The following is a 144,179-nucleotide window of genomic DNA, read 5'->3' as shown; positions in this document are numbered from 1 at the left end:
AGCATTTTTTGTTTGGAGATAATTGAGTCAGTTCCCTTTTCATATGCGCACTCGCAGAGCATCACCTGATCCTGTTCATTTTACCAAGCCCCCATCTCACCGTCTGCCCTTGGTGCTTGTCTGACCGATTTAAGCTTGAGACCGTGATGTAGCTGCACACAAGTTCAGCTCACCTCCATCTCTGAGTTTGACTGCAATGATCGTCTCAGATAATTTCATAGCAGTGGTTCATAGGGGTCTCCTTAAATGTCACCCTCATGACATGACCCATCTGCACATCACTTTCCTAACAGGGTTGCTACACATGTTCTCAGTGAGCTCCTGAGTGCTCCCTGTCCTCTGAAGCAGCAACACATCGAGCTCTAGACGCAGATGGTCTGGGTTTGCTTTGCAGTCCTCCATCTCCAGGAGTTAGGCTTAGTCGGTCACTTAATCAAGGTGCCCTGCATCTCTCTAATTCTGAAAGGTGGAAATGATGAAAAATATGGCTCCAAGGAAAATTCAATCATATTTGCTCCAGTTGTCTATAGTTGTACACGAAATAGATATACAACACTGCAGCCTAAAATTACAAGAATTTTTTGTTGTTTTATTTGTTGCTTGGTTTCCCCTTTTATTCTTTTGATGCACAAATTTCTGATTTTTAGAAGGTCACTCTCATCTATATTGTTTTCTTTGTGTGTACTTCTTTTGCTGTGTTTGACCGTGTATGAGTGCCCTGCAATGGGGCACTTACATGTGTCCCTCCTTCTTTATAGATGGACCCTATAGCTCTGGGATTGACATTAGGCCCTTGATCACCTTGTATTTGTTTTTGTACATGAGCTGAGGTTTCAGGTCTCTTTCATCTTCTGAGGGTTGTGTTTCAATTGTGCCGGCACCATTGTTGAAGAGAATGTTGCTGTCTCTTATAAATTCCCCTTGGACCTTTATTGAAGATCAGTTGCCTGCATGTGGATGGATTATTTATTTGTTTTCTATTCTGTTCCATTGGTCAACATGCCTGTCATTGTATGAGTGCCAGACTGTTTTGATGGCTGTGGCTGTAATAATTTTAAGGTTGGTTTCTGTGAGGCCCCTACCTTGTTCTTATTCTTTTGGGGTTTCTTGCTTATCCTGGGACTCTCCGTAGGAAGTCAGTCATAGGTTTTTGTTGTTGCTGTTGCCGTTTTACATTTCTTTAAATGATTAAGTTGGTATTTGGATTGGAATTGAATTGTATTTAAATATCTTATTAGGTAGTATTGACATTTCCTTTATATTCAGCATCCTTATTCATGAATATGGCATATTGAGAATGTGAACAGATTTACATTGGGAAGCACGAACATTCCTGAATCATGCCATCTTACTGAAAAAGAGAGACTGAAAATAGATAAATAAAGACACAAAGAGATTTTGGACCAGTTATGAGTCTGGCCTGCACACTTCCTACTGAAGATGAGAGCCCTATGGGAGGCACATTCTGCTATGATGTGGTCCATTCCCTAACTAATTGCCTACATATCTCTAACCTGGAACTCACCTCCTCCAGTTTCTGTGGAGAGTTACTCTAAGTACTATTTGTGATCACTGCAGGCTGTACTGTAGAGTGATTGCCACACTTCTTGGGTAATGTGTTAATCCGGGTTCACTAGAGAAACAATCCTGAAACACTCATTTGTGTGTACGAGAGAACTTGATACTAAAGAGCAATTTTACATTATGAAAACATCCTATTCCAGTCTAGATCAAGTCCATAAGTCTGGTATTATGCCACATGTCAATACTAGTGCATAAATTCTTCTTTAGACCCACGCAGCCATGCAATGATGTTGAATACAGGAAGATTGCAAGCCAATGGGTGAAAAGTCTTGTGGATCCAGTGGTGGTGGAAGCCTCTCAGTGCTGGCATGGGTCTCCACGTGGCTCCTCCAGTTCCAGGTCTCTGGCTCCATCAGCCTAGCTCTATATGTCTTGTCAGTAGGAAGATGAAGCAGAGAGTATGTGCCTGGCCTCTAGTGAGATACTAATCTCAATGGGAGCTCTAAATGAGGTCATCAAGCTGCAACCTAATTGACAGGTTAAACTCTACCCCTTCACCCGTAACAGTGTCAAGTTGACACCAGATTTTTTGACTACCACCGATAGGTTGTACTATCTCTGTTGTGGAGCTAAGGCTTCTAGGGCATCCTACTAGAGCTCTCTTGACTTGTTCTGCAAGCCAAGTTATTTGTGCATGTATCAGCCTCATGCTGGTCTTGTAGACCTATGTCCCTGAATCTCAGCAGCTTCACCATCCAAGCTAGCTCCTGGACTGGGAAAATTAGGTCTAGAGATTTGGGGATCTTCACACAGCCGGCTAGTTTTGAGAGTCGATATCAACGTGGAGTCTATCAGCAAAGGTTGCTGATCTTTTACTAAATTTATGTTTATGCGTATAATCCTTCATTCTGGAAGTATAGGATATCCCTCTTGAAGTTATTTTCCACTGGTCTTTGTGGAGTCCCTCCCATGTGTGCTACTCTGTCGCCATATTGCTCTGTTTCTGAGATATAGAATATATATATATATATATATATATATACAAAATATGTTTCTCTACAATTTTAAACATTTTTACTAAAGAAAAAAATTAAAATGTAAAGCTATTCTTCTAAACTTTCCCCCAAAGAATTCTATCCCCCTTGATTGACAGCACGTCAGAATGATAGTTCCACAAGCCTCAAGAAAATTCTCTGACTTTTGGGGACACCCAGAAATATGCAGGGGAAGGTCAGCTCTTCAGTGTCCATGGTGTAAGGTTTGTCAACAAAATCCTCTATGGACAACCTTTCCAACTCTTGAAGAATGAGCTGGTGTAGTCTCATGATAGATAGAAAAGATCCTTTGTGCAATATTCTAGGATGTTTTCTCACTAATGTCATGTTTCATTTTCTTTAAACTTATTCATAGTAATATTCTTAGGTTTTCTATGTCTTATGAGAATTTCACTCCAGACCTACCTGTTAGAATCCACAAAACCGCTGTCATATTCTGAATTGACCTTTATGCGTTGAATATCGACCTAGATGATTCCCTCAGAAGTAACTGTTTTCATTGTATCTTTCTCTTTGGATCATAGTGATTCATCTAAGAATTATCAATAATTAAGTTTCATTACATAAAGCTGGCTTCATTAACTTCAGTTTTCTTTCAAAACAGTTGTGTAATATCAATTTTTTGAGCTCATTGATCTGTGTGAACAGCTTTCTGGCACCATTCAAGAAACCAAAATTATCACTTAAAATTTAAAATACCGAACCATGTGATATTCCCACTTCATAAGTTACCTCCTGAATGGTAACTCGACAGTCTTCTTCCACAAGTACTTCATGTCTGCCAGTTTCATCATTTGTAGCAGTTGACTTTTCCCCTCTTTGGCCCATGTGTGAAGTTTCCACTACATCCCTTATAGCACTTGATCCATTTTTTAACTGTCTTGTGTGCAGTAGACAGAATTTCTGCCGATCTAGTTGCTTTCTTTCTTTCTTTCTTTCTTTCTTTCTTTCTTTCTTTCTTTCTTTCTCTCTTTCTTTCATGACTTCCACACAAACATGTATTTTAAATCACCCTAATGAAACTAATTAAGTGTGTTACTGAGAAAATATGGCTACAGCCATCCCCTGATAGCAGAGGCATGTTTAAGCATGTTTTACTTGGAATAAACACATGAATGCAGAACTTACTTTACTAATGCTTACGTAAACTATAGCTCTTCTTGGCTAGGCTTAAATATGTATGAATGTGTAGATAACTGCAACTTTGAATTTATTAATAACATAACCACATATTTATAAAAGGTTTAGGGTTCTAATTTGATTTGTTGAAGATGGTCATAAGTGTAATTTTCATAAATTGTCATTTACTCTGCAGATGAATATTTGTATTTACGTGGTAAGTTTTAAGGCTATATAGTACAGTTTTTCAATCTTAGCATAATTGATATTTGGGGTTATATGTTTATTGTGATTTTAAAATAAGAATCCCTGGATTCTATCTACTAGTGCCAGCAGAACTTTCCTAGGTTTGGCAAATTGAGATAAATTTCAAGAATATCAAGGTATTTCTGGGAGAATAAATTTCCTCTGCAATGTGAGATTGTTAATATCAATGTGCATAACATTACCCAGGTTATTCTAAATATGATATTGCAGTAACATAGATTGATGAGTATTCATATAAATGAGAAGATTGGTGATATATGTGAAAGCTGGGGAAAGATTTAGTTTTTTATTGTTAAAAGATCATTTTATTGGGAGCTTTTACAACTCTTATTATAATCCATATATCAATTGTATCAGGCATATTTGTACATATGTTGCCATCGTTCTTTTCTAGACATTTACTTTCCATAGAGCCCTTGTTATCAGCTCCTCGTTTTTCCCTCCATTACCCCCTCACCCCAGATGTAGTTTTAACATGATCAATGTTAGAATCAATTCTGCATTGTTTCTAAACTTTGCCATTAATGATGCCTTTTAGTTCCCTGAACTGCAAATCAAAGTCTCACCAAGAAACATTGCTTTGAAATAATCTCTGGGTGATCAGTGGAAGACAAACAAATCCATCCCCATGAAAGAGGAGTGGTCCCTGTCACATTTTCCCGAGAGTTACAGTGCTTGGGCGTCCCCAGGGAGGTGGTGACAAGGTGTGGAAACCACAGCTTCTGAGAAGAATCCCACACCTAACTGCTTTCCATAACATCTGCTGAGAAGATAGGGCACTAAACTGAGTGTGTACTGGGGACCCCAACACACCAGCCCCCTGCTGGCTACCACAAAGAACTTTTTGTCTGAGCTCACACTGTTTTCCCATCACTGTGCCTGTCTATTGCACAGTAGTAGACCGCTGTGGCTTCATAATTCACAGAACTCAGCTTTAAATCATCTTGGCTCTTGGAGATATGCCTGGTGATGCTGACTCAGGACTGGAGAGTTGGAGCATCGTGTATACTCCCCCCATCCCATATCATAGCAACCTACATCAGCCCCTTTTCTTGAGTCTGGTGGAACCAGTGCACAAGATTGCTGGTTGAAGAGAATCCAGAGACAGTGCAGGTGAGGGACGGGGTCTGCAAGGGCTTTACCAGTCCCGGACCTGGCTCCTGCAGTTGCACCTGCTACAGGATCCCTGGAAACAGAGAGGAACCCACTAACCCATTTGTTCTGAGGTAGAATTCCGGACTTCACAGGGAACCCCTGAAGCATGCACCTCTAGGAGTTGCTGCCAGAAAATGGAAAACCATCGCATGTTTCATGTCCCTGTGCATGAGGTCCCTGACGTCCAGGAACAGTTCTCCACAATGAGGAGGAACCCGAGTTTAAGTTCACATGTGCTGTGTTCTCATGTGGCTGCCTAAGAGGGGTTTGCATGTGGTATATGCATTTGTATGTAAACGTTAAATAAGGTGAAGGAAGGTCCCTGGCTTAGAGACTCACACTGCGGGAAGAATGATGCTGAGAGTACCATTGAGAGAAGACAATTCTGTCTCAGAGTTCTTCACTTCAACTAGACCAGGTTTCTCTTTATCCACATCAGGACATATTCAGGCATCCGGATATAGTTAAGGATCAAGGAAATCTCTAGGAATAGAGTAAATGAACTTATACTCCAAGGTGTGGATGATATTTAGATAGTGTCAAAAATAAAAGATAGATTGGTGAACACACCTGCAGATAAATAATTTATGTTAGATATGTGGAGATAATAAATAGACATAAAGAAAGACCCCTCACTACTGTTGAGTCCAGTCAGACTCAGCATGAATCTTTAGGACAGGGTTGAACTGCCCCTATGAGTTTTGGAGACTAACTTTTTGTGGGAATAGAAAGCCTGATCTTTCTCTGCACAGCAGCTGGTGGTTTTCAACTACAGACCTTAAAGAACACAGCCTCACACGTACTCACTACACCACCATGGATCATGTTTGAGTAGTGATCCATAAGGTCATCAGTTCAAAATCCTCACCCATACATCAGAGACACACTGGGCTTTCTACTCCTCTAACAAACTCCAGTCTCAGAATCTCACGAGGACAATTCTACCCTTCCCTATAGGGGCCCTGTGAGTCAGTATCGGCTCAATGGCAGTGATTTTTTTTTCATAAAGAATTGACAGATAATGATAAATAGAGAAGTAGACCAATAAACATAAAAAAGTCACCCACTCTCCAAGGTTCCCTGAATGTTCACATTTTTAATCATTACAAATGTCCATTCACTCTTGTTGAAAATATTAAATATTCCAAAGTATTAATAAAGGAATCCAATGGTCCACGAACACTGACTCATGATGAAACTGGAATCAAGGTAATTTTTGTCATACACCTTGAAACATTCATTAACTTGGGCGAATAGTCTGCATCAAAAATATCTTTGGAGTCAGGTGCATTTAAGGGTTATTCTGCAGGGAATTTTCTTCATGACAACATAACGTAGTTTTAATTTTCTCTGTGTGTGTGTCTGTCTCTCTCTCTGCCCTAAGTTTACCTCTTTGCCTAGAAAATATTTCCTTTCCCCTGAAATGGAATGTCTTCAGAGTCTAAAGATCATGACCCTGAAGGAGAACTTTGGAAAGCAGAAACTATCAGGACCGCAAGCAAAGATAATACACTGTCCTCAGTTTACAACCATATTGCCCGATGCTATCGTTTATTGTGCCAGCCAAGCCAATAAACACAAGTAGGATTAACCGAAGGGCAGAGGGATAAATGGCTCAGTGAGCTTCACCTTCTTGTTCTTTGCCTCAGTTTAAAGGGGTACACTACCTGTGGGATGCCTAGCCTGTGGACTGTGTCGCTGTAAGGTGAGGTCCTTTCAAGCCCACACGATTGGAATGTTCATCTCTGGAGCTGGGGACCGACAGTTGATGACAGTTGGGGACCTGCCTTGCTGTTTGCTGCCTGGATATATATAGCCCAGCTCTCTCTACAGAAGGGGACTGGCAACTGGCAGCTCTCAGTCCTTAAAGGACTGCTAGTGTCTCACTGCTTTATAATTTAACTGTTAATTTCTTGTATTATCTCTCTGTATATAATTTAACAGTTTATTCCTTGAATTATATATCTATCTTTATAAATATATTTATATATAATTACTAGCAATCTGGTTTGTCTCTCTAGAGAACCCTGTCCAACACACCAGAGTAGCCAGGACTTTGAATACAGCAAATATATACTAGAAATATCCATGTTATAAAGTGACACTCTGTCCAAGCTTGCTCTCCTTTTGATCTGCACTCTCCTCATACTTTGATCTCTGATTATTGTCATCTGCCTTGCAGAGATAGTATTCACCAGCCCCCATAATTCCTGGTAGCTTAGCAACCTGACATCCACCTGACCCTAAAATATTCAAGGTCAGTAGTTTGAAACCACCAGCCACTACATGGAAAAAAGACTGAGATATATATTCCCCTAAAGAGTTACAGTCCTTGAAGCTCACAGAAGGAAATCTACCTGCTTGTAGGGATGCTATTAGTCAGAATTGGCTTGATGACAGTGAAGCTTTGTTTTGTTTCATTTTGTCTATCACATAAGACATCAGCCTGCCACTTAATGCAAGCATTTGGTACATGTGAGCACTCATTTATCATGTGAGCTAATTATTGATACCAATCTCTTTCTAATATATATATTTTTTCACCAGGTTCATTCCTCTGGCTAATCAAGATAAGGGTGTGTGTGTGTGTGTGTGTGTGTGTGTGTGTGTGTGTGTGTGTGATATTGAAAACCTTTTCAATTCAGCTAACCTAACTGTGACTTATAGAATATTTCACTGCATTGAAATAACACCCAAAATATTTATACATTTTGTTGTATTTTGGTTTTCATTGTCTATAAACTATCTACAATAATTTAGTGCAATGATATATCTTTTTCTTTAATCATTTTATTAGGGACCCATACAACTCATCACAATCCATACATACATCAATTGTGTAAAGCACATTTTTACATTCATTGCCCTCATCCTTCTCAAAACATTTGCTCTCCACTTAAGCCCCTGGCATCAGCTCCTCATTTTCCCCTCCCCGCTCCCCTATCCCCCACCACAAACCACCGATAATTTATAATTCATTATGTTTTCATATATTGCCCTGTCCGGCGTCTCTGTTCACCCACTTTTCTGTTACCAGTCCCCCAAGGAGGAGGTACATGTAGATCCTTGTAATTGGTTCCCCCTTTCCAACCCACCCTTCCTCTATGCTCCCAGTATCACCACTCACACCACTGGTCCTGAAGGGATCATCCACCTTGGACTCCCTGTGTTTCCAGTTCCTATCTGTACCAGTGTACATCCTCTGGTCTAGCCAGACTTGCAAGGGAGAATTTGGATCATGATAATGGGGGGTGGAGTGGGGGAGGAAGTATTTAGGAACTAGAGGAAAGTTGTATTTTTCATCGTTGCTACATCACACCATGACTGCCTTGTCTCCTCCCCGAGACCCCTCTGCAAGGGGATCTCCAGTGGCTGACAAATGGGTTTTGGGTCTCCACTCCACACTCTCCCCCTCATTCAGTATTGTAAGACTGTAATTATATCTTTTGTGAATGTCTATATATCCCCAAAAATAATTGAAAATTATTTAAATACAACTAATTGTTCAACTAGAATTAAATGCCATTATTTTCTAACACAAAATTTTACACAAACTCATATTTACTTCAAGGATTTTTATTTTACAATTACATAGTACTGAAGTTTAATATTATTTCAAGTGGTCTCATTGATGTGAAGTTTAAGCCACTTGCTTTTTGGCAAAAGGTTCATCTTTCTAATCCACCAAGATACTTTGCTGAGAAAAATCTGGCATTCTGCTCAACTGAGGAAGACTGTTGTACTGTACCTGATGGTGTTGTGATCAGTACAAGAAGATGGTGTTGTGATGAGTACTCAAGTACACCTACCAACAACCGTGATGTCAGTGGCTTATTCATTATTATCAAAATACCAACCTATTTCTCTTCAATATTATACTTTTTAGATTTCATTATTTAAATACTTATGAAACTTATTTCCTATTTCATAAAATGGTAAAATAAGTGTTCACAATTATATATATATATATATATATATATATATATATATATATATATATATATATATATATATATATATATATATTTCTTCCATAATAAAAGAAGAACAAAAATATGCCAGAATATTTTCTTGGATAGAATTCAGATTACAACACTTAAGAATGCTTTGTTCTGTTGAAACTATAAATATATTAACCAAGAGCCCTACATTGTTTTAGGAGAGACTCAGAGTGATGGTTCGTGAAAGAGAGCTGCCCCATACGGTTTTCTAGTCTGTGATCCTGAGGGGAGCAGGCCATCAGATCTTTTCCCAACTGAGATACCAAGTGGCTTTGCATTGCCTAACTATTGGTTAGTTTGTTACTCTGGGTAGACTAGAGAAACAAATTCATGAACACTCACAAGTGTATAAGAGATAATATTATTGTATATTAAGGAAATATCCCTGCCCAGTCTAGATCAAGTACATAAGTCTGGATTTAGATCAAGTCCATAAGTCCCATATGTCCAATACCAATCTATAAAGTCTTCTTCAGACTCATGAAACACGTGCAGTGATCCCAAATGCAGGAAGAGCACAGGCCAGTGGGTGGGAAGTCTTGTGGATCTAATGGCGTTGTAAGCATCTCAGCGCTGGCAGGGGTCTGCATGTGGCTCCTCCAGTTCCCAGGGCACAGGATCCATCAGCGCAGTGCTATGTGTCTTGTCAGTAGAGCGGCTCTCAGGGAGTGAGCAAAGAGAGAGTGCCTCCTGCCTCCAAGGAGGAAATATAGGAATTCCCAGAATCCTCAGGGTAAGGCCATGCCCACACAGAGGCCGCATTCACTATACCCTGATTGGCAGGCTAGACTCCACCCCTACACTCTTAATCTTCAAATTGACACCAGATTATGTAACTACCAGGGTTAGCAGTTGCGCACTTACCTATTCTGTCACCAAGGTTCTCTGTTCCAAATTCTTCTAGGAGGGGATGCAAGGTTGGAAGTATATAAGTTCCATGGATAACTTTGAGACTGAAGAAAGGAACTCTGTTTCTTTCAACCTTTGTCCCTATTTTAATTCTTTGATAGAACCCCTGCCCTCTGCCAACAGTCATACAATACTAAATTAATTAATTACAGATTTACAATATGCCTCTATATTCCCATGAACTCTCAGTCCACAGAGTTCTTCTGAACATATATACATTTTTCTCCAGATGTCCTCGACCCTTCACTCTGAGCACACAATATTTCTCATGCCTGAGATACAACCCATTTCCCATTATGTCATAGGAAGTTAATTATGTGCATACCTAGGTCCTTTTGTTTCTATTTTCTGTCCTATCATCTCCTCCAGAAACCAAAGACAGTCTGTCTCAGCACAACTTTCGGTAAGCATTCTTCAAGGGCTAAGAATTACAGATCCCAAACGATCAAGGTTGACCAAAAGCAACACAAAAGACAGTAAGAGGAGTCTGGGAAGGGGGATGGGGTGATCTCTGCATTAAAGTGGAAACCATACATTCTTAGAGAAATAGTGCCCTTTTCTTTTAACATAGTTCTAGAATTATCCTAGTGCTTATATGATCATGCGCATCCACTACTGTTTGAATGTCTTCTCCATATATAATGAGAAGTACTGATCTATCAGATTTCAGCAGAAGAAACGGGATGTGGGGTATGCAGGCTGGTGATAACTTGGTAGGTATGAAGCACGCTGAAGCTGAAGCGTGATGAAGCAGCCTATCTATGTATTTGTTCACATTTAAATCACATCCAAATCTTGTTGTGCCTTTATCTTGTGGCCTGTTTTGTATTCTCCTGATGCAAATACCTGTTCACACCTATATATTATTGAGTCCTGAGTGGTCTGGTGACAGCAATCGGGTCCAGGCAAATAATAAATTGTCTGACTTCTCAAGCAAGTGGGTCATTTAGTGGTTTGCCCATGCTCCTTCATTTCTCCCCATATCACAGTTTTCCTGTGTGAAATCTTTCAGTGAAATCCTATCCTGGGCTGCCTAATCTCTGAATATTGAGATGCTCTAAAATCTAGTCTAGATTCTGTGGGGCTCTAGTACTTGACTTCAGCCCACACTAACTTTTTCCAGTTTTGCTAGACGTTTTGCCTGTGAAGGTGCGGCCTCCCCTCCGTGGTCAAACAACAACTGAACACGATAGTGCTGACATTAAAGGACTCACTGGAGGAAGTTGGTGGGGGGGGGCTCATGGCATTTTTAAAATCGGGCAGCTTATTGTTTCAATCATGGTTAGCATTTTAATTGGACTCAGTGTGACGCATCAGAGTAGCCAGGTTCTGAAAACGTTCAGTGACTTAAATAATTTGAACCATTAGCCCCATAGCATTGTGGAACAGTGGTCAATTCAGGACTGGCTTGTCAAGTTCTCACCCCTGAGGATGTGGAAGACAGTCGTTCCTCTCCTGGTGCATCTGAGAGGCACCTGCTGAAATGGCTCTGAGAGCTCTGCTCTGCAGCTGTGGCTGTCAAGGGTTTTTGGCACCTCAAGATGTGGTTTCCATCGCTCTGTCCCTCACACAGTAATCCATGGCCATGTCTGGGACCTTCATGCTGTTCCACTGAAGGAAGGCAGTGTTGAGATGTTGTCCATGAACAAGATGTGGCCTTGGAACGAGGATTTGTAGTGTGTCCTTGAATCTTCAGGATCAATCATCCCCACTGACTACAGGCCTGTCTCTGACTTCTGGTCAATCCAGATGATCCAATAGCTATTGGAAAATTTGTATCCAGATGCTTTACACGAGATCTCTAAAACGCCCCCCACCCCCCCACCCCCGACGTCTTCACCTCTAGCTCAGGCTGCAGCAGTTGTACCTGGGTGAAGACTCCAATGGAGACATGAGTGAGATCTTAGAGGCTACCTCCACTCCAGCCCTTCTGTGATCCCAGACAAAGAGCTACCCCTGACCTGGGAACACAGAGACTAGGAGGGAGAGACAGACCGTCCTTCAAGAGAACAGAAAACACAACACTCAGGATGTCAGAAGGGCACTGTAGGAGTCTCCTCTAAGGAAGGGACTGTGGTTGTAAATGACATGTCTCCTATTTTATGTAGTATTGTCCTGACATCAGGTAAAAATCTCCAGGGCTCATAACTCAGATATCAGGCAGAACTGGTTTTCAGCTTATGGGGAAGGGCAAAAGAATGTCTCAATTACCACACACACACACACAATAGAAAATGCAGAGCAGTGCCTTTCCCAATCTAGTGCACCTCTAAGTTTCCTCTGGTGATGAGAAGCTGGGAACATCCATGTGGGGCTGCTCCTGAGGACCACGGGGAAGTATAAGGGATTCTTCAACTTCTCTGGGTCACCTTTCATGTGCCTTGGTTAGAATAATTCAATTTTCTTGGAGATGACGTCAAGAACTGTGGGTTACAGAAGTTTCTCCCCCAAATACTTAGTGGACCGTTGCTGATATTTTTCCACTCCCATATAGATTGTATCTACTGAAAATAAAATAATTTACAACAAGATATCTGGAATGTATTTTATTCACATCTTGTCTGTGGACCTGGGCCCTAATCAGGTAGAAGACAAGGTAATCTTTGGTTAAATTTTATTTGAGCTTTCCTACTTCTATTATCTGTTGCAGCAAACTGTAAAAGCACCGGAAGCACTCACACTCGTGTGCGAGGATTTTTGGAAGACAGCTATTTGGCGTACTGACTGGATAATATTTGTGTCCATTGTAAGAGAGGTGATTCCACAAAATGCTCAAAATATAGAATGTTATTACTGATCATTCAACAAGTAAAATTTTCTTTAAGACCATCCAACAAAGGTTCCAGGAGCATATTGACAGGGAACTGCCAGTAGTTCAGACCAGAGCCAAGAAGATGTGGAACAAGGCATAGCATTCCTGGTGTCAGATGGATCTTGGCTCAGAGCAGAGAATAAAAGCAAGAAGTTTACTTGTGTTTCATTGACAATGCAAAGACACTGTGGATCATAATAAACTGGATAACCTTGAGAATGAGGAGAATTCCAGAACACCTAATTGTGCTCATTGATCAACCAGGTAATATTATGTGGCTTAAATTCAGGAAGAGTGTATGTCAAGATTGTATCTATTCACTGTAAATGTTCAATCTGTGTGCTGAGAAAGTGACCACAGAAGCTAGAGAAGATGAGGAGGCATGTGGCACCAAGATTGGAGAAAAACAGAACAACCTCTGATATGCAGATGACACAAACTTCCTTGCTGAAAATGAGGAATTGAGACACCTGGATCATGGATTGTGGTCTTCAATATGGATTACAACTCAATATGAAGTAAAAAACAATCCTCATAACTGGAGCAAAAGCTTACATCATGATAAATGAAGAAAAATTTGATGTCATATTTTGTCTTGCTTGGATCCACAATCAATGTTCATGGGAGCAGCAATGAATAAATCAAATCACGTATTACATTAGGTAAATCTTCCGCACAGACTTCTTTGGAGTACTGAAGAGCAAGGGTGATGCTGTGAGGTCTTAAATGTGCCTGAACAAAGCCATGGCTTTCTCCCTCATCTCATCTGCATATGACAGTTGGGCACTGACTGAGGAAGACCAATGAAGAGTCAGTGCATTTGAATTGTGGTACTGGAGAAGAATACTCAAAGTACCATGGACTACTAAGAAAAATAGTCAGTGTACCATGGAGTGTTAAAGGGGCAAACCACTCTATGTTGGAAGAAATGCAGTATAAATGTTCCTTAGAGACATGGATGACAAGACTTTGTCATAGATAATTTGGACACATTGTGAGGAGAAACCAATCCCTGAAAAGGACATCATGTTTGGAAAAGTTGAAGGGCATCAACGAGAGGAAGGCCCTCACTGAGATGGATTGACACAGTGGCTGTAACAACAGATGCGATCGGAAAGTGAAGGTGGCCTAGGACCAGGCAGTGTGTTGTTTTGATCTATGGAGGGCCACTTGATAGCACTTAGTAACATTAAACCAAGAGTTTAAACTAAAACAAACTTCCTTTATCTTGGTGTTTGCATCTTGAAGCACTCAGACTAGCATACACCTTTATTTTTCAATTGTCTTATTAATATGAATATTTTGCGTCCGCAATTATGAACCATGTAGCAACCATGAATTAGGTGACATTGCTGAACCAGGAAGATGAAGGAAAAAATCTAAAAGAGTAGGAGAAAAGGGTATACCAGGGCATAGTTGACTCTGATGGACAGGTATACCTCTTTAGGAGATAAAAGAGGCAGATGTGAACATCATTTTGCTCTGACATGCTACTGACACTGAGCCAGATGCTGTGGACTCCCACCAGAAACCCTAATGACGTGCTAATTGAGGAAAACTAATGCAATCTCTGCATTGGGTCTGATATCTTGGGAAAAACTCAACAGAATTATTTTCTATCTTTCAGCTACTAGTCGAGTGTGTAACTGTTTTCTTAACCCAGGAACTTGAGATGCCCTGAAGGAGATTGGAAAATTCTCCCCTGGTTTCCCTGAGATTCATCAAGCAATAATCCAGGGAATCTCCGGCAACATTCCCAAGATGTGAGACAGGCTCCTTTCTCGGCAGGCAACAGTACTTTCTCCTGTTACGACTTTTTAGCTTCAGAAATATCAGCCACAGACAAACTGTCACCACAATAGGCGATTCCCTGAGGGAAACTGTGAGAAGGAGAAGAATCACTAGACCAGAACAGAAGACCAGTCCTGAATCTGTTCATCTGCACCTGCTCCGGGTCTGTACCCTATGATTGGTGGGTCCTGGGCGCCCCTGCAGTCCAGCTCCGTCCCAGCAGGGGAGATTAATGTCGGGGACACACTGACTTCCTCTCAGGCTCATTCTCACAGAGTAATAGATGGCTTTTTCTTGGAGTTCCAGGCTGTCCATTTGCAGATACAGCGTGTTCTTGGCATTGTCTCTGGAAATGAAGACTCTGTCCTCCATGGAGTCTGCATAGTTCGTATACCATGATAGATGTATTTACACAAGAGAGCTGAGAACAAGTTACATACTGATGTGTTTTCCTCCTCCCTTTTTGGGTCACTGGTTTCATCCACAGGAAATAAAAGTATTTTCCTTTCTTTTTCATGTCTAAGTGCATAACCAGTAAATAAAGAAAGGATTCAGTTGCTATTCTGGGTCACTGGCTCAGTGCAGCACAACCCCTATGTCCCCAGGTTTTGTGACACTCTCAGGATGTGGGTTTCACACTGTGTCTCTTGCACAGTAATAGGTGGCCGTGTCCTCAGACTTCAGGCTGCTCATCTGTAGATACGCTGTGCTGACTGAGGCATCCAAGGAGAAGACATAGCCTTGTGTGAAGCCCTGGGCATATGTTGGTTTCCCAGAGTTAGTGTCGATCCAGACCATCCACTGAAGCCCTTTTCCTTGCACCTGCCGCACCCAATGAATCCTAAAGCTAGTGAAGGGCTATCCAGAAGTCCTGCAGGACACCTTGACAGACTCTCCTGGTTTTTTCACCTCGGCCCCAGACTGCACCAGCTGGCTCTGGGCACTTGCACCTGTGAAGAAGTGGAACAGAAGATGAGTGCTCTGGAGCTACCGTAGCATCCTCCCCACCCCAGGATCTTGCCTAGTTACCTAGGGCAACTGCCAGTGGGAAAAGAAAACTCCATAGCCACTCCATGACGAGTGGAGTTTTGTCTCGGGGGTTTATGTGTAACCTATATGGCACTTTCCTCAATGAATGGTGTCTATGGGGACATGATTTCAGCTTTTTACCCTATATCACGCTTGTATTTGCATACAAGCCGAGTTCTGGAATGCCCGGTTCCTGTTCTCCATCAGGTATAAGTAGCACGTTACTGGTGAAGAGTATTGAACACGGCATGGATTGCTAGAAGAACAAACATGTTTTAGAAGGACAACCACACTCATACTTAAAAGCAACATTTTCCCTCTACTTTGAACATGCTACCATTAGGGACTATTCCCTGGAGATGGGCATCATGATAGGAGGGATGTGAAGAGTCACCCCTATTATTTTATGAAGGAACTGAACCAGTTCAGAAGAATCTTAGTTAAGACAATTGTATAGTTTGTTGAGCTATAACGTGACCAGAAATATTCCATCGCTGTGAACCTAAGCTCAACGAGGGACTCTTGGGAGTCTACACCTATTATTTTATGATGGAAATATAACATATTTTGGAAGCATCCTAATTAGTAGAATGGTATAGTTTGTCAAGACACAAGTTAACTAGAAATCTTCCATAGCTGTGATCCTAAGATGAACCCTTCCGTCTTGTCTCACAGAGCATCCTGTAATGGTGTCCAAGCACAGATTCACATGGATACCAAAAAGACTCAATTCTTTATTTTTTTATTTTTTTTAATTTTAACAATTTATTAGGGGCTCATACAATTCTTATCACAGTTCATACATATACATACATGAATTTTATAAAGCACATCTGTACAGTCTTTGCCCTAATCATTTTTTCTCCTCTTTTCTTTTTTTACATTTTATTAGGGACTCATACAATTCTTATCACCATCCATACATATACATACATCAATTGTATAAAGCACATCCATACATTCCCTGCCCCAATCATTCTCAAGGCATTTGCTCTCCACTTAAGACCCTTGCATCAGGTCCTCTTTTGTTTCCCCTCCCTCCCCTTTCCCCCCTCCCTCATGTGCCCTTGGGAATTTATACCTCGTTATTTTGTCATATCTTGCCCTATCCGGAGTCTCCCTTCCCCCCTTCTCTGCTGTCCCTCTCCCAGGGAAGAGGTCACATGTGGATCCTTGTAATCAGTTCCCCCTTTCCAACCCACTCACCCTCCACTCCCCCAGCATCGTCCCTCACACCCTTGGTCCTGAAGGTATCATCCACCCTGGATTCCCTGTACCTCCAGCCCTCATATGTACCAGTGTACAGCCTCTGTCCTATCCAGGCCTGCAAGGTAGAATTCGGATCATGGTAGTTGTGGGGAGGAAGCATCCAGGATCTGGGGGAAAGCTGTGTTCTTCATCGGTACTACCTCGCACCCTAATTAACCCATCTCCTCTCCTAAATGCCTCTATGTGGGGATCTCCATTGGCCGACACTTGGGCCTTGGGTCTCCACTCAAGACTCAATTCTCATCTGAGTACTATCAACCTTTCTCTACTCACATATTAAGAGTTAGAACCCGCAAACCTCAACTATCTCCAGGAGATTTCGAGTCCCCTAAGTTATTGAACCTCTATGACATAGGACCTTTTGTAAAACAAAACTTCGTTTACCCAATTTTTTTTGTCATTTGAAGATTTGAATCTGTCTATAAAATCATTTCACTCAACCTGTATATATAAACTGTGAGAACAAAGGGGAGACAGACAGACATTTTGGAGGAAGGGTCCCCACCCCCCGCCCATGCCCCCCGCTTTTCCCAGGCATGAGAAATAAAACTTAGAATGTTTAGAATGTACCTGATTTATGCACAATCTGGCAACAGCCTTTGGGTAATATGAGCCCTCTGTGTGCCCACCCTGTAACAAGCATGTTTGGTAAAGTAGGACAGGAAAAGGCAGAAGACCGTTAAAGATGGGTTGACACAATCATTGCAAACGTGGGCTCATACATCACAGCACTTTTGAGGATGGCAAACTATTGAGTTATGCTTTCTTCTCTTTTATTGAGATATTCTTAGTCTGACCCAATTCCCCCTAACAAAAACAACCACCACAAAGGCAGCTTATTACTATGATGCTGGTATTGTTTCAGATTACATCTACTAAAAGTCAAATTATTGAAAAATATATTTTATAAATCTGTTTTATCCACATTTGTGCTTATGACCCTTGTTCATATCGAGATTTGGGGCAGTGTAAACTTTGATCACAATTATCTTTTATGTTGTATGCTTCCATTGACGTATACGATCATTTCTGGTTACAAACTGGGTCTTGAGACCACACCTCTATATTCCTTTTACAAACAGTGTGGTTTCATTGTTCTCATTTACATTCTTAGCCCATTTTGAATTGTTCTTCTTCTTGCTGTTGCATAGTCCAAAACATTGATCCTGACACATTGTTTTGCATGTGAATGTCAAATGCTTCCACAACCATTTGTTGAAGAAACCCTTCTCTGGATGAATTATCACTCTTTTAGAAAATCAACCTACATTAGATATATAGGTGTATTTTTGTACCTTTAATTTTATTACATTGGTCGCTATGGAATCTCCAAGTGAAGCAAATGAATAAGCACTGCACTGCTAACCCAATAGTTATTGATTCAAACTCTCCCAGCAGTGACTTGGAAGTTATGGAAGTTAGGCTTAGTGAATTAAACCCCAATGCTCTCAGCCTTTAAAACATAAAAAAGCAGTTCTACTATGCACACAATGGGCCACACTAAGTCAGGATCCTCTCCATGGAAACTAAATCTACACCTGGTTGTTTTTGTTTGTTTTTTTTAAATTACTATGAGCATATAAAAACCCTGGAGGTAATTGTGGTTTGGATGTCTATAATCCAGCAACTGGGGAAAACTCAAGTCATTTATCCCATGGAGGTTTACATTCCAGAAAAGAGTATATCAGATTCCTAGGAGTTGGGATTGATTCGATGATAGAAGATTTATGACTTCATAGTATGACCTGAGTCATGAAGCATGTCCCCTTCCATTTTGTGGACTTAGTTTAACAGCCCATAACTGAAATATGTCACATGAAGTGCAAGTTTCCTTTTTCACAAAAATATAACCAGTAAGTCAATTAAAATCTGCAAACAATTTGCCCTGTCCCTGTCCATTCCCAGCACAGCTGCCTTACCCTGCTGGGGTTCTGACATTCCCATGAGGTGGATTTTAACTGTTTCCTACATAGTCATAAGTGACTGTGTCCACAGACTGCAGGCTGACTGAAATGTCCATGGAGAAAGCATATCCTTCTTTGAAGTCCTCAAGGAAACAGATTGAAACTCAAGCTACAACCGTGGGCTCAAATTTAGCAAATTTTGATAGGATCATGTGGTGTTTGTTATTGTTAGGTGCTATGGAGTTAGTTCTAACTCACTGTGAATCTGCATGGAGTAAAAGAAAGTACTGCCTGGTCCTTTGGCCTCCTCACAATAATTATATCTGAGCCCATTGTTCCAGTCATGTGTCAATTCATCTCTTTCAGAGTCTTCCTTCCTGTAGTTTTTGTTTTCCTTTTAAGGAGGGTGTGGGACTAGGCATGCTTCCTTCTGGTGTGCATTGAATTGCTGTAGAATAACAATGGAACGGCTCAAATTTTATTGCTCTGCTGGGAGGATGAATCCTTATATCATTAGGAATTTTGTAAATTGCACAGTAGAATTTACTGCTTTGGGAATCTCCTTAACACAAATTTAGGCATTTTCCCCCACTCTTAACACTGCTTGAACCATACCTTATAAATAATTAACTTTCATAATTACTTCATGATTCTCACTTGCACTGACGTGGTTTTCTTAGCGGAACACTACTAAGTAAAAACTTTAATTTCTTCTTTAGAATGAGGAGGGTAAAAAAAAAAAAAAAAAGAACGAGGAGGGTAAATTGACTGCACCAAGGCTGACAGGGGGAAAACCTACATTTCAGATGGCCTTCCTTGTATTGCTGTGAGATAGAATGTTTTCTCTCTTTAATATACAACTTTTGAATTTACAGATATCAGTAGGCACAGAATTCTTTTTTAAAATAGAGAAAAGATTCCCTAGGGAAGCTGTGGCTGTAGAAGAATCACTGATTACAAAAGGAAGACAGCCCTGAAGCCATCTGCCCCTGCTCCTGATGTGAATCCTGTGCTCTGTGGGGCCTTAGTGCCCCCTGGTGCCCAATGTCTCCCCTGCAGGGAGGTGTGTGTCTGGGTTCACACTGACTTCCCCTCCCTGTGTTCCTTGTACAGTAATACGCGGCTGTGTCCTCAGCAGTCATGGAGCTCAGCTGCAGGGAGAACTGATTCTTAGATGTGTCTCTAGTGATGGGGAATTGACTTTGGAAGGATGGGTTATCTTTTGCATTATCATCACATCGTTTGAATCCCATCCACCACATTCCCATTACCAATGTATGGAGGATTTGGGGCCAGCAGTAACCACTGGTGGTGGAGTAACAAGAGAGAGTGCCATTAGTGAGAGCTTTGGAAGGGTTGCACTGGTCCTGGAACTGATTCCTGTAGCTGCACCTCAGACAAGACACCTTGACAAAGAGAGAGTTGGCCTTTCTGTCACTATCATCCACTATAGACCCGGACCTGATACTGAGACGCTCACTTTGCGGGAACTGTCAACAGGCACAGGAGAACATCCAGCAACATCATATTTAGACAACTTTATTTCAAGAGAACTGAATGCCTTCACAGCTGGATAGGAGAATTCCACCCTAGGGCCTGGAGAATAATGCGCAGTGTGGTGGAGCCCTGGACTTATCAATAGAGAAGGATTGAGTTCAGGCTCCACTCTTTGTTCTACGACCACCATAAGGTAATTAGCCTTTCAGTCTGCAATAAGAGTGGACTTTTAAGAACTTTTCTTCAGATGTGTATGGTAAAGATCAAAGGAAAGCCAACTATTCCTAAGTCCAAGGTTCTTACCATCCTGCCCCCCATCGCTCTTCTCTTGCCTTGGACTCCAATACATCTTGTGCATTTCTGAGTGAACAGGATCTACTTCTTGAAAAGATCCGGGAGTCTTCATTACCTCACACTTTCCCAAACCCATTTTCTTTCTTGACACTCGGCGATCTCTAAATATACTTACTCCAAGTTCTTGGGGGTTTTCTTTGGCTTGTGGTCATCACAAACCACCACCATTCCAACAAGCAACATAAATCTGACACCCACTTCCTAACTGTGTTACTCTGCATAGACTAGAGAAGCAAATCCACAGAAATATATATATATATATATATATATATATATATATATATATATATATATATATATATATATATGAGAGAGTTTTATATAAAGGGTACATGTTCATTTAGAAAGTATCCCAACCCAGTGCTGTTTAAGCCTATAAGTCCAACATTAGTCCAAATGTCCGACAACATCCTACGTACGAAGTCCTCGATCTCAGAAAACACATGCAATGATGCCTACTGCAGGAGGAAAGCCGAGTCAGTGAGAGTGTAAGCAGCTCAGCACTGGCAGGGGTTTCCACATGGCTGTTCCAGCACCCAGGGCTGCACCAGGGCAGGTCTATGTGGCTTTTCCTCAAGGATGTCTTGCAGGAAGTGAATCTTGACAGCTGAATCAGGGAACTGGCTAAGGCTGCTGCACCCTGGTCTGACCATCAGAGAGCAAGTGACCAAGAACAAGAAAGTCGAGGCTCACTGAGCCATTTATCTCTCCGTCTTTCAATTAATTTCACAGGTGTTTATGGGCCAGGTTGGTGCGATAAACTTTTACTATCTCACTGATCTACATCCAGTCTCAGTTTCTATAGATAAATTAAAATGAACTACAGATGTAACTCACAAGACAAAGCAAGGTCTTAACTCAATAACCTCTCAGATATCTCTGAGAAGAGACTCTACTTGTTTACTAGAGAACACCCAATATTACACTATGCCAGTCTAGTTGACACTTAAAGTGGCAAGGTCTGCCAGAGCAGTGAATGAGAAATCAACACTTACCAGAAGGGGCAGATAAAAGCCAAAACCAGTGAGTCACATCTTCAATGGGAAGACGCCTGCTGACTACTGAACAGAGACTCTGGATTCAAATGTAGGCCTGTGCTTCCTACAGGAAACAGGTCCACAACATTTGGAGAATGACTATGAACACTTTTGTTAATGCCCTTTACCCAAGTGACCCTGGTACATCTGAAATGTCAGCATCCTCAAATTCAGTATCTTCATTTATGCTCTGGGCACAGGACTCTAATTTCTGTTTACCCAAACTCACAGATTGAGCATTGTGGAAAATTTTTTAGTTTGACAATTAAGAAGTAGCAACTCAAAACACCGCATTTTAAAGCTAATTGCACACCGTGGTTCACTTTTCATTTCTCTCCTTCCTATCCTAGGTCTCAAAAGTGTCCCAGAGTTAGAGTTGGCCTCCCTCACTTGTTTTCTGTTTGGTTATAGTGTCTGTATTACATCACAACTAACCAAATTTTAGCCAAATTCACCTGGCCTTCTTTGAGCCAGTTGCTGTTAAGGGGAATAAATAACTGCTTTGTCAGAAAGAGCCATATCTTTGATCAATATCCAGATATTTAAACACAGTCATGCTTGTGTGTGTCATTTAGAAATTGCGGGATTGGTTCTTTTTTCACACATAGGCTGGAATGGCATCACTTGATACTGGTCTTTTCAACAAAGTACCACCTCATGCCATCTGCTGCTGGGGAATGTCTGACCAAATTAAATCCCAGACTGTGTGTATCTGCTGACTAGTCCAGGTCACCTTCATCTCTAAATGTGATGGTCATGATAGTCTCAGATAAGTTCATGACAGAGAACATGAAATCTGAGGTGTAAATCTATTGATAGTATCTCTCTGAATGGAATGCTCTTATTTAGCATGCAACAAATATTCTTAATAAGCTGGAAAATTCTCCTTAAACTGTGGAAGTCAACAACTTGGACTTTACACTCAATAGCATGGGTTTCTTTTCCACCGCCCCAAGCTACAGGGTGATATTTGGTCAGTCATTCAATCCAGTTGCCCTTAGTACTCTCCAATTTGGAATTTATAAAGTAATGTGGGCCCAATGAAAGGACACTCATATTTATTCCACTTTTCTACTGTTGTAGAGAAATGCATAATTCTTTACATCTTAAAATTACAACTACTTTGTTATTTAATGACTCTGTGATTAAGACATTATGTGGAGGAGAAGGTCTGATCCCTGATCACATGCAGTTTCTCCTTGAGAATCTAATGAGTGCGTGAAGATGATACTCTCATACAGTCACCTCTCTTGTTACCCAAGGCTGTAAGATGAGAGCTAAGCCATAACTAAAGCCCAAATCTCGTTTCAGCACACCTGGAGCACCACTGTTTCTCCTGAGGGTCCTCCCAATGTAGTTGCTGTGCACCTCAAGAAAGCCAAAGAACAAAATGACAGTTAGTTTAAATTATATATATATTGTTTACATGATATATGTTTCATTTAAACTATATGACATGCACAAATTTCAGTGTCTAAATAGTTTATCAAATTGGTGTCTAAATAGTTTATCAAATTGGCTTTTCTGTCCTCTGAAGTACCAACCTGAAATAGAAGCTGATTGAGAGAATGCCAAGTACCAAGCTATGGAGAAATGCCAAGTACCAGAAGATTTCAAAAAATTAGACTATGTGTGTGTACCTGCGTGTATAAACTCTATATACATTTATAATCTACTTAAAATGATAGAACAATGACATAAGGGAAGAGATTAGTTGTTGAACTATGTGACCTAAATTCACCTTCCTGGGCTGTGAGCAAGAGAGTGATATGCAGATAGTTTTATATACACAGGTCTATGAATTCTATAAAAAAAATTAGAGACCCTTTCTCTCTGAAACAAAAGTAAACCAGGCAAATTTGCTTCATCTTTATTTCTATGGAAATTCTAAGGAGTACAAAACAGATTTGCTAGTTCTTGAAATCTGTGGTATATTCAGTAATCTTTGCCAAAACCATAATTCAAATATGTTAAGTTTTCATTGGTCTTTTAAAATTCATTGTCAACATTTCTTACCTATATCAGGTGATAGAGAATGCCATGGCTGGAGTTAGTCATACCATAGTCCCAAAAAATGCACTTAAAAATTCAAAGAGTTTTTTTTTTAGAAATTCATTATACCTTGTTATGTTTCTTGCATTGATATTGATTATAGATTTAAGTGAAATAAATTCCTTGACTGCACTAATTTTTCATTTTATCATGATATTTTTTAATTTAACCACTTGAGAGGACTTCAGGTTTCTTTTTTTTTAAACATTTTATTAGGGGCTCATACAACTCTTATCACAATCCATACATATACATACATCAATCGTATAAAGCACATCTGCACATTCTTTGCCCTAATCATTTTCAGGTTTCTTTATAATTAAATATAAACCACACTGAAGGCTGTAATCATTGATATCCATCAGTGAGTGCTCAATATCTCTTCACTTTCAGTCAGCATATTGGTGTCATATGTGTGTCATAGTCATTGTACGGCTAACTGAAAAAGTCAGTTTGAGTTAACCTAGTTTTTCTGTTCTCTTCTCGTAAAGATTAACAGTCACAAAACCTAGTACAGCATGGCTGTGAGTCAGAATAGACTCAATGACATTGGGTTATGGGTTCTATGAAAGACACTTCTAAGAAATATAAAGTAAAAATCATGGAAAGGGTATATTTGTAGAAAACAACTGAGATAATGGCCTTATATTCAAAATATGAACCAAGTCCTTAAAACTCAATAAATAAAGTGACAGGAGACTAATTGTTTTTAGATACTATTTTTAATGTTGAAGCTATTTGGTTGCAGTGTAAAAATTCCCTATCATTTATAATCTTTGTAATGTTCTTGATTCCCCTAATCTCTAACATTACGGTGCACACTTGTTTTTCTGTTAAGGCATAAGTGATAGGTAGATAGACGGTAGATTGACAGATTAACAGACACAGATTGCTTGTGTTTGACATGGTTGTCCAGAGAAGTCAAACCAGTCACTCACTTATATGTAAGAAATAGCTTTATATGAAGAAGTAATTACATATTAACAAAAAATATACCAGCCCAATCCAACTCAAGTCCATGAGTCCGATACTAGTCCATGCGTTCCTCTTTAGACTCATGCAGCCACATGCAATGATGCAGAATGCAGGAATATCACATGATATTAGGTGCAAACTCTTGTGGATCCAATGTCTGTACAGCATAAAGATGAAGACACAAAATTTGGGGGTGGCGTGGGGTTCCAATGTTCCTCCTTATGAGAAAACCATGCCCACAAGGAGGTACCATCAGTCTGTGACCTCAGTGACAGGCTAGATTTCACCACATTATATATTTTCAATCTGAAATGAAATTATGTAACTTCCATACTGATAGTGATAGATAGATGATAGATAGATATGACAGGTATTTACAGGGATAAGTATTTTAACAGTTTTATTAGTACGTCATCCACATGTCATACAATTCAATAATTCAATCATGTCAAGAAGAGTTGTGAACTTATCACCACTTTCAATTTTAGAACATTTTCTTCTTCCCTGTGCTCATTATTATTCATGAAATTAAGTTTTGTAATTGTAGCAAAAATATACACAGGAAAACACTCTCCAATTACACAATTTCTACATGTAAAATTCAGTGCCATTAATTAAAACATTTCATGTTATACAAAGATTACTGATATCCTTTTCCAAATTAATCCACAACCATTAACATAAACTCAATGATCCCTAAGCAACAGTGCTTTCTCCTTCAACCACGGTAATCATTGGTCAAGTTCGGTTTCCTTCTGCTTGTTTGTTTTAGTAGCAATATTCTTCATACAGTATTCAAATATCACACACTTCTATGTAGAGTTAAATTGCTTTTAAAATGAGTTGCATAGACATCATCACAATCATTGCTAGTGTTTCTTCCCCCCTCCTGCACTTACTGTATGCTCCCCCAATTCCCTCACTGTCCCTGCCTCCCCTTCACACATCCCCACAATCTGGGAAACCCAACAGAAACCAAAACAAACCGGCAAGAAGAAAATAATACGAATATAAAGATAAAAATAAAGATTAAGAAAGAAAATACCACCAACAATATCTTAAAAGCAAAAAAATAAAAACCATAAAAGCCAGAGAAGAAATTACTGTAGTGGAAAAAATGAGAAATATTTGAACCTAGAGCAAATTCATGTTGAGTCAAGAGATGCCACCTGAACAAGTATCATATTATACTATGGTTTGATTTACCATAATCAAGATTACAATGACCTCTGGCTGATAGTAAAGCTGTTCTAGACACTTTCCTGTGTTTAAAGGGGATATGCCAGAGGATTACTCTCACTAGATGGTTTGCAGATGGATTCGGGGCCCCCACTGTCCTACATACTTTTCTATAAAATTTTTTGTGTGTTTTTCACAATTTAAGCTTTGCTGTTTTTCTCTTCATCATATTTGGATTTTGTTATGATCTGTGTATCACACATGTGCTTCTTCCATGTGGACTTAGTTGACACCTCACTTAGATTGATGATCGTTTGAATACAGATAGACCACCTGCTCTGACTTCCCTGCAAGATGCCACTGATCTTCCAGGCAAGACGCTGATAGAGGACCTGGTCTGACCTGCTCTGATCTTCTTTGCAAGATGCCACTGATCTTCCCTGCAAGATGCTGATAGAAGGTCAACTCTGATCTCCTTTCAAAATGCTGATAGACGACCTGCTCTGATCTTCCTTGCGAGATGCTGATAAACAATGTCTACAACCCTGGACCAGTGATATCGACTTTTGTGCAGACTGTTCATTTGCTTGATTCTTAGCCCTCACGCTCACTGCTGGCCTCGACCCAGACACAGGGCCACTGGCGGCTGCCAAGTTGGGTAGACCAGCAGTGAGTGGGGACTTTGTCGTTTTCCTCACCTCCAGTGGGAGGTTGACGAGCAGTCTCATGCTGGCAACCCTTGGGAATTGTTCTGATGTGCTCATGCTCTTTGGCTCTCCAGGGATCTGAACCCAGGTCTGCCATCAGCTAGCCCACAGATGGGTCCAACAATTCTCCCTCCTCCTCTTCAGCAAACTTTTGGGTAGTAATGGGTTGGGTTCCATTTTATTTTTAAAAAATCATTTATTGGGGGCTTATACAACTCTTATCACAATCCATAATACATCAATTCTGTCAAATACATTTGTACATTTCTTTTTTCTAATCTTATTGTTTCAAAATGTTTCAAGAAACAGATCAACCTTTATCTGTCTTTCATAATTTTACTTCAAAACACTGCCCTAATCTCCCATCTGTTCTGTTCAAGATGCACGTGTGTTAGGGGACGCTCTGTGTGTGTGTGGGTGTTTGTGTATCCAACATACACACCTATTTGTGCAGTGTCGTGTTTACCAAACACTCGGGAAGTGAGTCGGCCAGTAGTCCGTGTAGGTCAAACAATGAGGTGCGACCTCCTGGCGAATGTGTGCACCTTCCTCCTGACCCTGCTCGTGGGAGCACCGCACGCAGGTGGGCCAGCTCTGGCTCCTCTCTGGCAAACAGCGACCCCTCCTCCTTTGAATAGTTCTGGATAATGATTTCATTTCTCAAATGTATCATTTAAAATTTTTACGTTTAAAATCAGGCAGTTCATATTTAATAATTTTATTTAAAGACCCGGCGTGTGTGCGTGTCTGGCATGCACAGAGGGTGATGGTGTGTGTGTATGTGTATGTGTTCACGTGCGCGCACATGCCCGCGCCAGAAAGAGAGATGAGTCAAGCACCTGCATGGCCTAACCCAAGAACGGACACACTCACTAAGGTGGTGTAAAAAACACAGCCAAATCCTAGGTTAGGATCAACATGCTGATAATACCGACTTATAAGCAGCAGCTGAGTGAGAAGACAGGCCAAGCTACTGAGCACGGTACCCTTGCTGGGAAAGTTCCCCTCTCCACTCCAGAACCGACAAATGAGAGGATCGTCCTTGCAAGACGCTGGTAGAGGATCAATCTGCTCTGCCCTTCCTTGTGAGACACCGCTCATCTTCCCTGAAAGACGCTGATAGATGACCGCCTCTGATCTCCCAGAAGACGGCGTTCAACAGTTGAGGCAGAGGAACTATTTGACAGCAAAATTTTTCTCGTTTTTAGTGCCCTGGAAATATGGCATTTTGACATATAAAAGCATTTAAAACTCCTCAAAGCAAACAGCCTTTGGTATGCAAAATTTTTTTTAAATGTCAGGGATCTTGAGAGAGATTAGACTATAAAAGTGGTTATTAAAAATGTCTGAAACAATTCTCTGAAGGTGAGGACAACATGCTAACATGAGTAACTCTAAGGTGAACAAAGACTGTAAACCTAATAGCAAAATAAAGTGCGCACAGCACCTAGTTTTCACTCCATAGATTCCATTCCCTTGGCTAGATGGCTCAAGAATTTGAAATTGGTATACATGTACAGTGCAATTGAAAATACATAAAGGGAAACACATAATGAGAAATGAAATGAAAATGTTCCCAATATGATAAAAAAAAAAGTTGGACAATTTTGAATAGTAACAAAACAATAAAAATTTGGGTTATGATGTAAACTTTAAAAACAATATCCCTGAGTTCTTTCCATATTAATAAAAGGTTGAATGAATAAAGTAAATAGGGACAGAAACATCTCTTACAAAAGAATTTCAAGTGATGCATACAGTCACACACACATATCAATGCACACGCATAGACTAAAGAGTGACGTCTTTCAAGAGCTCATTTTACTTGTACCCACAATTAAATAGCATATTGCATTTGGGGAATCTACTGTGGAAGGTCTCTTTAAAGTACTAGTTATAAAGATGTCACCTTGAGGAATGAGGCGCACCTGACAGAAGACACAGTAGTTTAACTGGCATACACCTGAAAATGTGTGACCATAGATTAGAAAAAGCAAAGAACCCTTGATACCTTTGGATGATGGCATTGGGGATGGACATTTAACATGTAGTAGATTCCTGTGTGGGAACTAGTGCTGCCAGAGTTCTCTGTAGAAGTGAGCATGGCAGGACTTCATCTAGTGCACTTTGGATACAAGATCAAGAGGGCCAGTCCTTGGGGAATGGCATTATGACTGGTGATGATAAATGGGTCATGATAAATGTAAAGCCCTCAGTAGCTGCCACAGCAGGCTCAAACACAGATGGTGATGATGGACCAGGGACAGGCAGTGATTTGTTCAGATGCACAGAGCCCACTCGATGGCACCTAATTACAACAATGTAAACAAACAAACAAACTTAATTCATCTTGCTGTTTGCTTCAGGGAGAACTCAAAATAGCATACACTTAAAAAAATATATATATATATCTTGATATATGAACATGTTTTCATTCAGCGCATGAACCATGCACCAGTGCTGAACTAGAAAAAGGTGATGCCAAGTCATAGTTGGCTCCAGCCAGGACACATCAGTGTGAGAGGAAAGAGGGTCAGATGTGAACGTCATTCTGCTCTGACATGTTACTCATCCTAAACCAGACCCTACTGACTCCACACTGAAATCCTAAGAGTGTTCCACGTGCAGTAAGCCACTGAGATCTCTACAGTGAGTCGGTATTTCAGAAGCAGGTCAACAGAACTGTTCTCTAACATTCAGCTCGTGTTCCAGGGCTGAACTGCTTTCACCACACAGCGCCTCCAGCTGCACTCAATGAGTTTGTGAAAGTTTCCCAGGATTCCTGGGGTTCATCAAACACTAGTGTTTGGAATTTCAGGTGGAGTCATTTCTCTACCATGTAAGACAGGCTACCCTCCCTGCATGGGATAGCATGCCAGGTTAGCACGAATCCCAACAAAACTTAGTTCTGAGAACAAGGTGAAAAATGTTTCTATCTCAAAGAAACACTCAATATTAAGATAAATTTTCATTTATCTGAATATACCCATCACATTTGTAGGCTGATTTTCTGTGTTGCCATACCTCAAATTTAAATCATTAGTCTTATTGAAGGTTTTTAAATTTTATTTACATTGAAAACTGAACAGTATTTTTTTCAATCTCTTGACCAATCAGTATTCTTTACCAAATCGCTGTAGTTTGTCCAGTAGAAGTGCGCAGGACACACAGTTCTGGAAATGGAGTGCTGTGTGAAACAGAGCCCTTATTCATTGACCTGGAGACCGTGGGACACAATTATTTGCAGAGCTCATTGAAATCTGCAAACTAAGTGAACAGACTACAATGGATGGATGGATGGAATTTGATAAGAGTAGTACGAGCGCCCAGTAAATTTATTTTAAAAAGAAGAAAAGAAATGTCTAGGAAATGATTTGACATATGTACAAATATTCTTGATACCATTGATGTATGGGTACAAGAACTGTAAGAGCCCTCAATAAAATTTATTCTTTTTAAAAAAATAATGAGGAGACTTAGAGATGATCACATTCTAATAGAGAATAAGTCAAGTGTAGCAATGAATAAAGAAAACATAAATAGCAATTAAGTAATTTCAAAATATAATGAAATTAATATGTGAAGCCAGAGGCCTCAGGATAATCTGCCAAGTTAAAAAGACAAATTGAAAATTATTTATGATACCTAAGCTGTATCATAAAGAGCAAACTTGCCATTATCCAAAACAGTTGACTAGGACTAGAATTCAGATTAGGAGCCCCAGGAAGAAACATGTGTTTTAATATCTTTTAGGGAGAATCCAAACTGCATCATATTTGAAAATGACATGTTGTTTTGTATATGTATCGTCCATTTTGACTAAAGGTCACCCTTTACTAGAGACTGGAACTTCCCCATAGGGATCTCTAAACTGTAATCTTTTTGGACACAGATTGTCAGTTTAACTGTGCAAGGGGCCAGTTGGTGGGTGGTACCTGCTCACCTTTCAAACAGCATCCACGATCGTGAACTTTGTGTCACCAGGGACTGCTACCTCATCACTTACAAATATATAGAGAAAAACAGTTTACAAAAAAGTTTATTTGGCATGTATAAGGTTTCACTGTAAGCAAGGGTTTTTCCATCTCAATCCTATCACCCACCTAATCTGGGTTGAGAGCAGTAACGTCTATTAACAGGAAATCAACCTCTATTAAGCAGGAAATAAAGGGAGAACATGCTTTCTGTGACATTCATAAAGATGACTTCATTATTTTCATTTCTTGTTTTTTAGTATTACACTTCTCTTTGATTTATATTCATGCTTATGCAAAATGAACCACATATTATACTTCAACATGAAAACTATCTTGTCTATCACACTATTAATTATAAAAGTTTATAAGAAAACATGTGCTCACATTCTATTGAAAAAACAGAGTTGTTGGTCCTAGTTAGAATACAAAAATGAAATTACCTTTGCCATGTTCACACTCTAAATCCAACATTCATTATAGAATATACAATAAATAGAAAGTGTAGACAAGAGTCTTGAATGACTTCAGGGTAAGTAATAAATTGGAAGTTGTCTCATATGTGAATGTCAGTAGGTTGAGAAATACCCAACTCAATGTAATCAACAGAAGAAATATATCCCAAACATCTATACATATGGTAAGAGGGAAAATAAATTTAAAAACTAGGTTTTCTACATAAACATCTATCAAGAGTGTGCCAGGCCTAAGAATGGCCTGCCATTTTGTCAAACTACAGTACGCACAAAGGACCACAGAACCCATCGCCTACATTATGCAGAGATATCAAACCAAAAGAGGAAGCCCCAATTAAAATGAGGAGCACAAGAAATAGTCTGTCATCTCTAGAGGAGAATTTTCCAATTAGAACACCCAATGGCAATGCTGAATCTTCCTTGAAATGCACAACAATTAATATAATTTCTGTGCAACATACCCCCCTTCTCCTTCCCTCAGGATCATAGTCTTCCAAAAGTTGTGGGGGAAAAAGGAAAACATTTTACTTTTTAATTACATTTCTCAGTGAACTATTTGAAACTCAATTATCCTACTCTCATAGATTAAAAGTTCTGCTCTCTTCCCTGGCCTCCTCAGAATGGTATGATTTACCTTTAAAATAGAGAGCCAATATGTCATTTGCTGGCAATATTCAGAAAAAAAGATTAAGATTTTCTTTTCTATAATTTTTCATCCACAAATGAATACACATTTTCCTCCTGTCATCATTTATATTCAAGGGATATATAGAGATAATAGTGTATAAGTTTATTAGCTCAAAAAAAGTAGATTGGCTTAATTCTGGAAAATTACATGTTACTACTGAAAATATTCTCAGATGATCAATTTAATAATAATAATAAGCCACCATTCCTGGCAGGTATAGGACACCTATGGGTGGGTCTCATTGAATAATAGCTAATATCATTCCAACATTTCTGAAAAATGCCAAGTACAAGAATTTAAAAATAATTACTAAACAATTCTGTATAATAAGTAGTCTACTTACATCAGACTATAATGTTCACTTTGGTTCAGGCAAGATAAATGATTTCTAACAAAAGCTGCCTCTGCAATCATTATATTAGAAATAATTATTATGGGTCCCCTTGCCGCCCATGGCTGAGACTGGCGCTCCCCGCCGCTTCCGTCGGGCACTGCCCCGGGGGAGGCGGCGGGGGCGATGCGGGAGCTGGCGCGGGAGCTGGCCCACCTGATGGAGGCCGAATGGCTGGAGCGGGCGCGCGCCAGGGCGCAGGAGGCGGAGGACCAGCAAGCTCCAGTCCTGGCGCAGCTGCGGCGGCTCTGGGGCGCCCCTTGGGCGGCGGACCCCGTGGCGCTGAGCCTGGACGACGACCCCGTGGCCCCCTGCTTCGCGCCCTCCTGGACCCCGCCGCCCTAGCCGCTCAGCTGGCCCCCGTCCCCGCGTCTGTGCTCAGAACTCGGCCCCCTGACGCCGAGGACGCCGGCGATGACACCCCGGATGTGGATCCCGAGCTGCTGAGGTACTTACTGGGATGGCTCCTCACGGGAACCCCGGACCTTGAGACCGTGGCAGCCCCTCGCCGCATCCGCCGGGCAGCAGACCAGGATCTGGGCCCTAAGGGGCCACCTGAGGGCGTTCTGGGTGCACTGTTGCGGGTGAAACGCCTGGAGACTCCCGCGACCAGGCGCCCGGGCGACGTCTCCTGGCACCCTGAGTAATGCTGGAATCGCAGGAGCCCTGTGACCCAGGACTACCCACCTCACCTCTGACGCTCAGACTGCTTCTACTCAGCACGCTGAGACCCCAGCTACTGTCGGTCTGTCTGCTGCCGCCTAATCTCAAGATCCCTGTCAACTGGCCCCGCAATAAATATGATATGAAGCAAAAAAGAAATAATTATTATGAAAAATATATAGATATGTCCTAGTAAATGGCAAAATATTTCCAAGGCAAAGTTATAACAAAAATAAGGGAGGGATTAGTGCATTTAATACAAATACTGAATTCATATTGTGATAGAATTTTCATAATGCTGGCTTCAGGGAATAACATACTTTATTGAATGAGACTTTTTGGAAAATCAGGGATCCATTCTTCAGTTATTTAAACTGTTCTACTTGAAGACCAAAAACGCGTGGTTAAATATACAAAATAGTTATCAACACAGCTCATTTTAAAGAGCAAAACACGCCCTCCCTCACCAGGCGACCTAATTGGTGCCTCAGCAGAAATGGGCGGGGCAAGGGCTGCCTTGAGAGGAAGTGAAGGCAGAGATCCTACTCCTCCCTGACCCCGCCAGCTCCCCCCATCCCGGTCACGCCCAGAAAGGGCCGGAAGTGGCGGTGTCTTATACTGAACTGCCGCTCACAGCGAGGATCCCACTGTCCGTGCTCTGCTCGAGGTGCCCGAGAAGCGCCCACAGCCTGAGCACCCTGTTGCCGGCGCTCCCAGGTAGGAGGCCCTGGGCTCCCGGACATGTGTGTGGGCGGAGGCTGTTTTAGTCCAGCTGACTAGGGTGCAAGCGCCCTTTCTCTCCCCCAGGAGCCCTGCCAGCGCTTCTCTTGGTGAGAGGTGGGCGGGTGTCCCTGAGGCAGGTCCTATTTCCCCGCTTTCGGATTGGTTGGGGTTCATGGTGGGAGTCCCTGTTGGAGAAAGGGGATCCCGGCTGGCTTTTGGGGCTTCGGGGTTCCCTGAGTCTCTCTTTGCGGGTCTCCTAACCGCCCTCGTTTCCCTCTCGAGACTCCTGCGCCTCCTCAGCTCAAAGGTGAGCCCGGGGTCTTGTTCTGCTGACCTCCCTCTGGACCCGACCAGAGTCTGTTCTAGGCGCAAGATCTCTTGCTGGTCTGTGAGGGAAACGTCTTCCCTGGCTTTAAAATATTGATAGTGGCCTTTTTTCTTACTCCGTGTTTATAATTTTATCTATATATTACTGTTTTTAACTTCCCACCAAATTTTGTTTCTGTTCGTTATCGTTTCTGTTGGGTTCTCAGTTTGTGAAGCACAGGAGTGGATGCCTACAGATTAGAAATGATGGGAGGGTTTGTAGGGGATGTCTGGCTGGGGGTGGGTAGTGTCTGAGTTGGGGAAGGGGAGGGAATTTGGGGAGTAAAGATTTGGGGAGCAACGAATGAAAGAAGGAGGGAACTGAGCACTAAACTAATGGTGACGACAAGAGTCTTTTTAAAGGCGCTATAATCGTGGTGGAAAAAAGATAATGTGAAGTTGATTGTTGTACTAATTGTACAATTCTTCTTGAGATATTTGAATTGCTGAATTGTGGGATATGAGCATTAAGTGCCCCAAAAGGTATTCAAAAAGAAAAGAAGGTCTCCATCATGAAAACTATCGAACTAAATAAACTATGCATGAGTCAAAAACCAAAGCGAAACAATCAAACCAAACACTAGGACTTCTTTCTCTGGGACGATAACAGAAGTGGCCCTGAAACGGACCTTTGGGTTTTGAACGTTGTGAGGCTGAAGGACAATTTCCTTGGAGCTGGTGTAGTGGGCAATGGCCCTGGTGCCCTCAGCCATGGCGCGCTTGGCCAGCTGTCCAGGTAGTAGCAGGTGCACAGCCGTCTGGATGTCTCAGGCCGTGATGTTCGAGCAGTTTGGAATATGGAGTTGAGATGCCTGGTGGGTGATGTGCACGAAGGTGTCATTGGTCAACGAGTTCACGATGCCCATGGCCCTGGACGAGATGTTGGAGTAGTGTGAACCTACTTGAGCACCTTGTGCACATACACAGAGTAGGTCTCCTTGCTCTTCGCTGGCATTTCTTACTGTGCTTCCTCTGAGCCTTAGCTGCAGTCTCCTTGGGGCCCCTCCCTGGGCAGGCAGGGACTTAGCGGGGTCAGGTGGGTTGTTCGACTGGGACAGTACACCTGGGAAAGGTAATTCAGGTGTCCTAAGGCGAGCTCAGGGAGGACAGAAGCTCTTGTGGAGAAGAAGGGAAAAAGTTCGCTTGATCTTACTTTTCAGTACGAATGCAGACCATGAAAGTGGGGCCTCGTGATCTTTCTGACCTTTTGGGTTTTAAGCAGGAGGTGTCAGAAAAGTTAACACAGGGATAACTGGCTTGTTGCGGCCAGCCATTCACAGTGACTTCACTTTTTGTTCCTTTGATGTCAGCTCTTTTTATTGCTGTGAAGCAGAATTCACCAAGCATTGGATGATTCAACCACTAATGGGATACGTGAGCTGGGTTTAGACCGTCTTGAGACAGATTCGTTTTACCCTAATGGTGATGTGTTGTTTCTATGGTAACCTTGCTCAGAAGGAGAGGAACCACACGTTCCATTGGGTGTCTGTGCTTAGTTGAGGAGCCAATGGGGCGAAGCTGCCATCTGTGGGATTAAGACAGAAAGATTCTTAAACTGCAGAAAGGATAGGACACCTCAGGGAGCCTCCATTGGGCTTGGATAACCTCCAACCCTGCCACCGTGGGCTGTGGCTCTCTGTGGATGCAAGTCCCCACTGTGCGCTGGGACCAGAGAGGTGGCAGCCCCTCACTCGCCTGTCACATACCTCATGTTGTTGGGATCCTGGTGCTAAACTTGGTAGACAACCTGCTTCTTGGTCAGCGTTTCCTATCGAGCACAGCAGCTCCCTCCTTGCGATCTATTGCTGCCTTAACAGGACCTTCCAGTTGACCTCCCAAGTGGCGACGAGAAAAGTAACTACGTCCCCACTCGGTCCCAGAGGAAGGGGACAGGGCTCCTAATGGAGGTGCCCAAGGTGCATGTGCTCATCGCAGCATCTCCAGCCAGTTGCCTGAATGGGCCTCCTGGTCGTTCTCCCAAGTGGTGGTGAGAAAAATGACTAAGCCCCACCTGATGCCAGTCTATGCACCTTTTGCGACAGGAGCAGCCTGAAGTCTCAGATGAGGCCAACAGGGACATTGATAACAGGTTATTTCTCGTCTCCTAGAAAGTATTAGTAAGTGTTCTTTCAAAACTATTTTTATGTGTGAGCCCAATAACTTGAACTTAAACAAACAAACAAAACGGGGAGAAGTGTTTATTCATCATATGTGAATAATCTGGTCTCTAGATGCCAGAATCTTTAATTTTCATCTATCTTACAGTTAGGCAGGAAGGGCCTCATGAAATTTTATTTCGATTGAATTGCACATAGACCTTTTAAGCAGCCTGAAACCCACTCAACTATCATTAGTCTCTTGTTCTGCTGGATCCTGTGATCTTCCAGCTGACCCCTCAATGTAGAGGCCTATATGATTTACACTTCCCTTGAAAGACAAAATGTCACAACCGATGACGGTGTGCTGTCCTTACACTAGAACCCACATTCATGAAAACACTCTGTCATATGGCATCCCATGTGGAGCTTAGAGAATTGCCTTCAGCTGACCTCCAAAAGAATGGTATAATGAGGGGTAGGAAGTTCTCACTGATTTTGTTGTCACCTTGTTTGTTCCTTTTTTTAACAAAAGAAACCTCTTCCCTCTCTTAATAAGAGAAGTAAGAACTTGGTAAATATAACTAGCACACTAGCATGTTTTTGTGCATGTCTTGGGTGTTTATTTGTGGTTTCTGGGGATGGTGTCATATTAGCTGTCATGGAGTCAGTTCCATCTCACAGGGACCGAGTGAACAACAGAACAAAGCACTGCACTCTCCTGTGCAAACCTCACAATTTAGGATGAACCCATTGTTGCAGTCACGTTGTTAGTCCATTCAGTAGAGGGATTCCTATTTTTCACTGCCCCTCTACTTTACCCAACTTAATGTCCTACTCCAGGGACTGTTCTCTTGATAACTTGTACAAAGTATATTATACGAACTTTCACCATCTTTACCGCTAAGCAGTCCTCTGATATTACTTCTCTGATATTACTTCTGCCAAGACACACTAGTTTGTACCATGGCTATTCATGGTACTTGGGACATTCTTGGCCAGAACTATAACTCAACCACATTGGTTCTTCTGCCTGCCTAATTCAGTTCCCATCTTTCGCGTGCAGAGGAAGCCATTGACAATAGCATGTTTTAGTCAGGTGAACTCAATCCTCAAGGTAATAATCTTTTTAAAAAATCATTTTGTTGGAGGCTCGTACAATTCTTAGCACAACCCATACATACAAGCACATATGTACATTTGTTGCCATCACCATTCTCAAAACACTTGCCTTCTACTTGAGCCCTTATTATCGGCTGCTGATTTTTCCCCTCCCTCCCCACTACCTCCTACCTCATGAATCCTTCATAATTCATAAATTATTATTTTGTCATGTTACACTGTCTGATGTCTCTCCCCGCCCTCTTCTCTGCTGTCCATCCTCCAGGGAGGTGGCTATACGTAGATTCTTGTAATCAGTTGCCCCTTTCTACCTCACATTCCCTCCACCCTCCAGGCATTGCCACTCTCATCACTGGTCCTGAAGGAGTCATCTGTCCTAGATTCCGTTTCCAGTTGCTATCTGTACCAATGTACATCCTTTAGTCTAGCCAGATTTTTAAGGTAGGATTGGGATGATAGTGGGGGCAGGAAGCATTTAAAAACTAGTGGAAAGTTATATGTTTCATCATTGCTACCCTGCACCCTGACCGGCTCATCTCCCTGCCACAACCCTTCAGTAAGGGGGTGTCTGGTTGGCTACTGATGGGCTTTGAGAGTCCCCTTTGCACTCACCCACATTTACAAGGATATGAGGTTTTTTTGTTCCTTGATGCTTGATACTGATCCCTTTGACAACTCGTGGTCACACGGGCTGATGTGTTTCTTCCTTGTGGGCTTTTGTTGCTTCTGACCTAGATGGCTACTTGTTTATCTTCGAGGTTTAAGACCCCAGATGCTATATCTTTTGATAGCTGGGTGCCATTAGCTTTCTTCCTCAATGTAACATCTTTCCAGCACTGTAAAGTGGTGTTGTTCCCCTGATTCATACAATGCAATGTAGCTGTAGATCTCCTATCACCATATGGGGTGTTTTTTGGGGATTTTTTTTTTCATAAACTAACTTTTTCTGGAAGGAGTCAAAATTACTCAACTTAGATTAAGAATGCTGATCAAGGTAGGATTCAGATCATGACAGTGGAGGGGGGAGAGGAAGGTTTTTGGAACTAGAGAAAAGTTCTATTTTTCATCGTTTCTACATCGCACCCTGACTGGCCTGTCTCCTCCCAAAGACCCTTCTGTAAGGGGATGTCCAGTGGCCTACAAATGGGCTTGCAAGCCTGGATAGACCAGATGATACACACTGGTACAGATGGGAACTGGAAACACAGGGAATCCAGGGCAGATGATCACCTCAGGACCAGTGGTGTGATTGGCGATACTGGGAAGAAAATGTGAGGGTGGGTTGGAAAGGGGGAACTGATTTCAAGGATCTACATGTGACCTCCTCCCTGGGGGACAGACAACAGAAAAGTGGGTGAAGGAAGACATGGGACAAAGCAAGTTATGACAAAATTATAATTTATAAATTATCAAGGGTTCCTGAGGGAACGGGGAGTGTGCAGGGAGGGGAAAATGAGGACCTGATGTCAGGGGCTTGGGTGGAGAGCAAACGTTTTGAGAATAATGAGGGCAGCGAATGTATAAATGTGCTTTACACGATGGAAGTATGTATGGATTGTGATAAGAGTTGTATGAGCCCCTAATAAAATGATTTTTTAAAAGAATGAATGTTGATCAAGTAGGTCCAACCTTGTTCCTTAACCAGCCTACCTCAGAGCTCTGAGATTGAAACCTGGACTTAAGACCTAGGGGAAGGGTGAGCCTTATATTCCAAATATTTATGACGACTGGACATGACAGAGTCAAAGATAAATTGTGTATTTTTCTAGTAGCCTGACTTACATACTAGTTTTATAGGGGCACAAACATACACCCCTGTCAAATAACTGCCACTTCACAACTCCCTGAATAAGAAACTCTCTGGGGGTTGAAAAGGGCAATGTCAATGACATCAAACCAGGATATCTAACTAGCCACTTCAGGCTAATGTCTCCCTACTTTATCACAGCTTAGCCTCTTCCGGTCACATTCATTTTGTGTTCCTACCCCTCCAGGCTCCTGGTCGAGCAAGTTTCACAAGTGGTGCCAAGATACTAGCTTTTTATCTCTCCCCAGATATCCAAAACTATGGGTGAGATGTGGGTGTTATAGTGAGATAATCAGGGGAAAGGATAAAAAAATGTAAAGGGGAAGAAATTGTGGGTAGAAAGGTACACAGATAGTATCAGTACTGAAATAATTGATCACACCTCATAATTCTGTAAAATTTTAAAGTACATTGTAAATGTTTTTATAGCAATAAAACTAGCATAAGAATATTGTAGCAATGAGTTTATTGACTTGGCTTGAAAACAGATCCTTCCTGAAAATCACCTATTTTGATGACAAATTAAAGTGTGTGGGTTCCTCTTCGAAGTCAACCATTCAAAACCTAGGCCAACACTCAACTTAAGCATTGAATTCCCAAGGCTATACAGTAATCCAGCGTCATAACTGCCTTTCAGGAACACCTGGAATCCATTCATCCTCTGAGACTAGGAAATACCTGCTTCCATTACAGCAATGTCAATGAAGGGGACCTGATGAACAGAAGAATGAACTCTATTAGGATAGCATGGGCTCTGTCTTTGAAATAAATACCTCAGGTTGAATCCTAATCTTCAGCTCAGGGGCACAGGGTGATCACTCCTTAGGGAAAGAAGTGTAGGCCAACAACCTGACATACCTAAGTGATAACTCCTCTTATGTTTCAGGTTGCAGATTGGCCACACATAACCAAAATACAGGCCAGTCTAGGGAGCCAGAAACCTGGGACTGCTGTCTTGCACACTTAAGCATCACAAGGATTTGAACTTCTGAATGGTTGTGAACCAAATTCATTCACCTGAATCCAAATTTCCTAGTGTCTCTACTTTTTATTTAGGGAGTGCATTGATTTGACTTCCTGAAGCTGTACTACAAAATGGTGAGTACGACAGAAACCTAGGGCATTTGCATTATACAGAGTAAAGTCAGATAGGAATCACTGGAAACCTGAGGTTAGATTATAAGGTAAAAGTGTGATGGGCGGGCAACAAGAGATGGAGCTTTCTGAAGCAGTCTATTGCTATCAAATGCATATGTGGTTCCAAGCACTGGATAACTGATGGTCTTCCTTATGTGCCTTGAGGCTTGTTATATAAGGTATCAGCATCCCAGTTTGGGCCTTGGTTTTTTGAAATGTGTAATAAATTTCCTGAGTAGAGTCCAGATATAAAGATCTATCAGAGGACATGAATTCTTAGCTCATTCAGAGTCACCATTACGTCTTCACTAGTTTTCTTTATTCCGTCAGGCAGTGACATATTTTCTTTAGATTTTTAAAGATGGCAGATGTGGCTCTTACACTGTTGGACGTATTTTCTCATGGCTTCATCAAAAGAATGAGTCTGATTGAAATGTGTCCAGTTGGTCAATAAGTCAGAATTCCTATTCCTTATATTTATTTATGTTGATAAAAAGCCCAGCAGAAACATTCCTCACTGGTAATGTCCCTTTGTTCCACAGAAAAATCCTTCCTAGGCTTGCAGTATCTTTACCTTGCCTTACATAATTAACACAATTATTGTGCTATTATTAATAACACAGCCACTGAAGGTGGTTTATTTTTCTTGAACTTTTTCAAAAAACAAACAATTGTGTCTCTTTCTTCAGAGGATCCCATGTATAACATGGCCCATGTATTGAGGATGATACCTCATCATCTTTGCTTTTTAATAGCATTTGTCCTGTACTTCTTCCAAGAGACCAAAAACAAAAGATACAAACTCACTGCCATAGAAATGATTCCGGTAGGGACCGCTGGGCCAGTCTGGCCGCAGGAGCAGGTGAGGGTGGCGAGGAGTTGTGGAGGCAGGACAGGCGGCCTTCAGGCCCTGCTGCTTAGGGTTGGCCCCCAGCTTTCCCCGCTGGCTCCTGAGGGCCCGTGCTGGAGCCTGCAGCCCCAGCCCGGGGGGGGGGGCGCACCCCGCCCAGAGCACCCGTCTGGGCGGCCTTGCCGCCCACAAGCGCGCTCACAGGGCGCTGCTGCTGCTGCTGCTGCTGCTGCTCAGCTTCTACCTGCTTGGCCCGGTCCTGGACTAAGGGCGACTGCGAGGGCCTGCTGTGCTAGACGGAGCCCTGCCGTGGGACCACAACAGCTCGGCCTGTGTCCCACTGCGGTCGCTGCTGCCCAAGTGCGAGCTTTTGCATGTGGCCATCATATGTGCAGGCTATAACTCCAGCGGGGATGTGGTCACCCCGGTCAAATCCCTACTCTTCTACAGGAGAAACGCCCTGCGCCTCCACTTGGTGACGGACGGGGTGGCCAGGAACATCCTGGAGACACTTCCACACGTGGATGGTACCTGCCATCCGAGTCAGCTTCTACAACGCTGATGAGTTCCAGTCCCAGGTCTCCTGGATCCCCAACACCCACTATTCTGGCCTCTATGGGCTCTTGAAACTAGTGCTGCCCGGTGCCCTGCCCTCTGACCTGGCCCGGGTCATTGTCCTCAACAGAAACGTCACCTTTGCTTCTGACATCGTGGAGCTCTGGGCATTTTTTGCTCACTTTTCTGACAAGCAGATGATTGGTCTTGTGGAGAACCAGAGTGACTGGTACCTGGGCAACCTCTGGAAGAACCACAGACCCTAGCCTGCCTTGGGTATGGATTTAACACAGGCGTCATCCTCCTGAGACTAGACTGGCTTCGGCAGGCTGGCTGGGAGCAGATGTGGAAGCAACTGCGAGAAGAGTGCTTCTCACCCTGTCGGCCACCTCTTTGGCTCACCAGGGCATCTTCAATGCTGTCCTCAAGGATCACCCAGGGCTGGTGCTGCTGCTGCTGCTGCCCTGCACCTGGGACATGCAGCTGTCTGACCACACGCTGACTGAGCACTGCTACTCTGAGGCGTCAGACCTGACGGTGATGCCCTGGAACTCACCAAAGAAGTTCCGGGTGAAAAACAAGCATGTGGAATTCTTCCGCAACCTCCACTTGACCTTCCTGGAGTACGATGGGAACCTGCTGCACAGGGAACTGTTTGGCTGCCCAAGCCAGCCCCCACCTCAGGTTGCGCAACTGCTGCCCCCCCTGGCACAGCTAGATGAGGACACAGCCTGCTTTGAGTTCCAGCAGCAGCGTCTCACTGTGGCCAGCGCTCACCTCACCTTCCTGCCTTTTGAGCTGTCACCGCCCAGGAGCCACGATATCACCCTGGTGGCCCAGCTCTCCTTGGACCAGTTGCAGATGCTGGAAGTCCTGTGCCACTGACCTGGCCGACGCCGAGGCCCAGCACTCCTGCGCTTTGTGGAGGGCTCGCCGGTGCTCTCGGTGTGGCGCAACGTGGCCTACCACATGGTGTACCCGGAGGGGCCCCTCTGCCCTGTCAACCATCTGCGCAACGTGGCCTTGGCCCAGGCCCTCACGTCCCACGTCTTCCTCAGCGACATCGAGTTCCTGCATGCCCACTCCCTCTACGACTCCCTCAGGGCCTCCCTTGAGCAGCTGGAGCTGGGGAGCCGCCCTTCGAGAGCCTGCACTACCGCCTCCGCTTCCCTACTCCGAGGCCAAGCTGCTGGCCCTGCTGGACGCTGGCGCTCTCTTCACCTTCAGGTGCGACGTGTGGCCCCAGGGTCATGCGCCCACGGATTACGCCCGCTGGAGGGAGGCGCAGGCCCCGTACCCAGTGCAGTGGGCAGCGGACTACGAGCCTTACGTGGTGCAGCCGCGTGACTGTCCCCGCTACAATGCTCGCTTTGTGGGCTTTGGCTGGAACAAGGTGGCCCACATGGAGGAGCTGGACTCTTAGGAATATGAGTTCCTGGTCCTGCCGGAAGCATTTACCATTCACGTGCCCCACGCGCCCAGCCTGGGCATCTCCCGCTTCCGCTCCAACCCCACCTACCACCACTGCTTGCGGACCCTGAAGGAGGAATTCCACCAGAACCTGTCCCGCCGCTATGGGTCCTCTGCCCTCAAGTACCACACTGCCCTGAAGCAGCCCCGGGGAATCTTGTGATCCCCCAGGGCTGGGGCTGCGCTTGCCTGGCTCAGCTGCACCACTGCATGCCGGGAGCTGCCCCTGCCAAGGACATTGCTATTAAGTTATTTATGGTCTACATGGGGAGGGCTGGGGCAGGGCCATCTGTGGTGGGGCCTGAGGTTCACCCATGCTGCTACTCCCCCATTGGGTTCCAGCCTCCCCCTGCCCCAGCCGGTTTGGGGCTGCTTCCCCGTCCCAACGACCTATAGCTCTTTTTTATAATTAATGTTTGTAAAAACCCCTCGTATGCCCCTCTCTCTTGGTTTGGGGACGTGGACTTCTCAGGAAGCCTTGTGCAGCTGCAGTCATGGGAGGGGCAGCAGTGTGGGGGCCAAAGAGGACGGAGGCCACCCACCCCCTGCCCTCCCCTGCCCCAAACCCAACACCATGAGGCCAACAGACTTTATTTGGCTTTATTTAGTAAAATGTTAAAATAAATACAAATTGATCAGCTTAAAAAAAAAACAGCAATGATTCCAACAGAGTAACTTTAAAGTTGTGGGTAGAACTGCCCCGGAGGTTTCTTGCACTGTAACTATGTGTGGGCATAGAAACTTCGCCTTTCTCCAGTGAAATTACTCATACTTTCAAAGTACTGACCCAGAAATTAGCTCACTGCTCCATTATCCAAGATAGGTTTGTGATAAGAATTGTACGAAACCCAATAAAATGATTTTTAAAAAAACCTGTCTCTTCCAATGAGAATTCTGGATGTCCTGCTTCTGCAACAGATCTTTTTGAAGATATTATTTTTATTTATTTTAAGAGGGACACAACTAACTTCCTTTTCTATCTCTTCATTCAGGAACATATCACTTAACATGCTCATTGTTTTTTATCCATCTTTACATACAGCTTGGTGGCTTTTGAAGACATCACAGAAGACCACATTTTATTTAGTCTGTTAATCCAGAGACCACAAATCTGGGATGATTTCCAAGGTCAGCCCCTTCAAACGCCTTGTGAATAACTGCCAGCCTGCATTTAGGCGAACACAAGTAGGTGATGATCCTGGTAGTATATACACTGAGCTTGTATTCAGTTAGTTTAACTAGTAAAATGCAGAACCATGAAAGGGAGGCCATCATGTGCTTCAATATTCTCAATCTCTCTTCAATTCTTATTTGTCTCATTCATATGCAATCCTTGTATGAATATCCTGTGAGAACTTTGTATGAATTTATGTAACCATAAGTTTTCCAGGATATAAGTATCAATAAATATTGGTTCCAGCATATTTGTAAGTCAATGTAGACTAGAGAAACAAATTCATAGACACTCGTGTATAAGAAAAAACTTTATATACAAGAGCAATTGGGTATTAAGAAAACACCCCAGCCCAGTCCAGATCAAGTCCATAAGCCCAATATTAGCCCAGATGTGCAATACTAGTCCATAATTTCTTTGTTACACTCACACAGCCAAGTGATGATGGATGCAGGAAGATCATAGGCCAATGGGTGAAACATCTTGTGAATCCAGTGGCAGTAGAAGCGTGTCAGCACTGGCAGGGGTCTCCACATGGCTCCTACAACTCCCAGGGCTCTGGCTCCATCAGCCTTTCTCCATGTGGCTTGTCAAAAGCGATGTCTAGTGGGGTGGGGGGATGGTCCCTCCCCCAGTGAGCTTTTTGTCTCCTTAGTGCCTCCAAAGAGGTCATCAAGCTGCTACCTGATTGACAGGCTAACCTCCACCCCTTTCACTCTTAACTATGTACATTTTATTTTTTGTGGGGGTTAGGTCAGTTCATTCATTTCCAACTCAACAACCCTATACACAATAGAACAAACCAACGTACAATATTGAGTCATCTTCATTATGGTTCATCACTCTGAGCCCATTATTGAAGCTATTGTCATTCCGTCTCCTCATGGGCCTTACTCTATTTGACTGCCCTCTAATTTGCCAAGTATGACACCCTTTTCCAAGTACTGGACTCTCTTGATATCATGTTCAAAAAATGTGAGATTAAGTACCATCATCCTTGTTTCTAAGGAATAATCTGGATATACGACTCCAAGAAAGATTTGTTTGTTCCTTTGCCCAAACCAAAACCACTAGCATTAAGTCAGTGCTGACTAATAGCGACCGTCCTGTGGGTTTCCAAGACTAACGGTTTACAGGAATAGAAAGTCCAGTCTTTCTCCTGCGGAGCTTCTGCTGGTGGTGGTTCATCAGTTAACCTTTACTCTGCGATCCACATGGTTGGTTCCTTTGAGAGTCCGTGGTAATTCCAGTATTCCTCAATAGCACCGCAGTTCACATGCAATGATTCTTCATTCTTCTTTATTCAATGCTCAACTTTCACATGCACATGAAGCAATTGAAAATACCATCACATGAGTTAAACTTGGTATGAAGACATATGGCAGTAAATTGGAAGTAAAGACATGGTTACCCAATTTAGCATTATTTTTGGTGATTTGGATGTTGTCTGATCTCACCACAACATTCCATGGTTTAAATATAGACTAACGTAGGTGTCATAAATCAAAAGACATAGGCCCTGGTGTGTGGTGGATATTTTCATTAGCTATCTATTTACATAGTCATTTATCCGCCTTTCTGTCTGTTTGTTTCTTTCTCTGTGTTGATATCTGCCTCTATCACTGGGAATAAAAATGTTCTCGCTCTGTGGCTGCATATAGCTCCCAGAACAAACTACACTCTTGTGTGGATTCAGAGAACTCTGCAGCAGATAAAGTGAAGACTTCAGAAGAAATCTGGGTTACCCTAAAGGCACTGCCAGCAGCATTCTTTGAGTGGGAGGAGCAGACCCAGGGGCCTCACTTTATCCTGTTCACCTTGATGTACAAATGCACACCCAACATGAAAATACCTCTTCGGCACCCACATGAAGCCACAGCACGCATATACTTAAATTCAAAATACTCATTACTCTGGAGAGCATTTTGGGGTGTCCTAAATCTTATCCACGTGAACATGAAGCATGTGTGGGTTTTTTCTGGTGGCAGCTCTGGGAGGTGAGTGCTTCAGGGATTCCTACATGAAGTCTGGGGATGCAGCATTTGAGCACATGACTCTGTTTCTCTTCATCGCCAGGTGTCCTGGCTCAGGTGCAGCTAATAAGAGTCAGGCCCTGGACGGGTGAAGCCCTCACAGACCTTGTATCTCACCTGTGCTGTCTCCGGATTCTCTTTACCTGTTATGTGCACTGGATTGCCAGGCTCCAGGAAAGGGCCTGGCGTGAGTTGGGGTAATAACATGATGGGAAATTACAATCCATCTCTCCAGTCACGAGTCAGCATCAACAAAGGGCATTTCCAAGAGCCAAGTTATTTAAAACTGAGCTCTGTGAATCCTGAGAACACAGCCGTGTAGTGTGCTAGAGACACAGTGATGGTAAGTCAGTGTGAGCCCAGACACAAACCTCCCTGCAACAGGCCATGGTTCCAGGACATGCATGAGAGGAGTCAGGGATGCTTTCCTCTCAGAAGCTACAGTTTTTCCCCCATGATTTCAGCACATCTCTAGGGATTGTCATGTTTATACTCTGGGGAATCTTCATGTATCTGAAAGTGCCTTTTCATTGGGATGGGCTTTGTCTATCTTTGACCATGTATATAACAGAGTTCACACTTATATGTCCTGATATGTCTGCAATTGACTGTACTAACTAGAATTATTTGTTGTCAAAGCCAGAGACATTCCAAAACACCAAACACCACCACAGAGTCTATGCCAACTCAACAGTGATGCCATTGTGAGTTTCTGAGATTATACCTGTTTACAGGAGTAAAAAGCCCTCTCTTCCATGGAACATCTGGTTATTTTAAACTGTTTACGTGCAGATCTCTGCCCAAAGCATAACCACTTTACTCAAGAGGGATCCTTAAAGAAACCTTAATCCAGGAAAAATCTCTTATGGGTCCCAAATTTTCTCTAAGCAATCAGATGTATTCATACATGCTCACACATGTATATTTACATAATTTTAACTTACAGTGACCTGGATTATATTGCATGTGTTGATATTTTTGGGTATGCTTGAGTTGGCTTCAACTCAGAGATCCTATGTAGAACAGGATGAAATGCTGCCTAGACGTGCACTATCCTAACAATCATTCCTCTGTTTGGACTGATCATTACAGCCTTCTCATTGAAAGTCTCTTATTTTCATTGACATTTTACTTTACTAAGCACAAGACTATTCTCCGGGGACTAGTTCCTCATGATGACATGACCAAATAAGTGCAATGAAGTCTTACTCGAATGCTTCCAAGAAATATTCAAGATGTTGGACAACAGAAAAATGGGTGGGAGACATCGGACAGTGTAAGATATGACAAAATAATAATGTAATAAATTATCAAGGGTTCATGATGGAAGGGGGAACGGTGATGGAGGGGAAAATCAGGAGTTGATAATAAGGGCTCAAGTAGAAAGCAAATCTTTTGAGGATGATGGCAACACATGTACAAATGTGCTTCAGACAATGTATGTATGTATGGATTGTGATAAGAGTTGTACGAGCCTCCAATAAAAAGATTTTTTTAAAAAGAAATATTCAAGATGTGTTTATGTGAAAACAGACCTGCTTGTCCTTCAGACCACCCATAATATATTTAATGGTATTCCCTAACACCATAACCCAAATGCATCAATTCTTCTTTGATATTTCTTACAGGGTTTGTAATTGGAGTCACTCTTAGTTTTCACAACAGCGGCAGCTGTTTCTGGCACGACAGATAGTGTCCTGGGTGCTTCTAAAATCATACAATGCATAAGGCAGCACCACGCAATAAACACTCAGGAGCAGAAAATAGCAATAGTGCTGACATGGAAGAAATCTATGTAATGCCTAAACATGGGGCAACAAGAAGATAAACATTCATCGACAGAAATAAAGGTCCATGCATGTAAGTTATACTTAGGTAAACCTGGACCACAAAATTATGTGGTACAATGATTAAATGCTCAACTTTAGCCAAAAGGGTGGCAGTTCAATTTGTTAAAACATCTCCCCTTTCCCCCGGCATCGTTACTCAACCTGAGAAGAATCTTGTGTGCTTTGATTTGTTTTTGATGTTAATGCCAAAGTCCATTCCAATTCTAAGTGATTCAATGTGCAACAGAACAAAATAATGCCTCCTGAGCCCATTGTTACACCACCGTGTCAATCCATCTCATGATGTAGCTTCTTCATTGATCCCCTACTTTATCATGAGGATGTCTTTCTCAAGGGACTGGGATCATGATAACGTTGCATGAAACATAGTCTCACTGTCCTGATTCTAAGGAACTCTGGCTACATTTCACTCAAACATTTCTTTTATTGAAAGGTTGTCCCACGGTATTTTCATCATTATTTTTCAAAACCATAAGTCAAAGGTCATTTTATGGCCTTCCTTATTCATATAATATTAAAAATTATGACTTGGCTTCTATAAGTGACATTTAGGAAACCCTGTAATATGGGCTTGTTGGTGCATAGATATAAAGGGCTGTGGTGGTGCTGTGGGATAAGATTTGTTTGCTCACCTCAAGGTCAGGGATTCATACCAGTCAACGGTTCCCCGAGTAGGATGATGTTTATTGCTGTAAATAACTACAGTCAGAGAAAGCCTAATGAGCAGTTCTCATCAGTCTTCTAAGGTTCCAATGACTCAGAAGAGATGCAATCACAGTGGGTTTGTTTTTGGAGGAAGAGCTTATTCGTTTCCTAGCTCGGTTGCTTGCTTTATTGGTTTTCTCTCAGTGCAGAAGAATGTTTGGTGTATGCATAGCTCTCAGATCCCACAAAGAATAAATTAGTTCATGAATTAGTGGATGCATATGTTCAAATCAAACCATAATGCTGCACTGGAACTCATAATTTTCTAATTGCAAATAATGGAATCTAAGGAGCTTACTAATTCAAGGCATGCCTGTGGGTCACATCACTCCCATCTCTGTCATCCAACTTGTTTCAACAATCAGCTCTGGAGACACTTTCTTGTGGAGCTTACTAATTCAAGGCATACTTGTGGGTCACATCACTCTGTGATCCAACTTGTTTCAACAACCAGCTCTGGAGAGACTCTCGTGGAGCTGTGGTGCCTGTGCATTAGCATACTATTCATAGTCCCCACCTCTTATACCAGCCAGGATCATTCCTCGGCAAATGCCTGTTGTGGTTTCTTACTTAATGAGACCACCATCACCGCCCTGCAATCGGGATTCCAGAGCCTTCTGAGTCAGGGAGCCTTTGATACAGAAATGTCTGCCTCTCTTCTCTTCCTCCCCCTGATGGTGGTGGGTCTCCCATCAGGTCAGTGACAGGGAGATGCAGTGGGTCACAGCAGATTCAAAGGCCCATGGGTCCTTTAATGCTTGTTCCAACCTTGTTTATCCTGGGTCTATTTGATTGTTTTTTAAACTTCATGAGTAATTTCCATGTCCTTAAAGAAAGATGCTGGGATCTTGTTCAGAATTGCATTGTAATTATAGATCACTTAGAGCAGTGGTTCTCAACCTGCCTAATGCCGTGAACCTTTAACACAGTTTATGTTGTCTTTCTTGCTACTTCATAACTGTAATTTTGCTACTGTTAGGAATCGGGAGAACCCTGTGAAAGGGTCGTTCAAACCCCAAATGGGTCGTGACCCACAAGTTGAGAACCATTGTTGTAGACCATATTAGCCTAAATAATTTTATTTCATAATTTTAATTTAAATGAAAATCATTAACTTTTTATATAGCTTTCACTTTCTTTATCTCATGAGCTTCAGGAGACACTCGGGGATCATGTTGGGCAGAATCTCAGTCCAAATGAGATCCAAGTTTTAGGTCAAGGCCTTGACCCTCAACCCTGTATGTATTCCTAGCTTACAGCCAGGACAGCATGCCAGACTTACGGCAAAGCCATCTTGGAAGAAAGGCTCCATTCATCTGTTGAGCTTTTCAATCACGACTAGATAAGATCTGGAAGGGGATCTTTTCCTCCATGCCATCTCTTAGTCATACAGTCAGAAAAACAAAACAATAACAAAGTATTTCGAATTTTAACCTACAACTTGAACTACATTGGTTAAAATCCTAATGTAGTTTACTGACACGCTGAGAGAAATGAAAGAGGGTATTTGCAAAGTCACTACATTGCCAGAGCTTTCCTTCTGCATGAGATCACTGGTATGTGGTGCCATATGACTTCCTGTGGAGTTTCCCATCTTGACTGAATTTAAGGCTTGTCAATTTTGTGTTTATATGAAGAAAATTTAGAAACACAGGTAAAAGTTTGTTAAACTTTGTTACATTACGGCTACATGGTAACTGTCCTACATGAAATCATTGATGAGGCATGAACTCTTCGTTTTTTTATGATTTGAAACATTACAGAGTAAATTGGTTTTCAATTCAACAATTCATACATTGACTGTGTTCCCCAAGATATATCGGCCTTCTTCCCACTTCTGCCCTCTCTTAGTTTTTATATTATTCATCCTTCTTTCCTGTTCCTTCTTATTCCACAGTTTTTATCCATAAGCAACTGCTGTTCCTTTGATTTTGTACAGTTCATCTTCCAGGAAGTGTATGTTATTCTTTGATGTTATTCTTCCCCTCCAAGCCTGTATATTATTCGGCTGAAAGCTGAAGCAGAGGAGTGAGTGCAGGGCCAAGAGTGAATGGCCACTAAAGGCCATAATCTGTAGATTCCAGATATCCTTCAGACCAGTAAGCCTGATCTATTTTATCATTTTGGTTTTGTTCCACTTTCTTCTCCCACTCGATTCAGGGACCCTCTTTTGTGATCCCTTTCAGAGTAATTAGTAGTGGAAGCTGAACACCATCTAGTTCTTCTGGTTTCAGGGTTGTGGAGGCTGAGGTTTGTTGTGGTCCATTCATTCTCTGGATTAATTGTTCCCATACATCAAAGAGCATGCAGGTGGGGAAGGCTCAAGTGGAATCAGGGTGGGCATTCTACTGCTTGGTATAGCTGTGATCCGGAAACACCAGGTTTCACTCTCTTGCCACTGAAAGCTGGAAGAGCAATGAGGTACCCATGTACCCTGTAGAAGTCTGGAAGATCCACTCCCCACAAAGGTGGGTCATGAAAGCAGTGCTTAACATGGGTTCCCATAAGTCAGAATTGTCTGTTCCTATGCTTGGTCCAGGCCAAACTCTAACACCTCTTCCTTGGTTTTGAAACCTTTTTTACACTAACTCCAATGAAAGTTTTTCTTGTGGGGAATTTTCTCATGTTCATCGAACTCAGATTTCCACATATAAGATTTTCCACATTTAATTCATGCAAAGGGCTTTTTTCCTTTGTGAAATCTCTGATGTGCTGTAAGACATTACATCTGGCTGAAAGCTTTACCACACTCACCACATACATAAGGTTTTTCTCCTGTAAATTTCTAGATGAGTTTTGAGGTTTCCTTTATGAATGAAGCGTTTGCCACATTCACTACATATATGGGGTTCATCGCCAGTATGAGTTCGCTGATGAACAGTGAGATAAGTCTACTGGATAAAGCCTTTGCCACATTCACCACATACATGGGGTTTCTCTCCAGTATGAGTTCGCTGATGAACAGTGAGAATATCCTTCCTGAGAAAGGCTTTTCCACATTGAGCATATACATGGGATTTTTCTCCAGTATGAGTTCGCTGATGAACAGTGAGCGCATTCTTCCAGATAAAGGCTTTGCCACATTCACCACATACATGGGGTTTCTCTCCAGTATGAGTTCGCCGATGCACAGTAAGATTATTCTTGCTGATAAAAGTTTTTCCACATTCACCACATACATAGGGTTTCTCTCCAGTATGAGTTCGCCGATGCACACTAAGCTTACTCTTGCTGATAAAAGTTTTTCCACATTCACCACATACATAGGGTTTCTCACCAGTATGAGTTCACTGATGAACAGTGAGAACAGTCTTCTGGATAAAGGCTTTTCCACATTCACCACATACATGGGGTTTCTCTCCAGTATGAGTTCGCTGATGCACAGTAAGGCTACTCTTGCTGATAAAAGTTTTCCCACATTCACCACATACATGGGGTTTCTCTCCAGTATGAGTTCGTTGATGAACAGTGAAAGCATTTTTCCAGATAAAGGCTTTTCCACATTCACCACATACATGGGGTTTCTCTCCAGTATGAATTCGCTGATGAGCAGTGAGACCATCCTTCTTGAGAAAGGCTTTTCCACATTGACCACATACATGAGATTTCTCTCCAATATGAATTCGCTGATGAATAATAAGCTTTTTCTTCAGGATAAAAGTTTTCCCACATTCACCACATACATGCGGTTTCTCTCCAGTATGAGTTCGCTGATGGACAGTGAGAGCAGTCTTCCCGATAAAGGCTTTTCCACATTCACCACATACATGGGGTTTCTCTCCAGTATGAGTTCGCTGATGAACAGTGAGAGCAGTCTTCTTCATAAAGGCTCTGCCACATTCACCACATGCATGGGGTTTCTCTCCAGTATGAGTTTGCTGATGAACAGTAAGGTTACTCTTGCTGATAAATGTTTTTCCACATTCAACACATACATGGGGTTTCTCTCCAGTATGAGTTCGTTGATGAACAGTGAAACCATTCTTCCAGATAAAGGCTTTTCCACATTCACCACATACATGGGGTTTCTCTCCAGTATGAGTTCGCTGATGAACAGTGAGAGCAGTCTTCTTCATAAAGGCTCTGCCACATTCACCACATGCATGGGGTTTCTCTCCAGTATGAGTTCGCTGATGAACAGTAAGGTTACTCTTGCTGATAAATGTTTTTCCACATTCACCACATACATGGGGTTTCTCTCCAGTATGAGTTCGTTGATGAACAGTGAAAGCATTTTTCCAGATAAAGGCTTTTCCACATTCACCACATACATTGGGTTTCTCTCCAGTATGAATTCGCTGATGATCAGTGAGACCATCCTTCCTGAGAAAGGCTTTTCCACATTGACCACATACATGGGGTTTCTCTCCAGTGTGAATTCGCTGATGAGCAGTGAGACCATCCTTCCTGGTGAAGCCTTTCCCACATTCACTGCATACAAAGGACAATCCTGCCACATGAGGTTCCTGATGTCCCTTGAGATATGATACACTGTGAAAACTTTTCCCACATTGCAAGGATTTTCCTAGATTTTGTCCTTCATGACTTCTTTGATAATGTGCATTGAGTTTGGATGCTTTCTTGAATTTTTGCCCACATTGACTGCATTCATAGGTATTATCTAATATATCAATAATCTGCTGCTCATAGAGCACAGAGTCCTTAATGGAGGTTGTCCCACATTTATCGCCTGTGTTTTTTTTCTCAATTTCATCAGACTCCTGATGCTGAATGCATTGTGACTTCATGAGCCTGGGTGGTTCACACTCAGGGAATTTCATTTCAGTACAAAATTGCTCTTGTTCAATGTGGAGAAAAGTTTTCTAATCTTCACTGAGCACACCTGACTTTTGTATTTTGTTGCTTCTGTTCTGATTTGATTCCTGAATGATTAAATCAAATTTTACAATTTTTTCATGTAAGCCAAACATCTCATAATTTTCCTTTGGAAGAAAATTGTGTTTGTGCTGAGAAACAGTACTTTCCAAAGTATTACATTTATAGCACCATTCTGTTCTGTCCATGCATCTTTAACATTGCAAGTGCTCAAGCAAATGATCGTCATCTTTCTGGATTTCTATAAAAGGAAAGAACATTGACTATTTTCAACATCTTTAAATGGACATCTTAAAAGTATGCATTGAAACAAAGTTGATCTTTAGTGATATCCCTGTTATATGAATATAAATAAAAGGCTATGATTAATGTTTATTGCCCACTGAAGAAATACAATTTTATAACAATCCAAATGATAAATAGTTATTGTAGAAAAAGTTGGATATGAAAGTGATGAATTAACACAGATTTGGTATTTGCTTAAAGAGGTACTTGAAAATGTTCATCAAACATAATACAAGGAAGACACGGAGATCAGTAGACTGCAGGGGTGCTAAGGCATGATAATTCCAGTTGGTAGAGGTCAGATATATTCACTTCATCAATCTTTACTGAAAGACAACTGAGTACTACATAAAGTTGGGAATGTGAAAAATGCAGAATGTTCAACTTGGGAGAAAACAACTTTCACAGGTATAAATGAAAGGTATTATGGTACAGAAACATTCTTTATGTTTATGGAGCCTGTATTCTAGCTCACACCACTCATCTTTCAGTGTTGTCCTGTGGTGGCTTGCATGTTTCTGTGATGCCAGAAGCACTGCCACCCAGTATTTCAAATACAAGCAGGATCACCCATGGTGCACAGGGATTAGTGGAATCTCCAGAAATAGGGGCTGGGAGGAATACCTGGTGATCTATCTACTTCTGGAACATGAACCCTTCAGATGTAATGTCAATGGGATAACAATGAAGAAGTACTAAATCCTCAAATTACAGTCAACGGTAATGATGTGGATGGAGGGGAGCTCTCGGGACCCTCAGTGGTTGACATGCCATGACAAAAAATGAGAAGAGAAATAGCTACAAACATCCTCTAATAATTGGAAGTTGGAATATATGAAATTGTATCAAGAAAAAAATTTCAAGTTGTCAAAACAAAATGCAGTGTTTAAAAATTGATAATATATGCGTTATTCAACTAAATAGACTGGAGTTGGCTATTTTTAATCAGATAATCAAGTGGTTTATAAGGCTGAGGCTGACAAATTAAAGAAGACTGGCATCATATTCATCATCAAAAAATACACTGCAAGATCTTCCCTGAAGTACCATTCCGTCAGTGGATGCTTTAATACTCATATGCTTGCAAGTAAGACCAGTTACTACAATTGTTATTACATTTGTGCACCAACTGTTTAAGCAAACATAAAGCATGGGATCCATCCCCACAGTCTAAAGGGCTCATAGGAGTAGCGTGTGCAATTAAGGAAGATAAAGCAGACAGCAAAACAGGGTAGAGTGGCTTCATCTCCGATGATGGAATAAGATAGCAAGGTCATTTAACAGTGAGTTCATATAGGAGCCAAGTGTGCACACCTCCAAAAGGCACAGGCACAACAGAACGGACAAGTGGAAATGTGGGCATATGTTGAACTCTTTTAAAACACTTCTTGATAAGTATCAGGCTGTGGGAAACTGAAGACCAAGAAGGGAATGGATGCAGACCGATTCTTTATTCTCAGAATTAAAGAAGATTGCAAGGCCCGGTATCTGGTTGGAGCAAGGCATTCACATTTGTAAGTTAGAGAAGACTCCCAGTCACATTCTCCTAATGAAAAATCATACTCACAATATCCTCTCATTATCATGCTTCCTTAATGATGCCTCATACAAGCATCATTACTATCTGCCACCAGCTTTAACTACAAGAGCAGAAATGTTGTTATTGTTCTCCCTGATCAGAGGCCAGTTTCTCCCCTTCACCTGCCCTCAGCCTCAGCTCTGGTCTTAAATTACTCACCCAAATTACTTCAGGGACCTACAGGGTAAAGATACTGCCTACCTTGTTATATAGGTAGGTGTCTGTAGGTGTAGGGGTGTGTGTGTGTGTGTGTGTGTGTGTGCAGGAGGTGGCTGCATGCCCTGAGACTATATAAATTGGTGAAATAATACAAAGCCTTTCTATATCTGCCCTTCAATTACACAACCATCCCTTAGAACCCATCCAGAGGGCATTTAAGAGACAAAGGGATAGTTGATTCCTTGAGTGATAGTGACAAGGGGAATCTGATTGCTTTTAAAACTAGGCATCTTTTAGCTGAGTAGCAAGAAGAAAGGCACCTGTAGTGGCTGTATACTAGCATCTTACTGGAGGGCAGTTATAGTGAAAACTCTATCTGGAGATTGTGCATTATCAGCTCTAGCTTTATCCTTGGGGCTGTGGAGGTTTTCTTCTAACATTAGTACTGGTTGTCCAAGCCCTGTGGTCAGGAATATAGAGATAAGGCTGCTTGCACTTTGATCCAGATTTTGTTTTCCAAAATAAATAAATTGAGCGTGGGGGAAAGAGGGGATAAAGCGGAGCTAATATCAAAGAATTTAAGAAGAAAATGTTTTGAAACTGTGGTAGCAATTGTACAGCACTGCTGGATGTGACTAAACTGTGGAATGTTGTGATATCTTTAAGAGCTCCCAATAAAATTTAAATATATATACATATATAAATGTATATGTATATATAGAAAATGTCACATAACTTTTGTAGGCTGACATTGATCAACCATACAATCATGTACACTGATGATTGTAAAATTAGGGAACAGTATTAGTAATTGGAAAATGTGGCCTTACCGACAGAAATGACACATAAGTTTACTGATAAAATTTTGAGACCAATGATGAATTTACAGAAAATTCCTTATTAAACAACAGAAATGGAAACTGAACACATGGATCTTTCTGAATGGAACAAACAAAAATCAAATCAACCACATCTATTGAATGAAATGATGGAGAAGCTCATTAGTCAAAACAAGGCAAGACTGATGTCTGAAGACTAATGACTGAAACAAGGTGAGTTGTAGGATGACACCAAGGACAGCATTGCACATATGGAAACAGAAAGACTACTCAAAAGACAGAAAACGAGAGAGAGCAATGTTGAATAGACAGAAAATGAGAGGACAATATTGAAATATACTGTGCATTATATGAATAACAAAAAAAAAATACCTGTTGGAACATACAGCCAAACTGCTCTTTAAAAGCACCAAAGGTCATTTTTCAGGCATTGGACCTGTTAAGAAGAAGGGGTGGGCCTAAGGAAGGCATACTGTATAGTAAGGAATATATAGCAGACATACATTTAATAAAAAAACATGAATGTGGGATATTAAAAATGCCCTTTGCACTTACAAAATTATTGGGGAAACATACGAATTTTAAAAAAAACTTACAAGTAGAAAAAAATTGGAGGTACAATGCGAAAATATATCCTAAGCTGATAAGATTTTTCTTGCTAGAAAGATGATTTTAGATACCTGAAAATAACAGAAGTTATAAATGTGGTTCACCAAAAGGAGTAAATTATAGAGAACTACATCCATTAAAGAATTCCAACAGAGAAGGCAATTTGATCATCTCTTAGAAAACAGAAAGAACTTATTTCACCAGAATGAAGAAAACTTTAAAAGGACAAGAGAACAAATGAGAAAATGGACACCAAAACCTTTAGGGAAAGCTAAGGAAGCACTAAGGAGACCCGTTTATGGTGGGAGTTCAAGATCCAAGATGGTGCTGCATACTGCAAAGGGCAATCCATTCTCACTTAGTAGGGGAGAAATGTGCTGTATTCAGAGGACAGTTACAAATTCAGAGTTCTCTGGAGAGAAGCTTGCAAGATGGATTTTCATAGTAAGGTAGAAGCATATAAAAGAGGGGAAGTTTTGAGAATCTTAAAGAAAGAAAATTATGGAAGCAAACATACAATAGTATAAATCAAATAACTGGAAATCTAATCTCATGAGAGCTACAGAAAAGTGAGCTCTCACATTCGAAGAAGCACACACTTTTATGCATTTTCCGATACCTACTATGCATGTAAGGCCTTCTTCTGCCAGTTGAATCAACTCGGCCAGCCAATTCCCCTAAAGGTATTTTAACCATACCCCTGAAAAATTGCACTATACCTTGTTTCTAATACCAACCAAAGTTCTCCTTGTTGGAGTTGAGAGAAACCTTCTCAATGTCAACTAGATAACATGTGTGAGAAATTACAGAATCTTAGACACACCAAAATTAGCCTAAAGTTTGTAAAGCCTGAAGAATGTTGTAGTTCTAGGAAATTCATGTTCAGAGGAACAAAATAAAGGGTGTTCTCTCAAGGACAGAAGACCTTACCCATTAACTTAGGACCAGAGAATGCAATGAGAATCTACCTTCTTGAGAACACAACAGACACTGCAAAGATTTTACACATAAGATAGGAAAAGCCAGGGACAAGGTCAATGACTTGAGAATTCTCCTCACCAATGGAAACGAGGTTGCGATAGTTCTCCAACATCACATCCTGATATAGGGTCTTCTGAGCAGGGTTCAGGAGCTGCCATTCCTCCCGGGTGAACTTTACAGCTACATCATTGAATGTCAGTGATTCCTGTAGTAAGTGGAGTCTATTTAATGATGTATTTTTCATTTGAAAAATTTTTAAAAATATCTTACAGTAAAGAAAGCAAAACAGTAATGGAAACTGTACGTTCCATAATGTGTAGTAAACTGAGAACTTGGTAGAAAGTATTTGACCTTATTTAGACATTGGCAACCATGGGGATGGAAAACTAGCCCTGCTTTCAGAAAGATCTCCATTGTTCTGAGAAAGGAATGTTTTCATATACACATTATCCAGGTCAAATAATGTGCTTCCCCAACAATAGCTCTCCATTAAGGAGCAGTCTTAAAGGAGTTACCATAGTAGATGAGCCATTTCTGTGGCTGGTTACTTCACTATGCCTGAAAGTTATCTGTAGATCAATCAGGTTCTGTAGCCAACCCATCATAACTGTAGCAAATGCCTGGGGAGGGCTCAGGGCAGGTTTGAAGTCACCTAGCACTAGGTCAAGATGGTGCCTCACCATCTTGCTTGTTTATTATGTTACCCGCTTATGATATTACTCATTGACTACGTATATGCTAATTGTATGATGTGCATGCCTTATGGAAAGATCTGTAACCTCCATTACATATACTCATTAGAAAATACATTCGCTTTCTCAGTCCTGACATGGGATGCGGAGCTCCAGTTCTCCACTGTCTGCTCTCTCTTCAATATTTGCTCCAATTGTAATGACACTCCTGAGGATCACCATTTGAGTGCTGGGACCACCATGCTCCAAAATAATGCACCCACTCATAAAATTAGAATGTTGAGTACCAGTGAAATTATCTGAATGAGCTAGATATAGCTCAGATTTATATTCACACAAAGTAGATAACATAGCTCAGATTTATATTCACATAGAGTAGATTCATATTCACACATACTTGTTTATATTAACAAACAAGTTTACAGTACATTGTGAAATGGAATGAGGAGTTCTAGCAGTATCACCATTATAAGAAGCTCTGTACCTTCAGTGGCAATAGGTATCAGGAACAGTTCAGAAGGGGGAGGTCAAACATACCTCAGCTCTCCCACATATTTGGTCAATACTCACACAAGTCATTCCTTCCACTCCACTCTTTGTCTGATACTAAATTGCATTCTGTTACCAAATAAAACTTTACAGAATAGATCAAAGTGGTCTATTAATGAACCAGGTACAACTTGGGATCAAGAACAAGAAGCTATAACTCAGAACCATTATCAGAATATTCACAGGCAATATCTGCCTTCCTGAATGCAGAACAACTTTCTATGTTCTTAAAGGGCACCTTAGCAAAATCTACTCTTGACAACATTAGGACAAATTTTTCTCAGCCACTTTTGCCTTAACTTTAATTACAAGGTCCTCTTGAACCTGCTATCTTTGACCACATGCTCTCCAAGGGGCCTATCTTAGCTCTGTTGCCATTGGGTGGACATCTGGAGCCCTCCTAATCTTGCCTAGGCAGGGAATGTGCTGGGTTGGGCCAAGAAGCCATCATATCAGGAGGGAGAGAGAGAACCGCCTGCAGGCATGGTGTGGTGAGAGAGAGTGAGACACATTTGGTTTTGTTAGCCCCTGCAGCCATAGAGTTCAGAATGATCTCATAGATTAGGGATTTTCCAGCTTCCAAAAAGTCATGAGCCATTTACTTGAATGGCAACTATGAGCTGCCTGTGTGACCTGACTTGAGAGCTTTCTCTACTTCATGAGCCAACAGTTTTCTGTCCACCCTTCCCATTTGGATTCCTCAGATTCACCAACTTCATTTTGTGAGGCACTGGACTGTTGTCTGACCTGATGATGTGGTTCATCAGTGTTTTCAAACACAGTAAAGAGGAGAACCCTCCAGACTGATACCAGGCCTCTATATAGATTTGGGACTCACCAGCTTCTACATCTTTAAGAGGGATTTATTTACTTGATGACTATTTAGTTTGTGAGATGCTGCAGAGCAAATCATGGACCATCCTGAACCTCTACCTCATAGGGACTGGTCTCCTACTGCTCCTGCACAATGCACTGTAATATTCATGGGTCATGAGCTGCACCAATGGAGATTATGACCATGTCAGAAAGGACACAGTGACAGAGCCAATGGGACAGGTCCAGAAAGGGTTTTTCAGCCAAGATAGTGGGACAGGCAGGCACTATGAAGAAGAGGATATCCCAAAGGAGTTGAGAGGAGCCTATAAAGATAGAACTAAGAAACGAGCCTATGTTTAGAAGGAAAAATGTCTGAAAGGGGACAGGGAAAACAGGCCTTCCCTGAAGAAGAGCAAATGTGCCTACATGGTCCTATAATATGAATGCCAATGTATAGCCTATTGATTCTGATACCAAATTACACTGTTACCGAAAAAACTTGTACCTGTGACTCTGGACTATAATTAGTCCATGGCCACTGCATAAAATTAATGAGCTGAGTAGGAGCAGGCTGTGGCAAAGATACTGGTGTCATAACTGTAAAACTGGAGGGTACAGGTATGTTTAAGCACTGCCTCATACAGGTATGCTTAAGCTCTGCCTCATTGACGGTTAATGCTCTCTCCTGCATCCATAGTTAGAGGAGGTGAGATGCTGTCAATTATTTTTAAACCACTATTGCTACAAGGCCCATTTTAGATGAATTAAGGAGGATGTTGCTGTTTGGTAGACTATGTAACATATCACCTTCAGAAAGAAGCATTAAAGAAACTTAATCAGACAAAAATCAGATGGAATAGTGAACTCTCCTAAAGAAGTGATTTTATTTCTCCTAAAAACTATGCATAGCATATAATTTCAATGATTCTCAGGAGCTGGCCATAGAATAATTAATTATGAGTTGGAAGATGTCATCCAAAGCATCCTCAGTTACGTATTATGTTGAATGTCAATAGTTCAGTGTTAATCCTATGATCAACATATCCTAATCTTCTCCAGCAAAATGTTGAAGTCAGAGTCACAGTTTATCTCTAACTTCTACTATTTCAAATCTCCACTTTGACAATGAACTGAATCAGTATTATACAGGTTTCTTCAATTCCAATAAGAAAAACAGAAAAGAATAAAACACATCAGAATCACCTGAGCCTTGGTCATTTTCTTTGGTCCTTAGGACACTGCTGGCAACTGGGATGTTCTTTTTGTCTTATCTGGATCACTTCTAATGATGCTCACAAATTTCAATCTCTAAAGAGCACATTCCAAAAGTAATAAAACCAGGCACTTATTCCACCTTCCTCTAAGCTGCTGGTGATGCACCATCTGCAGGCTGATGGGAGAATACAGTGTGAGTAACACATAACCTGTAGGTCCAGATGCTGTTACTGTTCTTTCCACCTTCTTAACACACAAAGTTCTCAATACTGTTAACGGTGCCCTTATTGAATGATGGGAAGGATGCTTCTATCATGAGCAACAAAATAGAAAACTCATAATTTTTCAGACATGTGAATAAAATATGACTTTACAACAAATAGAGATTGGGTAATCAAATAAAAACGTCAAAAAAAGAAACAAAAATGTTGTATCCCTACCTCACAGCATACAAAAATATCCATTTCTAACTGTGTGACTCTCAAGGAGAATGACAAGTCAATGAAACCTTATGTTAATTAAGGCTTTAATTAACTTTATGTTAATTAAAGCATTTGGAAATGTGTTAAATGGGCTATATAAAGAGCCATTATAAACTAAAGATTGACCAGAGGGACTCTGCAGAATTCAGCCTAGGAGAGTTGCTTAGAGGGAAATTCAACACTGCTGGAGCACAGGAGGAGCATCATAACAAGTAGGCACAGACTCACAGGGTTTTAAGGGGCTGGGGGCTTTTGACTTACCTCTGTCTAGGCCGGTTGGAGCTTGACTTTGACCCTGCCACTGTCTCTGCTGGAGCCTGGGAGCATTTGGATCCTGTAGGGTGGATTGGTCTCAACACAGCCACAGTTTGCCACCACCAGGGGTTCCTCTCTGTCCACACCTCGGACTTGGAGGTCTGCCCAGGGGCCTTTTCTCAACACAGCCATGGATTGCTGCTGCCTGCTCTGAGCAGGGACTAAACCCATGTAGCTCCACTGGCTGGGACTGCAACTCAGATACATGGTTGCTTTGTTTCCATCTCTTCACTATATCTCCCCTCCCCACCCCCCACAGGCCCAGAGGGCTTGCCTTTTAACTGTTTTTTTCTCCTCTTTGTCGCTTTCTTGATCTCTCACACACTACTGCTAACCTCCAGACCACTCACCTTACCCTAGGGCATTTACGCCTGCAAAGCCCAAGCTATGTGAGTTCCACCCTGAGTAGCTAGCACAGGGTGGGGGAAGGCCCTGCACACCGCCACCAGAGGATACTCTGCTCTACTTAATTGCTTTCCTGCCTGTGTGCCTGGAGTCCTAATGTAGCTCGGCCAACAATCCTCAATGTGCCAAGCTGCTGCAGTAACTTCTGCCCAACCTTCGCAACACCAAAGCAGGCAATCCATGAGCCGTCTGGATCACTCCCCTGATAGGGAAGGCACAGGAAGATAAAGTGGTAGGCTAATTCCATAGTGAAATAAGCTATAGGCAGTTTGAAGAAGCACTCCTACAAGTCTCCCACAGAGAGCCAGTGCCCTCCGTCTCCCTAGAAAATGGTACCTGGCCCCTCTAAAACAACACAACGCAAACAGCCATCATCCCCAACGACCTCAACCAAAAAATGGGAGAAACAAATGGCAATGGCAGATGTCCTAAACATAATGACATGCAGAGAAGAAGCAGACATGGAGCTGCCACAGAAAGAAATTTTCAGAATGCTATTTGGAGTCATACAGGATATAAGGGAAACAATACAGAAAATGGGTAAAATGATAGAAGAGGTAAAAGCCATAAACCAAAGGGAAATACAGGAGCTTAGGGAGTAGATAACAAAAACCAATAGCAGCCTGACGGACCTTGAGAAGCGACTGGTGGTATCAGAGATCCCCATCAGTGACATGGAGGACAGCCAAGCAGACTTTAACAAACATGAACAAAAATCTAATAAGATCGTAAGAGAAGCTAAAGAAAACTTAAGAGCTATGTCTAGATGGTATGATGCAGAGCAATATTAGAATTATTGGCTTACCAGAGGAAGACACAACAAAGAAGTCATCTGAAACAATAGTGAGAGAATTCTTGGAGGAAAGCTTCCCCAGCATAATGAGTGAAAACCAGGCAACCATTCTGGAGGCTGAAAGAACACCAGCTAGACTAAATCCCAAAAAGAAGTCACCAAGGCACATAATAGGTAAATTATCCAACTTTGAGGAAAAGTAGAAAATCATGAGAGCAGCTAGGGAAAAAGAAGCAATCACATAAAAAGGTTCCCAAATAAAAATATGCTCAGACCTATCAGCAGAAAATATGAAGAAAAGGAGAGAGTGGAAAGATATTCCAAAAGTTGAAGGAAAACAATGCAAACCCAAGAATATTCTACCCAGCCAAATTATCGATCAAGAGAGATGGACAAGTAAGAGTCTTCCCAGACAAGGAAAAACTCAAAGAATATGTTAGAAGAAACCCAGCCCTACAAAAGATCCTTGCCGACCCAGTATGGGCAGAAGAGCAACACTCACCAAGCATACATAAGAGACCACCACATAGAACAACCTCACCCAGAGGGCAAAAAAGAGAAAACAGACCTCAAGATAGCATTGACTTAAAGATAGAGACTTCAAAGGCTGCTGAGGTAAACTTAAAAAAAAAAAACAATGGACAAAAGGGACAAAGGGAAAAGCTACAGTATACAAACATTCCTGGGGTGAGGACAAGGTAATAGGGCAGGGACCAGACCAAATACAGGGATACACATGGCAGACAACTAAAAAGGGGGTGGTGAAAGGAAAAAATAATAATAAAGAAAAGGGTAGTCGGGGCACTGGGCACTAACCCACCCAAGGGGAGGGTATTGTTTGTGTCTCCATAGAGAAAGAGGGACCAGACTTTAACGCGGTACTCCAAGATGTGAATGCAACATGTCAGCATGGAGTAGGGAACAAGTGGAGAGGTTTGTGGGGTCGGTCCCAACACCAACTAATAATTGGACACATGCCCCTCCCCTCAGAAGCATTTATTTCAAATGATGGCACTGAATCTACAGCTACAGAAGAGGGACATATCTGATTGGACCACATGGGAGCAAATAAAGGGGAAGGAGAGTGGAGCACATCATGGCCCACCAGACCAGGAGGTCAATGTTCCCAATTAGAGCAGCCAGTCAACAGAGATGTTCACATGGCTGGCCCCATTATGAGACATGACGTCCCTCACTGACCCATAGCCCTACAGGGGACAACATCGGAGACACAGTGTGGGAATTGCACCTGATCAGATCCCGCCACATCGAGGCAAAACATTAAGGGGGTGCAACACAACAGCAAGGGGATGGAGCAACAAGGTCCCCAGGGAATGCTGAAAGTGCAATTTGGGGCCAGGACGTGGTGCCCCAACAGACTGCACTGCAAAACACTCCTAAAGGCCAAACAATCCTTGAACTAACTAGAAGCTTTTCTTTCTTGTTGTGTTTTTGTCATTGGTTTGTTGTTGTTTTGTTGTATACTGTTTCTTGGTTGTGCTTTGTCTTGTTTTGTGCATGTTATTATCTCCGCAGGTCTGTCTAAATAAGATACGCTGGATGAACAATTGGAGGACAAAACAATGGGACCGACAGTTCCGTAGGAACATGGCAGAGGAGGAGGTGGGGGGAAAGGTAGTGGTATTAATAAACCCAGGGACAAGGGAACAACAAGTGATCCAATTCGGTGGTCAGGAGGGCCTAGTAGGCCATGATCAAGGGTAATGTAACTAAGAGGAATTGCTGAAACCCTGGTGGGGACTGAGCATAATAGTGAGACAGGAGGGAAGTCAAAGGAAATAGAGGAAAGAGCTGGGAAGCAAAAGGAATTTATAGAGGTCTGGATAAAGGCATGTACATATGCAAATATATTTATACATTAGGATCGGAAAATAGATCTATATGTATAAATTTATAGTGTTAGTATTAAGGTAGCAGAAGTACATTGAGCCTCCACTCAAGTAATTCCTCTATGCAAGAATACTTTCTTCTATTAAATTGGCATTCTAAGATGCTCACGTTCCGGACACAACCATTGAAGACAAAGAGGGTGAACAACCAAATGTGGTGAAGAAAGCTGATGGTGCCCATCTATGAAGAAATATAGCATCTGGGGTCTTAAAGGCTTGAAGGTAAACAAGCAGCTATAGTGAACTTTTCCATCCCAATACAGATAATGTTGTTAATGTAGTATTATTTGCTATTACCTAATGCAGTTAGATCACGGTTCTCAATTTATGGTTCGAGACCCCTTTGGGGGTAGAATGACCCTTTCACAGGGGTTGCCTGATCCATAATAGTGGCAGAATTACTGTTACAAAGTAGCAACAAAAGAAATTTTATGATTGGAGGGTCACCACAACATGAGGAAATTTATTAAAGGCTCGCGGCATTAGGAAGGTTGATAATCACTGACTTAGACAGTTGGCCTATCCAAGTATACAGTCTTTCTAGCTATGTCCCCTTAACTTCTTCCAAATTACTTGTGTGGGTTAGTCGCCCGCAAATGTGAACGAGGAAAGAAGCCCATCATAGTGCTGACTGCTGGACTGTAACTGCAATGTCAGCAGTTTGAAACCACCAATTTCTCATTGAAAGCAGGATGGAGCTTCCTTCTCCCACGAGTGACATGGCTTTTTACTCCGCTACAGAGTTACAGTCTTGGAAATCCACGGGGACTATTCTACCCTGTCATACAGGCTCGCTATGGGTCAGTGTTAACTTGATGGCAGTGAGTTTGGTTTTTTGGTTTTTTTGTTTGTTTGTTTAAGAGAATTGGACAGCTTGCCCAACAATAAATTGGTAACTTTGTGCCTTTTGGTTACAAAAATTAACTGTCTGAAACCAAACCTGAGGATTAGTCAAATTGGAAATCGTGTTAGGACTAATTGAGTCATTTCAGAGAGAGAAATTGGGATATCACTTCCATCAAAAAAGAAGAGGCAGGAGTAGGGGGCTTTGGATCCTGGATTCTTGCATTGAAACTCTTCAATCCCAAAGACAGAGCTGTAACACAAGAGAGAAAGTGATGGGGAGAAGCAGCAACACAGACACGGTGGCAGCAGAACCAAGAGATGAGACAGAGCAGTGCAATTCCCAGGCTACAGGACAAGAGTTGAGTGCCTTTGGGCAGAAGGCTAGTAGGAAAAGTGAGGTACATATGATTACTTATCTGGGGAACTAGATTTGCCACCCTACAGAGAGCTGAGTGTGTTTGGCGTGAGGCTAAGGTGCAGAGTGAGCATTTATCCGCAGACCTAAGAGACCTTTGTAACGTTTGCACATTTAGGACAGAAGCCAGGGGGTTGCAGAACCTGACCTCACCTGCAGGGATGGCTGTCAAGATGCTGTCCCAAAGAACTGTACCTTGAGTCATTCTGATCCTAAATTGTGTGTTAGAGTAGAAAAGTAACCCCTTTGTCAAATATAAATTAAGGAGGAGATTTATTAAACTTTAAGAGACAATAAAAGACACATATCGTATGGATAAGGGAGGCCAGTAGCAGGAGGTAAAAATGCAATTGAGGATTCAGTCGGGACTCTGGATAACGGGGCACAGAACACAGATCACGACTGGTGGCAGATCAATACATCACAGATACAGGTGGGACTGTATCAGCAGGAATGGGATAATTTGGACCTGCACATTATTAGAAAGAAAAAATTACAAGACTGGCCCAGGGCCTTGAAACTGAGGCAGTCAAGGCTAGACTCATGACAATGGCCCCTGTGCTGTCCTCAGTAAGATGAGCTCCATCAAGGATACATTTAGGCAGGCCCTTGGAAGGGGCTGCATGGAGAGGAGTGGAGGCAATCTATTTTCTAAGGCATTCTCCCCAAGGGGAAGATGATCTACGTTCTGGGTTAATGATCAGAAAGAATTTAATGGAGGCTTAATCAAAATGGGGATGCAACAAGTGGACAGTTGTCACTGTCATCAGCAACGCAAACCTAAAACCCAGCTCAGTGCCACCAAATGGATTCTGATTATAGCGACCTTTAAAAGAAGGTGGAACAGCCCTTTGTGCGTTTCCAAGACTGTAACTCTTTATAAGATTAGAAATCCTGTCTTTCTCTCCAGGGGTGACTTGTAATTCTGAGCCACTGACCTTGCAGTTAGCTGTCCAATCTGTATCCACTATGCCACCAGCCTTTTGAAAATCAGAGTGCACACAATTTAAGTTCTAATACAATTATTAAACGGTTACATAACCAGTGCATTCTATCATTCAGCGACATGCACAAAGAACTTGGACCCTGACCATTGGGGAAGCCTGGGCCCTTGTACGCTGGCTTTTTCCTGGGTTCAGACCCCAGGAAGTCTGGATCCCTTCTGCTTCCCCTCAATTTCCTCCACCTAGCGACGCCCCTAGGAACTCCAGAGTTGCTCAACCTGTTTGGTGTCAGGTGAATGGTTTTGGTTAACAACCCAGTCAGATGTTGAAATCCTTCCTTGTGATGCTTCAATGTGCAAGACAGTAGTAACAGTTCAATGTGCAAGACAGTAGTAACAGATTTCTAGCTCCCTAGACTGGACCATATTTCTCTGTGGCAAATCTTTGTTCTGAAACAGAAGAGGAGGCAATGTTAAGAAAGGCATGTCATGTTGTTAGCCTGCACTTCTTGTGCTAAATAGTGACCACCCTCAACCTGAGGATCAAAGTCCTGCTCCAATCTGAGGTGTTTGCATTAAACAAGAGCCCACTCTATCTTTACAGGGCAATTTTACTAATTTCTCAAATATCCTTATCAATTTGGATCCACATCCTATATATACAATATTTATTTTTAGAATAAAGTGGACGTATTTAAGGCCTCAAAATTCTCAAGCTCCATTGAAGGTAAATATCTTCTTTTCACCAGCAATCTAACTGAAGAACAGAATATTTTATGAAGAATGTTCTTTACCAGCCTCTACTGCACCTCAGACCATAACCCTTGACATATTTGGCTGAAGTGATCAAGCAGAATCATGCTCATATATGCCACTCCAGTCAAGTGTAATCCCAGTTTAACCTGCTCCAATCCCCTTATACCCTGGGTACTCTTTACAATATATCTATTGTGTGTGAAGAAATCCCTATTATTGGGTAGCCCATTTATGCACAATAGTGAGGTAAGTAGAGAAACTTGTTTTAGAGGTGGACAATAAGAGACAGAGGGACACAAATAGGACATCCTAGAGGTACCTTGACCAAGACAGAGATATTCTAAATAAGAAAACAAGTCAGGGAGAAGGGGGAAGATGGCCGACAGGGACACCCGCATACTCTGAGAGCTCCTCCAAACAAAGCGGGATTGGCGACCAGGTAGCTGAATAGTAAGAGTCTGGTGAGTGAAATATCCCCCTGGGTCAGCACCCCAGTCCTACCCCACGTATTTGTCCGGAGCAGGGGTCTAGGTGAAAGAGGACCGGACTAGTGGGACATCTCTGGCCACTAAGCTGCCGTGAGCTCACTGGCGACCGGCTTAGGCTCCATCCCCAAACCCGGCGCCTAGGCCAGAGCCACTTGCCTGCCCTGCCTACTCCAGCGGCCCACTCCCCACTCCCTATCGCGGATCCCCACTGGGAGAGAAGCTTTCCTCTCCCGCAGTTCCCCTCTCCCCACAGGGCAGCGATCTGCCCTCGGGCCCACGTCCCTCCCTCCATTCATCCAAGCTCAGGGGAGCGGACCCGCGGGTTGTCTGGCGACCCCCACGGGGGACCATCCACCCGCACCGCTGCCGCGGACCTCTCCACCTGCCCTCCGTGCGCTGGCCTCCCACCCCCGCCCGCCCCCGCCAAACCCCTGGCAGCCTAGCGCCAGCTCCACTCCTGGCGGGGACCCTGCGCTGAGCACTTCCCGCCAACAGGAGCCATAGCCCAACCCGCGCCTGTCCCGGACCCTGAGCTTCCGCGGAGCGCCTCGCCCCGCGCTGCTGAGTCTGCCCACCAAGGGCCCCCCCCTGCGCAAGGCACAAGAGTAGGTGCCCTCCCCAGGGTGCTGCGGGGACCCCGGCGGCCGCGACTCTGAGCCTGAGCAGAGGAAGGGCGCCATTGCCCCCTGCGGTTTCGCGCCAAGCCTCCTTTGCCAGCGCCATTACCCCCTGCGGTTTCGCGCCAAAAGGGCGGAGAGCGAACACCATTGTTCCCTGCAGTGTCCAGCAGCTGCCTGCGCAGCTATCCAAGGGGCCCGCTCACAGCCCGGGCAGATCAAACACTCCACCTGCAGTCTCGGCTTTGCAGTCCCTGAGGAGCCGTCAGTGAGCTCCAGCCAGCTCTCACCATCTGGGGCCCTGTTGGGTCCCCAGTGCCAGCCCTAAGCCTGCCGCAGCCCGCCCCAGCCACCCCAGGAGACGGCACAGTGGCCTGAGCCTCCACACAATAAGGTTACTCCTGTCTCCCAGAAGCATGGGGCCTATTAAAGGATCAAGGAAAAATCAACAGACCACATCACTCCCAACAAAAAAATCAGAGAAACGAGGCACTTTAACAGACCTAACGTCACTCATAGAAGAAACAGATATAGATCAGCCACAAAAGGAAATCTTCAGAACTCTGCTTGCAGTAATACAGGAGCTAAGAGAAGCAAACCAAAATAAGGATGCAACGATAGAAGGGATGAAATGCACAATAGAGGGGATGAAGTCCACAATAGAGGGGATGAATACTATCCACCAAAAGGAACTGCAGAAACTAACAGAGGAGGTAGCAGAGGCCGCACAAAAGGTCACAGAAGCTATATCTAGGCTTGAGGAGGCTGAGAACCGTATCAGTGAACTCGAGGATGCTCAAACCAAACGAAGCAAGCGAGAAAAACAATCAGATAGGAAAATTAAAGAAACAGAAGACAGCCTGAGATCAATGACAGATGCTATGAAGAGGAATAATATTCGAATAATCGGTCTACCGGAACACAACATAACACACAAATCGACCGCCAAGATAGCAAAGGAATTCCTGGAAGAAAATTTCCCCAACCTAACAAAGGAGAATCCGACTCTCATACAGGAAGCAGAGAGGACGCCGGCTAAGCTAAACACCAAGAAGAACACGCCAAGGCATATAATTGTAAAATTATCCAACTTAGAGGAAAAAGAGAAAATTCTACGAGCATCAAGAGAAAGGAAGACAGTCACATACAAAGGAGCGCAGGTAAGGGTATGCTCAGACTTATCAGCAGAAACCATGAAGAGGAGGAGAGAATGGAGCAGCATCTTCCAAATTCTGAAAGATAAAAATGCCTCCCCCAGAATCCTATACCCTGCCAAGTTATCCATTAAGATAGAGGGTAAGATAAGGGTCTTCCAGGACAAGGAAGAACTCAAAAAATATACTGCAAGTCACCCGACCCTGCAGAACATACTGGCTGACTCACTATGGCCAGAAGATCAAGCTCCAACTAGAACCTCCAGGAGACCACCATATAGCCCATCTCCATCTAGAAGCCAACATGCCAGCAACACGCACCAGGACAACACGGTCTCAGATGGAAAAGAGGACAGGATAGAAACCCTCCACTCAAACGCAGTACACTGATATGAAGGAAGATAGGCAAAGACCCAAAACACAAAACAGAATATGGCAACCATGAAGCCAGAGATTGTAATAATCACTTTGAATACAAATGGGCTCAATTCATATGTTAAAAGAAAGAGGCTGGAGGATTGGATTAGAAAACATAACCCATCAATCTGCTGCCTGCAAGAGACACACCTTAAGCAAGCAGACAAGCATATGCTGAGAATAAAGGGCTGGAAGAAAGTTTACCAAGCAAATGGTAACTCCAAGAAGGCAGGAGTGGCTATCTTAATCTCCGACAAAATGGATCTCAAGATCCAAAACATAAAAAGAGACAAAGAGGGACATTACATAATGCTCAAAGGCTCAGTAAACCAGGAAGCAATAAGCATACTGAATATTTACGCACCTAATAATGGTGCGGCAAATTTCGTCAAACAAACTATTAAAAAAATGACAGAAGAAATCATGGAAACAACAATAATAGTGGGGGACTTCAACACTCCACTATCAGAGAAAGACAGGTCACAGGGAAAGAAGCTCAGCAAAGAGGCCAGAGAGCTAAACAATGTAATTAGGCAACAGGGCCTGATAGACATCTATAGAGCCTTTCATCCAAAAGCAAAAGGTTTCACATTCTTCTCCAATCCACACGGATCTTTCTCAAGAATAGATCACATGCTGGGGCACAAGGCCAGCCTGAGTAAATTCAAACACATAGATATTATCCAGACGTCTTTCTCAGACCACCATGCCATAAAGCTGGAGATTAATAGGAGGGCACCCAGAAAAGCAAGGGTCACCAATTGGAGAATAAACAACGATCTCCTGCGACATGAATGGGTTAAGGTCCAGATCAGAGAGGATATCAGGAAATTTCTAGAAACTAATGAGAACGAGCATACAACATATCAAAACTTATGGGACACTGCAAAGGCAGTCATCAGAGGTAGCTTGATATCACTGAATGCATACATGAAAAAAGAAGAAAGGCGTATGACAGATATGTTAACACAAAACCTCCAACAACTAGAACAGAGTCAACAGAACTACCCCTCCAATAGCAAGAGAAAAGAAATAATAAAAATCAGGGCGGAGTTAAACCAGTGGGAAGACAAAAGAACAATGCAAAGGATTAACGCAAATAGAAGCTGGTTTTATGAACAAATTAATAAAATTGACACTCCCCTGGCAAAGCTTACCAAAGATAGAAAGGAACAATCATCAATAGCCAGGATAAGAGATGAATCGGGGGCAATAACAACAGACCCCAATGAGATAAAAAGGATAATCACAAAGTACTATGAAGGTTTGTATTCTAATGAATTCAGAAACCTGGAAGACATGGATAAATATTTAGAAAAACAATCTATCCCTAGATTATCTGAGACAGAGATCAAGAACCTCAACAAACCCATAGCGAAGGAAGAAATAGAGAGTGTCATCAAAAACCTACCCAGGAAAAAGGCCCCAGGGCCAGATGGCTACACAGCAGAATTTTACCAAACATTCAGGGAAGAGCTGACACCGATCCTCCACAAAGTATTCCAGAACATAGAAAAGAACGGCAAGCTCCCAAACTCATTTTACGAAGCCAGCATTACTTTGATACCCAAACAGGGAAAAGACCCCACAGGTGTAGAGAATTATAGACCAATATCTCTAATGAACATAGATGCAAAAATCCTTAACAAAATATTGGCCAATAGAATACAAAGGAACATCAAACATATCATTCACCACGACCAAGTAGGATTCATCCCAGCGATGCAGGGATGGTTTAACACCCGAAAATCCATCAATATCATACACCACATTGAGAAGAAAAAGGATAAAAACCATATGATAATATCCATAGATGCAGAAAAAGCATTTGACAACATCCAGCATCCATTCCTAATCAAAACACTCATGAAGATAGGATTGGAAGGTAAGTTCCTCAAGCTCATACAAGCTATCTATGAAAGACCAACAGCCAACATCATAGTCAATGGAGAAAAGACAAGAACAATACCACTGAAAAAGGGTACAAGACAAGGATGCCCCCTGTCCCCTCTTCTATTCAATATCGTTTTGGAGGTTCTGGCTAACAACATAAGACAGCGGAAGGACATCAAAGGGATCCAGTTGGGAGAGGAGGAGGTGAAACTATCGTTATTTGCAGATGACATGATCCTATACATTGAAGACCCCCAAAACTCCACAGTTGGAATACTTACAGCAATAGAGGAATACGGAAGGGTAGCAGGATATAAGATCAATAAACAGAAGTCGGTAGGGTTTCTATACACATCGGACAGGGCCATGGAAGAGGCGATTAAGAGGGAAGTACCCTTCACAGTAGCCAAGAACAAACTGAAATACCTAGGAATATACTTAACAAAAAATACTAAAGACCTATATAAGCATAATTATAAAACCCTATTACAGGAAACCAAAAGTGACCTTCACAAATGGATGAAGCTCCCCTGCTCATGGTTAGGTAGGCTGAACATAGTAAAGATGACAGTTCTTCCTAAAGCACTCTACAAGTTCAATGCTATACCAATCCAATTACCATCAACCTTCTTCAAAGAATTGGAAAAACTGACCACCAACTTCATATGGAGAGGGAAGAAACCCAGAATTAGCAGAGAACTCCTCAAGAAGAAGGACACAATTGGAGGACTCGCCCTGCCTGATTTTAATGCCTACTACACAGCTACAGTGGTTAAAACAGCATGGTACTGGCACAATGATAGACACTCAGACCAGTGGAAAAGAATAGAAAGCCCAGGAGTAAAATCATCAGCATATAGACAACTGATCTTCGACAAGGGTCCCAAAAACGTCAAGTGGGAAGCAGATGCCCTCTTTAATAAGTGGTGCTGGAAACAATGGATATCCACATGTAGAAAGTTGAAACAAGACGTCTACCTCACCCCATGCACAAGAATACACTCAAGGTGGATCACAGATCTAGAAGTCAAACCCCAAACCATCAGGACCATTAAGGAAGGAATCGGGACTAATCTCAGAGCACTGGCCCAGGGAGCACATAGGCTCACTGCAACAGGGAAGGGGACACACACAGGTGATCTGGAAATCGACAAATGGGATCTAATAAGAATAAAACACCTGTGCACCTCGAAAGACTTTGCCAAGAGGGTGACAAGGCAACCCACAGACTGGGAGAAGATTTTTAGTAATGACACGTCAGACAAAGGGCTCATTACTAAAATCTACAACACCATCATGACCTGCAAAAAGAGGAAAACAGTTAACCCCCTAAGGAAGTGGGCAAAAGAAATGAGAAGAACTTTCACTAGAGAGGAGATCAATATGGCCAATAAATATATGAGAAAGTGCTCGAAGTCCCTTGCCATAAGAGAAATGCAAATCAAAACAACCATGAGATACCACCTAACACCCCTGAGGCTAGCCCAGATCAGTAAATCAGAGAGCAACAAGTGTTGGAGGGGCTGTGGTGAAATAGGAACCCTCCTCCACTGCTGGTGGTCGTGCAGATTTGTACAGACACTGTGGAAAGCAATCTGGCGATACCTAAAGAAAATGGAAATCGATCTACCTTACGACCCAGCCATCCCTCTACTGGGCATATACCCGGTTGAAGCAGCAAATAAAACACGACCAGTCATATGCGCTCCAATGTTTATTGAGGCACAATTCACAATAGCAAAGACTTGGAAACAGCCTAAGTTTCCATCGATAGACGAGTGGATTAGCAAACTTTGGCACATACACACAATGGAGTATTATGCAGCACTGAAAAGCACCGATGAGCACATGAAACATGTTATTTCATGGGAAGAGCTGGAAGGAATTATGCTAAGCGAGGTAAGCCAGTCCCAAAGGGACAGGTACAACATGAGTCCCCTGAGGTAAGTACAATCAGCATGACAGAAATGGGGCATTAATCCACCCAAGGGGAGGGTATTGTTTATATCTCCACAGGGAAAGTGGGACCAGACTTCAACCCAGTGTCGCAAGGTGTGAATGCATTATCCCAGCGTGGAGGACGGAACCGGTGGAGAGGTCTGGGAGGCAGGCCCCAGCACCATAAATTAAGTGGATTCCTGCCCCTCCCCCGAAAAGAACTTGTTCCAAAGGACGACATTGACCCTGCTGCTATGGGAGATGGACATATTTGATCAGAGCACACGGGAGCAGATGAAGGGGCAGGAGGAGAGAGTGGAGCACAGCCTGGCCCACCAGGCCGTGAGGATGTTGTTCCCGAGTAGAGCAGCCAGTCCACAGAGAGAACAACATGGCTGGCCCTACTATGAGACATGATGCCCCTCAGTGACTAAGGGCGATACAGGGGACAGAACCGGAGACACAGTGTGGGAATTGCACCTGACCTGATCCCACCACACCGAGGCAATGCACTGGGGGAGTGCAGCGGAACAGCAAGGGAATGGAGTGGCAAGGTCCCCAGGGAATGCTGAAAGTGGACTTTGGGGCCAGGGCGTGGTGCCCCAACAGACTGGACTGGAAAACGCTCCTAAGGGCCAGCAAAGATCCCTGAACTAACTACAAGCTTTTCTCTTGCGAACTGTTTTGTTCTGTTCTTTTTCAGTGGTTTGTTTTGGTTGTTTTGTTGTCTGGTTATATACTGTTGCTTTGTGTTCCTCTGTCTAGTTTTCGTGCATGTTAGTGACTCCACAGGTCTGTCTGAATAGGACAGGCTGGATGAACTATCTGGAGGAAAAACAACGGGACCGACAGTTCCGGGGGGACTTGGGGTGGGGGGTAGGGGGGGGTAAGGAAGTGGTGTTAACAAACCCAGGGACAAGTGAAAAACATGGGACCCCAAAGGGTAGAGAAGGGGGAGTGGCAGGCCTGGTGGGAAATGATCAAGGGTAAGGTTGCTTAGAGAAGAGGTATACTCTAGCCCAGGTGGCAATGAAGCATGGTAGTAGGGCAGGAGGAAGGTCAAGGGAGATGGAGGAAAGAGCTAGAAGTCAAAGGGCATTCATGGAGGTCTAGACAACGACATGTACATGCAAATATATATAGGAGGTTGGGGAAATAGATCTTTGTGTCTATATTTATAGGTCAAGTATTAAGGTGGCAGAAGGACCTTGGGCCTCTACTCAAACACTCCCTCTATGCATGAATACCTTCTTTTATTAAATTGGAACTCTATGATGCTCACTCTCCCGACACAACAGCTGGAGCCAACATGGGTGAACAAGTAAATGTGGTGAAGAAAGCTGATGGTGCCCAGCTATCAAAAGAGATAGTGACTGGGGTCTTAAAGGCTTGAAGATAAACAAGCGGCCATCTAGCTCAGAAGCAACAAAGTCCACATGGAAGAACACACCAGCCTGTGTGATCGAGTGGTCCCAAAGGGATCAGTTACCAGGCATCAAAGAACAAAAAATCATATCATTGACTGCACACCTCCATGATAGGATCGCTGAAGACAAATGGGTGCATAAGCGAATGTGGTGAAGAAAGCTGATGGTGCCCGGCTATCAAAAGAGATAGTGTCTGGGGTCTTAAAGGCTTGAAGGTGAACAAGCGGCCATCTCGCGCAGAAACAAATAAGCCCACATGGAAGAAGCACACCGGCCAGTGCGATCACGAGGTGCCCAAGGGACCAGATATAAGGCATCATGCAAAAAAAAAAAAGATATAAGTGTGTGTATTTATGTGTATTTATGTGTATATGTATATATGTATGTGTATATATATATTATATTAAATGAAGGGGGAAGTGCAGAGTGGAGACCCAAGGCCCAAGTGTCAGCCAATGGAGATCCCCTCACAGAGGGGCTTAGGAGAGGAGATGGGTTAATTAGGGTGTGAGGTAGTATCGATGAAGAACACAGCTTTCCCCCAGATCCTGGATGCTTCCTCCCCCCAACTACCATGATCCGAATTCTACCTTGCAGGGTTGGATAGGACAGAGGCTGTACACTGGTACATAGGAGGGTTGGAGATACAGGGAATCCAGGGTGGATGATACCTCCAGGACCAAGGGCGTGAGGGACGATGCTGGGAGAGTGGAGGGTGAGTGGGTTGGAAAGGGGGAACTGATTACAAGGAGCCACATGTGACCTCTTCCCTGGGAGAGGGACAGCAGAGAAGGGGGGAAGGGAGACCCCGAATAGGGCAAGATATGACAAAATAACGAGGTATAAATTACCAAGGGCATATGAGGGAGGGGGGAAAAGGGAGGGAGGGGGGGAAAAAAAGGAGGACCTGATGCAAGGGGCTTAGGTGAAGAGCAAATGCCTTGAGAGTGATTGGGAAAGGGAGTGTATGGGTGTGCTTTGTACAATTGATGTATGTATATGTATGGATTGTGGTAAGAGTTGTTGGAGTCCCTAATAAAATGTAAAAGAAGAAAAAAAATGTAAAAAAAAAAATAGAAAAGAAGAGAAAACAAGAGAAAATGATTAGGGCAAAGAATGTACAGATGTGCTTTATACAATTGATGTATGTATATGCATGGACTGTGATAAGAGTTGTATGAGCCTCTAATAAATTGTTAAAAAAAAAAAAAAGAAAGAAAAGAAAACAAGTCAGGGGAACCCTATTTACTACTCTCTTAAGCTCTTGTGTTTACGGATGTCTAATTTTAAAGCCTTTGGGATAGACTGCAGCCTACAGTCAAGAAATGTCAAGGGGTAGGTAGATAGGTGATGCCAAGAGCATATGTGAGGGCAGAAGCTTAAAAGAACAAGATGGATCCAGGAAAGAGATGACTGAGCAACCATTGTGTCATCTTGGCCTAGATTCTGGATTCCAAGTTTTCTTGGTAATGTTGAACGATGGCAAACAACACACACTGTAGGAAAGAGCTTATTGGCTTGGGTTCTAAGATGGCCCATCCATAGTCTCAGGTGTGAGTGATTATTTGTCAAGATTAGTGTAAATCATTTATCACTCTACACTGAGTAGTCAGCTGCAAGACCAGAGGATCTAGTCAGATCAAGTGATCTGAGAGTTGAGTGGGTTTCAGGATGCTCAAAAGGTCTATAAACAACTGAATCAAAATTAAATTCCAAAGGGTAACTGTAAGACAGATTAAAGTTGAAGACTCTAGCAACTAGACACCAGAGTATTCACATAGTATGAATAAACACTTGTATGTTTCTTGTCCAAGTTCAAGTTATTGGGTAAAACATAACAATGGTTATGAGAGTACACTTACTCACATTTTCTGAGACCAGTAATAACCTGTTAACAAGGTGAGATTATGATACTTCAAGAAAACTGCAGAGCAATATTGATAATGGATTTTCAAGAACATGAAAAAGTTCACCAAAAATATTGGTAATTGAGTCAGGCAACACATTAAAATAATTACATATGATGATTAATTGAAATCTGTCCTACAGTTGACTTTCCATAAGAAAATAAGCACTGCAATATACCAATTAATGTAAAAAAGAATTAATAATCTAAATAGAAGCATAAAACATACTGAGTTAGTTAGTTGTACCAACCTGCCCAATAAACACATGTGGGGTTAATTGAAGGGCAGAGGGATAAATGGCTTGGTGAGCCTCACCTTTCTAGTTCTCGGGGTTTCTTGCTTTCTGATGGTGGGACCAGGGTGCAGGTGCCTTAGCCAATTCCCTGCTTCAGCTAGCAAGGCTCACTTTCTGCAAGTTGTCCCTGAGGAGGAGCCAAATGGATTACCCCGAAGCAGCCCTGGGTGCTGGAGCACCCGTGTGGAGACCCCTGCTAGCACTGAGATGTATACACATGCACTGATTCAGCTTTCCTCCTGCACTTGGCATCGCTGTGTCTGTTTTGTGAGATGGTGGAGGAATTTGTGGATTGGTATTGGACACATGGGTTAATATTGGACTTCTGGACTTGGGCAGCACTAGGTTTGGATGTTTTCTTGATGGGCACTTACCTTTATATAAAACTCTCTTTTATTCATGAGTTTCTGTGGATTTGTTTCTCTAAAGTACCCAGATTATCACACATACTAAACAAAGTCAAAGGCTTTTAATGCTAAGAAAAAAAAATCTACAAATCTAACATAAAACAGACATAGTGCAGTATGTTAATAAGATAATATACATTCCTAAAACAGAAAAAGTCAAAATGTCACACTTAGAGGAGAGAGAAAATACATCACCCCACCTCAGAAAAAGGACAAACATAAATGTCCACTTTTACCAATGATATTAAAAACTGACTGTATGTTCTAACTACAGCAATGGGATTAACATTTTTTAAAGAAGAGGCTTCCAAAAAGAAATAAAAATTCCTCGAATCATAATTTAGTTATCATATCCATAAAATATTAATGATATGTCATAAATAACTAATAAATATTAAAATGCTGTAGGCTACATTTCCACACACAGTAATAACTTTTGGTACAAACTCACTAACCATTAATTGCTAATCAGGAGGGTAAAGGGAAAATGATGGGAGAAAGGAAACTGATCACAATGATCTACATATAACTCCCTCCCAGAGCGATGGAAAACAGAAGTGTATGAAGGAAGATATCTGTCTGCGTAAGACATGAAAAAATAATAATAATTTACAAATTATCAAGGGTTCATGAGGGAGAGAGGGGAATAAAAATGAGAAGCTGATAGCAAGGGCTCAAGTAGAAGGAAAATGTTTTGAGAATGACAATGCCAACAAATGTACAAATGTGCTTGACACAATGGATGGATGTGTGGATTGTGATAAGAGTTTTACAAGTCCCTGATGTTTTAATTTAAGAAATACAGCATGATCAAAATTACAGCATTTATCTTACAGAACAAGAACAAGAACTACAAAATTATTCAGATCAGAACCCTGAAACAGGGAATGTTACCAGCCACTTTGTGATGAAAGTCATGGATTTAGAGTCCTGTAGTTTTCTGTAGTGTTGAAGGTCCTCATATACTGATGAATTAATGAATGAAAACAAGAAAATTCTATGCACATATTAGTGACTATATATGGATTTATATATATAGACACACATATATGTATATGATACACACACATATATTAAGCTGGACAGCAAAAAGGATTGATGTTCACCCAAAAACTGAAGTTTGGGGACTTGAACACACTGAGCCATGGATGCTCCAGCTAGCATTGGACCCATGGGCTTCAGTTGAACTGGGCTGGGTTCTCTTGATAAAAGTTTACTTCTTGATATAAAGCACTTTCTTATGCACATGTCAGTGTCTATAGTTGTATTTTTCTAGACAACCCAGCCTAACATAGGTCTCCATCACATTGGTGTCCTATGAGGGCGAAAAGGTGTATCTGACAAGCTTCTCTTGGAGAAAGGCACATCACCAGGAAGTCTGAAAAGATTATCAACAATTCCCTGACATCGAGCCAATCCTGTTCCTCCAGGTCTGTGGATTTTGGGTGGGTGTAAATCTACTTATAATAAAGGTATCCTGTTAAGCTTGTAAAAAACATAGAGCACATACAAGGCACAACACACATATTCTCTGTACCAAACGTCAACACTCACATTTATAACATGTAAAGAAACATAGTAGACTCAAAGTCACACTTGATGTAAGACGTTAGTATAACACTAAGAGCTTTATATTCATGGGGGAAGCATGACATGCACACTTCTGAGAGGAAATTACTACACTTGTTTATGTAACAAGTATTCCCATTACTCAGCCGACATACTACAGTAGCATCAATAAATATGCCCCCCCCCAACACACACACATTTTCCTTTTTAATGAAAATATTCACAGCTACTGAAGCCAGGTTTCTAAAAGATTCCATTAGGAAGGTTGAGAACCACTGCACTACACATACTTCCTCACTAATTACATGCTATCCCAACAACTGCATTCTTTTGGCATTATGTGTCTATCTCTGTACAGTTTGTCTGTGACCAACCGCAAACTCAGTCTTCTCTATGTGGTTCTAAATAGAAAACAACTAGAACACATAACATAAATCAGACAAATGATAAAAAATAAAAGCCTCAATTCCACATCCTCTTTCCATTGGAGGGAGGACATAAATTTACCTCCTTGCACAGGACCGACCAGAATATTTATCAAAACATGAAGCACAGGGTGGAAGCAAGATAACAACTAGGAAGCACTGCAGAATTTGTTGTTTTTCCCTTTAGCCCCTCCTTAGCCATTGGAGAGCTGCAGGTATGAACTAGCAAAGTAGCAACCCAAAGCCCTGAATTCATGGTATCCTCTTGGAGAATTCTACATGATCAAGAGCTGGCATATTAACTACTGAAAGAGGTGATTATTTGGGGAATTATGAAATTTTTGTAGTGTTTCTATGTTACTCGCCTACTATTCAGTCACTCTACGGTTGCCCTCTTGTGTATTTTGTACCTTTGTGGAGATAGGCTAAGCTATTGAAAAGGGAAACAGTGCAAGAGTGAAAGGTAACAATAGAATATAGATATCCTCAAAATCTTCCCACTCTGAGACACAAAGCTACTGTCATGTAATTATTATCGCCTGCTCCCCTCCAAAAATAGTGGATACGCACATCAATACACACTAAGCTCATAGGATATACTGACAAAAGAGCATAATGTGGGCAGTATCATAATAGCATGTCCTTTTTGCTGATTGGGAAAATGTATTTAGGTTCCAATTTTCTTATAAGTTGACTGAACTTCAATGCATTTGACTGTTAAACTGTGTTAGGATTCAAGGACTAACACACCAGGATTTGAGACGGGCCACTGTAAGATTTTTTCACATTTGCAGATCATGGAAGGCAGACTAGTTGAACACGATGACCACTAGCATTCTCTTAGCTGTAGGACTGGTCTCTATGACTTGTCATACTTTTGTTCCCACATTTTGTCAGGAGAGACAAGTCCCTGGAGAAGGACATCTGTGGGGAGCAAGGCCAGACCCCACAACTAATCACGGGTTCAGCAAGCGCATTGTACGGTTAATATACATAAAGATTATAATAAAGTCAGAGAGCATGACAGGTAAGAGATTGACATAATGGCGTTAGACACATTTCATAGTAGCATGCTCACCTCATAGACGGCCATGATCTTATTACTAGACAGGTCCACATACAGCGTGGGCAGAGGGCAGAAGAAGTGCATCAATGTATCGGTCCCAACACATAGCTAACAGAAGCTTATATCTACTTATTGGGCTTGATTACAGGTAACCACAGACATCACAGGAAGGGGTTGAACTATAGGCATTGCAAGCAATAGGAGCGGGGATATACAATGGGCATAGGTGTAACAGGAAGGGGATGAGCTAGGGGTGAACACATGATGGGAAGGGGAGGGACTAGGGGTATACACGTGACAAGGGCAGTTCCCTATACTCAATATGGCAGCCTAACCTTGATCACCCTTGAGTGGGCTTGACTCCCTGGGTTCTCCTATTCTCCTTATCAGAAGAGACAGGGTCCTGCTTGTTGTGGGATAAACAGTGGTGTCTGCTTGTTCTGAATGGCTGATAACTCTTAGGGAGAATATCCCCTGACCTACATGTGTTGACCTTCAAGTGTAGTCATTTGACACATGTAACAAGCAGCTAAGTTTGGCATTTATTTGGGGGAGACAACTTGGGAGAAATCCTCTGTTTCCCCAGACATTGTGCTTGGTAAGGTAGAGAGAGGTAAAGAAGACAAAGGCCTTTCAACAAAATAGATCGACACAGGGGCTCAAACATGGGAACATTTGTGAGGATGGTGCAGGACAGGGCAGTGTGTCATGCTGTTATATAGAAGGTTTTAGGGGATTGGAATGGACACAAAGCCACCTAAAAGCAACAAAGAAGAGGCTGCACTTGGATACTAATATTTCATGGCATCGTCAACTAGCTATGTCACATGAACTGCCACGGTCACTCTCCAATTCTGCTACAACAGTGTTAAGTAATGTCGATCCAAGAAGCCTTTCAAAATCTCATCTACAGCAATGCATCAGGTGACATGTTTAAAGCTTTCCCATTCCTTTATGATGAACCAAAACAAGATGTAGGGCTGTCAAGTAAATTCTACCTCATTTTGACCTTCTGACAGGGAATGAAACTGCTCATTAGTGTTTCCAAGTCTGTAAATCTTCACGGGCCCAACCAGCCTCCTTGGCCTCCCTTGATGGGCCTGGTATGCTGGAGCCACAGAGGGTCTGACCAGCGGCACATCGATTAAACCAATGAACCACTAGGGCCTCTTTCACACAACATGTTCATGATCAAACACTGCATTTATTCAGCAACTATGAATCTCAAATCCTGGTGTGTAAGTCCTTGAATCCTAACACAGTTTAACAGTCAAATGCATTTATGAAGCAATTTCCTGCCTGGTCTTTGTACGAGGAACTCCATTTTGAATCCAACACCTCTATCTTAGCTCTCAAACTCACCCTTTGCTGCCCTTCCCCTCCCTCAGTGAACACCATTTTCAGAATAACGACTGCGGTCAGCATGGAATGTACCCAGAACACCAGGTGCCCCAGGCAGCTCGCCAGCTGCACCTGCTAACAATAGGAATCCCCCACCCCTCTGCCTTCTCTCTGGCTTATAAAAATTTTGCCTCAGCACCTGTAGGGTGCGGCTTCAATAGCTCAATACTCTGAGTTGCTGAACCCACCCGCAAGCTTCTCAATAAAGCTTGCTTCTAAACTTTGCCAATTGGATTTTTGGTTCTGTTTCACGCCCCAATAAACCTTACATTTCCAAAGAGATTTGGACACATTGATTCATTTAGTCCTTTTTTTTCTTTTAAGTAGATGTTGCTTCCAATGGGATACAGCTGAGGAAAGTCATGAACCATTAAGTCCATATTCAGTATTGATCAAATTGTAAGTTGTTGAATCGGGTCAGCATGCAGGTCCATGTGTCTACCTACAACTAAGTGCCTGTCAACTACATTTCTGTTCATATGCCGATAGTTTGTATTCTGTCAGTCATCAGTTACAGAGATGATGTAGACATCTTCTGAATAGCAAGAAGAGAAGAGAAAGAAAACAATCTATTCAATTCAGGTAACTGGAACTCTTTGTCCTGGAAAAGCCAGAACTCTCAGACAATACTGCTTACAGCAGACTCTTGCATTTATTAGACTGATTGAAGTAATATAACACCCAGGAAAAGCAAGGAGGAAATCCAAAGAAAACAAGATCAATCTGTTCTGAGAGGGCACACCATTCCTAACCCAACAGAGTTCTACCCTGGACACATGAGGTGGCTATGAGCTGAAAATAACTCCAAAGCAACTTACCAAACACAAGCACAAGGTCAAATGGTAACAACTTGTATGAGAAATGCAACAAAGGTGGGGCCTAAGCACATGCATATGTACATTTCGTGACCTAGTATAGGAAAAATAAAATGATCACTTTAGGAAACACTACCCAGTGAACCCTGGTATGATAAGGAAATTCTAACAACATGGGAAGGTTCTGTGATGAGTTTGCAAATGCTCAGTTCAATTTCCACTTCTCAAACATACAAGCAAAGGAGTCAAAGAGCGCCCAGGTCTTCATGGACAGGAGAGGGACGCTCCATGGTCAGTCACTAAATTAAAAGCTCATTAGCAATAAGCATTCATGGAAAATCCCACACGAGAAAAATAAATGGTGCATGAAGAAGCACTAGCAAGAAAGTAAAACAAAAGAAGCAATAGTTAAAAGAAATGCAGAGGAGGACTTTCAGGTTTATGACCAATATGTGAAGAGCCCAAAGTCACCATTCCAGTCTCAGGGGAAAAAAGCTGACCATGTTAAAGTCAGAGTACGGAGGTCACAGGGCATGTTTTTCTTTCTGTTGTACATTAAAAAAAAAGCCATTGGGTCAATTCTGACTCAAAACATCCCTACAGAGCAGAGTAGAACAGGCCCTGTGTGTTTCTGAAACCACAACTCTTTAAGGGAGTAGAAAGTCTCATCTTTCTACTGTGGAGCAGTTAGTGACTTTGAATGGCTAAACATGTGGGCACATGTTCAACACACAGCACACTACATCACCAACTCAACACACAGCACACTACATCACCAACTCAACACACAGCCCACTACATCACCAACTCAACACATAGCCCACTACATCACCAACTCAACACATAGCCCACTACATGACCAACTCAACACACAGCCCACTACCTCACCAACTCAACACACAGCCTACTACCTCACCAACTCAACACATAGCCCACTACATCACCAACTCAACACATAGCCCACTACATCACCAACTCAACACATAGTCCACTACATCACCAACTCAACACATAGCCCACTACCTCACCAACTCAACACATAGCCCACTACCTCACCAACTCAACACATAGCCCACTACCTCACCAACTCAACACAGCCCACTACCTCACCATGGGTGCACAGTGCTGTTATAAATTGGAGAAAACTAGATGGCAACTAACATCAAGAAAGGCATTCTCTTCAATGCCTCTAATTAATTAATCTAGTTAGGACCCAGAACAAATGTCTGTCCTCAACACAGAGGGTAGGTGAACATAGGTACTCTCTCAGCATATTTCTACTGTGAAATCATTTTCTGTACCTGCCTATGGTGCCCTTTGTTCAGTGGTGGTTTTAATCATCTCCCCTTAGTAGTCTAATCAATTGAAATTCATTGACAACAGTGATTTGAAGGAGGTGATGGGCTTAACTAAGGGATAGCCAAAAAGACTTTGTTTCAGGAGGAGAAAATACCAGACCACTGGGCATCAGGAGGAGGTGTACTTGTTATGTTTTAAGGATAGGCAAAGCACAGTTTGACCAAATAAATTTTAATAAGGATAAAGGATGTCAGAAAGGTGTATCACTGAAACTTCAATGAAGAAATGCAAACAAGACTGAAATCAATAAAAAAGTAGCATGTTCCAAAACAACTCTCCTCCACAAATAATCACTTCCCAAAATGTCACAAAAAATTTTTTTTTGCACTTCACAAGAGTCCACAAAAACATGAATCTAATTGCATTTAGCCTCAAATAGTTAAGAAGTGGTCAAGAACAAGGTCTGGCGTTGTCCACACATAACTCCCTGCCACCATGTTTGGTCCAACTCACAGCAGAGCTATCACACAGAGCAGAACTCCCTGTAGGACTCCCACACCTGCACATCTTTACTGGAGCAGGCAGACTCATCTTCTCTGCACATTTCTGGTGAGCGTGCACAGCTGCCCTTGCAGTCAGCAGCCCAATTTTTAACCCACTGTGACAAAAGGGTTCCTTTGTTTATATACCCCATATGCAATAAAGTATTATAGGAACACATAAAAGACGAACAGAAAAAGAAAAGCAGCCCCAGAAAGGCCCACCAATTTGTAAGGGAAGCTAATTCCTGATACATCAGGCAACGCAGGGCTCTGCCTGCAATCACTCACACTTCAAGATGCAGGTCCTTAAATGGAGCCCCTGAGTGGTGAGAATAACGGAGTGCTCAGCTACCAAACAAATGATTTGAGACTGAAGGCAGCCTTAGAAGAAATCAACCAACTTCTGAGGGTAGCCAATGAAAATCTTACGAAGCATAGTTTTACTCTGAAACCACATACAGTCACCATCTAGAATCATATGGTAGGCAAAATGATTGATATTTACCAATTGTCTACTTGAGATAGAAGGAGCTCATTGGTAGCCAGTCATTCATGCCATGAATGCACAAGGGGCTTTCATAACGGTCATGAAAAATGGAATAAATATAATGGAATTTATCCATGAAACTTTTGAAGCCACTGCACAGCTGTTCCTAATAGAGTATGCTAAACAGAATAAAGTGATACATTTTTATTAATTCCTCAAATATTGTAAATATTTAGGATACTTGTTTATCTTCCATGAAAATTCAGGAAGAATATTAAGCTACTTCCATATAACATCTCTTGAGGATCTATTAAAGTTGATACTAATTTTATTCTCTAGCTATGGTAAAGAGACCAGTTAGGTTACAGTATATATGTATGATTCACATACAAACTTGATAACTGAAAATTAACAGAATGACTTTATTTTTCTGGGTCCTGCAAATTTTACAAATTCAACTGTGTGGTTTCTCATGTTACAATTAGAAACTCCACCTCATTTTTTACTTGAGAGTTTTCCTTCTCTGAAAAATTTCCAACTTACATAGGTTCTGGCTTTCCTAAGTGTGTGTACATGCACATATGTGTGCTTTGCTTCGTTTTTGATATCTCTGAGCATTACAGATGGTTAACACGGATAGGTGTTCATGGAGAGATTGGAAGTTTGTGTCTCCTCAGAGTCTCCAGGGAAAAAAGCCTGGGTGATGCACTTTGAGAAATCAGTCACTGAAACCCCTATGCAACATCGCTGTGCTCTGACACACCAGGAGTCTCCAGGAGTTGGTGTGGATTTGATGGCATCTGTTTGATTTGGTTCATTTCCAGGGGGGAAATGAATTCTGGCCTCATTTGCTACCCTCAAGGCTGGCAGTTCAACCCCACCAGCAGATATAAAAGAGGAATATGAGGCTGATTGCTCCTGTATAGATCTCAGACACCTATAGAGGAACACTGAGTCAGAATTGACTTAGTGGCAGTGAGTTAGTTTTGGGGGGTTAGGGACAATGAATGTTTCTAGGTGGCACAAACAGATTGGACTGTTCCCCTGAGGATTGATAAGGTAAACACAGCCTGCATTACTGTGAAAGAACAGATCTGGTTCCACAATCATGATGCTCCAGAAACAATATGGAGCTGTTCTCCTTTATAACACATGACATAGACACAAGATGGGACTAACTCCATGACACCTAAGCAAAGGGGAAATTGAACATGATGAGCACATATCATATCTATGTATGCACATGGATATTGTGTTGAAAATATAACTAAATCAGAAATAAACATAATTCCCATTAAGAATCACCATGTCTATAATGAACAACCTGTCAGCGTGGCCTATCTAAATTAGTCCGTGAAGAAGCCCTACCGCTCCAGTAGTTAAAGGACTGGCAGCTCCATAAAATGAAAGCAGTTGTGTTCTATGAGGTGGCCATCTGGTAACACACTATTAAAGCCCAGAAACCCCAAGGAGGAGTTTAAGGTGCTGCGGCATCACTCACAGAGTCCACCGTAGTGCAGTGGACAAAACAAGCCTCTGATCAAGAACACGTGGATAAAAGGCTAGAACATTCAAACATTACCATGCACTGGGGCACAGAGAAAATGGTATCTTATTTCAAATAAGATCCTATCTTATTATATATGAGAGTTATATATCTGGATGTTGCGTTGTATTAGAAATAATATGACACAATTTTTAAAATGAGGAGCTATTAGTAGGACACATTTCTTGTACAGCAAATGCAAACAAATTGAAGAGACAGCTAACTTATGAAAAAATAAATCAAAAGGATAAAAATAATTTACATACTTAGAATTTGGTTACAAGAAACTGTTATATCCGGGTCTGAAGACTAATCAGGGCCACACCAAAAAGGATGAAATGAAAAGCTTCACTGGAGCTGGCCGCCAGGAAACAGCCAGGGTTCCATACATCCGGGCCCCAAGCGCACTACTCGAACTCTGGTTTATAAAGCAACAAACCCTGGGCAGGTGGGAACACTTTCCGCCTCCAATCACAACTACATATGCTGACGAGGGGGTATGGAGCAGCTAGTAAACTTCCTGCTGGTATCCAATATGGGCATGGGCAGCAGCCCACTAAAATTTTGAATCTGGTGGGTCTGGGGACCAATGTAGAAATAGCAAGCTTAAGCAATGGAAAAGTAGAGAGGCAAGTGTCAGCAGGTTAGCAAATGAGACTCAAGGTCCTTCAGTCAAAGTATGCAGCCCCTAGGATGTGGATGTATGTCCACCATTAATGATTTTAAAATCAGTCATGTGGGGAGAGTGGTGGGGTGGGGGATGGAGACCAACTCAATTAAACATAAGCAAGAAAATACAGAAGTTAAATTCAGCTGGTTAATTAATAAACATCAGGATATTTCAAAACATTTTCTGTATCCACTAGGATAAATTATAAATGACAGATTTATATTCTCTGTCACTGTGAAAGTAACTCATATTTGAAAAAGAGTGCTGACCTTGATGGCATATGCTACTAAAATATACCAATTCTGACTCATAGTGACCCTACAGGATAGTGTAGAACTGCCCTGTGGGTTTTCAACACTGAAACACTACAGGTGAAGAAAATCTATTCTTTCTCCAGATTAATACATAGAAGGACCTGAAAATAAATAAAATAATTGCTGGATTCTGTAAATCAAAAGGATGACAAAGGAAACCACAATTCCCTATTAAAAATTAGTGGAGGCGGGCAGTGGGTGGGACAAGAAAAAAATTAGTGGATATTAAATATGGGCCAGAAATACTCTAAAGCCAAGAGGGATGATAAGGGGGTGGTGTCAGGGGTGGAAGAGTGCAGTGTTAGAGAGATGAGCAATTAACACAACCAATCTCTGAGGTGAGGCTTATTAGGGGAAACATCCCCACGTGGGATTCTTCACACTCCAAGTGGAAAGGGAGAGCAGCAGCAGACAAATCTCCGGTGCTCTATTAGAGATTAAAGTCTTAGCACCCTGAGAGGTGAAAACTGAGACACAGAGCAGAGATAGAATTCAGCCAGGAATGTGAAGTTAAGAAAGGCATTTAAGTGGAGAAAGAAATTGCAGGAAGATTCCACAACCCAAGGAGCTAGGTCAAGGAAGTCGCGCCTGGCAGTGGGGCAGTGGGTCTTGAACAGGGTCCGAGACAAGGAGACATAAGGGGAAGGAGGCTTTTAGTGCTGCAGCTGTAAGGCCTTGAGTCAGGATGTGTCTGTGAATAAATCATGTTGGTTTTTTGCAGACCTGCTTCCCAGAATGCTGGGGGAAGAGGCTGTGCGGACCCTGCCAGGAGAAAGAACCTCCTCGGAATGCTGGAGGCAGGGACTGCAAAGTCCAGCAGATCATCCTTCTTCTGAAAAGCTGGGGCAAGGGGACTGCCAAGTCCAGCAGGTCATCCTCTTTCTGAGAGGCTGGGGAGGGGGCTGCATGGTCTGGACCCATTCCAAACACTAATTGGGGTCAGTAAAGGGCTACGGATGGCAGTGTAGACTAAGCCCCCATTGAATTCTTTCTGATCAGTAAGCAAAGAGGTGGATTAAATTTGCCCGGGGGCAGAGGAACTTGGAAAGTGGATACCATCCACATTTCTCCAGCCAATCGGGGAATTCTATGATCCATGCCTTAGCAGTTGAGCCCTGACTGCCTGGCTCAGATGACCCTGGAACAATCTTGTAAAATGCTCTATCTGGCAATGAAGGTGGCTCAGTTGCGGTCCTGTCACTGCTTCTGTATTCCCATTGATAACAATGCTATACTGATGCTCCACCAATCAGAAACCTGTGACCGTTTCCTCTCTTGCAATCTAATTTCATTAGATTCCCAACTTGACTGTTTCCCTGAACTGCACTAGGATCTCCTGTGTCTGTGTATTCTCTTTGTCTCTTTTAAGACTTAATAAATGTTCTCGGTAAATTATATTTGAGATTGTAATTCCATTTTAGAGTCTAAATCAGAGCACAAGGTAGTCTCCGATGGGCAGAAATGGTTGAGGGACATGCAGTCAAGATCGGGGTAAAAAGGAAATCCTCTTCAAATAGAGCTTAAAGAGAACATTTATTCAATCTATGAGACAAAGACAACGCAAAGACACAGACACATCATCTGGATGAGGGAAGCCACCACCAACAGGAGGTGGAAATGGCTTCCCTGGTTCCCAATTGAGATGTGAGAGGAAGATGTGGGGGAGGGGCCGGGCAAAGGAAACTGTCACAAAAGCATGATTGGTGGCCAATCAGTCCATCACACTGACAGACATTCCATCCTTAGATAGAGGGCTTACAAGATGGGTCCAGGGTCTTCTGACTAATGCGGTCAGGGAAAGGCTGACAGCATGTGGCTCCTGTATAGGAGTCCCCTGGACTGTCTCCAGTTTGGTGACCTCTATCAAGGACACACAGACACAGGTAAACCTTCAAGAGAGACTGTCCCTCCCTGGGCTGCCTAGGGAGGTGAAGGTCAGCCACACCCCAAAGCCCTCTGCCTGAGGGCCAGACTACCTTGGTTCCTGGGCAGAAAGCATTCAGTGGAGGCTTACTCTATGTGGGGCTCTGCAATCTACATGAGGACTTAGTCTATGTAGGGATTTGGGGCAGTCACTTCTCTGGTATCCTTTTGCAAAGCAAGGTGCTGAGGAGTTTAGCTCTAATACAGACCTCGGTCATCAGTGGGGTGGCCTGATGACTGCAAGGCTGCCTCTCCTTTCAGTAAAGGCCACTCTGGGGTCCCCATGCTCTCATACCCGCAACCTGACATGGAAGGGAGCTGGCCCCAGGCAAGAACCCACCCCCAATCACGTCTTTCTGGGGTGAGAGCTGAGGGTGCAGGAAGAGATCTGAGCAAAAAAAGATGCCCGAGTATTCCCAGCCCCAAAGGCTGAGGCTTGTAGCCAGCTCAGAAAGGATTTAACAGGAATTGTCCCAGGGGTCCCAGTGAGCTGGAACACTGGTGGACACGGTGGGTGCGGGAACTGTAATTTCCCCAGGAACCCAGACACATTTGGGGACGCCAGGCTTGCGGGGGATTCCGTGCCTGGGATCAGCCCAGAAACACAAAATCTCACTTACCCTTAGAAACTCATGGATGCTCACTCAGATCCTTCTCACTCAGAGGAAGTGGTGTCAGCAGAAAATTGTTATCACCTGGGGAGGGGGTGGGGCGGTGTCTGTGCGAAGGGGCGGGGCCTGGAGATAATGAGGGCCACCTGGAGAGAGGGGCCTGAAGGTAAGGCTCAGGACTAAGGATCCATTCTTAGTAGTTTCTTCTTAGTCTGGAAACCCTGCAGAAACCTGTGCCCTTTGGGTGTCCCTGCTTGCATTTGAAACACGTTTGCATTTAAATCCCAGCAACACACAAGCCCAGTCAGAAAGACAAACTGTAAGAAAAGTGGTGGGTGGAAGCCATGTTTCCCATGTGGGCATTTCCCCTCAGAGACACTCCAGCGGCTAGGGCCACAGAGACACACACATGACAGAATCTGATGCCATCTGCTCCACTTGACCACCTCTCTCCTGGCTTCCACCTGAATGCCTCTTAACCACCCAACTCAAAGAACAGGCCTAAGCCCTGTAGAATCAAGAGCCACAACGGGGAGACCCTGCACAACCTGCTTCATCCTCAGACAAGGATGTCAGGCTCTGCTCCCTGTGCTATAGCACCCAGACCCGAGACTCCTGTCCCTTGATGCATGCCCAGTGAGCATCAAGATGGGAATTCCTGAAAATGCCACAGTTGTCCAGTTGTCATCTCCTCTTCCTCTCCTTCTCCTCCCCTGCTCTCTCCCTCTCCTCACTGCTAAAGATTTATATCCCCATAATCTGTGGGTTCTGTATGACTCTTTTGATGAAACTTTCCGTGTGAATTAGTGTCTTATTTTCAGCAAGTTCCAGTCAACTCATTGTCCTTCACGGACTGTGTTTCCTTTAATACATTTCATATGTTGAGGTCTCTCCTAGCTACTTCTATGTCATTGAGTGTTTTTACCAGGAATGGGTGTTAGATATTGTCAAATGCCTTTTCTGCACCTATGATCATATGGTTCTTATCCTTAGTCTGTTTACGTAGTTGGTTACATAATAGTTTTTCTAATACTGAATCATATTTGCGTCCCTGGTAATAATCCCACTGAGTCAAGGTGAAATATGAATTCAAAGTCAAGGATAGGCGCTCTCAAACTCAATCCATCCCAAACTACTCTGATGGATGATCTAATCACTTTTCTAATCCAATCAAGGTATGTAATCATCAAATATTCTACTTTATTGTTAAAACACCAGTATAATATATCCTGTTGTATTATATTTTATAAATAATTTTACCCCATATACTCTGTATTCTTAAAATTTTCTTTTAAAGTTTCTCAGGCATTAAAGTAATGAATAAATAAATAAATAAAGTTCCTCATTCCAATCTACTACCCTTGTTCAATTTGTCCTTGATTATTGCTTCATCTTGCAGGTATATATATTAAAACCATGATTTTATATTTTCAATAATTATTCTGGAATGATTATTACTTTACTGCTTATTTAAAGAAGAAGCACTCTTAACATTTCAGTACTTATACAAGGGAGGTGGTCGTTAGGGGTCACTCAGTGAGTTCCAAATCATAGTGACCCCGTGTACCACAGGGAGAAACACTGTCCTGTCCTGGATCAGCCTCAGATTGCTCTTATATTTGAGCCCGTTGTTTTAGCCTTTGTCAGTCTAAAAAGTTTTCCTCTTGTTTGCTTCCCCTCTACCAAGCACCACGGTTGCAGTGATTTATCTCTTGTATTTGCCTCTGGTTTGCAAATACACAAACACTCTAAGGTTTTATTTATATGGCATAAGAGAATGCATTTAAAAGAACAATAAAGTCAGAGCTGTCATGTGAATTCTGACTCATAGAACCATAGGGAGCAGAGTAAAAGTTCTGTAGACTTTTGCTTTTGTATTTTATAAACCATAATGTTTCATCTTTACCACAGCAGGTAGTGTGCTTATAAAAATAGTTCAAAACTAGACAGGTGCTGTAGTGGTTGATTTTCGTGGTCTCAGACATGGATAAGCTCCACATGGAAGTTAAAGTGTACTTGAGTATCCAAGAGATGAAGAAAACATTCCGTTTGTTTTGTGCAAAATTAAAATTGTGTTGTGTGGTATGAGTTGGGGGTGCCAGCCCCCCACAGTAATCACGGGTTCAGTAAGCACAATTGTAAGTTTGAGATATAATACTTATATATCTCTTATATTAAAGTCATCAAGAACCAGAGAGATAGAAGAGTCAAATAATGGAGTCAGACGCATTTCATGGTAGCATTGCTCACCTCAGCCCTCCTTGGTGGTCCACGTGGAGAGGGGGAAGGGAAGGAGGACTAGGGTAAGGGAAATGGGAGGAGAGGGACTGGAGTAGAGAGGCAGGGGGAGACCAGCAGGAGAGACCCATTGCTAACCCAGGCTTATATACCTCCGGCGGGTGTGCAAGCTCACTCATTAGAGGTACAGGCATGCTTCACTGAGAGGGGCTGCACTATGTTATACAGCCATGAGGGGAAGTGGTCTAGGGACATATATGCAATAGGAAGAGGAAGGATTGGGGGGAAACATGGGCCAAGATGGGCGGATCCTACATTTAGGATGGTAGCTTAAGTTTGACCTGTTCTCTGGATCTCCATAGGAACCATTATCAGTATGGTGTGAACTCCACCTACAGGAACCAAATAGATGACTGCAGGTGTCCATTGCCCTTAACAGCAGGGAGTGGGGCCCTCTGCAGTCTGGCAACTGATCACTCTCAGGGAGGATGCCTGTGAGCATCTGACTACCCCCCACATAAACCCCCTCCATTATTTCCTTTCACACAGCAGTGCCTCCTTCCATGAGACTCTTTGAACATCTTCAGCTCAAAGGTGAGCCCCAGGGTCTGTTGCTTCTCTAGCCAGGAAGAAGTGAATGTGATTCCGGAAGCAAGTGACTGCAGCTAGCACACAAACATTAGGGCTTTCTCCTGGGTTTGCCGTCTTGTCACCTGTGCTTAAGGTGACCAAAAGTCCCGCTTTTGGCGGCACAATCCGATTTTTAACAATTTGTTTCGTGGCGTTTTTAAAAAGTACTGATTTTTGGAAAGAATGCATGACAAACTAGGGAAGAGGGGCGTGGAGAATAGGAAGGAAATATACATAATACATAATACCAATCACACAGCTGCTGATTTGTTGCCCATAGATGTGGAAATATTATTATTTAAATATATTCTTATTTCTATATATACAATGTGCGTGTTAAAATGCTTAAAGGATTTTGTGAAACTGCGGAAGTCGAGTATCTGAAAATACTTGGATATAGTAAAACGTGCTGGTTAGCTCATTTGCCAGCTGTCAAAGACATTTGAAAATATACGATCCTTTGAAATCCTACTTTCTATCACAGGATAAATGTCCTAGAATTTTAGAAAAATTTTTTGAAAAGGAATCTTCAAAAATTTGGCTAGAGTTTTCACACAATCAAGCAGCTTTTTCAAAGTTCTATAAAACTTATTAAAAGTGATAAAATTTTGGTAATTGAAGTAGCAAATGAAGTTAATAATTTAAAATTTTAGTGTCAAGAGCAGTTAGAGAATATTTTTCTTCCATTAACTATCCATAATAGTATAAGCCAGCTAGAAGAACATGGTGCAATAAATCGTGAAGATATCATCAATCATGTTAAAAAGTTCTGTAGTAACTGCATAGATAATTTAGAAGAGGGGACAGTATATTACAATGATATTGAACACTTTCATTGGGTTCCATTATAACAAGAACTTAAATGGAATGATATGCAAAAATCATTCGATCATATTACTCAAAATTTCCCATATAGTAATATTTCAAAAAATGATCTTTTATTTATTTATTTATTTATTTTTTAGTTTTAACAATTTATTAGGGGCTCATACAATTCTTATCACAGTTCATACATATACATGCATCAATTGTATAAAGCACATCTGTACAGTCTTTGCCCTAATCATTTTTTTCTCCTCTTTTCTTTTTTTACAATTTATTAGGGACTCATACAACTCTTATCACCATCCATACATATACATACATCAATTGTATAAAGCACATCCATACATTCCCTGCCCCAATCATTCTCAAGGCATTTGCTCTCCACTTAAGCCCCTTGCATCAGGTCCTCTTTTTTTTCCCCTCCCTCCTCTTTCCCCCCTCCCTCATGTGCCCTTGGTAATTTATACCTCGTTATTTTGTCATATCTTGCCCTATCCGGAGTCTCCCTTCCCCCCTTCTCTGCTGTCCCTCTCCCAGGGAAGAGGTCACATGTGGATCCTTGTAATCAGTTCCCCCTTTCCAACCCACTCACCCTCCACTCTCCCAGCATCGTCCCTCACACCCTTGGTCCTGAAGGTATCATCCACCCTGGATTCCCTGTACCTCCAGCCCTCATATGTACCAGTGTACAGCCTCTGTCCTATCCAGCCCTGCAAGGTAGAATTCGGATCATGGTAGTTGTGGGGAGGAAGCATCCAGTATCTGGGGGAAAGCTGTGTTCTTCATCGGTACTACCTCGCACCCTAATTAACCCATTTCCTCTCCTAAACGCCTCTATGAGGGGATCTCCATTGGCCGTCACTTTGGCCTTGGGTCTCCACTCTGCACTTCCCCCTTCATTTAATATGGTATATATATATACATATACATATAAACACATACATACACACACATATCTTTTTTTTTTTTTGCATGATGCCTTATACCTGGTCACTTGGCACCTCGTGATCACACTGGCCGGTGTGCTTCTTCCATGTGGGCTTTTTTGCTTCTGAGCTAGATGGCCGCATGTTCACCTTTAAGCCTTTAAGACCCCAGACACTATCTCTTTTGATAGCCGGGCACCATCAGCTTTCTTCACCACATTTGCTTATGCACCCATTTTTCTTCAGCGATCCTATCATGAAAACGATCTTTTAAATGAGGTATTATTATTAAAAATATATTGATAAGGAAAAGGTTATTTAAATGAGGTATTATTATTAAAAATATATTGATAAGGAAAAGGTTAAATCTTCGGCATCAGCAAAACTCACAATAGAGAACAAATGGTTAGAAATATTTCATCATTTTGAAACAAACCATGTTCCATACAATAATGCACTAAAAATTGTGGAATACATGTTGTCCTTACCAGGAACTAATGCTGCGACTGAATGAGTTTTTTTCTATGTTAAATAAAGTGTGGCGCATCAGAAAAATCACAATTAAGTGTTGAGACTTTGAAAGCAATTTCATGTGTGAAATGATTTTTAAAATTCTTGTGATAAATTTCATGACCTTTTAAACAATGACAGCAATCTACTAAAAAACTTCACTCAAATGAGAAATATGCCAAAGAAAAAAATAATACTATACATAATTTTAATGTATTATATTTGTAAATTGTACTTATGTTGAAAGTTGAAAAAATATATTACAATTCTATTTTGCGTTCTATGGAAATTTTTGTTGCTCCATATAGACCAAATTTTTAATCAAGAACCCAAGAACTTCCTCCCACCACCCATCGGTCACCTTATCAATTATGCTGGAAACTGAGAGCAGCATAGTAAAACGCTTAGACAAATGGACATAAGTTAAGAAGCAGACTAAGACTTGGGACAAAAGAAAAGAGGGAAGAAACTGTTGTTGCTGGTCTTTAGATTGCAATATGCTTTCTTCCAGACTTGATAAGGAACACATTTCCATGGCAGAGAAATTCATTCTATCTCAGTGTCCAATAGAAATTTTCCTCTGTCAAAAGTCTTTTAAGTCATTTTTTTCCGTGATTGCCTGATGATCACTGACCACTTTTCATTGTGAGTCCAAATTCTGCTTTTTCACTTGCTGTTTCAATAGCAATGATAAACAATCCTGGCCACAGTAGAGTTTGGGAAGGTAAAAATCTTGTGGGTCATTGACTATCAAGGACAGACCAATGTACATAAGGTATTGAATGGGACATTAGATGAATTCAGATTAAGAAAAAAAGACTGCCAATGTGATTCTAGGTGAAACAATGAAATAGATCAGAAACCTCCTCAGTTAATTTAATGAGGTGTTCTTTCTCTCTGAATTGCTAATTTTCAATCACTCAATGATGTGTTCAATTGTCACTAAGACAAGGCCCATATTTATCAGGTTTATGCTCACTTTATTACTTCTGTCTACTTAGAACTGTTCTTAAAGGAAAGATTTAGCCCATTCATTTTTTTTGTTTTAATATGATGTACTTTTACTGAATTGCTAATTAACAAAAGTCTAAGAAGTTGGGAAGCATGCCTTCCACCCATCACTCTTCTGTCAGGTTGTCTTTCTCTGCAGGCTTGTGTGTTATTGTGATTCAAATGCAAAGGTGTTTCAAATGCAAGCAGGGTCACCCAGAATGAAGAGCTTTTAGCAGAAACTCCAGACTAAGAAGATACTAAGAATGAATCAGTTGCCACTCCAGGCTTTGAGCTTCACTTCCAGGCCCCTCCCTCCAGGAGTCCCTCATTACCTCCAGACGCTGCCCCTTGGGAAATACCCCACCCCTACCCAGGTGAGGCAATTTCCTGCAGAACTCACTCCCTCCGACTGAGAAGGTGCAGCCTGAGCATCCCACAAGGGTAAGTGAATCTCTGTATTTCTATGCTAAACCTAAGCTCTGAGTCCCCTACAGGCCCTGCATCCCCGGCTGTAACCCAATCCCCTCGGATATTACTGCTCCTGCATCCTCTCTGCCTGTGTTCCAGGTCGCCACCACTCCCTGGGGTATTTCCAGTTAAATCCTTTCTGAGCTGGTTACAAGCCTCTCTGCCTTCGGTCTTGGGAATATGCCGGTCCCCCTTTCCTGCCCAGAGTCCCTCATTTACCCTCACCCCTCATGCCAGAAAGGCCCAATTGAGGATGGGTTCTTGCCTGGGGCCTGTTCCCTCCTTGTCAGTTATCGGGCATGAGAGCAGGGTACCCCAGAGTGGCCTTTACTGCAAGGAGAGGCCAGTCTTGCAGTCATCAGGCCACTCCCCTGATGACCGAGGTCTGTATTAGAGCTTAACTTCTCAGCACCTTGCTTTGCAAAAGGGCACAGTAGCAGTGACGGCCCCAGATCCCCGCATGGATTTAGTCCTCACATAGATTGCAGAGCCCACACAGAGTAAGCTTCCATTGAGTGCTTTCTGTCTAGGAAGCAAGGTTGTAGGTAACATGGCCCTCAGGCAGAGGGCTTTGGAGTATGGATTACCTTCACCTCTCTCCAGGCATCTGGGGAGGGGCGGTCTTGCTTATAAGCTTCCAAGTCTGTGGGTCCTTGATGGAGGTAACCAGACGAGACTGTACAGGGGTCTCAGAGGCCCTGAACCAAAATTAAAGAATTGTCTGTCATTGTGATGTATTGATTGGCCACCAATCGTGCTTTTATGACCATTTCCTTTGCCCTGCTCCTCCCCCTCCCCACACCCTCTTTAGCTGACATCTCAATTGTGAACCTGGGAAGCCATTTCCACTTGTAGGTGGCTTCCCTCATCCAGATGATGAGTTTGTGTCTTTGTGCTGTCTGTATCTCTTAAGAGTTAACAAGTGTTCCCTTTAAACTACACTGAAAATGGGTCTCCAGAACAGATCTGTCCTGTGTGTGCCTCCTCACTCATTTCTGCCACCAGAAACTAGCTTGTGCTCTGTTGCAAACTGCAAAAGGGACTCCAATCTCAAATATAGTTTAAGGAGAACATTTATTAAGTCATAATAGAAACAAAGAGAATACAAAGACACAAACAGAAGTCACCCAGATGAAGGAGATCATTAGTGGAAGTCAAGGTGTCTTACATGAACCGGACAAGAACAACTCAGTCTCTGGTAAGAAGCAAACCAGTTTATTTAAGCGGGACCGAAAAGAGGAAAAACCTGCGCAGGGACCAGCCTCCCTGAAGAGAGGGAGAATGGCTGGTCTCCATCGCTCACAGACTTGGGTTTTTATAGGGGGGTAAACAATGGGGCCTTTTTAGCTGTGCAAGCAAGCAAGAACAGAAGCAGACTTTGCAGTTAGCCTTGACATTTTGAAACGTCTTTTTTCCTTTGAGATAGATGTGTGGCCTTATCTTTCAGCTGCTTTTCTGGCAAATGTTTGCTTGACCTTAAGCTCAGGAGAATTTCCATAGCTTGACACAAAATGGAGACTGCTACAAGATGGTTCCACTTAGGCTAACTATCACATTCCTCCCTGTGGTTATTCCACCTTTGAATCTTCCAGGTGCAAACGTTCATAGGGCTGTGGAAAGGGCTCGCTCTGGCCTAGCCTGTCATACGATTTACTTAGTACCAACAACTTGACAGATTGCACTCGGTCTTATACAAACTGCACTAATTTATTGATGATTAGCAGGCCACAAATTAGTCCTATTAAAAGCAAAAGCAGAGGGCCTACTAGGCTGGAGATTAGGGTGGTGAGTCATGGAGACCAGCTAAACATTTGCTGGAACCAACTTTCTTGGCTTTTTCTGTTTTCTTCTCGCTTGCTTAATCTTTTTCTGACTAAAGCTAAGGTATTTTGATTATTCCTGAATGGTTAGCATAAAAGCAGCAAGTTTCATCCATAGCCATACAAAGGTCGCCTTGCTTAAGAAATAAAATGTTTAATCCTTGCCTGTTTTGTAATACTACTTTAGCAAGGGAATTGAGGGATGGATTTTTCTGGATAACTGAAAGACTTCTTTAAATCCAGTAAATCATTATCAGTTCGCTGACTTAAAATTTTATAATTTTAATTTCCTTGTATAAAGGCCACCATTCCTACTGATGCTGACCCAGCTACACCTAGTCCCACAAATAAAGGAACCAATATGGGGGCTCTTTTGACTGGAATAAGTGTTAAAATGCTGCCACCCGGCTTCCCCTGAATACAGAAACACTTGGGGTAAAATATGAAACAATATACAAAGTCCTTTGTAGTTAGAGGTGAGTAAGGTTGTAGAGAACAGGCAGGGAGTGACTCCAGTAGAACAAGCAAACCACATTCCTGGTGGGGCTACTAACAGAAAGGGTTCCTTGGAACTGGGTATAACAGAAACACTGGCACAATACTGGCTATACCGTTGGGGTTTCCAGCTGGTTTGGTAACAGTGTCCTTTCCCTTGTCAGTCTTCCAGTGTTAAGGTGTACCTTTCCCCGGCTTCCACCTGCACACACTGTTATTATTATAATCGGACAGTGTGATGTTGGCTACTGAGGAGGTATCGTTAGATCCAATTCCTACTAAGTAGGATGGTGCCGGGTTAAGACATAGCCAACCATCGCTGGTGAAGTTTGGGTTAGTAGCATTTATAAAAGCCAAAAAAGGGTTCTTACTTCTACTAACACAGGGGGATGGGGGGATTATTTTGGCTACCTCAGGCTCTGGGCTATGCGTGGAGGTTACTTTGGAGGTATAAATCCTGGTAACATGAGGCAGGGGTGTGGGCCTGGGTTTTACAGGAGGAGGATTTAGAACCTTGTTGGGTCCAATAGGCTGGGCAGGTTTTGTAGGAGCAAGCCACTTTTGAATTATAACTATAACACCAGGATCTGGTCCACTGACATATAATCTAACTCCCCAGGTTTTTCCAGTTACCCATTCTGGTGATTGGTGGTTTTTAACCTGTAACTTTATAGGGTTGCAAGCCCCTACATGGCATATAGACCAGTGATAATGTCCTTTTCTCTAAAAATGTCACTGGTGGAGAAAGGGACATAAACCATGAAGGGGACTGCTTGGTCCACCCCGGGTGGGAGAACAGTTTGTCTCAAGGGAAAAATACCGACCTGGACTTCAGCAGGCTTGCCCTGTTGGCCCGCTGTCTCCGTGCATACCTTTACAACCCCCACCCCCTGGTGTGGGGAGGATTCAATGGGGTAGCTTCCGTAGTACCAGGTGTTGAGCCAGCACCAGCAGGAGGGTGTGGAGGAGGAAGCAGAGCAGGAGGGCCTGGCTGCCTCAAGAGGGGCTCATGGTAGAGGAAGGGTTTCAAGCTCCCTTCAGCACTCGGAGGACAAGGTAAAGTCGCTGGGGCTTCATATTTTTACTTGAGTCTCCTTTTCCACTGCCACCAGGACCTGCTTTGGGGGAAGAAGCTTCCGAATATACGGAGGAGGATTAGAGGCTATGTCAATTTACACATTTATGTAGGAGATTTGATCCAGATGACCTGGTTTTCCATAGACATATTTCTGCACCTGGAATAAAAGAGGTAGGGAAAAGGTGCCTTAGAGGGCCAATCTGACACTCTGAAACCCAATCTGTCTCACAAAAGGTCCTGAGACAAGACACCTTTTTTTAAAAATCCATAACATAATATAGACCTTTTAGAAAACTCAGAGAAATTATTCAAAAGGCACTGGAGTGGTGTGGATTGTGTCTGTCCCATGGTTTCACTTCGCCTGTTAAAAAAAAATAAAACAACCACAGAAGACAAGCAGGACCGCGAGCAAGCAACACACAGCGAAAAAAACAATATACAAGAAACACAGGACTTAAACTTCTAAAGAAATTAAGAATATGCCATCAATGAGGCATCAGTTTAAAGATACAGGAGGACACAGAGACGTCTCTCTGGCCCTCTGGGAGTGCCCTAAAGTTGCGTCCAACAGAGCCTATCCTCACAACCCATAGTGTGCACACCAGCCTGGTAGCGCTCTGGACAGGATCCGCCACCTGGGGCAGAGGAACATCTCTCCGAGGCTTTCCGATAGTTGAGGCACAGGCTGAGGAGAACACCCATTCCCGGGGTCTCGTTTGTCCTGCTAATGTACAACCTGGTCACCAGATCTTGGTGGAACCTCCAAAATATACATGAACCGGACAAGAACAACTCAGTCTCTGGTAAGAAGCTAAACAGTTTATTTAAGGGGGACAGAAAAGAGAAAAAAGAACCTGCGCAGGGACCAGCCTCCTCAAAGAGAGGGAGAATGGCTGGTCTCAATCGCTTCCAGACTTGGGTTTTTATAGGGTGGGGTAAACAATGGGGGCTTTTTAGCTGTGCAAGCAAGCAAGAACAGAAGCAGACTTTGCAGTTAGCCTTGGCATTTTAAAACGTCTTTTTTTCCTTTGAGATAGATGTGTGGCCTTATCTTGCAGCTGCTTTTTCTGGCAAATGTTTGCTTGACCTTAACCTCAGGGGAATTTCCATAGCTTGACACAAAATGGAGACTGCTACAAGATGGTTCCACTCAGGCTATCACACTTTGTCTTTCCCTCCAAATGAATGGGTAAGGCCATGCAAATAAGGCATACGAAACTAGAACAAGTGGGGGACACACACACACACACCACCACCGCCACCACTTTATGGCCATGCAAATAAGGTATATGAAACTAGAACAAGTGGGGACACACACACACACCAGCCCCCCCCCTTTATGGCCATGCGAATAAGGTGTACGAAACTAGACCAAATGGGACACACCTCACCCCACCGCCCCTACGGCCATGCAAATAAGGTGTATGAAATTAGAACAATCTAAGCATGGCGCCCTCCACCAAGTCTGTGCAGGGTGGGGCCGGAAGTGCGTGTCGCCAGCAACGGGTGTGTATTTCGGCCTTTGGGGGCTGCTGTAGTTACGCACAGCGTCCCCGTGATGCCCGGAGCTGCGACGGGAGTTTGAGGAGGATCCTGAACACCAGTGGGTGGTGCAGCCTTTGGGAAGTAAGTGTCAGTTGTCGGGACGATGGTGAGAGAAGAGAACAAGTGCGTTTCTGGGCAAGCAACCCGCGGACTCGGTCTCCTGAGGGCGAGGCCGGGCAGAGGAGCTCGGTGGGCAGCAGGCGGGAGCCATGCTTTCTGGGGTCCGATGGGGAGAGCGCCCACGCACAATCGCCGGGGCTGCCCTGCCCATCAGGGCCAGAGGGCTTTGCACCTCTCCCTGAACGACAGAATTCACTGGGTGGACAACCGTTTATAATTGTATTAGAGCTTCTTAAGTTCTGAGCGCTCCAATTTGCAAAAAGTAGTGGCCTCAGTGGTTACAGATTGGGCTGCTAACTGCAAGGTCAGCAGTGCAGAATTACAAGTCACACCTGGACAGAAAAGCAAGGTTTCTGCACTTGTCAAGAGTTACAGTCTCGGAAACCCACCCGGGGCAGGTCCAACTGCTCCTAAAGGGTCGCTGTCATTGGAATCCACTTGATGGCGGTGAGTGGGGTTTTAGGTTTGGGTTGCTGATGGCAGTGATAACTCAGTGTCCGTTTGCTGCGTCCCCACTTTGATTAAGCCACCATTAAATTCTCTCTGATCATTAACGAAGTATATAGCTCATCCCTCTCACTGGGAAAATGCATTAGAAAGTAGATCGTCTGAACTTTGCAGCCAGCCCTCTTTGCGGGCCTGCCTCGGTGTATGCCTGATGGAGGTCACCTTACTGAGGACAGAACAAGGGACATTGTCGTGAGTGTTGCCTTGACTGGCTTTGTATGAAGGTCCTGGACCAGTCTTGTAAGTCCTTCTATTGAACAAGGTGCATGTCCTAATCATGGTCCCTTTCCGGCTGCTGAAGACCCACCTGTACCTGTGATGTATTGATCTGCCACCCGCCATGATCTGTAACATGCCTTTTGTTCTATGCCCAGTTTATCCAGAGTCCGGACTGTGAATCCTCAGTTGTTATTTTGACCTCGTGCTAATGGTCTCCCTTATCCATATGGTTTGTGTCTTTTGTTGTCTCTTAAAGTTCAATAACTGTTCTCCTTAAATTATATTTGGCATAGGAGTAACTTTTGTGCCCTAACACACAATTTGGATCCTAAATGACTCAAGATACAGTTCTACTTTGGGACAGCATCTTGACAGCCCTACCTGCAGCTAAAGTCCGACCGTGCAGCCTCTTGGCTTCTGTCCTGAATGCGCAAGTGTTTCAAAGGTCTTTTAGTTCCGCAGATAAGTGCCCACTCTGTCCCTTAGCCTCAGACCAAATGCACGCAGCTCTGTGTAGGTTGGCAGATCTAGTTCCCCAGATAAGTAATCATATGTACCTCACTTTACTTACTAACCTCCTGCCCAGAGGCACTCAGCTCTCTTGTTCCGTGGCCTGGGAATTGCACTGCTCTGTCTCAGTCTCTTGGTTCTGCTGCCACCATGTCTGTGTTGCTGCTTCTCCCCAACACTTCCTCTCTTGTGTCACAGCTCTCTGTCTTCTAGATTGAAGAGTTTTAATGCAAGAATCTGAGATCCAAAGGCTTCTACTCTTGGCTCTCTTTTTTTTGATGGTAGTAAGATCCCAATTTCTGTCTCAAAAATGACTCAATTAAACCTAACAGGATGTCCTATGTGATTCAGCTCGAGGTTAGGTTTTCAGGCAGCTTATTTGCATAGCCCCAAGTCTCAAGGGTACCAGTCTATTGTTTGGCAAGCTTCACAATCATCTGAAACCAAAAAAACCAAACTCACTGCCATCAAGTTAACACTGACTCAGCGAGCCTATATGACAGGGTACAACTGCCCCAGGTGGATTTCCAAGACTGTCACTCTTTAGTGGACTAGAAAGCCATGTCACTCTTGAAAGAAGAAATCCCCTTCTTTCTTTCTAGGAGAAATTGGCAGTTTCCAACTGCTGACCTTGCTGTTAGAAGCCCAACAGTCGCCACTATGCCACCAGGTCTCCTTTTCCTCATTCACGTTGTCAGATGACACACCCACCTAAATATTTGGAAGGAGTTAAGGGGCCATCGCTAGAAAGACTTGTATAGGCAAACTATCTAACTTCAAGGGGTTACTGCAAATAATGCTACATTAGAAGTATTATTTGTCTTCGAGTTCAAAATGCACTCACTATGGGGAGATGTATACTTCTTACTTCATTCTTTTTATTTTTAAACAATTTATTAGGGGCTCATATAACTCTTATCACAGTCCATACATATACATACATCAATTGTATAAAGCATATCTGTACATTCTTTGCCCCATTCATTTTTTCTCCTCTTATTTTACATTTTATTAGGGACTCATACAACTCTTATCACAACTTACTTCATTCTTATATACATACATGTATATAAATTTTAAACTAATAGATGATGTATAAGTGTTTAATATGGAGCCCTGGTTTTGATGTGTTAAGTGTTGGACTGCTAAGCTCAAGGTTAGAGGTACAAACCCATCAGCTGCCTGCCGTGACTCTATAATCTCGGAAACTGTAGAACAGTTCTCCTCTGTCCTAGCGGTGCTTATATGTGTAACTCTACTTGATGGTGACTTTGAAAGTGTTTCTAAAGTGATTGTACAATTTACAGTTCCTTTAGAAAAATAGCATTCAATTTATAATAGTTCTTTATATAGCCCATTTCAAACTTTCCAGATGCTTTAATTAACATCATCATCATAAGGGCTCATTGATTTGTCATTCTCCTTGAGAGTCCCACAGTAAGGAATTGATATTCCATGTGTTTTGAGGTAGCGGTCCAGCTTTATTGTTTCTTCTTTTTGACATGTGTATTTGATTGTCCAAGCTCTGTTTATTATAAAGTCATCTTTTACTCATAGGTCTGAAAATTATGAGTGTTAGCTTTTATTGCTCATGGTATTAACATGTTTTCCGTCACTCAATAGGAGACCGTTAACAGTATTGGGGACTGTGTTAAGAAGATGGACAGGAACACTTATAGCATCTGGACCTAAACTACTCACATTGTATCCTCCCATCAGCCTGCAGATTTTCACCAACCAGCAGCTTAGAGGAAGAAGGAAGAAGTGCCTGGTTTGGGTATTATTATTTCTGGGATGTCCTCCTGAGAGACTGAAATTTGTGAGCATCATTGGAGCTGATACAGATAAGACAAACATAGAGCATCCCCATTGTTGGCAGTGTTATAAGGACCAAAGAAAATGACCAAGACTCAGGTAATTCTGATGCGTTTTATCCTTTTCTGTATTTCCTACTGGAAGTGCAGAAGCCTGTACAATACTGATTCAGTTCACTGGAAAGTGGAAATTTGAAGTAGTAGAAGTTAGAGATGAACTTTGACTCTGACTTCAACATTGGTATGGAGAAGATTAGGAATATATTGATCATAGGAGTAACACTAAACTACTGACATTGAACATAATACATCACTAAGGATTCTTTGGATGATATTAGCTTTAAACTGATAATTCATTTTTCTATGGGCAACCCATGAGTATCATTCACATTTAACACTATGCTACGTTTTAAGGAGAAACAAGATCACTTCTTTAGGAGAGTCCATTTTTCCATGGGTTTTTTGTCTGAGTAAGTTTCCGTAATGTTTCTTTCTGAAGATGGTATTAAATAGTCTCCCAAACTGCAGCATTCTCATTAATGCCTCTGAACTGGGCCTTGTAGCAATACTAATTTAAAAATGGTTGACGGCTTCTCACCTCCTCTAACTATAGATGTAGGAGAGAGAATCAACCATCAGCTTCAGCCCTGATTCATATGAGGAAGAACATAAACATACATGTACTCTCTAATGGTTTTCCAGTTCTGACAACAGTTATCTTTACCACAGTTCTCTCCTTCTCAGTTCATTAATTTTTTGTAGTGGCCACATAAAAAATTACAGTCCAGAATCACAGGCACAAGTTTTATTAAGTGGCAGAATGTAACTTTGTATCAGAATCAGTAGGCTACACATTGGGATTCATATTAAGGAAAACGTAGGCAGATTTGCTCTTCTTCAGAGCAGGCCTGTTCTCTGTGTCCCTCTCAGACATTGTGCCTTCTGAATATAGGCTCATTTCTTACTTCCATCTTTACAGTCTCCTCTCAGCTCCTTGATGATATGGTCCTCTTGATCTTGCCTGCCTGTTCCACAATCTTGGCTGAAAAGCTATTTGTGGATCTCTCACCATTGGCTCTGTCACTGTGTCCCATCTGCCCTGGTCATTATCTTCATTGATATAGCTCTTGATCCATGAATATTACAGTTCATTTTTCAGGACGAGCAGTAGAACTGTCCCTATGAGGTAGAGGTTCAGGATGTTCCATGATTTGCCCTGCAGTATCTCACAAAACTAAATAGCCACCAAGTAAATAACTCTTGAAGATGTGGAAGCTTATCACTCTTGAGCAGTGGTTCTCAACCTTCCTAATATGGCAGGCAACCTTTTAATACAGTTCCTCACATTGTGACCCCAATCATAAAATTATTTTTCTTCCTACTTCATAAGTGTAATTTTGCTGCTGTTAGGAATCATAATGTAAGCAGGATGTGTTTTCATTGTTACAAATTGACCATAATTAAAGCATAGTGATTAATCACAAAACAATATGTAATTAGATATTGTGAAATATTTGTTTCTAATGACAAATGAAATTTTGTTTTGAAGCAAGGTGTCGCATGGGTAATAGTCTTCACAACCGGTACTCATATGTGGGAGTATCTGCATGTGGGTGGACCTGCCTGGATACAGATAGAGGAGCGGTGTTTTGGTTCCTAAGACATTGGAAATATGTGTTTTCTGATGATCTTAGGCAGCCCCTGTGAACGTGTCAGTCGATCCCCAAAGGGGTTGAGATCCTTAGATTGAGAACCGCTGGTCTGGTGGATTCACCTCATTGATGTGTTTACAAAGGCTGATGAACCAGATCATCAGGTCAGACCACAGTCCACTGCCTCACAAGGTGAAGTTGTTAAATCTGGTCAGCTAATAGGTTGCAGGCTGAGGAACCCAAATAGGAAGGTCACATAGCAGGCTTTTGGTTCACAGAGTGGTGGAAACTGTGAAATTAGGTCACACAGGTGACTCCCAGTTACAGGGATGTCAAGGAAATGGCTCCTGCATTTCTGGAAGCTGGAAAATTCTCAATTCAAGAGTTCAAGCTGAACCATGTGCCTGCAAGGGCTAACAAAACCAAACCAGCAGGTCAGATGACAGGCCAATATTCCACTGTCTCTCCTCAGCCATGCCTGCAGGCAGTTCTCTCTATCCCGCCCCTCACTCTTTCTGTCTCTCGATCTTGACGTGATGGCTTCTTGGGCCCATCTAGCACCTTTCCCGCTTAGGCAAGATTAGAATGGCAACAGAACTAGGAGAGGCCCATTGGAGAGCACGTGGTGAAAGATGGGAGGTCCAAGAGGACATTGTTATTAAAGGTAAGGCAATACTCTCCGAAGGTGGCTGAGAAGAATTTGTCCGAAGGTAGGCAAGAGGACTTTGTTCTAAAGTGGCTGTTAAAAGCATAGAAAGTTATTCTGCATTCAGGAAGGGAGATATTGCCTATAAACTTTCTGTTCTTGGTCCTGAGTTATAGCATCTTGTTCCTGATCCTGAGTTGTACCTTGTTCATTAATAAATCACTTTTATCTATGAGTTTTGTGTGGCCATAGCAAAGGATTAATAAACCCAGAAGAGAGACAGTGCTGTGAGCAGAATGACTTATGTAAGAATTGACAACAAATTTTGGACAACTGAGGTATCTTTGAACTTCCATCATAGGGATCAGTTCTGAATTGAGCTGGATACCTGTCACCACTGAAGGTATAGAACATCTCATAATGGTGATACTGTCAGGACTCCTAATTCCATTTCACATATACTGTTAACATGCTTGTTAATATAAACAGGTCTGTGTTTATCTACTGTGTGTGAGTATAAATCTGAGCTCTTTCTAGATCATTCAGATAATTTCACTTCTGAAAATTCTAGTTTTATGAGTGGGTGCATTATTGTTGGGGCATGGGTGGCCCCAACACTCAGACGGGTCCTCAGGAGCAACTTTGCGATTGTGGAAAATATTAAAGACAAGACAGACAACAGGCACAGGGACTCCTCTTCCCATGTCAAAACTGAGAGTGAATGTATTTTCCAATGGGTATACATAAAGGGGCTTACAAATCTTTCATAAGTCAAGTACATGTTACAGTTAACTTATATAGTCAATGGGTAATATAAGCAGGTAACAATAAAAAAATGGAGGTGAGTCGCCACTTTGACCTAGTGGTAGCTGACCTCAAACCTTCTACCCCCACTCCCAAACCTTCCCAGGTTTTGCTACAATTATGGATCATTTGCTATAGAACAAGATTGCTCTTATCTACAGATAACCTTCAGGCATAGCAACTTATCCAGAGACAGAAATGATTCATCTACTATGGTAGCTCCTTTAAGACTGCTCCGTAATGGAGTGCTTTTGCAGGGGGCACTTTATTCGGTCTGTAGAACGTGTATTGAAACCATTTTTATCTCAGAACAATGAGATCTTTCTCAAAATAGGGCTAGTTTTTTGTGACCGTGGTTGTGAGTTTAGCGATAAGTTCAAATAGTTTCTCCCAACCTTCAGTTTACCACAAATTATGGAATGCACTATCACAGAATAGTTTTTATTACTCTCTTGCTTTCTTTATTGTAAGATATACTCTTTTAAATCTTCAAATGGAAAATACCTCATTAAATAGTCTCCTCTTTCTACAGGAATCACTGACCTTCGATGATGTGGCTGTAAAGTTCACCTGGGAGGAATGGCAGCTCCTGAACTCTGCTCAGAAGACCCTGTATCAGGATGTGATGTTGGAGAACTATTACAACTTGGTTTACATTGGTGAGGAGAATTCCCACCTTACGTATTAAAATCTTTGCAGTGTCTGTAGTGAACTCAAGAGGTAGATTCTCATTGCATTCTCTGGTCCTAGGTTAGAGGGTGCAGTCTAATACACTTGAGTGAACACCCTTTACTTTGAATATTATTTCCCCAGAAATACACCACTACAGGCTTCACAAACCTATATTTAATTTTGGTGTGCCTAGTATTTTGTAATTTCTTATGAATTGGTTATTTTGTTGTCAACCCAGAAGCTTTGTCTAAATTGGAACAAGGAGAACAACTGTGGTCTGTGAGAAAAAAAGCTATAGTGGAAGTTTTTCAGGTGTGTCAGCAAAAAACTCTAAGGGGAATTTTCTGGGGGAGTTGATTCAACTGGCATAAGGCCTCGCATCCATGATAAGTGTCAGATCATACATTAAAAATCCGTGCTTCAATGTGAGTCCTCATTTTCCATAGATGTACAGAGAAAAACTCCTCTAGCTCTCTGAGATTAGATTTCCATTGATTTGATTTACACTATTGTATGTTTGGCTCCAAAATTTTCTTTCTTGGAGATTCTCAAACCGTTCCCTTTTTTATGTTCTCCTACCTTACTATGAAAGTCTTAACTTGCAAGCTTCTCTCCAAACAGAGAACTTTTAATTCTTTTTTTTTTTTTTTTAGAACTTTTCCTTCTTAACCATCCTCCAAATACAGCACATCCTCCCCCATTGAAAAAGAATGGATTTCCCTTTGTAGTATCTGTCCATCCCCAGCTTGGATCTCCCGCTCCCACCATAAACGGGTCTCTCTTGTGCTTCCTTCACTTCCCCACTTGGATTTTCCCTAAAGGTTTTCATTTCCATTTTCTCATTGGTTCTCCTGTTCCTTTAAAGTTTTCTTTATTCTTTCCTTTTTCTAATAGAGATGGTCAAATTGCCTTCACTGTTGGAATTGCTTAACATACAAAAGGAGTAAAATATTTCTCTACATTTTACTCCTTTTGATGCAACACGTTTATGACTTGTGTTATTTGAAGGTATTTAAGGCCATCTTCCCAGCAGAAAAGTTATCAATGTAGGCTATCCCTTAGCATTCTACCTTCAATGTTTTTCCACCTGTGAGATTGTCTTTAAAGTTGTCTACTCCTCTGATCATTTTGTAAGTGAAAATGACATTTTAAAAATCCTATATTCTTGGTTCTGTCATTAAACACGTGTCTGCAATTTCAGTCTGCAAAAGTTAGGTGAAATTTTCAATATATTTTTTTAATCATTCTATTGGGAGCTCATATAGATAGCAAAACATTGTATAGTTAAATCACATCAAGCAGTATTTTACAATTGATACCACAATCAGTTTCAAAAGAATTTCTCCTTGAACTCCTTGATATCAACTCCCCTTTATGAACCTCACCCCTTAAATTTCCTTTTTGTGGAAAACAGAACCTGGATACAAGAGTAAACAGGTTCCCTTTGTTGTTATCACTCCAGGAGTCAACTGTTCCTTTGTCTCTTAAATGCCTTCTGGATGAGTGCTAAGGGATGGTTGTGTAATTGAACAGCAGCTCTAAAAAGACAGACAAAAGTTTTAGGCACTCGCCTCCTCCTTGATGCCTGGTCTGAGTGGGATAGAGAAAGAGACTGTATTCTATTACCAATTTATATATATATATAGCCTAGGGCCATGCAAGCCATCCCCCCCATCACCCCCTCATCCCAAAACAGACCTCCCCCTCCCCCCAACCATATATAAGCCAGTTTACTATACAAACTTACAAACACATACATACCTAACAAGGTGGTCAGTGTCTGACCATGGAGGTCCCTGAGCTAATTGGTTGAGTAACTTAGCCCCAGTGCTGAGGGCAGGTAGAGGGGGGTGACTTATTGCTTGAGCAGGGAGAACTTACAGAAAAAGCTGGGGGCTGATGGTGATTAGCCATGTGCTTTTATGAGATATCATTAAGGTATCACTGTAATAGTTAGCCTAAGTAAAGCCAATTATACTAAGCAAATAATCTGCACCAGTCCTAAAATGCAACCACAGGCCTCAAAAAACAAAAAACCAACCAAAACCAAATAGCCCCTTGTTCTTAAAATCAGCAAACGACTATCCTGCACCAGGAAATTGTGCAACCACAAAGTCTGCTTCTCTACCAGCTTACTCTGTTGCGCTGCTTAACAACAAGTTCTGCTTCTGTACCAGCTTGCTTGCACAGCTCAGCAGTTTAATGAAACCTTATAAAAACCCAAGTCTGTAAGCAGGGGGACCGGCGATCCATTTTTCCTTTTCAGCTCGCTGGTCCCTGCGCCAGTTCTTCTTCTTCTTCCTTTTCTTTTTCTTCTTCCTTTTCTTCTTCTTCTTTTTCTTCTTCTTCTTCTTCTTCTCCTTCTTCTTCTTCTTCTTCTTCTTCTTCTTCTTCTTCTTCTTCTTCTTCTTCTTCTTCTTCTTCTTCTTCTTCTTCTTCTTCTTCTTCTTCCTTTTCTTCTATTTCTTTCAATCTCACGTCTCAGTTGCTCTTTTCCGGCTCATGTACAACATCACTATAATGGGAGGATATCGTGAGGATGATGGTGATGAATTTTAATAGGAAAATTATGACTACAATTCTTCTGTAGGCCACCAATGTGAAGGCTCCCTCCACTCAGAATCCTGGTCTTGCAGGCTTCTTTAATTCTGATAATAGTGAATTTGTCTGCTTCCACTCTCTTCTTGGTCTCACTTCCCACAGCTTGATACTTGTCATGAAGAGTTTTCCTAAAAGAGTCAGTCTATCCCAGATTCATACTTTGCCCATTCTGTGTGTATGCCTGCTGAAGGCTTGGATGCCTTGCTACTGTATAAATTCACTGTTAAATGAACTCGATCACTTATTCGGCATTGCGGATGAGGCCCCAGTACCCTGTCTTTGCTGTCTGCTTTGTCTTCCTTAATTTCACATGCTGCTCCTAAGGACTCGTTTGACTGTGGGGCTTGATCCCACACTTGTTTGATTTAACACTTGGTGAAAAAATTTAAATAGCACACTTGTTTGATTTAACACTTTGTGAAAAAAATATAAATAGCACATGTAGTAACTGGTTTTGCATGCACATAAATCATAACCTACCACTGACAACATTGAACTTCAGGAAAGATTTTGCCATGTGTTTTTTTGATGTTGAGTACAACACCAGTCTTCTTGAATTTGTCAATCTCAGCCTTACAAACCACTTGATTATCTAATTAAAATAGCTACAACTTAATTAAAGTCCAATAATACATACACTATAAATGTTTAAATATTTCATTTTGTTTTGACAACTTAAAATTTTTCTTGATAATACTTCATAAATTCTATCTTTCAATTATTTTCAGTTATTTTTTCTCATTTTTAGTGTTGCCATGTCACCCACTGAAGGTCCCCAAAGCATTACTCCATCCACATCACTATTGACTGTACTTTAAGAAGTTAGTACTTCTAAAATGTTATTTCAGTGACAGTAAACCTGAGGAGCTCATGTTCTAGAAGTAACTCACCAGTTCCTGCTCCTAGTCTGTCTTTCTGGAAATTCTACTAAGACCTGGGCACCATGGTTGATCCTGCTTGAATTTGAAATACTGGGAGGCATTTCTTCTGCCATCACAGCAACATGCAAGACATCACAGGACAACACTGGAAATTGAGTTTTGTAAGCTAGAATGTAGGCTCTCCATAAACGTAAGGAATGTGTTTGTGTACCATAATAACTTTCATATATACTTATAAAAATTGTTTTGTCCTAAGTAGAACAGTCTGCATTTTTCACATTTCCAACTTTGTGTAGTACTTAGTTGTCTTCCTTTAAAGATCGATGGAATCAATATCTGACGTCTAGCAACTGAAATTAGCAGGCCTTACCACTCCTGTGGTCTACGGGTCTCAGTGTCATGCTTGTATTACATTCTTTGTATATTTTCGTGGACATATTTAAGCAACTACCAAATCTCTGTTCATTCATCATTTTCACATCCAACCCTGTTTCTACAGTTATTGCTTTTACAATTTGGATTGTTTACACAATTATATTTGTAACAATGGACAAGAAACATTAAGTATAGTATTTTATTGACATTCATATAAGAGGGTTGTCACTAAAGATCTACCTTGAATTAATGCGTGTTTTTAGGTTACCTTGTCAATCAAGATGATGAAAAGTTTCAATGTTCTCTTCTTTTGTAGAGATCCAGAAAGTTGAAGATCATGTGCTGCTGCACTCACAACATAAAAGAAATGTGGACAGAACCAAACACTGCTATAAATTTAATACATTGGAAGATATTCTTCATCAGCACAAAAATAATTTTCCTCTACAGGAAAATTATGAGATATTTGGCTTGCATGAAAAAAATGTAGAATCAGATCTAATCATTCTTGCATTAAATCAAAAGAGTAGCAGCAAAATAAAGAAGTCCATTGAGCTCAATGGGGATGAGAAACCTTTTCTTGATATTGAACAAGAGCAATTTTGTACTGAAATGAAATTCCCAGAGTGTGAAAAATCCAGTGATATGAAGCCACAATGCATTCAGCATCAAGAATCTGACAAAACTGAGAAACCACACATAGGTGATAAAAGTGGGAAAACCTTCATCAAGGAGTCCATCCGCTGTGAGCATCAGTTCATTCTTATACTAGATAAGACTTATGAATGCAGTCAGTGTGGGCAAGAATTCGACAAAGTATTCTACTTCACTGCACATTATCGAACAGCTGATAAAGGACAAAAATCATATAAATGCTTGGAACGTGGCCAAGCTTTTCATAATAAATCATTCCTTAAGGAACATCAGAAACACATGTGTCAGGGATGCCCTGTGTATGCAGTGAATGTGGGAAAGACTTCACTACTAACAGTGATCTCATTGCTCATCAGCGAACTCATATTGGAGAGAAATCCTATATATTTGGTGAATGTAGCAAAGACTTCATTCAGATAGCAGATCTAAAAACTCATCTACAAACTCATAATGAGGAAAACCCTTATATATGTGGTGAGTGTGGTAAAGTTTTCAGCCAGAAGCGAAACCTTATCAGATGTGTCACACAGGGAAGAAACCCTCTGTATGTGGTGAATGTGGAAAAGCCTTTGCCTGGAAGAAGAGTCTCAGTGTTCATCAGCAAACTCATACTGGGGAGAAACCCCATGTATGTGGTGAATGTGGGAAAGCTTTTACCTGGGAGAAGGGTCTCACTGTTCATCAGCGAACTCATACTGGAGAGAAACCCCACGTATGTGGTGAGTGTGGTAAAGCTTTCAGCCAAAACATTGTTTTACAGCACATCAGACATTTCACACAGGAAAGAAACCCCATGTATGTGGTGAATGTGGAAAAGCTTTTCTCACGAAGTATGCTCTCACTTTTCATTGGCGAACTCATGCTTGAGAGAAACCCCATGTATATGGTGAATGTGGAAAAGCCTTCATCTAGAGGTCACGTCTCAAAATTCATCTACGTACCCCTGGTTAAAAAGCTTATGTATGTGGTGAAGGTGATAAAACTTTCAGGTAGCAAACCTTATGCATGTTGTGAAGGTTGTAAACCTTATATATGTGGTGAAGGTGGTGCCTTACAATACATCAGATATTCACACAGGAAAGACTTTTGTATGAATTAAATGTGGAATATCTAATATGTGGAAGTCAAGTATATTTCAACATGAGAAAATTCTTAATGAGAAAACCTTTCAATGGGGCAAGTGTAACAAATCTTCTCAAACAAAGAGGTACTAGGGCTTGGTCTGGGCTGATTGCGGGACCAGATAGTTGTAACTTACCATGTGGCTACACATTCTCTGAATTGCTGTCACTTTACTGACATGGTCCACTGTTGTGGGAGAGGGTCTTCCAACGTTCTGCACAGTGCATGGACACCTCCTTGCTCTTCAGGCTTTCAGTACCCAAATGAGAGCTGGATTTGGTGTTTCTGGATCACAGCTATGCCAAGCAGTAGCGTGCCCTCCTAGATGCCAGTAGTGTCCAACCCACCTGCATGCTCTTTGTTACCACCTGGACACAGCACAAAAGTATCATAAAATAAGACTGGGGAAAATAGAAGTTGTCTGGGAACAATTAGTCCAGAGGATGAATGGACCACAGCAAACCTCAGTCTCCACAACTCTGAGACCAGAAGAACTAGGTGGTGCCCAGCTACCACTGCTAATTACTCTGAAAAGGAACTCAAGAGAGGGTCCTGGGTAGACTGGGAGAACAAAGTGGAACAAAACTCAATATCATAAAATAGACCAGGCTTACTGATCTCATGGAGACTGGTGGAATACTGAGAATCTGGGCTTTGGCAACTCTTCACTCGTAGAACAGTACTCATTCCTCTGACTCAGCTTTAAACCCAACAATTTACAGGCTTGCAGAGGAAGAATAACATCCAAGAGGTATACACTTCTTAAAACAATCAAGCTTACCAAATAAAAAGGACAGCATTTGCTTATGAATAAAAGCTCTTGAAAGTAAGACGAGACAGAAGAGAAGGATGAATAAAGATGGTAAAACACAGGGAGGGTGAAAGTGGGAAGCGTACTGGTACATGATGGGGATTGCAATCTACATATGAAGTTTTGAATGGAAAACCAATTTACGCTGTAAAGTTTTAGATTAAAAGAAAGTTTTTTAAAAATGTAGAGCTCATGTCTCATCAATTATTTCATGTAGGATAGTCCCATGTAGCTGTAGTGAGTGTGGGCAAACTTACCAGTGTTTCTATGTTTTCTTGACATAAACACACAAAATTGAAAAGGCTTTAAATTCTGTCAAAATGGGAAAACTCCCCACAGGGAGTCATGTGTCTTCACATAACACTGATTGCATGCAGGAGGAAAGCTCTGGGAACATAGTGACTTTGCAAATTCTTTGGCCTCATGTCAGTAAACTACATTAGGATTCTAACTGATATAATTTTGGTTGGGGGTTTGTACAACAGACACCATATGAATACAGGGGATGTGACAGTGCATATGCTTTTAGTGACTGGCAGTGCCTCCAGTATCCAATTACATTTTATAATATGTTCCAGAAAGCACATAGGATAAACTGATGCAGTAATTGGACAGAAGGGCTGAATGAAATGTCGGCCACATTGTTTGACTGCAATGTAAATCCTGCAGGAAATCATGAGTACAGAGACTGTGAAAGCCTGATAGACTCATTCTGTGTGCTTATGTACATTGATACCAAGTCCAATATCTGAGTTTACATTTGAGCTCTCTTTTGACCCATGTTGTTACTCTGATAACGAGAAATACTGTGCCATTGAACAGGAATGTGACTGGCCTTGCTATCATTCAGAATTCTTTGGAAAGTGGATGATTCTAGATGCAGTTGAGTTAAAATATAAACCTTTATCCTTTGAGGTCCTCTTTGACCCATTTAAAATCTGTAGGTTTTAATATTCCTTTTTGATTGAGCTTTATGTTTTTTCCTTTGTTTTTAAAAATATATTTCTCAGTATAAGAATTCCATGATGCCTACTCCTGGTATTGCTGGATCATATGGGATTTCAAGTACTGGTTGTTTTAAGTAGTGAGCTGCTTTTCCCAGTGGCTGTATGATATTTGTGTGTTTCTATGTATTTATAAGTCCACCAGCAGTATATGTGAATCCTAATCCTTCCATATCATCTCCAGCATTTGTGGTTTTGTTTCTTTGGTTTGGGCTGTAATTGTAGGTATTAAGTGCTATCATTGTGGTTTGAATTTGCATCTCCCAGAAGGCTAGTGACATGAGCATTTTTTTATGTCTGTTAACCATTTGTCCTTCATTTTTAGTGAACTGTCTGTTCATATCTTTTCCCATTACTTGATTGGGTCTCGTTATTCGTTCTGTATATTTTCTTAATTAGCCCTTTGTCTGATGTGTCATTGGTAAAAAAAACATTTTTCCAATCTGTGGGCTCCCATTGCACTCTTCTAATGCTGTCTTTTGCTGTGTGTAAGTGGTGTGATTTCATTTATTTCTAAATTGGGACACTTTATTCTCGCTAGTGAGTGTTGGGAAGATCCATGTGTCTCCGAAAGCCAGTTTGGCAATCGAGGGGTTGAGGGTATTGCATTTCTTTCAGTGGGTAAGCAGGGAGAGGCTGAGGACTCGACTTTCCTTTTACAAAGGTAACATAAGTTAATTTTTCCTAACTTTTGGAGGCAGGAAGGGATAGGATAAGGGAAAAAAATTAAAAAGGGTTGGTCTTTTTGGTCCCTGGTGGTCCCTCTTTCAGGGGCTGAGCTTGGACATTGTGAGGGGCCTCACTATGGGTGTGTAGAGGAGACAACGCCTGGTCTTCTGATCCTGCAGGAGTCAATGGGACACTTCCTCCATGCAAGGCTTCACATAAGGCTGGGATAGGTCAGACTGCTTGGAAAGTGTCGGGTCAACTGCCTTAGGGACAGGATCCTGGGATCCTGGCCTAGCTGCTGTACTACCCTTAGTTGTCAACAGAGGCCCTGAGTGGGAATTTGCTAAAATCACCCGGAGACCTCTCTGCTTGGTACATTTTAAAAATCAAGCCCGGAGTCCTGAAGAAGATTTAGACCAGTGGTTCTCAACCTTCTTAATGCCACAGCCCTTTAGTACAGTTCCTCATATTATGGTGACCCCCAAACATAAAATTATTTTTGTTGCTACTTCATAACTGTAATTTTGCTACTGTTATGAATTGTAATGTAAACATCTGTATTCAGGATGTATTTTCATTGTTACAAATTGAACAAAAAGCATAGTGATTAATTACAAAACAATATGTAAATATATTTTGTGAAATATATATTTCTAATTACAAATAAATGAAATTTTATCTTGCATGGTGTAGCACGAGTAAAGGTCTTAATATAACAACAGTAAACTACATTGCCACGTCTTGTGACAGTATGTTTTAAAAGCCAATGTCAGTGTGATGGTTGAGATAACTTTTTTCACTAGATCAGCAATTCTCTGGGCAGTCTTTCCAAGAGCACAATGAAGATCATCTTCCACAAGTCTACTTCTGTATTTAGACTTGATAACCAACAAGCTGAAAAACCCTGTTGCACAATATATATGTAGTAAGAAATGGAAGACGAAGGTGCAACACAGTCTCATAACAAGATATGACTGCAAACACTTGATCCAAAATTTTGTAACTAGTATTGTAGAGAAATCAGTTCTCACTGCATCAGTGTTATTGAGTTCAGTAAGCTCCTCTTGTGCTGTCTCAGGAATATCTTCAACTCTGACTATGAATGGGCTTCTTCCAAATGCAAATAGGGCGTCAGGTAGGATTGGAAAGTACGATGAAATTTTGTCTGCAAGCATGTGCAAGTGTTCTTTCACAGAAATCATCATCCTTTTGGCTGGTTCAATGTCATGTTCCTCAAAGAAAGCAGATAAGGTAGACAACATGTAAATTTTATTTTCATACAATTTTTTATTTTTTTGCCAAAGCTAAAGTTTGATTTGGAATGATCAGATCTGTTCAGACAAATTGAGGCATGTTGCATTTGGTCCTTGCAGTGATCAATTTAACGCATTCAGATGGCAACGATGTCAACAAAGTAAGTTAGCTATTTTCTTCAGTTCACTTTTAATGCTGAAAAGTGCTTTGGACTGCAGCTTGCTTTCAGATTATAAAACGTTTTGAGTTCATCGCGAAGCTCAAAAATCTGTTTTAAAGCGTATCTTCTCAACAACCATCTCACTTTATTGTAAAATAGCAGAGAATTAGTTGGCACATCCAATTTGTTGCACAGTTGCGAAAATAGTTGACTGTTTAACGTGCTTGCCTTTAAAAATGGACAGAACTTATGACACTTTTCACTACTTCTTGTAACTCTTGTGGCAGTGTCTTCATTGCTAATATTTACCAATGAATCCTCCAGTTAGTTCTGGTGACTTATGGTGACTCATTCAGTACCCAAACTTGAAATCCAGGTCAACATCCTAGTGTAGCAGGAGCACCCTCTGTGCAAACACCACCAACCTTTTCCCAAGAGATCTTATGCTCTTTCAGAAACGAACCAACTCTGTCAAATATATCACATGCATTCGTTGTCTTTTTAAGAGGTATGCAAAAATTAAACCCATCTTTAATATCGCCATCATTCATAAACCTCACTGAAAAGTTTGCAATGTCTGTAGATCCGTCAGTCTGAATGCTAAATATTGGAAGTGGAGCAGATTTAATTTCCTGGATTACCAGATCAAGAATATCAGAAGACATGTCTTCTATACTTCTGTGGACAGTGTCATTATATAAGGAAATTGCACTCAGTTGTGTAACAAATTCATCTCTGATCACAACTTAAACAGTGTCTTTGGCCTCTGGCAACAGTAATTCCTCAGCAATGATGTGAGGTTGCATAGCTCTGGCTATTCTGAGTGCCACCTAATAGGCATCTTCAACGACTGCTACGTTTTGTGTGGTACTTGCCACCAGTGTCAAATCTGGCTTTCTTGAGTCCATCAGCTTTGCTTCTAAAATACTTGGTATCCTTGTTGGCAAAGCTCGGATGCTTGCTATCAAAATGGCGCTTTAGTGTGTTTGGCTTTATATATTCAGCTGATAAAACTTCACAACAAATAACACATTGCGGTTTTTTCAATTCCTGCTTTAATGATTGAGTTCAAACCATACTGTAAAAAACCCTCACTATATTTTCTTAACGTTCTCTACATGATTCATTGTCATGTGATGATTTGCTAATGAAAATAATATGTACCAACATTTTCAATACAAAAAATAATACATGGCATAGTTCAGTCAATAGAGTTCATTAAAGTTTCCTATGATTTACCATGGTCTGTGTTGTGTTTTTACATACCCGTTACTATCACAAGGGGGCAGTATTCACATAAACCACAGCTGGATATAAAAAGACTGATCAGCATCCAGATTAAGTTCCCATGGTGCAGATTTTTTTGCAGTAGTTGATGATTTTACAGTACATGATCTTTCACTTACCCAGTAATTATAATTCATGAAGTGTCATTTTACCTCCAATACTACTGCTTTCAACACACTAGTTGCTTTGAACACAGCAGCTGCTCTATACAACAGCTGTTCTCTACACTTGTGACTGGTCCACATTATGGCGCCAACCCTGTCACATACACTGTATTTGTACGGGGTGTACGTGATGGGGTTGGTATGATGTCATCATGCCAGGTACTCGCGGGCATATCTGCATGTGGGCAGACCTGCCTAGGGATGGATAGAGGAGCTGTGTCTCATTTATTATGGGAAATGTGTGTTTTTCAATGGCCTTAGGTAACCACTGTGAAAGTTGTTTGACCCCCAAAGGGGTTGCGACCTACAAGTTGAGAACTGCTGTAAACCAAGTCCATGGATATCAGTGCTTAGACTCAACCAATCTATTGCTGCTCTCTCTCATTTCCACTCAACAAGTAGATCCTGGTGGTCACCTAGTAAGCATTTCAGCCTGCCCACAGGCTCTCTTGTTCAGTCCTACAGAGTTTTCTTCATGGTTCCAGATTTTTTTCCAGTTTCTGACACCACTAGAGTTCAATCTTCAAATCCAACGAGTTCCTTTTTTCTTTAATCTGTCAACAGTCAGTAGGTATGTCTCTTCACCTTCAAATATCCTTAGTACTCCAAAGCACTGGGTGGGGCTAATCTCTTTGACACCTTCCTTCCAGGTGTGTCCTAAACCCATCTGAAGATCAAATTAATGGCTTGAGGCAAATGGGCTTACAAGCTGTTTATTACCATACTTCCCAATAAACATTTCTATCAATCATTATATCAATAATGAGAAATCAGTATAAACAGTAGAATCAGATATGAAATTCTTAAAACTCATGTTTAATCCTTATTTAGCTTGTCTAAATCCTTATCTAAACTATTCTGTTCATACAAAAATATGGGAGTAGGTCTTTGAGAGCATTAAACCAGATCTAGACTTTCTGTCAGGCATTTTGATCTACCAGCCATCTTCCTTAAGCAGCTTGGTTTCTGAAAAATTCAAATGGTGATTTCTTCCCCTGTGCTTAAAATATATACTAACAACATTCATTTTTGCCATTTCACACAGGAATAACCAAAGACTACAACCAAACATAATAATGAAAACTTTATCTTTCCATATTCTTTCCAGAAAACAATCCAGTAAACTGCATGGATTTATCTGACTTCTTTCTAGCTAAATAATAAACATTACCATGAGTCAGAAGTCAAATAACCATCCACTCTCCATCTTTATGATTTGTTTTTCCAGTATCCCACTCCTGGTACCATGAGTTATTCTAGGTAGACTAGAGAAACAAATCCACAGAAACGTGTGTATAAGAGAGAGTAAAGGTTAAGTATACATTAAGAAAACACCACCCACCCCCCAAAAAAAGAATCCCAACCCAGTGCTGTCCAAGTCCATAAATCTGAAAGCCTATATGTCCGACATGGATCTACAAAGTTCTTAATCTCACAAATCACACCCAAAGACACCGAATGCAGGAAGAAAGCCAAATAGGTCAGCATGTAAGCATCTCAGTGCTGGTAGGGGTCTCCATGAGGCTTCTCCAGCACCCAAGCTGCATCAGGGTAGGTCCATGTGTCTTCTCAGGGATGTCTCACATGAAGTGAGCCTTTCCAGCTGAAGTAGAGAACTAGGTATGGCAACTGCACATTTGATCATCAGAGAACAAGGGACGAGAAGGGCTTGGCTCACCAAGCAATTTATCTCTCTGACCTTCAATGAATCCCACATGCGTTCATATGGCAAGTTGGCACAATAAACCTTCACTATCACACCTCCTATAGCAGTGGTTTTCAACCTTCCTAATGCCATGACCCTTTACAGTTCCCCAACCCTAAAGTCATCTTTGTTGCTACTTCATAACTAATTTTGCTATTGTTATGAATTGAGGGACCCCTGCAAAGGGTTGTTTGACCCCCCACCTCCCACCCCAAAGGGGCCGTGACCCACAGTTTGAGAACCACTGTCGTTTTTAAAAATCATTTTATGAGGGGCTCATACAACTCTTATCACAATCCATACATACATCAATTGTGTAAAGCACATTTGTAGATTCATTGCCCTCATCATTCTCAAAACATTTGTTCTCCACTTAAGCCCCAGGCTTCAGGTCCTCCTTCTTTGCCCTACCTCCCCGCTCCTCCCTCCCTCATGGACCCTTGATAATTTATAAATTATTGTTTTGTCATATCTTGCCCTGTCTGACATCTCCTTTCACCCACTTTTCTGTTGTCCATCCCCCAGGGAGGAGGGCACATGTAGATCCTTGTAGTCAATTTCCCCTTTCCAACCCAGCCTCCCTCTACCCTCCCAGTATTGCCTCTCACACCACTGGTCCTGAAGGGATCATCCACCCTAGAGTCCCTGTTCTCCCAGTTCCTATCAGTACCAGTGTACATCCTCTGGTCTAGCCAGACTTGCAAGAAAGATTTGGGATTATGATAGGAACTAGAGGAAAGTTGCATTTTTCTTTTTTTAAAAAATTTATTTATTTATTTTAACAATTTATTGGGGCTGATACAATTCTTTTCACAGTTCATACATATACATACATCAATTGTATAAAGCACATCTGTACAGTCTTTGCCCTAATCATTTTTTCTCTTTTCTTCTTTTACATTTTATTAGGGACTCATACAACTCTTACCACAATCCATACTTATACATACATCAATTGTATAAAGCACATCCATACATTCCCTGCCCCAATCATTCTCAAGGCATTTGCTCTCCACTTAAGCCCCTTGCATCAGGTCCTCTTTCCCCCCCCCTCCCTCCCCATTCCCCCCTCCCTCATATGCCCTTGGTAATTTATACATCGTTATTTTGTCATATCTTGCCCTATCCGGAGTCTCCCTTCCCCCCTTCTCTGCTGTCCCTCTCCCAGGGAAGAGGTCACATGTGGATCCTTGTAATAAGTTCCCCCTTTCCAACCCACTCACCCTCCACTCTCCCAGCATTGTCCCTCACACCCTTGGTCCTGAAGGTATCATCCACCCTGGATTCCCTGTACCTCCAACCCTCATATGTACCAGTGTACAGCCTCTGTCCTATCCAGCCCTGCAAGGTAGAATTCGGATCATGGTAGTTGGGGGGAGGAAGCATCCAGGATCTGGGGGAAAGCTGTGTTCTTCATCGATACTACCTCACACCCTAATTAACCCATCTCCTCTCCTAAACCCCTCTCTGAGGGGGTCTCCATTGGCCGACACTTGGGCCTTGGGTCTCCACTCTGCACTTCCCCCTTCATTTAATATGATATATATATATATATACATATATATATACATATATACACATACATATATACATATACACATATATACACATACATACACACACATATCTTTTTTTTTTTTTGCATGATGCCTTATGTCTGGTCCCTTGGGCACCTCGTGATCGCTCTGGCCGGTGTGCTTCTTCCATGTGGGCTTATTTGCTTCTGAGCTAGATGGCCGCTTGTTGAAAGTTGCATTTTTCATCGTTGCTACATCGCACCCTGACTGGCTCATCTCCTCCCAGAATCCCTTATGTAAGGGAATGTCCAGTGGCCTACAAAAGGACTTTGGGTCTCCACTCTGCATTGCCCCCCCACTTCATTCACTACAGTGTTGTATTGCCTGAGAATTGAAAGGGTAGCAGTGAATTTGAGTTTTCTTGAACACCAATGGGACACTTCTGCTATTTTCTATAAAACTGTGCTGACTATCAATGAACACAATGCCAGTGAATTTGTGCTAAGGGCAGAGGCCAGATAGATAAATATTCAAAATGTCAAAACCATATGTGAGATTCAGTTTGATAAAGCTATTTCTGGAAGGGTATTGCTCACACCTCCTTCCCTTTCACATTTTTCTGCTATTGAAACCACTTGGGTTGGTAATATGTAATGCCTGAGGCTGGGTGTCAACTTCTCTAGGCCAGGATTCTCAGAGAGTTAGCAGTTATGATAGTGGCAGCCCGGGTGACAATGTCTGGTATAATGCCATCACTTCCATGAAGAGATTTGCTGTCAGCAGCCAAGAACTAAGAGGTGTTATCCTGGTGGGTGTGGTTTCCCCCAGTAGATATGTAAGTGAATTCTCTCTGTTAGCTCTGTAGCTTTTGGCCATGCCAAGGACCTCACCAGATGGATGGATCTCCAGACTTGAGACAGCATCTTGCCATATTTCCTATTTAGCTTGAATTCATCCATATGCACAGCATGTAAGGAAGCAGCCTAGCACCTGATCTAACATCTTGGCTTCATGAGGTACTGGACTTACTAGAATCAAGAGAAGGGTCCAGACTGATATCTGAGCCTCTCCTGCCTCTACAACTGTGAATTGAAATAGTGAGTACTGTGAGTAGAATTTTTCCTATTTCTGAGACTGTGTAAGGGTGGCAGGACAGGAGAAAACTGGGCTTTGTTTTGGGGTAGAGGCTTGGAAACTCACATGGGGCCATTTACCTTTTCTTATAGGGTTTTTATGAGTCAGCATGGGCTCAATAGAGCGAAAAAGGATGCTGAGGGCAAGATTATGGAGGGCTGTGGTAACCAGCTTGGCTCTCTCTGAGGTCTCAGAAGACACAACTTACCATTCACAGGTCAGGATTCCTTTTGGAGCAGATTCATCAGAATGAGTTCAGGGACCCAGTATTTTGAAATTTGCCATCCTGAGTTTGTTGCAAAATGAGGCTTCACTCATGGCCTCTCTGGAAACCATAGAACTTTCCCACCCTTGTTCATGGCAGCTGTTGCCCAGAGATATAGGGAGACAGTGAAAGTCATGGTGAAGGCCTGGTCCTTCATCTCGCTGCCCCTGGTTGTTCTAGTGACATTCTCACAGGCTATCTTTTGCTTTTGAGAAATTGTTGTTTTCATATTCTAAATTTCAAGAGTGTTCAGATAACATTTCATGTTCGGTTGCTTTTAATTTATGTTTGTCAGAGAAGAACCATGCCTCATAGTGTTTTCAAAGGTTGGTTTTCAGAAATAACTCGGTACCAGACCTGTCTCTTAAAGTGTCTTTGAGGAGAAACCCACCAACTTCTCAGTTAGCTGTTAAATATTGTAACTATTTGCATCATTAGAGGCTCCAAGTTTAAAGAAGTTATGAATTTCATATTTATTCAAGAAAGAAAATGGCACATTGTGATGTTTTAATTTGAAAGGGGGTGGTTAAAGAATTTTTTCTAACTCAGTTGTTCCATTCAAGATTTTTGTATTTGCAGTTATATTTGTTTAATTTTCTGTTAAATTTCTCAAAGGTTTTAGGAAAATGTTATTGCATTTAGTTTGCTTTTACTAATGTTTCTGAGATGATTGCTAGGTGTGGCATAAGAGTGGATCAATTAGAAGGTGCGTGGAGATAACATAGGCTTAAAGAAGAGACTGTGATATAATTTTCACATTGGAATCTGGGTAGGTGTAACCCAATAAGAATTGTGTTAGGAAATTTGAATTAATGTGGTGGGAATATTTCATTTAGAAACATAATTCATACATTGAATTCTATTTATGGATCCTAAAATGCCTATCTCTGACACAGTGCTTTATGCATTTCTTGTTAAGAGCTATGGAATCTGTTCTGACTCATCCTTGTCATCAGTTCTGACTTATAGTCAATCTGTGTTCAAGTGGAGAAGATACTGTCCAATCCATTGTCACTCATAGTATCCTGAAGGATAAAGGATAGTATGTTATGGCTTGCAAAACTCTCTTTCTGTAAACAAACAGCCTCATCTCCCTTCATCATAGTGGTTGATGTGTTTAGCCCACTCATTTGGCTGTGTTTGACTTAACACAACCCACTATGACAGCACATCTCCTTTCATTCGTGATTAGAGATATATAAATCAAAATCAGGGATTAGATATCATATTATACCAACTCAAATGATAATCATTTTTTTAAGTGACTAGAAGTGTTGAAAAGGATAACTTAATAGAAGGACACTTATCCATTACTGGTGAATTTATCATCGGTAAAAGCGTGATATGGATGAGTAGAAGCTGTGGTGTTAAGAGCAAATGAGCAGTCCTGTGAGATGCAACTAGTGGTAACTGCTCATTTGGAGCAAATGAGAAAGGAGCAAATGAAAGTCTCAGAAAATAAACGAATTGATAGGGACAATAGTCAATAAAAACAATAGTCTCATCTACTTAGAGATGAGAAAAACTACATGCTGAAAATCACTACCAAACATCCTGATATCATGCATCAGTATGGGAGAGAAAAATGTACAGTAGAAATAAACTTTTTACCACTTTCAGAATTATTTCACCTGTCTTTAAGGTTGGAGTACACTGATATGGTTTTCCTCAAATTCTCTTTCAAACTTCAACAGAAATTGTCCCTGGGATCAACTTTTGTCCAAAAACAAACAAATAGAGATGGTACAAAAATAAAGAATATTATTTTTTAGTAAAGGACTCTATTTAAAATCTAAAACGATATGTACATACATAAGTACAGAAAGCAACTGATTATTATAAAGAAAAGATGAAAAGAGAAAGTGGATATTAGCAAGAAACAATAACATGGTAAAAATATATATAATTAGTGTCCCTGAAATATGTGTGATAAAAATGTCAAATGGGAATCTAATATCTACTTATGTTACCAGAAAAATATGAACATGTTTTCATCTATAAAAATATAGCGGCATATTCAAATTTGAGAATATAATCCCATTTCAACCACAATGAGCATAATGAGCCACCGAAGAAACATTGCTTCTGAATTCCACTACCTAGTTTGTGCAGAAGACTGGAGTTCTGAGGGCTAGCACAAGCCCAGTCCAAGAGCATATACTGTAAATGAAGCATAGACATGCTTATGAGAAATGAGGCAGTTCTCTAATAGGTGATTTTGTATTCAGGTAACCTGGTAAATTTCCTGGCCATTTGGTGGGTTCCACTGATATATAAGAAAGTTTCAACTCACTCACTCACTCACTCACTCACTCTCACTCACTCACTAACTCTCTCACTCTCTCTTACTCACTCACTAACTCCCTCACTCATCCTCTCACTCTCTCACTCATTCTCTCACTCTCACTCCTTCACTCTCTCACTCACTCTCACTCACAAAAAGAAATAAATAATGTATGAGCCCCTAATAAAATGTTTAAAACTAACTAACTAACTAAATAAATAAGGAAGTTCCTCCTACCTCTCTATTTTTGTTACTTTACTCAGGGTAAGAAGACTTGCATCTTAACTGAGTGATTCCAGTTTCTATGGTCTTCTCTGCACTTTCTCTCATAAACATTTCCCCAATTAAGTGGATGCCCTTCAAGCTTGCTGAGGCCTAGCATGCATATATACACATATAATTTTCATAAAGCTATTTCAAACCTTTATTCTTTCATTAATTGTAGAATCAGTTTGCCAAGTTATAAATATATATGCTGGGCTCTTGACTGTATGTGAATTGAACTTTTAGATGGTTTGATAACAAATGACATTTTAAAAATTCACTTTATTGGAGATTCTTACACTAATAACAATCCATACATCCGTTTTGTTAAGCACATTTGTATATATGTTGCCATCATCATTCCTCCCTCAGGAACTCTTGATAATTTACAAAAGTACTATTTTTTCATATCTTATGCTGACCTCTGTCTCCCTTCACCCACGTTTCTATTGTTCATCCCCCCTAAGAGGGGGTTATATATCAATTATTGTGATCAGTTTCCCCTCCATGCCCCCCCCCCCACCTTCCTCCTACCTCCGTAGCATAGCTACTCCCATTTTTGTTCCTGAGAGAATTATCTGTCCTGGATTCCCTGTGTCAAGAGCTTTTATCTGGACGAGAGTATACATACTCTGGTCTAGCTGGATTTGTAAGGTAGAATTGGAGTCATGATAGTTGGGGGAAGGAAACATTAAAGAACTAGAGGCATGTTGTATGTTATTGGTGCTATATTGCACCCTGGCTGGCTCTCCCTTGTACATCCTTGTTACAAGTTATTGAGCATATGAACACACTTAGCAATGTCAACTGAAAAAAGATCATGGATTAGGTGAATTTACTGAGTTAGGGGTAAAGAAGAAATAAACTAAATAAAATAGTCCCCAGATGAGTAGTGAGTAGTGTGTACACATCACTCCTGTTTCCTGTTACTGTTGTTCATCCAGTTTCCCCCTAGTGCAAGTCATGTGAGAGGAGGAATTGAGGTTTAGGGTGAGGGATGATGAGCGCATAGGCAGATAGAATGGTGATATTTTGCTGCCATATAACAGAGATCAGGTACAGTATCAAGTGTCAACAAAAATTTAATCAACATATGCAAATGTGTTTTCCTAGATATGACATTCCATAGGATTCACAAACTTGAAAATGTATCATTGCTAGAATAAGAGTCTTAAGATAAGAATCTAGGTTCTGGGATTAATCAATGTTCCCAGTTGAATAAAAATAATCAAGGGATAGAATTAGGAGTTAAGTGTCATGAATTAAGAGTCAGGTGTGAGCAGCCAGATTAAAGGGTTTTATCATTAGGAAATGTACTACGTAAAAGATCATGTTTTGAGTTGATTAGGAGCATATGTGTTAAATTATAATGATGTAGAGTTATGACTTTAAGACTCAAATTTTGAGGGTTTTGTTCCTGAATTTCAGATTTAGGGTTAAAAAGTTAGAATTAAGATTCTAGAATATAGGCAGAGGTTGTACACTGGTGCATATGGGGGCTGGAGGCACAGGGAATCCAGGGTGGATGATACCTTCAGGACCAAGGGTGTGAGGGGCGATGCTGGGAGAGTGGAGGGTGAGTGGGTTGGAAATGGGGAACTGATTACAAGGATCCACATGTGACCTCTTCCCTGGGAGAGGGACAGCAGAGAAGGGGGGAAGGAAGACTCCGGATAGGGCAAGATATGACAAAATAACGATGTATAAATTACCAAGGGCACATGAGGGAGGGGGGAAAGGGGAGGGAGGGGGAAAAAAAGAGGACCTGATGCAAAGGGCTTAAGTGGAGAGCAAATGCTTTGAGAATGATTGGGGCAGGGAATGTATGGATGTGCTTTATACAATTGATGTATGTATATGTATGTATTGTGATAAGAGTTGTATGAGCCCCTAATAAAATGTTTAAAAAAAGATTATAGAATATATTCAAGGTTGTGATCCCAATGTAAAGATTTGGGTTAAATGCATTAGACTAGATTTAGAGTATATGGTCATAGGATTTGTTAAGCATGTTAAATTTGTTGTGGGTTTTGGGGAATGCTGAGGGTGTTCGTAGAAGTTCTGTATGCTAAGGGTCTTTTCAGGTAGTTAGGGGTGTAAGTGTTTTAGGACATATCAGTGAGTTGTAAAGATGCTCACCTTGTTAATGTGCAAGTGTTAATAGTTTGGAAGTTGGTGATTAGCAATTAAGGGATTTACGTACCAAAAGTCATTTTTGTGTGTTCAAATGTAGTCTACAACTGTTTTGTTTTTTTAACATTTATTAAGTATAGTAGTATTTATGGCCTATTTGGGACCTTTTATGTATGTAATCACTAATTTAGGATGAGCAAAGAATTTTTATTTTGGGGAAATAGTTTTCCTTCCTTTTTATAAAATTCTTTTTCTGATTTGTCAACTAGCACATACAGTCCAATTTTTTAATGTGAGTTGGAAAATGAACATGTATGTTTGTCCTGTTTCTGAGGTGGGGTGATGCTTTTGTCTCTTTCTACTAAGCCTGACCTTTGCAATGTTTGTTGTTGTTCTCATGAATATATATTAATATATTGGGTTAGACCGGTTCCATGTGAGATTTGTAGTTTTTTTTAAACATGAAAGTCTTTGACTTTGTTTAGTATATATTGTGTCTATTTAGATAAGTGATTCTCTTTTTTTCCCCATCAACAGGTGTATTTGAGTGTTGATTTTCTTGTGTTAAATCAATTCTGGGATGAATTACAATTAATCATGATATATACTTACTTAAATATGTTGTCTGACTCAGTTTTCTGTTTTTTAAATAACTCATTCATGCAGACCCATTATCAATATTGGTCTACAGTTTTCTTAAAGTATCCTTTTCTGACATGGGTATCAGCTTTATTTCTGTTCTCATAGAAAGTGTTATTTTCCAAAATTATTGTTATGTTTGAACCAAATAACTTGAACTTAAACAACAAAACAGCTAAAAAGTGTTTATTCATCCTATGTAAATACTCTGGTCTCTAGCTGCCCGAATCTTCCATTTTCATCTATCTTACAGTTAGGCTGGAAACTTCTCATGAAATTTTATTGATTCAACTGATTATGAACTGCCCAAGCAGGCTGAAACCCACTCAAGTATCATCAATCCCTTGCTCTAATCTTCCAGCTGACCCCTCAGTGTAGAGGCCTATATGATTCATGCTTCCCTTGAAAGATAAATAGCTGCTCACGACTCAGTGCTGCCCTTACACTAGAGTCCATGTTCATAAAAATACTGTGCCATATGGCATCCTGTATGAACTTTAGAGAATTTTCTTCAGTTCACTTCCAAAACAATAGTTTAATGAGGAGTAGGAATTCCTCGGTGACTTTGTTGTCACCTTTTTTGTTCTAATTAAAAAAAAAAGTAACCGCTTCCCTTTTTAAATAAGAGAAATAATAACTTTTGTAAGCATAACTAATACACTAGCATGTTTTTTGCGTGTGTCTTGGGCGCTTATTATTGGTTTCTGAGGCTGTTGTTATGTTAACTGTCATTAAGTTAATTCCATCTCACAGGGACAGAGTGCACAACCGAACAAAACACTGCACTCTCCTGTGCCATCCTCATGATTTAGGATGAACCCATTGGGACAGTGACTTTGTTAATCCATTTAGTAGAGAAATTCCTATTTTTCACTGCCCCTCTTTGTTACCAAACATAATGTCCTACCCCCGGGACTGTTCTCTTTGATACATGTCTAAAGTACATAATTTGAACACTCACCATCCTTACCTCTAAGTAGCAGTCTGACATTACTTCTGCCAAGACAGACTTGTTTTACTTTGAATGCCCATGGTACCTGGGATATTCTTGGCCAGCACTATGATTCAAACACAGTGATTCTTGTTCAACATTCCTTATTCAGTGTCCATCTTTCAAATGCATATGAAGCCATAGACAATAGCATGTTTGGGTCAGGTGAACCCAGGCTTCAAAATAATATCTTTGATTTTCATCACTCTAAAGAGGCATTCTCCAGCAGATTTATCCAATGCAATATATCTATTGATCTCTTGAGGTTACTTTCACCATTCGGGGTTTTTTGTTTTCTTGTTTTTTTTTTGCCCATAAGTTAACCATTTTTCTGGAAGGAGTTAAATTTTACTCAAGCTTAGATTAAGAACTTTGATCAAGGAGGGGCTTGGTATCCAACCTTGTTCTTCAACCCGCCTGTCTCAGAGCTCTGAGAGTGAAACCTGGACTTAAGACCTAGGGGAATGGTGAGGCTTACATTTCAGATATTCATGATGACTGGCAGGAGACAGTCAAAAATAAAGTGTGTATTTTTCTAGTAGCCTGATTTGCAGATTAGTTTTATAGGGGCACTAATCTACACCCCTGTCAAATAACTGCCACTTTATAACACCTTGCCTTAGAAACTCTCTGGGGCTTGCAAGAGGGCAATGCCAATGATATCCAAGTAGCCACTCAGGCTAATGCTGCCTACTTTATCACAGCATAGCCTCTTTCCTCCGCACTGATTTTGTCATCCTACCCCTCCAGTCTTCCACACTAGCTTTCTCCCCCCTCCCTAGAAGTCCAAGGCTATGGATGGGACATCCTAACCCAAATTGATAAGCCCTCTCCCACAGTTTGTGTTATTTATCATCGGTCAGCATTACTTGGAGAGATTGAAACCCATGCTCTAGGCCGAGATGACATAATGACTAAGTCATATCTTTCCTTGATCCATCTCATGTACTTTTAAGCTTCTGCCCTCAACCTGGGTCTTGGCATCACCTATCTACCTACCCCTAGCCATTCCTTGAGTGTAAGTTATAGTCTTTTACAAAGGTTTTAGCATTGGGTATCCTTAAACACAAGAGCTTCAGAGAAGAGAAAATAAACATCCCTTGGGCTTGTTACCTAGTTAAGGCTCTCAGTGCATTGACAAAGTCACTTCTAGGATTTGCTGCTCATGTCCCTCTGTCCCTTGTTGTCCACTTCTAAAGAAGTTTCTCTGGCTACCACACTCTGCTGTGCATATTACTATGGGCCTTTAATGGATTCCCACAACCATAATCATTTCTTTTTTTTTTCCTCTTTCAGTTTTTTGTTTTGTTTATTTCTTTAAAAATTAAAAAAAAACATAAACCATTTCATTGGGAACTCTTACAGTGCTCATAACAATCCATACATCAATTGTATCAAGAACATATGTTGCCATCATCATTTCCAAAACACTTTCTTTATACTTGGGACCTTGGAAACAGCAGTCATTTCTTAACACACAATAGCTATTTTATCCAAGGGGATGGGAGGTGATAAAGTTTTATGAAGAGCTCAGCATGGGTTTGAGCGGCATGGATGAGCATGATTCAGTTGGAGTACTTTCGCCAACCATGCCAAGAGTTACGGACAGTGGTGGAGTGCGGTCTGGTAAATAACTTCCTTTATAACATATAACTTCCTTAAATTAAATGTCTTGTGAAAAAAGATATTTATCTTTAATGTGGCTTGAGGTTATTTATATCTTAAAAATATCCGATTTACTCTAATATTAAATATTATATGTAAAGACTATGTATTAAATGTTGTGTTAGGGTTCTCTAGAGAGACAAAACCAGTTTGCTAGTAATTTTCTATATATATTTATAAAGATAGATATATAACACAAGAAATGAACTGCTAAATTATAAAGCAGTACAAATGACTCAGTGCAACTCACTTCCCTGAGAGAGTTGGGAGACACTAGCCGTCCTTTAAGTCTTGAGGGCCGCCAGTTCCACCTCTGTAGAGAGAGCTGGGCTGTATATGCCTAGGCATCAAACAGCATGTCAAGTCACTAACTGTCACAAACTTTCAGTCCCCAGCTCTAGAGATGTACATTCCAATCGTGTGGGCTTAAAGGGACCTCAACTTACAGTGACACAGTCCACTGGCTGTGCGTCCCACAGGTAGTGTAGCCTCTAAATTGAGGCACAGAACAAGCAAGGCAGCTGCACACTGGTCCGATGATCAAAGAGGAAGAGACAAGATAGACGAGGCTCACTGAGTCACTTATCTCTCAGGCCTTCAATTAATCCCACTTGTGTTTATTAGCCAGGCTGGCACAATAAACTATCGCAATCCACCTCTTGCCAACCTTTCCAGACATCGATGAAATCACACTTATACTTATCATCAATCATCTATCATACATATAAATAAAAACACACTGAGTCCAATTGTATCTGATTTATCATACCTGAACTAAGGAAAGATATGCAATAAGCACATAAAAAGAGAATACATTGACAATTACAAACCTTGCTTTTGCAATTGATCACGTGGTCATAATTGATATATAGAATGACCTTCTACTACTACCAATTCTGTGTTACCTTTGCCCTCAGCAAGCACCTCAGCTGGCTGTGTTTTTTTTGCCTGGTAGAGTGACCCAGGTCTTCATTCCTGAGGGGTCTGGGTCATTATAAGTCCTGTCAGGATTTGGTTACTGTAATTTACAATTTACTTTAATCACAGTGCATGGTAGCACTAAGAGTCGGCCTATGGGATCTCCTGGATTCCAGACATATTCTTCTTTACCTCCATTATGTAGTACCAGTCCAATTTCTCCTTGGTAATCAGGATCAATCACACCACTTAGTACAGTGACAGCCTTCCTGACCTGTTTATTCAAAGGACTGAGAAGCCCAAAGTGGGTAGGGGACATTATCCGCTGTCAGTTCAGTGAAATCCATGCTGTGTTTCCAGGTGGGAGAGTTCCTTCCCTCGGGACCAGGACCTCCAGGCCTGAGGAACACAGGGTTGCTGGGACAGGAAGCAAAAATGCTGCAAGTGGATCACTAGGAGTAATAGTGAGTGGTACCATTCCAGCTTCCACCCTTTGGTTCTTGGACCCATGAATTCTGGCTATTGGAGACACAGCACCATATATTGACCGCTGGTGTAGAGCATGTACTAAGATTGACTTAGTACATTAATATCTTACTTGATCTATTAAGATATATATCATTCTGGCAGACCTGTGATTTACATTGTCAGTGAACATTATTATAAATTTTGCCTGCTGACCAACCCCATTGTTTGTGTAAATAGCTTCCAGTCATGTAAGGATTAATTCTGTACAGGTGAATAACTCAGCTATTGTAATGTGCAGTTAGGCTACACTGGTCCAATACCCATCCCTCAAGAATGTCTTAAAAATTGGTGTTAGGCTCTAATCAATGACACTTATTAACAGAATATTCTTATGCTCCAAGGTGATAATCAATAAGATTCTCCACCATTAATTCACAAAGATGTCTCTAAGGGGAACCAAAGGCAAATTAAAAAAAACAATGTCATTCCTCTTCAATTCTTACTTCCTAGCATAGTAAACCATATGACTGCATGATTCAAAATGGCCCGTGCAAATCCATTTTTAATGACTTCAAGTTTTCCAAGACTCATATTTTGTACATGCCACATCATGATTAATGGATGTTTCAATGGTTTCTTCTCAGTTTGAGTTATGCCATATTACCCAAGGAAGGTCATGAAAAGACTTGCTTCATCTCAATCAGTGGTTCTCAACCTTTCTAATGTCGTGACCCTTAACACAGTCCCTGATGTTGTGCTGAACCACCCAACCATAAAATGAATTTCATTGCTACTTCATAACTGTAATTTTGCTAGTTATGAATTGGGCAACCCTTGTAAAAGGGTTACTTAATACCCGTGAAAGGGTCATTTGACCCCCCCAAAGGGGTCGCGACCCACAGGTTGAGAACTGCTGACTAGATCATTAAGGTCAACTCTACTTAGAATATTGGAAGTGACCTGTAAGAAGAATAAACCATATCCATCTTGGAGGAAGAACAGCCAGAATACTCCTAAGACATGAGGATGATAAGCCTTAGTCTCACGTATTTAGACATGTCATCAGGAAAGACCAGTTACTGGAAAAGGTTATCACACTAGGTAAAATGGAGGATCATTGAAAAGAGGAAGATCCTGCATAACAGTGGCTGTCATGTGGGCTCAAACACAAGTGTAGGGATGGCCCAGAAATGACCAGTGTTTTGTACACAAAGTGACTATGAGTTGGCGCCAACTTGAGGAACTCTGAGGACCTATTTTTTTGAGGTGGCAACTCTTCCCTAATCCTAGTTTGAGTGTCGTCCTACCTGAGGGATCATCTTCTGGCACTGCATCAGATGATGATCTGCTGCTATTCATACTGTTTTCAGTAGCTAATGTTTCAGAGGTGGTCTGCCTCTCAACCTTAGTCTGTGTGAGTCTGAAAACTCTGAATCCTGACTACCATGGGTGGTATTTGAGAAAGCAGCTGGCATAGCTTCCAGCATGACACAAGCCATCACAATCTGACTAACTGATAGATGAACAGAGACATCCACTCTGATTGTGTATAGACCCAAAAGACTTGAAAGCAGATCCTCAAAGAGGGACGGGCATACCATTGTTCATGACAGGAATGTCAGCAATAACCAGATAGCTCCAATAAGATAAATGTTCATCCACAGATGAACATGCAAATAAAATGTAAATATAAGTACTGCTGTGCCAGTAGAAGAAATGAAATCTGGATACAGTAAGGGCAGAGCTTGAAGACATGCTGAATGAAACAAGCCAATCACAAAAGGACACATATTGTATGACTTCACATATATAAAAAGACAAGGAAAGGCAAATGTTTAGATATCAAAGTTTATTAATAGTTACTAGGATCAGGCTAGAGAAAGTGGGGGGTGGAGGGAAGGGGTGATGGAGAAACTACATGGATCATGGAATGTTAGCTAGCAAGCAGATTCTTGTAATTGCTGTCAATAAGGCTAAAACCTGGAAATAATAAACAGGCAAAAGTTGTGTGATGGATATACAAGGGGGCTTCAAGAAGTTTGTGGGAAACTTCCATTATTTTCAATTTTATTTGCAGTCATCGCTGGGGCTATTTTTTGCTGCTGATTTGTTTGCTGGCCTGCTCTTGCACCTGCCTGACCAGGACCAGTACCTTGCTGAAAGCTGGAATAACATGGTCCTCTGGGGTGACCAGTGTTCCCCAGGCCCCATGCTCACTCAAAGCAGAGCTACCAACACCTGTAGTTGTCCAGGAGCCAGCAAAGGCCCCACACACTCCCTACCCCCGAAACTCCACACCCTCTTGCAGCCAGCCCCACCTTGCAGGAATGAGAGGTAATTGGGAAGCATGGCTACGGTAGGGTCTTCTTTGTTCTCAATTTTCTCCAGGTCGCAGTCCAGCTGCTTCGTCATTTGGGAGAGCTTGCTGCAACATGGAGGGAAAAGACCCAGCCAGTCAACTTAGCAAGTTATTCCTGGGGCCCTTCCTCAGGTAAGCAATGCAAATGCCTGCATAAGATGCCCACATCCTGCCTCCTGATCCACAGCCTGGTCTCCAAGCTTGACTCCATCATCTTCCCCTCCTAAAACTATCCCCTCGGTCCCATCTGTTCTGATGCCCACATCACAAAGTTGAATGTCAGCTGCATTCTTTCACCCTATATGCTAACAAATCCTGTCAGCACTTCCCACCATCTGCCCCCAACCCAAAATGGCCCCAATATCTCCCATCAGCCCCCACTCCTTTCCCTTGGCCATGGCCACACCACATTCTTGAACTATCCCAACAACCTCTTACCTGCTCTGGCTGCATCCACACCTGCACCCTTTCTCCAAGTCCCTATACCAGGCTCCACACTGAAGCCCCAGTGACATACCTATTATTGTCCTGACCATGTCACTGCTCTGCTAAACTCCTTCCAAAGGTTCTCTTCCCTCATCAGGAAGCCTGATATGAGTTCTTGGAACAGGGAAAGTGGGACCAGACTTCAACCCAGTGTCGCAAGGAGTTCTTGGAGCCCGGTTAGCACCAGGACCTGGCTGGCCTGTGTCCAGCTCCTTCTTCTTGTCCTTTCAAATGGCTGTGTCCCTGAGGCATTTGAAAGGGAGGACAGGCCCCAGCAACGTTCCTGCACCTTCACCCTCAGCTGTAAGTGCCCCATGACCTTCATTTCCACCCAGCCCAGCATCATTAGGATGTGTGTGCACACCTCTCGGTCCCCGGCGGCACAGATCACAGCAGCAGCCACAGACTGCACGCCAGACCTGCACTGAGTCACTTAACCCTCAATGCAAACATCAGGCTCACGTTAAAGACCAACCACTAGAGGCCCAAGGAGGCTCAAAGACTTTCCCAAGGAAATCAGCTAGAGAATAGAAGGCTAGAATTTGATCTGTATCTGTAGAATTCTCACTGTAGGGACCTATCAGCCTACACAGACATGTTGGAGGGCTTTGGTCTCTACATAGGAGCTGGCATCTTGAAAGTACAGTGTGAACCTTCACGGAATGAACAAGAGCAGGTCTCTGCACATGAATCACCCTCCAAATTCATGCAGGGACTGGAGCAGAACTTCCCCCTGGCCAGGGGGCTGTAGGAAGTCCCATGTGGCGTGGAGATGAGCTTTCCTAGAACCGCTAGATCGGGAGGTGGAGAATTAAGACTACAGTAGAGAGCAGGTGTCCTGGTGTCTGGTGGGTTGCATGCTGGGCTTCTATCCATAAAGCCATCAGCTGGAAACTACTGGCTGGAAAAAGATGAGGCTTTCTATGCCTGTGATGAGTTACAGTCTGGGAAACCCAGAGAGGCAGCTCTACCCTGTCCACAGGGTCACTGGGTCAGAATCTCTGGCAGTGAATTTGGAGGGGAGTGCTGCCTCTTGTCATGTGAGCATGTATTCAGGGAGTGGTATGGGGCACCAGGGCCAGCCCCTCAGTCTCTCACTGGCAGAGCCACGCTGCACCTGGATGATTTCCTTGAGCAACTCTATGGCCTCCTGGATCTGGGTCATGGCTTTGTTAAAGCTGGAACTTTTTCTAAAACCGCTTATTCAAAAACCAAACCCAAAAGAAGCCCCCAAACCAAGCAACACACTCAGAGAATTTTCATTAAAATAGAGATAAAATGACTCCAGGTGGGAATACACTGTTAAAATGGAGTCGGCATAAGTCTAAACATAGGACAAGCTACTAGAAACTTTTCCAGAGGAAACAGAAACAGAAATTTCCCTTTGGGCAACAAGCAGGAGCAGCTGCCACAGTCCCCCACACTAACAGATTTGCAGAAATGTGGATCCAGTTCAACTGCCTGGCTGTCTTTTACTGGCTACCTGCTCTGCATGAAAAGCAATTCATTATTGATGGCAATTTTCTCCTGTCCCTCTTAAAGAAACCTTCTCTCCAGCTGTCTGCCCTCCACAAAGAACGTTTCCTCCAGCTTCTTTCTCCTGTTTAAAAAAAAACCGGGGTTTTGTAAAAATTAAAGAAACAATAGGCACAATTTTTGAAGACTGGATGTGGGACCCGGACATCTTCCGTACTTGAGGGGTCTTGCCCTTCTATGGAGACCTATACACTTTCCCAAAGAAAGAGTGGCCTTCACTTTGGCTGAGTTCCTGCTCACTGAACCCCATCTTTTTACAGCTGGGCCCATCTCTTTCTCCTTTCACTTGCCACCTGCCAGACTGTTGACTGATAGCCACCACACTGGGTCACCTCCCTTGAGGACCCGAGTCTTGGAAGGACTTAGGCCAGCTACCTGGGAATGCCAATCATATCTCAATGCACGTGGGTGCGCTGGAATATCACTTCAACACCCTCAAGTCTGGGTGTACTCCCCGCAGACGCCCTACTGGCTGGCAAGGAGCCAGGGTGTTTCCAGACCGGGTTCTCCCCCCGACCCGCTCCTTGAGAAAGTTACTGCACAGGTGACAACACTGGGCAAACCTCAGGAGGAAGCCCTAATGTTCTGTGCACCAGCTGCAGCCACTCGCTTCCTGAATAGCGTTCACTTCTTCATAGCGAGAGAAGAAAGGGACCCAGGGCTCACCTTTGAGCTGAAGATGTTCCAGGAGTCTCGGGGAGGAGGCACCGCTGTATGGAGACAATGTAGGGGGGTTAGGGGAGACCTGCAAAACGACTAATCGGGAACACAGACGCCCAAAGCCAGTCTGGGATCCACCTTTCTCCAACAGGGATTCTCACAAGGAGTCCCAACCAATCCCTAAACAGGGGGATGGGACCAGTCTCTGGGACACCCTCCCACATATCATCATACAAGGGGTGCGGCATGGGGCAAGAGGGGTGGGGAGGGTACTTGCACCCCAGCCAAGCTTATATGTGAGGCAGGGTCACCCCAACTGGTCACCACGTGACCCCAACCTGGTGCGGACTACACAGAACTCAGGCTGCATGCGCTTCTCTGGCTCCACACTCCATGCACAGCAAGTAGTTACCGCGCTATGACCCTCACTTCCGACTAGGACACCGCCCCTTCTGCCCTGTCTCAGTGGGACCCGGAATAGGAGAAGCATAGTCATGGGTGTGATCGGGAAACACATAAGTGAAAATTCAGTCAGGACTTAGACTTCTTTAAGCATAGCTATTCAGGAAAATATGGATGTGGCAAAGGTTAATATGGATGTGGCAGAGACATCAAAATCAGTAGTTCCTGGTGCTTAAATTCCCACCAACATATTTGAAAGTTTGTTCTTCATAACACTGACCATACAGGAAGGAATTCAGATGAATTGGAAATAATGCAATATATAGGTCTTAGTGGGGGGGGGAACCCACCAGATTCTTATCCTGACAAATGGTTAGATTATTATCAGATGTATGATCAAAGTCACATACCTCATACAGCACTGAGCTAAAAGCACCAACCTATCTGTAGCATTGAATATCCACATCGTAAAAGGTGCCGCCTGAGTCACTGTGATAGTGGATCAGGATGTCATTCTCTTACAACCAGAATCTCACAGCTGTGCTCAGAGCCACATAAAACAATTAACAATATACTTCTACCATATCAACACAGTTGTATACAAGACAAACTGAATATTTTCTTCAGCTCTTCGATAGTCAAGTACACTTTCACTTCCATGTGGTGCTTATCCATGTCTGAGACTGAGAAAATCAACCACTGCATCACCTGTCTAGTTTTGCACTATTGTTAAAAGGACACTACTTGCTGTGGTAAAGATGAAACATGTTCTATAAAATGTGAAACACAAAAGCCTAAGGAGCTGTTTCTCTGCTCTCTATGGTTCTATGAGTCAGAATTCACACAGCAGCTCTGACTTTATTGTTCTTCTTTTAAATGCATTTTCTTATTCCATATAAGTAAAACCTTAGAGTTTTGTGTATTTGCAAACCAGAGGAAAAAACAAGAGATACATCACTTCAACCATGGTGCTTGGTAAAGTGTAGGGGCAGCAAACAAGAGGAAACTTTTTAGATTGACAAAGGTGAGACAACGGGCTCAAATATAAGAACAATTATGAGGATGGTTTAAGGCAAGCCAGTGTTTCTCCCTGTGGTAATAGGGTCACTATGATTTGGAACTAACTTAGTGACAGCTAACAACAACCTCTCTTCTACAGGGACTGTATGTACAATAAGTACTGAAATGTTAGAGTGTTTCTTTTTTAAATAAGCAGTAAAGTAATAATCATTCCAGAATCTTGTGGAAAAAATATAATCATGGTTTTAATATGTATACCTGCAAGATGACTCAATAGTGAAGGACAAAACTAAATAAATGTAGATTTGTACAAGAAACCTTATTTATTATTTTAATGCATGAGAAACTTTAAAAGAAAATTGTATGACTACAGAGAATATGGGATAAAATTATAAAATACACTCTACAACAGAATGTGTTATACTGGTGTTTTAACAATAAAGGAACATATTTGATGATTACATAGCTCTATTGATTTAGGAGAGTAATTAGATCATAAATTAGATCAGACCAGTTTATCTTTACAATTGTGGAAATGGGATGGATTGATTCAGAGAGCGCCTATCTCTGACTTTGAGATCATATTTCAATTTGACTAAGTGGGATTATTACAAGGGATACAAGGATGTTTCAATAGTAGAAAAACTCTTAATGTAACCAACCACATAAATACGACAAGTAATAAGAATCATATCATATTAATAGATGCATAAAAGGCTTTTGACAATATCTAACACTTATTCCTGATTAACACTCTCAATAACATATTAATAGAAAGGAGAGACCTGAACACATGAAATATATTAAAGGAAACACATTCTGTGTAGGACAATTAGTTGACTGGAACGTGCTCAAAATACACACTTGTTCACATAGAAAGGTTTCATAAAAAGAGCAATACAGAACCCACAGATTGGGGGGAAATCAATTTTAGCGGTGAGGAGAGGGAGAAAGCAGGGGAGAAGAAGACAAATGGACAACTGTGCTATTTTCAGGAATTCCCATCTTGATGCTCACCTGATCATACACAGGGAGCAGAGCCTGAAATCAGTGTCTGAGTTTCAGAGGCGTCCAGGTGAAAAGCAGGAGAGACGTGGTCAGGTGCAGCAGATGGCAGCAGATGCTGTCAAGTGTGTCTCTGTGGCCCTAACTGCTGGGGTGTCTCTTGGGGAAATTCCCACTTGGGAAGCATGCCTTCCACCCACCACTTTTCTTTTTTTCCTTCAGCCACTTTTCTTTCAGTTTGTCTTTGTGCCTGGGCTTGTGTAGTGTTGTGATTCAAATACAAAAACTTTTCAAATGCAAGCAGGGCCATCCAAAGTGATCAGGTTTCAGCAGGGCTTCCAGACTAAGAAGAAACTACTAAGAATGAATTCTTTGCCATTCCAGGCCCAGAACCTCACCTGCAGGCCCCTCCCTCCACGAGACCCTCATTATCTCCAGGCCCCGCCCCTTCGCACAGACACCACCCCACCACCTCCCCAGGTGATACAATATCCTGCTGAACACACTTCCTCTGAGTGAGTAGGATCCGAGAGGGCGACCCACGAGTTTCTGCAGGTGAGTGAGTTTCTGTGTTTCTGTGCTGATCCCGGGCGCGGAATCCCCCGCAGGCCTGGCGTCCCCAGCTGTGTCCTGGTTCCCGTGGACGTTACACTACCCGCACCCCGTACGGCAGTGTTCCAGGTCGCCGCGACCCCCTGGGACATTTCCAGTTAAATCCTTCTTGAATTGGTTGCAGGATTCTGCCTTCGGGCGCGGGAATACTCTGGTGGCTTTTCCTGCTCAGAGCTCCTCCTGCATCCTCACCCCTCCCTCCAGAAAGGCGCGATTGCCAGTTAGTTTTTTCTTGGGGCCTGTCCCTTCTTGTCAGGTCGTGGGCATTAGAGCATGGGGACCCCAGAGTGGCCTTTACTGAAAGGAGAGGCCAGCCTTGCAGCCATCGGGCCACCCCACTGATGACCAAGGTCTGTATTAGAGCTTAACTTCTCAGCACCTTGTTTTGCAAAAGGGTACCAGAGCAGTGACAGTCCCAAATTCCCGCACAGATTAGGTCCTTGCATAAATTGCAGAGCCCCACATGGAGTGAGCCTCCATTGAATGGTTTCTGCCCAGGAACCAAGGTAGTAGGTAATCTGCTCCTCAGGCTTTGCAGGGTGGCTTAGCTTCACCTCTACAGGCAGCCCATGGAGAAGCAGTCTCTCTTGGAGGTTTGCCTGAGTGTGTGTCCTTGATAGAGGTCACCAAACTGGAGACAGTCCTTCCAGGGGACTCCTAAGCAGGAGCCATGTCCTATCAGCCTTGCCCTGACTGCAGTGGTCAGGAGGCCCTGGACCCATCTTGTAATCCTGCTATCTAAGGATGGATGTCTGCCATTGAGATGCATGCTTTTGTGAGTTTCCTTTGCCCTGCCCCTCCCCCCCACCCTCTTTAGCTCACATCTCAGTGTGAACCTTGGAAGTCATTTCCACCTCCTGTTGGTGGCTTCCTTCATTCAGATGATATGTTTGTGTCCTTGTGCTGTCTTTGCCTCATAAGATTTAATAGATGTTCTCTTTAAACTATATTTAAAACGGGGTCTCCTTTTTAATCTACTGCATGTTCTTAACCATTTCTGGCCATCTAAAACTAGTTTGTGCTCTGATTTAGAGCAAAAGGAACTCCAATCTCAAATATAATTTACAGAGAACATTTATTAAGTCTTAAAAGAGATGAAGAGAATACAAAGACGCAGGAGATCATAGCGCAGTTCAGGGAAACAGTCAAGTCGAGAATCTAATGAAATAAGATTGCAACAGAGGAAATGGTCATGCGTTTCTGATTGGTGGAGCATCAATACAGCATTGTTATCAGTGGGACTACAAAAGCAGGGACAGGACCGAAACTGAGCCACCTTCATTGCCAGATAGAGCATTTTAAAAGATTGT

General features: G+C 42.0%; 1 protein-coding gene and 2 pseudogenes across 1 annotated transcript; 2 read left to right on the top strand and 1 right to left on the bottom strand.

Annotated features, from left to right (window-relative positions):
• The first annotated feature begins 32,208 nt into the window (after positions 1–32,208).
• Positions 32,209–32,808, top strand: LOC142430516 (proSAAS pseudogene; annotated as a pseudogene).
• A 1,967-nt stretch (positions 32,809–34,775) lies between these two features.
• LOC142430515 (xylosyl- and glucuronyltransferase LARGE2 pseudogene) lies at positions 34,776–43,117 on the top strand (annotated as a pseudogene).
• A 7,930-nt stretch (positions 43,118–51,047) lies between these two features.
• LOC142430514 (uncharacterized) lies at positions 51,048–137,201 on the bottom strand. The gene is given in 4 exon segments (XM_075535583.1): positions 51,048–51,121; positions 51,556–52,324; positions 52,400–53,406; positions 137,108–137,201. Coding segments are annotated over 4 exon segments (1,944 nt in total).
• Positions 137,202–144,179: the final 6,978 nt, after the last annotated feature.

This window comes from Tenrec ecaudatus, chromosome 17 (assembly GCF_050624435.1).
Source record: "Tenrec ecaudatus isolate mTenEca1 chromosome 17, mTenEca1.hap1, whole genome shotgun sequence".
Lineage (NCBI taxonomy): Eukaryota > Metazoa > Chordata > Mammalia > Afrosoricida > Tenrecidae > Tenrec > Tenrec ecaudatus.
The sequence above is the reverse complement of the archived record's forward strand: the minus strand, read 5'-3'. Positions and strand labels throughout refer to the sequence as shown.